The sequence below is a fragment of the Homalodisca vitripennis genome, chromosome 5 (genome assembly GCF_021130785.1).
Source record: "Homalodisca vitripennis isolate AUS2020 chromosome 5, UT_GWSS_2.1, whole genome shotgun sequence".
In the NCBI taxonomy this organism is placed as follows: Eukaryota; Metazoa; Arthropoda; class Insecta; order Hemiptera; family Cicadellidae; genus Homalodisca; species Homalodisca vitripennis.
Window position 1 is genome coordinate 113300319 of NC_060211.1, and position 144179 is coordinate 113444497.

General features: G+C 33.7%; 4 protein-coding genes across 6 annotated transcripts in view; 1 reads left to right on the forward strand and 3 right to left on the reverse strand.

The window, feature by feature from the left end:
• Positions 1-2006: 2006 nt before the first annotated feature.
• Positions 2007-26981, reverse strand: LOC124362735 (26S proteasome non-ATPase regulatory subunit 13). Of its 2 annotated transcripts, XM_046817472.1 has the most exons (9): positions 26737-26981; positions 20002-20115; positions 16039-16228; positions 12637-12773; positions 11296-11333; positions 11088-11164; positions 8224-8412; positions 7044-7241; positions 2007-2184 (listed from the first exon to the last, which is right to left on the reverse strand). In XM_046817472.1, exons 1-9 carry the CDS (start codon positions 26847-26849, stop codon positions 2086-2088), a joined length of 1155 nt encoding a protein of 384 aa, XP_046673428.1. In that variant the 5' UTR covers positions 26850-26981; the 3' UTR covers positions 2007-2085. The 2 variants fall into 2 exon arrangements, with proteins under 2 accessions (XP_046673428.1, XP_046673427.1); XM_046817471.1 differs by lacking the exon at positions 11088-11164 and having other exon boundaries at positions 11219-11333; positions 26737-26980.
• A 3738-nt stretch (positions 26982-30719) lies between these two features.
• LOC124362736 (KAT8 regulatory NSL complex subunit 2) lies at positions 30720-59213 on the forward strand. Of its 2 annotated transcripts, none has more exons than XM_046817474.1 (9): positions 30720-30987; positions 42019-42277; positions 43357-43556; positions 45247-45406; positions 49098-49261; positions 52276-52412; positions 54875-54997; positions 56694-56837; positions 58423-59213. In XM_046817474.1, the coding sequence occupies exons 1-9, from the start codon at positions 30933-30935 to the stop codon at positions 58921-58923; spliced, it is 1743 nt and encodes a 580-aa protein (XP_046673430.1). In that variant the 5' UTR covers positions 30720-30932; the 3' UTR covers positions 58924-59213. The 2 variants fall into 2 exon arrangements, with proteins under 2 accessions (XP_046673430.1, XP_046673429.1); XM_046817473.1 differs by having other exon boundaries at positions 30721-30987; positions 45238-45406.
• Positions 59214-67263: 8050 nt separating this feature from the next.
• Positions 67264-89798, reverse strand: LOC124362737 (protein yellow-like). Its single transcript, XM_046817476.1, has 7 exons — positions 89616-89798; positions 77706-78117; positions 75810-75997; positions 73729-73864; positions 71397-71660; positions 68897-69183; positions 67264-68342 (listed from the first exon to the last, which is right to left on the reverse strand). Exons 2-7 carry the CDS (start codon positions 78115-78117, stop codon positions 68238-68240), a joined length of 1392 nt encoding a protein of 463 aa, XP_046673432.1. The 5' UTR covers positions 89616-89798; the 3' UTR covers positions 67264-68237.
• Positions 89799-108296: 18498 nt separating this feature from the next.
• The window catches only part of LOC124362738 (nuclear pore complex protein Nup85-like), a 56490-nt gene continuing 20607 nt past the window's right edge, over positions 108297-144179 (reverse strand). Inside the window, exons 5-13 of the mRNA XM_046817477.1 lie at positions 138054-138208; positions 132330-132434; positions 129732-129854; positions 127496-127708; positions 126870-126979; positions 125662-125882; positions 118324-118542; positions 115073-115172; positions 108297-108575 (exon numbers count right to left, since the gene is read on the reverse strand). Of these exons, the coding sequence (XP_046673433.1) occupies positions 108341-108575; positions 115073-115172; positions 118324-118542; positions 125662-125882; positions 126870-126979; positions 127496-127708; positions 129732-129854; positions 132330-132434; positions 138054-138208 (1481 nt within the window). The 3' untranslated portion in view covers positions 108297-108340. The remainder of the gene's footprint in view (positions 108576-115072; positions 115173-118323; positions 118543-125661; positions 125883-126869; positions 126980-127495; positions 127709-129731; positions 129855-132329; positions 132435-138053; positions 138209-144179) is intronic.

Here is a 144179-nt window from a genome sequence, read left to right on the forward strand (position 1 = left end):
GGTCATCAGTGTGATTAGCGCGTGAGGTAGCTCACCGCACATTTCGATCTACTTCGACGACCTATGTTAGGTCGTTTTCTTCCTAATAACGTTAATGTTTAATGATATCAATGTTTTCTTGCACTAATAATGTTAACCTATAATGGCAACAGCTTTTTTACCCGAAATTGCATGCAGTAGTAAGTAAACATATGATACCGAGACACTTTGTCATTTGTATTTGTTACAGCTGTTAAATTAAATTAAGTTAAACATGAACATCAATCAAACGTTTGACAGGTAAGAACGGTTTGTATGGGAAAATCAAATTGTTGTTTTTAGTATTTTCCTTGCAATTTTGTTATATTTTCTCATCGTTTAAACCTTCCCTGGACTTCCACGAACATTTCAAGACCAAAATTAGCCAAAACGGTTCAGCCGTTCTCGAGTTTTGGCGAGACTAACGAACGGAAATTCATTTTTATTTATATAGATTACATAATTATACAGTGTTATGCAGATTTCAAATACAAAGTTATTATCTAATTTTTATTTTAGATTGTACCAGTGACAAATAAACCATCTAAAGCATTGAAAATATTATTTAAACAGAGTTTTAAAACCCACCTTGATGAACAAATTGTGAATGTTTTGCACATAAGTTTATCAAAACTGGTTGTCTCCCTAACAATTTTACTGTAGTTAAAGGAAAAGCAAATGGATGGCTCAAATCTTCCCCTTATATCAGAAGCAGAATACAAGAAATGGAAGTAGATGTATTTTGACTGAAGTAGTCTTTTTGAACTTTCGTACGCACATATTTTTCCTTGATCAGAGTAAAAATCAATATTACTTATAGCACCAGAAACATTGCAGACTACAAATAAAAGTTTTTAAATCTAAGTTGAATTCCAAAACTCACAAATGTGTTTATTTTCTAGGTCAGTGCAACAACATCAACTCAATTATGGAACAGTAAATAAATTAGAGCAGAAGTGATCTTAATCTGACTCTTTTGGACTGTAACTTGTCAGTTGTACTTAAGTTATATGTTTTCTTTATCAAGACAAAAAACAAACTATCACAATGGCATTTGAAAAATCTTAGACAGAAAGTAAACTAAAAGAGCTGAAAGTAGACGCTTTTTAATCGAAGTTGGTTTTTGTTAGTATATATTTTCTTGATTGGAGCACAAGTCAAAACCAACTATGGCACTTGAAATAACTTAGAAAATGAATCTAAACATAGGGAAGTTGACACTTTTTGACCAAATTAGATTTTTGAGACAGGCTATATTATGTACATATTTATTCATACAACAAAACCTAAAATAGAACCAATTGAAATTATATTTACATTTTAGATCTCTCAACCATGGATACTGAAATAATATGTACCTGATATCTCTACTTGTGTTTACAAAAATTGTAGGACTTCATCATATTTTAAAATAAATGCTTTCACTAAGAAAGCTATGGCCTTCGATTTTGAAAATTGTGTGTGAAGCTGTGGGTAACTACTAGTTTTGTTGGTCTGTTGGTTTGATTTTATGTTTGTCTAAATAATTTCTATAATCAGATATGGGCAATTGAACTGACTGCTCATTATAACTGTCACTAACACTAACTCATCAGGGGACTGATCTAGATCAAAGTTTACCTGTAATTAGCTTGATGGGAATTTCTAACTAATAGCCTTATATTGTGTGGGTATCTTTCCAATTATTAGAACTAATTGAAAGGTTAGGCTATACATAAAATATTCATCAGCACTATGATGGAAATACTGATAAGATAGAAGGTATATGTTCTGGTTGAGAGTCAACATTTCTAGTAAGTGTAGTAGTGCTGAAATTCCCACATGGAATAATTTGTTTATGGCCTTTCCATAATGCTTTCCAAAAATGAAATAAGAAATGGTGATATTATATCACCTGGCCTGTAAGATTCTCCTGGTTTAATAGGATATTCTCAGAAAATATGTCAAGAAAAGATTTTCCAGGAAATTAAAGAACTGTTCAAAAGAAATGTGTTAATAATAGTTTATTATAATTTATACACAATTTTTATTGGTACAAAACTGATTTTTTAATGAAAAAATGCAAAATTAAAGAGTAAGAAAATCATGACCTTTATCTTCCAGCAACATCTCCATGGATTTGACATCTTTGCACCAGAAATTGAGCCTGTTAACCATTGACGACAACTGAAACATATATCAAGTGAAATTATTCAACTATTCCATTTTAAATTAATGTAATCAGTTACTTTCTTGTCATTCAATACCAGCACAATACCAAAACATCAAATGTGCCAAGTCAAAAGGTACAAATTAATTGCATAATAAATTAATAACAGGTAACTTCTGGCAACAATTGCATGTTATTTTTAATTGCCTATGATTATAAGTATGACATTAGTCTTAACAACAATTCATTAAGCTAAAAACATTGATTGATGACTCGGATGTACAAAAAATTGATATATTTTTGAACGTTTTTAATTTACTAAAACTGATAAATCAATCCTAATCAAATTGAAAAAAAAACTCACCAAACAATTAAAACAATTACCAACACAGTACACAATTTTATAAGTAATAGTAATTTTTTTGTTTATTAGAATATTGATTTATCAGATGTAAAACTAATGTAAACATATTACTAATGATTTATAATTATTTGTTTTATAATACATATTAAACAGGTACAAATTAATAATTATTTAAAATTTGACTTAATATAAAGCGGTTAACAATATTTGGTTAACCATTTATAAAAACAAATTGTAAGAAATTAAGAATGTAATTTACATGTTTTTGTGTCGCTTACTAAGTTTATTCTCTAGTTTTTTTCAAAATTTTATAATATTGAAATTACAAAACTGTTAAGTTTTACCCATCCATTTCTACAATAACTTTGGAATAGACCTATACAATGGAGCATTTGGACAAAAAGGCTGTAAGAGCTATGTTAAACTTGAGGTGGAGAGACTCTGTAAAACCCTTTTGCTCAACTTGAAATTCCAAGAGAATATAGCTCTTTATATTCATTCTAAAATATTAACCACAAAAGAATCAATTCAAAGCTCAGATCATACTAGCTCAGTCTTGTAATACTAAGTATTCAAGGTATAGATTAAAACAGTACCATATCTTGAATTTTATTGTTTTTTAAACTAACGGTATACAGCATTGAATTGATTGCTCAACTAACCCGTGGTCATTCAATTGAGATGCTGAAAGAACAAATGCGAGGTGACGTGGATAAGCTGAGAAATGATCCATATTAATCATATGGTCCTAGGTAATAAAAACAAAATTCATAATTTTGTATATAAATGAGTCCTTTGATTTGTAAGCATAAACCAATATAATTGTGCACTAGCATGCATGTTGCAGCTTTGCCTGCCGCAGCTCAAATTGTAGGATTGGCAGGAATCTTTGCATTTTCGTTTCCAAACATCACTAAAATCTGTGACATTCATTAAAATATGTTATTTTTTTAGCCCCATAACTCCAACTACTACTCCAAACTTGTGGGTGCAATCATTGAGCACCATGATATTCATCATTGTAAGCAAATGTTTTACATTTTCTACTGTTATTTCAAGCCTTGATATAGCAATGTTTCGACGTATGTTATATATACATGATTGATATTGATTTAATTAATTGAGTCCTCACATTTGGTTATGAAAGCATTCAAATTAGCCATTGTGTATGTATAGAGAGTACCTATGAAACAAATGTGGGGCCTTAATGCAGTTTTTAAAATATTTTAATATTTGTCTAAATGATAACACCAACAATTCTTTGGTCTGTCATGAATTTGCTCGATTAAGCTGCAAAATTTTAAACCCAATTCTTTTAGTATATTTGTGTTTCGCTATTTTGTTAAAAATGAAAATGGCAAATAAAGTAATATATATATTAGCTATTTAATATGCATAAATATGAGTTTTGTAACCAAACAAAACATTAAATTATTTAAAACTTAATTGTTTGAAGATTTCAAAGCTTGTCAATTGCCATTATAATTCAGCTTGTTGTAAAAGTTTCTAAAAATGAATATTTATATAATTATAGGCCATAATTTTTAAGAGTAATTCATAAGTTGTTATTGACTAATACAGTTTTGAATCATCTAATATTAATGATATACATCGGCTTGAGCTCTTTGATTATGCTATATTGGATTTTTAAACGTTTCTACATTGTATTTCGTTTACAGACCTATGAGTGCTTGTTTTTTTGTTACAGTACCTCCTTGTAAACAATATTCCTGGGTTTTCACTCTATCTGGAGTGTGACCTCAGTTACAGAATCCCTAGATTCTTACACCCTGAGATCAGTTGGAAACTTCGCCAACAGAAAATGGTCAATGGAGTTGTCCGTCATTTATTGGAGTGAGAATAGCCCTTCCCCCCTGCCGTGAAGTGCAATATCTGTCAGCTTGTTAAACGTTTAGATGTACTATGTCAACAAATCCAACCAGATCACTCACAACATCGAAAAAGTTACCAGAAATATTTATACTTCCACCTTCTTCCAAAAGCTTAGTGTTTCCATTAACAATCAGTAAGCTTCAAATTCATTTGCCCGTAAGTCATGTTAGAGGTGGACATGCATGTTGGAAAACTGCACAATTCCAAATAATGGAGTAGCAAAATTTATGTCCATGGAGTTTGTACATCTCAAACACTCTTGTCTGGCCTCCACTTGATTCAACCTGTTTTGAGACCCACCTCGCAGACAGTTTCCAATATCCGGGGGTTTCTGTAATGGTTTTGTGTAGCAGAAATCTGGAGATTTGCAGAAATATCGCAAAAAGTTCATCCACAGTCAACATGCGATTGTTAAGGAGCGCATTTTCAATAATTCCAGTCAAAATTGAAATTATTTTGCTCCTCTGATCATCATGCACAGATGTACGACCATTTTAAAGATTGCAACACCACTTGAACACACTCGTATGATTTATATCTTTATCACCATACACATTTTTTACCTCATTACAAACCTTAGCCGGAGTTTTTCCCTTCCAAACAAGGTAATGGATGATGCCACGTATTTCGAACTTGGCGGGAGATTAGACTGACATTTTACATAAAATATATTGTCGAATTGACAGTTCGTAACATACTGAACTTGAACCAGTCTCGTTGCGTAGTGAAGGAATCAGGCTACAAGGTAGTGTAAACAACATGTCAGAAAAAATCTCTCTGGCCATGAGAGCTATAAACCTAGAACAGTAAATATAAAATACATAGACAGCAACATCTTTATAAAGAAACATCAAAATATCAAGGAATATTAAATTTAACATGATATAATATACAAGGCATATCCAGAAAGTAAGTGTACTGATGTAGTAGTGTACACTTACTTTCTGGATATGCCTTGTATATTATATCATGTTAAATTTAATATTCCTTGATATTTTGATGTTTCTTTATAAAGATGTTGCTGTCTATGTATTTTATATTTACTGTTCTAGGTTTATAGTTATCTAATATATCACTTAAAGTGTATATTGTATACTCGGGATATAATGTGTACGTAAGGGTGTGTGTATGTATATAGAATAATATTTGCATTCATGCATAGCCTAGCTATAAGGACATATATTTTATATGTGGAAACAAACCTATTTAAAAATGAACACATTTTTTTTTAAACACTCACCCCTTTTTGTCAATCTAAATAGATAGAGCTCGTCAACAGGTAATTTACTTTAACATTTTCTAATTCAGCAGAACCTATATAAAATTAGACAATTAAAATACAACTTATTAACCCTTTGAGAGCCAAGACCATATACTGTGTTGTGGAACCTTTTGCCACAGATGTAAAAATGTAAAACAAATTTGCCATTCAAGTGTAAAAATGCCAAACCCAGAAATCTTATTTGTGTAGCAACTTAGTAAAACATTTGTTACAAAATTATTTCCATTGAAACATGCTGTAGATCAAAATGCTTGGTTAAAAAAATATTTGTAGTATGGAAAACACTTTTTTTAAGGAAATAAGAATGTGCAAAATTTCAAAGTGTTATTTTCAAAACCAGGATTTTGTAGACCAAAACACTTTGGAAAAAATACACACAGTCTCGTTACATACATTAGTGTGTAGTCTAAATGAAATTTAATTTAATTTACTCACTACGAACAAGATATTTGATCTCTAGAACTAAGAATGAAATTGCAGTTCAAAATCTTCACTTATTTAGGGATAAATGTTTACATAAATTTATTTATATACACTATGTATAACGGTTTGCCTTCACTTGCATTTGTGTTTAGAGAAACAGATGCCATGGCAGCCTTCCCCACAGTTGGTGCAAACTATTCTTGATCTCTTCTTTTCTGCTTTGAAATCATACCCTCTCTTTGTACATTGCAATTTTTCTAAGCCAATTTTCCTTTTGTCACCCACTACGTCGACATAGATATGGACATAGTTTATTCATTTCTTAGATTCTCTTCTGGATTAGATTTTTCCCCAAACACCACAGAATATTAAAGAAAGATTATTGGAAATACACTTTATTGTGTTGAAACCTAAAAATACGGAGAAATATAAACAAAGGATACTAAATAATTGGTGACGAAGATTCATCACCATGGCATTTCTTGCTTATATAACTGGCGGAGAAAATTCGTCACTGTGGCGTTTCTCATATTTACTGTTGGTGGCAAAAGTTTGTCACCGTGGCACTCAAAGGGTTAATGTATAAACAAAATTATTTAAAATTTTGCGTTGTGATTATCTGTAAGTTAGCCATTATAAAAAACTGTAACTAAAGGGAGTTGAGCTAATAACTAGGATTGCAATGGGAAGAATGTAAACTTCATGTACTATGCTGAATAAATTTCATTTCAATGTTGATTTGGGAGTAATTAAGGAAGTAAAATCAATGCTAAAAATTTGAGGGAAATAGTGCTTGTAGCCCAACTTTGTCTTACTTAGTCTTTGCAGCTGTTATCAACGTCGGCTCTATGAGCCAAAGTAGGGGATGTAACATCATTGGTTAGTACACTTAACTAGGATTGGTGTGTTGTTACCTGAGAGGCATCGAGCACTCTAGGTTGAACCCAGGTCATGTGTACACTGCTGGCCACCTGGTCTATGGCGCCCTTCACCAGTCCCTGTGCCAGTGCTTTCATCACCAGCAATTCTACCTCCACCACTGGTAGTCGAGTCTCTCTTGCAATTTCCGCAAAGCTCAGCTCCCTGTCGTTGGCTGGCCTCTTGAATGTCATCTAATCAAATCAAAATGCAATCTTGATCAGTTGTTTTGTGGATATTACAAAAATTATGTTTACTTCAACAAACAAAAGACATTATGGAAGTCAAACATAAAGATCATTACTTATGTACAACTTTCATTTCAATTATATTGTGTTTACTCAGAACATTTTTTGATTCAAGAGACCATCATTGTCATAATTTTGTTTGTTAGTTGAGAATTTAATTACCCAGAAGGTATCGTTACAGCACTTAAAATACCACCACAAACAATACCATCATAAAACAATAAAAATAAAATCATGTGACACAGTCAATGATAATACAAAAATCTAGTGTTGTGTTTTTTTAGGATTTATATTTTAATTCCCTGACATAAGCCTTAATTAGTTAATTAACAACTTCCATCTGATGAATAAGCTGATGATGATACAGTCACATCAAAACAGATCCTGGGCAAACACAATTAAACTAAGCTGAACAACGGTATTTAAATTATCTAGTATTACATATTTCTCACAGTTAATGGGGTATAATATAATAGATAATAACATAAAGACCAATACGTTTGCTTTTTAATCTATTACCATTCTTTCACAACCTTATAACACCTGGAAAACTGTTTAATATAAATAACCAATACTCGAGATTTAAATAACTCTGGAACCACCAAACGCTTGCCAGTGAAATAAACCTACAATAGTGTCATTGTAGATTTAAAAAAAATATTCAGTATAACCTTTATGAAGAAAGCTTTTGGTACATCCTGTACAGTATAGTCATAGAGTAATGTACACAAAATTCAAGTTGAAACACCATAACGTACCTCGTTTAGTGTATAATTCTCACTAAGGTACATATTGCATTTCAATTCAACGTCATACGTTTCAGTTGAGTAAACTACTATGACAGCAATCAGGTTTATGGAAATTTTCTATACAGGTTTAGAACTCTTTTTAAACTTTGTTAGTCAAATTCAAAAGAAGGTTCAGTTACCTCCATCAAACATAGGAGAGAAATCTTTTGCCTCAACTTCAACTCCTGGGCAGCAAGGTCTGGCACTGTTTCCCACTGCGGTTTCATCTTCTCGAAAGTGGCAATATCACCGGTGTTGAATGCAAACAGAAGATCCACAAGCCAAGCATTTGGAGTGGCTTTCAGAGTGTTGAGTATTGGATGAGCCAACTGAAATAATAATACAATAGGTGTTACAGAATAATTTAATTTTAACTTTTCTCAATGCCTTTATATAAATTTAAAACGGGTTTATTGATTTTATCACAGTCAAAAATAATAACCTTTTTATACATAAACCTCCCACTGTTACTACTCAAATTCCAACTGTGCAATTGAATTTTAGGCAAGGACAAGCCAGGGTTTAAACAGTTGATAGTTTACAGATATTTGTTGATAGTCATCATATTTGACCAAGTTTACGCAGACACGTACTGATAAATCTCAACTTCTATTACAATTCAGTGATGAGTAATGCCATTTCTGAAATCAATTACTTAAAATAACTCTGCATCCATTCATATTGCAATAAGTATAACATCAGGTATGAAACTTTACCCATTATAAAAATGCTCTTATCCTAAATCCCATGCCATTTTAGAATTCCATAAATGTCAATCTGTTTTAAAATGCTCTGCAAGTCTTTTTTTAACTGCCAAAAAAGCCTTATTCAAATCATAAAAGATTAACTAACACACGTTAAGAGTTAGAAGTAGTAAAATGATCCTGGGTTTATCTCCCTAACACAATGTTAAATCTCATGCAGTTTTGCACCCTTATTTTTAGCCGTAGAATTATGGGAGACGTATCATTTTAGAGATTTATTAATACGAATCCCAAACGGTTTTTAGAAAATTTTACGGGTTATCCTTTACTTGTTAACTTTACAACTTAAATACTTTAAAAATGTACATTTTAGTTGAAAAACTAAAAAGCGTTTGAGCATGTATTGATTATATCTCTAAAATGAGACATATCCCATAATATTACGATCATAAATAAGTGTAAAAAGGTGTGGATTAGAATAAATATTTTTCCTATGCAAAAAAACTCAAGGTCATTTTATACTACAGCTAGCTCTTAACTCAATGAAGGTTTGATTTTAAAGAAACAACATTATTAACTTCAAACAAAAATTTCTAACCTCAATTCCCATTTAAATATATAAAATATTTTTAACATCAAAACAAAATGACTAATTTGACATGGAACAAGAATCTGTTGAGGAGAAGAAGTTTTGAGATAATGTTGTAATATTTTCTTAAGAGCCTCTTTTTACCAAATATTGTGCAATACAAATATGTTACTCAGAAAAATTATTTATTTTTTGTTACAAGTCAATCCTAATAAATTATTAATTTTTTTAAACAAACAATTTTAGTCAACAAATTGTGGCATGGCATAGTTTAAACTTGAATCCAAGATACAAGTCAACTGCACAACACTTTCACTCATAACAGTTTTATTCTTCTTAAATAACAATTCATGCAAAACATGTGTAATATGGTAACTTGATATGGAATAAACCACTCATAAACACCACACTGATTCTTGTGTAAGACCGCACAGAAGAAGCAAGGGGACGAGAGGTAGAGGACTGATGTTTGAACATGAAAGTCTTTTGCTGTGAATCATACACTTATAACAGGCACCACTGTATTACTTTGACTTATTCAGATGGATTTAAATTAATCTTAAAGTCATTAACATCAAAGCAATGACCAACTCTTAACCCTGGAACAGGCAAAGTCGTGATTTAAGACTCATTTTTCCCCACCACGAACTGGCAGAGTCATGATTTGCGACGCATTAAACATCATCTGCTAATTACATCATCGTTCCAACAATCTTCATTAAAATCATAATAAAAGTTATATCATTGTAATCGTTAATTTTCATACTTTCATTTACCATACTCACTTTTATACATAACACGTTTCTTATATTTTACTGACCGCTAAAAGCTAAAGATGTCCGAAGCACTATGTAATTTTAAAAGTTGTTGCTGTTCAAATCAGCTGGATTCTGGTCTGTTTAATTTTACGATGTTTTTGTTCTATAATATATTATAAATAGATAATTTCTCAATCACCATAACGAACTGGATATTTTGGATTTTTAAATTGAAGGTGTACAGTGATTTCTATGATATTCATTAACTTCAGATCACCATACATCCGTAAATGATATACATACACCATTCTGAATAAAATGATAAATAACATTTTAATGTTTGAGTTATAACTGATTTTGCAGTTAATTTTTTTTAACTCTGTGCAAGGGGTTCAAAAGCTGTACCAGTTAAGGTTAAATAGACACCAGTTCTACAGTTAATGTCTTAGGAGATTGAAAACAAATTGATTAATTAAAAATGGTTACAATAACTATTAGAATAATAGCTCCGTATAAACACTACTTATTTTCACTTCCAAACACCACTCTAAAATAGCCTATGAAACCTATAATTAATTATAAACAACTAGTGGCAATCATAATTTAAGTTATATTAGTAACTAACATAACTACTATTACTAATTGTTAACACTAATCATACAAATATAACACAAAGACCTATTATAAAGCAAAATAAATGGTCAAAATACACTCAAAAATATTGTACAGATGATATTTTAGGTTGTTTTGTGTGTTTGTAACAGAAATGATGTTTATATCTTGGAACTGTTTTGGATTAAAAGGGCACTAATGAATACTCACCAGTTCAACTGTAAAACTTACACCCTCATCATGTAAAACTTTCATGCCCAAAAAGAGCGCATGTTGGACTTGATCACCTTTGCTAGCTCAACACATGCTAAATACCATAAAACCCACTAGTGAATACTCACCAGCTCGCCCAAGTTGTACACACCCTCGCCAAGTAAAGCTGCCAAGCCCAAAAAGAGCGCATGTTGGACTTGATCACCTTTGCTAGCTCAACACATGGTAAATACCATAAAACCCACTAGTGAATACTCACCAGCTCGCCCAAGTTGTACACACCCTCGCCAAGTAAAGCTGCCAAGCCCAAAAAGAGCGCATGTTGGACTTGATCACTTTTGCTCATGTCTGCCAGCTCAACACAGCCCAGATATCTTAAAACACAAATACACAATTTTTAGATCAATTTGTGAATAGATGATATTGGAGTAAAAATTTAGTCAAACCAGAACAATATTTATTAAGACGTTTGAAATTGAATTTTGTATTACAAATATTCTGCAAAGATCAGACAAAACGCATAAGTTTTGTAGTTGTCCAATAAAAATTAAAAAAAAAGAAATTTATCTTCTCTGTAAATATTTTCATTTCCAGTGTGTAATTATCTTAAGAACTGTATAAACTGAGAGTGATTCTGGAAATTGTAAATTTTGTTAATATTGATCCATACTCTGTACCGAAAGATAACACTGTTATGATGCTAGAAACAATCAATATTAACTCTCTGTGTAATTACCTCCAATAATCTAAACCAAAGGATCTCACATCTATGTTCTATGTCCAGATCTCAGTTTATGATCTACTCAGTTTAATAACCGAGAAAGGCTGGAATCCTTTAATGTTTTATAGGATAAAAAAAATTATTATAAGGAATTAGCAAAGGACAAAAAAAAACCCCAATCAACCCATCTTGTGGTCAATGAACCATGGGAGTAAATGGACTGAGGAAAAAAGTTGAGATCCCTATGAATCCCAACGTGATGTTGCATTAAAAAAATATTTAAATCATGTTCTAGAATGTAATTGATTGATTCAATTACAAGTTTGCCATGACTAAAATAGTGTAATTTATAAATATATATTGTAACTAACATATATACTTACAATGACAGTTATAACAAAACAGTTAGTAATGACAGTTAGCTTCTTTCGGATTATATTGGTAAAAATATATTTACTCAAATATTAATAGCACTGTCAGGTCTGGAAACCAATACGATATAATCAGGAAATCACTAAATATTCTATTTATCATCAAGCTATGAAAATAACGTAAATTATTTGTGACTGCATGAACATTTCCAAACAGCTGTAATTGCCGTGAATATAACATGAAATATGCCCAATTTATGTCTCATATCAATGATATATGTTAATTTTTTCTAGACTACACATAAATTAATTTTTTATTGTATTTATTGTTTACAAAATAAAAAAGAAACCATTAAGATTCAGCTGCAGCTCAAAATTGTTAACAGAAAAGTTATATCAAAATTAGTGCCACATGTGATGTAACTGCTAAGCTGGATGTATGTTATTAAATTACAAAAAAATTAATTGAAAAGCATCTTGAATGGGAACAAGTTTCAGAAAAACTTTACAATACCTTACCTAGAAGTTTTACTTTCACAATAATATTTTGTTACAAACACTATTATTCTATGATTAGCACATTACCTGAGTGCTGTACGGTAATACTCTGCATGTTTCCCCTGTAGTCTATAGTACTGGCTGGCCAGCAAGTAGTATCTGCCATGTACTGAAGTGATGCCATCAGCATCATCCATGATTTTTTCAACATCTTCTATTATTTTCTAAAAAAAAAAAATAAATAGTCTTATTGTAAACATTTAAATATACCTTTAAATTTGGCCTCATAATACAGTGTCATTGAAAAATAATGCCTAGATTTAATAAAATTATAACATCAAAACCTTTCATGTTAAATGAGTAATTCTTTCACTGGACGATAACTGGTGTACGCAAGTTTTGTTTTTAGTTCGTCTGATTGTGTTTCCCTGTCTTTGTGATGCGCAGACAAGCTGCGCAATCGTCAAGGTCAGCCGGCCACAGACGCGCCGCCGCTCAGTACGATGTTGACCGTGCAACAAAAAGCACAGTGCGTGATTTGGTACGCGGAGTCAAAGTCAATTGTCAGTGTACAGCGGCTCTTTCGAAGAACATATCCGGGTCAAACAGCACCTGATAACAAAGCTATCATTCGATGGTTTAACCAGTTTAGGGAAACAGGGACCGTCGGCAAAAAATCTAGACCAGGCCGACCAAGAACATCAGAAGAGAATGTTGAGCGTATCCGGCAATCTTGTGTTAGGAGCCCAAAAAAATCCATTGCTCGACGAAGTCTTCAACTAAACATTCCAAAAACAATAATACAAAATGTACTGCACAAACGGCTAAGACTTCATGCGTATAAAATTCAGATAAAACAGCAAATAAAACCTACCGACCACCCTAAACGAACTGAATTTGCAAGTTTTATGTTAAATGAAATTGATGATAATCCAAATTTTCTACAGAGAGTGTTGTTTAGTGATGAAGCTACGTTTCACATAAATGGATGTGTAAATCGTCACAATTGCCGTGTATGGGGATCGCAACAGCCAAACGAAATCCACGAGTATGTGCGTGATTCTCCCAAACTCAATGTTATTTCATGACAAAGTTATTGGACCTTTCTTTTTTGAAGAAAAAACCATTACAGGCCTAGTTTACCTGGACATGCTTGAACTGTTTGTGTTCCCCCAATTAGACGATATCGAACAACAGACTGGACAGCGAATCATTTTTATGCAAGATGGGGCTTCACCTCACTACCATCGCGAGGTACGCGCTGCACTAAACGCACGCTTCCCAAACGGTTGGATTGGTAGAGCAGCCCCCATTTCATGGCCTCCTAGAAGTCCTGATCTTACCCCTTTGGATTTCTTTTTCTGGGGGTACATAAAAAATATAGTTTACGCAGAAAAGATTCGGGATTTGGACCATCTTCGGGAGCGAATTTCTTCCGCAATCTTAACTGTTACGCCAGATATGATTGGACGCAAGTGGCAGGAAGTTGACTACAGACTTGATATATGCAGGGCAACGAACGGTGCACACATTGAAACATACTAAGGTATGAAAAAAAAATGTATTTCTTTCCGCACATTTTAAGACTACAACCTTTAAATTACCTTTAATAGTTTTTTTATGACAGTTATTTAAAATCTAGGCATTATTTTTCGATGACTCTGTATACCTTTATTAAATAAATAATAAATTAAAATATTGAAAGAAACTGGTGATAATTGAAATAATGTTTAATTTCAGTCTACAAAAAAGAACAATGCAATAATAAAATAACCATGAAACAAGATAGGTGTCTATGGTTGGTATTCCTTTTCCAAGTATGCTATGCTTACACATTCTTCTGGGTCTGAAACGTAAAACATTCTATTATTAAATGTTCTCGAGGCATAGATTTATCGAGATACCCCAATTTAGTAATTTTTATATTTTACCATTTTTACTGAAAGCACTGTATCTTTTGAGTTATCATGATGGAACTGCAATATCATTTAGTAAACAAGTCACTAAATAGAATTCAACAGTAATGCAAACTCCCTGAATGAATAGAAAAATAAAATTATGATAAGTTTTAAACATTGATAAGTTTAATTGAAATCGTACGAAAATGAAATAAAAGGTTAAAACCACACACAAGCACTATAATATAAATGGTATTTGCATTTTCTGGATAAATAAAAAATACAATTTTTTTACAGAAAATAAGTCGGTTTCTGACGACAGAAGGAAATACTGATTTTGCAAAAATCTATTACTCATATAAACTTTTGCTACACAATCAGATTCTTTCTGAGTACACTTTTAAACTGTAAAGTGAGATGGGGAATAAATGTGTGAGATTTTGCCCAAGTCATAAAGGAAACCAGAATCATTTCAGAACATCTCACAGGTGAGCTGAGAATGCTTTATTCAATTAATTCAGTTTCCACATATTTTTAATATGCGAGATATCAAACCCAGTTTTTGGATACAAGAAATCATACAAAGACAAATTTGCTTGTATTTATCTTTTATTATGAGTTTCCTTCAATAGAAAATCTTCTCAAAAGAACCTGTGATTATTTTTTCTTATATAGTTTCTCAATGTACTAGTTTAAACATTCTACAGTACAGTACAATCTGTGGTAAATTTATACTACATGGGAGATCATGAGCAAATTAATTTTTAATCACAAAAAAAATAATACAAATTGAATACATATGTATTTATAATTTTGTAATCTTACATTGATAATAAAATAAAAGACATGTTTTTACTTCAAAAGAATAACAAGCATAATGGAGCTTAAATTTATTATGAAGTGAGTGAATTTATTCATATTAGTTTCAGGAAATATTACAAAACTGGGTGCAGAGGACAAAAACAATTTTAATTATCTTACATACTGGACTAAATACTAATTGATACGTAGAATGTAATACGAGGAAGATAAGAGAAGCTCCTGAGTTGGTAATATTGTTAGACATAAAAATATTATCAATTTCTCAAAAATGTAACAAATTTCTACGGTTGTGATCTCTAATGTGTTAATGAATAATGTGTGTTAAAACAATATTTGTAAAGAAAATTGTAAACATATACAACAAGGAGAAAGGAGAAATTGCAACACTATTTAAACTGTATCAATGACTACAGTTGTCATTATCTCAACTAACATTTTCTCTCTTTTTGAAATGTTCTTCGTATGGCTAGTAACTGATTAAAATACTGATTACTAATACAAGTTATAGGACTTGTGTATGCAGAATAAGTTAAAAATTATATCACCCTTTGTCTTATGAGCGACAGAATAACATAGATAATGTTTAATAAGCAACACTATTCTATATATTTTTTTTAAAACATCACACTGCAAATGAAGGTACTAGCCAACCTTTTCATCTTTTTGTGACCTAATAAATATTTTATTCCCAGACATATATAGTAGATATTTCAACCCACACAAACATAAAATAATTAACTTTCTTCTAAAAATCAAGATAGTACTGTACCTTGGTTGCTGCTTGGTCATTAAGTTTTTCTAAGTAAATCTGTCCTTGAAGAACTTTACACAATGCAACAGCTTCGCTGTTGATTTTCACTTTAGGCTCTGTTGCTTCAAGAAAATCAACTGCCTCCTTATAATCTGAGAACTTTGGGACTATAAAAGCTATGATTTCAACCAAAGCCAATGGATTAATCCTGAAAGAATCATAGTAAAAATTCATAAATTTTTACAAAATTACTATTAATAACAAAATTACACAAACACTTATAACAAATATAAGTGAAAACAACATATATAAGAGATTATAAGAGCTATAATATCATGGGCATACTGATTACAAAGATTGATAATGGAAGCATCATTATAATATGTTCAATAACAATAAAATAAAGAAAGTGTAAAGTTTCATTACTAATAGAAACTTACAGAATCTTGACAACGTACACCTCAACCTTAAGAGTATGGGAGGGTCAGAACACTACATGTAGTGGAGGGATGATAGTCAATGACTTTTTGAATAAAACAAATTTTTTCTGCAAATAAACAATTTTTTATTCAATATAAGCTCAATACATTTAGTTCAGCGTTTTACTAGTTTTTAATTCTCTCCAAATAATAGGTTTTCTCAAGGCTCTTAAAATAGGTGTTTGTTCCAGTAATGACTGGTTGGGAGTAATGACTTCTTCATTCGACCCAAATTGCCCAGCGATTTCTTAGGATTTTGAAACAAGAAATAGTCGCAGAGAGTTCTGTAGAATATACTGGATGGGGTAGCAGTTCATAGTCCGATTCATGGATTTTTGCCATGCAGCACTTTCTTCTTCGCCAAATGCGACAGTTTTTGCTTCAAATCAACGTTGACTCTGTCAAAAATCTCTGAATAATATTTGCCAGGGATCATTAACCTTCTTAAGGTAATCAATGTGAAAGACACCCTGTGCACCCCAAAAAACTGTGGCTATGACCTTGTTGGCTGACAGACTCACCTTGGCTTTCTTTGGTTAACCCTGAGCAACCCACTGTTTCGATTGTTCCTTGGTCTCTGGCGTGTTGTGATGGATCCATGTTTCGTCCAGTTAAAAAACGGCACCAAAACTTGTCCAGATTATCGCTAAACACTCTTTTGAAGTGGTCACACGGTTGCGCTCATGGTCGAGTGTGAGCAATCACAGCACGCATCTCACGGAGAGATTTTTCATGTCCAAATATTTGTGTAAAATGTGATTATATCTACAGCATAAGACAACTCATGCACTTTCATTCTCAGATCTTCCAATATCATTCCATGGAGTTTTCAATTATTTCCGGCATAATCACTTCTTTTGGGTGACCTGAACATTCAACACACTAGTGCTGGTATGACCACAACGGAACTCTATAAACCAATGCTTAATCATTGAAATTGAACTTGCTGAGTTCCTGTAGTATTTATCAATTTGTTTTTATAGTCTAAGTGATGGATTTTTATGTAAAAAGTAATCAGCACACAAAATTCACTTTTTCCATGCTTTTGAAAATTCAAGAGGTTGTCAACTTTGAACGGCTATCAAATACCACTGCACGACTCAGCTTGCTCAAAATTAGAAAGTTGTGCACTGACAGATTATAGTTGACTGCAGCACTGTTGCATTTAAAGTTACTGCATGGGAAATTTAAAAAAGTCACTGCAATACTTTTATTAATTTATCAAACCGTCCTCGTACAATGTGGTGTGAGGGACAGCAGCCAATTTGGTTTATTGAAACTGAAATTATTCCAATTAATGTCACAGCTTATATGATTATACATAGAGGTACTGTGTGGCCTTTAAACCATTAATTAGGCCCACAGAGTTGAATAATCTCTTACTTTTCTTGGATTGTAATAATTTAAATGGAGATATAGTGGTTCTTCATGGCTTTCAATAAATATAAAAAATAAATTATAATCTAATAAGTTGGAGGTTGAATTTAAATTAGCAACATACTTTGACAGTGTTATAGAAACAGTTACTGAGAGAAAGCTCTAACCTTGTGATTTTGTAAGTGTTTGATGACAAAGAGATCTGCTATTTAAAAATTTAATTACATGATCAACTCTTGGCTGAATAACTCTATCTATATTAACATTTTTATCAGTTTTATCGACCTTATACTGCACTGACTATCCCCCTTATCTTGTTTGATAAGATACTCACAAATGCTAGTGGCTCATTGGCTCATGGACACTTGCAGAATAAGAAGTGAAAATGTTTTTGCGTTTAACTTACCTTAATAACTAGTGTCTAAATTTGTGTCTAAAAACTAGTGTCTAAAACTAGTGTGTCTAAATAGAACAAGCCTCTTTTTAAGAAGGGGGATGTTATGGATGTGTGTAATTATCGTCCAATATCGCTCCTACCAGTGATCTCAAAATTCATTGAAAAAACCATCTGTAACCAGCTGATTGACTACCTTGAGACAAATAAGCTTCTGGTGGAGAGACAGTATGGTTTCCGAAAATCAAAATCAACCAAATTGGCTCTTATTGACTTTGTGAATTATGTCATTGAGGCAATGGAGGCTGGTGAGACTGTAATGGCTTGTTTTGCAGATCTCTCAAAGGCCTTTGATTGTGTCAATGCTGAAATTCTTATTGGCAAACTTTCGGCCCTGGGCGTTCAAAATTATGCCAGAGATTGGCTTGCCTCATACCTGTCAAACAGGTATCAGGTAGTTGAAATTATGCACAAAACAAAATCCAAAATCAAAACCTTTCAGTCTAAGCCAGAATTGATCCTAAATGGAGTTCCACAGGGGTCAATTCTAGGTCCCCTTCTTTTTTTGATCTACATAAATGACATCACAAATCAAATTCCAAAAGAAAACCTTTACATGTTTGCAGATGATACCACTCTTGTGACCAAAAGTAGGGATTGTGAAATTCTAGAATTATTTCACAAAACAAATGTACTAGCCCAATTTTTTTCAAAAAACAGTCTTAAAATGAACCCCGAAAAAACAAAATGCATTTGCATCCAAACCAAACAAATGAAAATTTCAAAAAACTTTTGGACTCCATCCTTGTTCATTGGTGACACTGAAGTGGATATCTCAGAGTCATCTGAGCTGCTAGGAGTGGTGTTGGACGATGTTATGGACTGGGGCAGGCAGTTGGGAAAAGTCGCTGGAAAATTATCCAAGGGCACCTTTGTTCTTAGGTGTCTCTCTGGACTCAATAACTTAGACCTAGTCAAAAGCGTATAGGCTACCACTGCCTGCTTGAGTCACACATATCCTATTCAATCATCCTCTGGGGTGGCAAAACAACAAATATCAAACAGATTTTTACCTTGCAAAAAAGAGCAGTCAGAGCTATGCTGGGTTTACCGCCTCTGACTCACTGTAGAAATCTTTTTATTGATTTAAATATCCTAACAGTACCATGTTTGTATGTCTATGAGTGTGCAGTGTATATTAAAACACAAAATCTTGAATACCAAAATGATGTTCACTCGTATAACACCAGGCATAGAAACAATTTTGCTGTATACCATAGGCTTACTATTTTTGAAAATAACCCTTATTATTCTGGAAACAAAATTTTTCAAGTTCTGCCTTCTAGTGTAAAAGATTTAAATTCTATAAAAAAATTCAAGTGTGAGCTAAAGAACTTTTTAGTCTTAAATTGTTTCTACAGTGTAGAAGAATTTTTTGAATTTTGTGAGGGCATTGTACCTTACCCACCCTGACCCTTTCCTGGGGCAGTTTGACCTGCAGAAGCCCAGTTTGGGCCAACTCCTGCGGAATTGGAAGTACGAAGTAAGTAGTAAGTAAGTACGAATTTAAATTTTACTGGAATGTAAAACCAACTAAAATTTTAAAGGGTAACAATTTTGCAGCAAGAACAAAAAAAAAATACTGACCATGTGACATATTATTACACATCAGTTTAGAAGCCTACACTAATGCTACAGTGACTGGTGATAGACCTGCTACAACTAACTTACTTGTTTTCAAATCCTTGGATGAAGTTCTGGTAAAGCTCAATAAGCTCGTTTCCTTTTTGCAAGGCTGGGTTAGTCACAAAGGTTCTCAGTTTTAATGTGAGCTGATGCCATAATCTGTGAACAATTGTGCTATTTTTAAGACTGAACATTGAAATATAATAAAATAGACATATTTGTTTATTTACTAATATACTACGAAAGATCCGCCTCTAATTTTATTGAACTATTGGAACTAACTAAAGATACTATTCAATTTAACTGCTTGGCTACTATTCAAAGATAATATTTAATTTAATTGCTAAGTTCAGATCATATACTTGCCCTCATATTGGCGGTAGACAAAAACTTAATTTTTAGTAGTAGTATTACTATTTTTAGGTTCTTTTGTCTTCCCGACCCCTGTTTTTCATCTCAAATGTAATTTTAAATGTTCACTCAATAATATATTTCAATAAGACTGTAACAAAAAAAGGTAGAGCACGATAAGATGACCCAGTTCTTTATATATTGATATTAACGCTGATGACACCTATTGATATAATCAAACGATACTGATTAATAAACTCACAAAATTAACACTGACTAGTTACTAACTGAATACACATTTTCAGATTGTAAACATGTAGTATATGATTTACAGTAAAAGAGACATCTTAAAAATTATAGGCTAACTTTAGAAAATGAATGAAATAACTTTGTAAGATGATAAACTGCCTTTATTGGTTTTCAGATACTACTTGTTTTGTAGTAACAGTTTCTCTAGTTTTTAATTAAGGGTTTTTGTATTACCTGTTTTAATTGTTTGTTTGAAGGTTATGATTCCATATTATTTAGGATATTATGTCATTGTAAATAATATGTAATTTTTTGTAACCCTTTGGCTGTTTGCCAATTAAGGTAGAGTAAGATAAGGAGACCCATTTCTAGATCTAATTGATTGCTTGATCGTTATAGCTCAATTTCATTATTTATGAGATTGTCACTATATATATTATATTAATTATGGTAATTATCATATTAACGGCCGGGGTGGAAAAATACGAGTTTTGCGTTAAAAACTTATTGGAATCGTCATATAGAACAAAAAAGTATAAGGTTTGATGGGGTGGAAATGAGAAATAACGAAGTTCTAGAAAATGAAAAATTAAATAACTTTTCAGTAATATCTCCATGTTCTACATCCACGTCTAGCGTCACGTGACCTTTTGTGGCCAATGATTGAACCTCGTGATGACGTCACCGGTTGCGCCGCCATCTTTGCAAACGTAAATGAAAACTAATACAGAAATGAGCAGAATTTTTTATAAAAATAAATGTTTTTCTTAATTTCGAGAAAAAAATTAATTACGAGTGCCTCCAGCCATCAGCGCGGGCTTCGGCAGCACCGAAGGTGCTGCCGAAGCCCGCGCTGATGTCAATAAAAGAAAAAACATCCCTCGAGATAGTACCTACCAGTAAAATAAAAAATACTAGAGGGGCTGATCAAAAATATAAATTGATATGTAATGCAAAGGCAATTATGTAAAGTTTTTTTTTTTTTTTTTTTTTGTTCTCTTAGGACAAGAAGCTTATAAATTGCACTTAGTCCTGTAAGGACCTTTGCGCTGCTTCCAGAGTGATAGGATATTCAGGATGGGAAAGGTTTGGGAGTAGGGGCCGCCTCCTATCGAGATCCATGAGGAAGAATTAGGGCACTACATCTCAAAGTCATCCCGGAAGAAGGGAGGTCAGCTGTGAACCAGCCTCTCCAGTCAAAGTAGGCAGGGGGTGGCACACCCTTGTTGAGGTTAACAAGAACCTCTGAGGTAAGGGAACAAACCCCACCAACTCCAACAGCCATCCTCCACAGTAGGCTAGACCTATCGAATTGCCCATGAATCCCAGAATCTCAACATTTGCGGTTAGTGATGTGCCGCTACTGGACATCCATAAGGTTGCCCAGATTGAAGTGGCACATCGGTTTTTTGCTGTGCCCAGTGGTGGGTTCAACTGGTAGGTATAAACCAGCCAGAAGTGATCCCTGCTGGGTGATTATGTAAAGTTAAAAAAACTAAATAAATCATGAAAAACTCAAATATATAGATGGATCAGAGAAAACATACCATTAGTGTGTTTGTGGATACAGCTGAGCAGCAGCAACAAAAAAGTCGTCTATCACAACGAAACGACAAAGTCTCCCGGTTTAAAAACACCACTCGACCGCACGACGAACACATACACTCATTTTTAAAAATTCCATGTTCAATTAAAAAAAGAGATAATTTCGTTTTGGTTAAAACGTAAACTCTTTACGTGCCCTACGAAACACTCCGACACACACAATTCACTAGGGTTGGTTGAACTAGTGGATGGTTGATTCATCATTGTAAACGCACTCACTCAATCCGACCTACTGAACACGATATCTTGTGTAGAACTGACCCATGCCCCGGAGAGAACTCAGATAAACAGGTACGTTATCAGGCTGCTATCAGTCCCGGCCGCAGATAATATTCAAGTAAACAGATTATCCAGACACAGCACACAAACTGAACATTAAAACATTAGGAACTTAACCACTTATCAATATACCCCCTAAAATCATGTTATTTGTCATTTGCACCCCATAGTACTATATATATTTTTTGTTCAGGAGGGTGAGCAGAATACGTTGGTAACGTCAAATTCGTGATTTGCCGCCCCCGGCGTTTAATCTTACTGGTACGTTAATTATATTATATAATTGAGAAAGTCATTCTCTACAAATTGGTACATAGCCTACGCTAATTCATATTTGCCAGAAATTGATTGCACAACAACAATATACCTAGGCTATCATTGCGAAAGAGTTTTGTACGGATAGGGTACGATAAGCGGACCCAGTTTTTTATATCGAAATTGGCAAACGATATTACTTAATAATAACCATTGATATAACTAATCGTAATGATTAACCCTTTGAGTGCCAAGACCATATATTGAGTTATGGAACTTTTTGCAACATATTTTATATTCAGGGGTATGTCTAAAAAATGCCAGACCCGGAAATCCCAGTTGTGTAGCAACTTAGTAAAACATTTTTTTTAACAGGATTATTTCCATAGAAACTTATCATGCTGTAGATCAAAATGCTTGGTTTTAATTGGGCTATACTTTTATTAGTAAATTTTCTTACAGTTTATTTCTTATATATATAATTTTTTAACACAAAACAAAAAAGTTTTCTTTTTTAACATTTTTTAAAAGTTTTATTGCAGTTTTTACAAATAAAAAAAAAAACATTTTTACTATGGAAAACACTTTCTTTTCTAAGGGAATATTACTAATAAAAAAATGTGCAAAATTTCATAGTGTTATGTTCAAAACCGGGACAAAAAAAAATTTTTTTTTAGACCAAAACAGTTTGGAAAAAAATACACACATAGCCTCATCATATACATTTGTGTGTGGTCTAAAAGAAACTTTTAAAATTTACTCACCACATACAGTATTTCTTATGCTCAAGAATGAAAGAATGAAAATTTTCAGTTCAAAATCTTCACTAAATGTTTATATACAATTATTTATATACACTATTCACAACAGTTTGTCTTCACTTCACTTGCATTTGTGCTTTGGGAAGCAGGTGCCATGACAGCCTTCCCCACAGTTTGTGCAAACTGTTTCTAGACCTCTTCCTTCCTGTTTTTGAAATCAGGCCCCCTCATTGTACATACAAAACAAGTCTTTTCTTTTTTTCCGGGCAATTTTTCTAATCCAATTTTTTCTTTTGTCACCCTCTACGTTTACAGTTTTTACCTTGCTGTGATACCCATTCATCAGAAAATACTTTCAATGATTTGCACAGTATACTGGTATCTAGAAAGAGGTTTCCTGTTGTTTTGGACACAATTTTCCCTATATATAATGTAGGAATTTATTACCATTCTTGCAAAAAGATTAAAAACAACCTTTTTTCCAATACTTAACTGTTCGTCTTTCGTCAAGGCAAGAATAGAGCATCATGTCGAATGTGTCTATCCCACCCATGTGCTTATTGTAATCTAGTATGATGGATGGTTTGTTTCAACTGTTACCCCTGCCATGCCTCCTTTTGGTATGTACAATATCTTTTATCTCAGCTTTTGAGGACAGCAAAACAACTGGTTTTTTTTTTTTGTGATGCTTGTTGTCTATAGGCCAGTGTCACTATGTTTCCTTGATGGTAGTACTTCTTCTGGCCAACTTGAAACTTTTCTTTGATTCCATCAGGCAAGCCTTTTTTATTCTTCCTTTACTGTGCCAGTAAAAAAGGTTTTTTCCTCATACAATTTTTTGACCAGCGGAATACTAGAAAAAAAATTGTCTGTAAAAAACATGAAACCCTTTCTGTAAATAATTACAAGCACGAAGAAGAGAAGTGACAACCAAATAGCCAAGGACCATATTTTTTTACCTCATCAGATGGAGATGTGTTCTTCTTACCCTGATAGCAAAATAAGCTCATGCAGTAATTAGATACAGAGTCACACAACACCCATAACTTTATTCCCCACCTATGGTGGTGCTTATTGGGGAGGTATTGTGTGATTCCGGTTTGACTTTTCGTCCCAATTAGAGATTCGTCGACTGACAACTGTTCATGGGCTGTATAAAAGAATTTAAATAGCCTATTACAGTGCTCAATTAAGGGTTTGAACTTTTGAGTGGGGTCGTAACCTGGTTGGTTGGCTTTAGGTAGTTTTTCATAGTCAACAATGTGAAAGAAAACTAAGCAAAATTTGAAATCTATTTCGTGTGAACATCTTACTAAACCATGGAGTTGCTTGTGAGTCACTAGTTGACCAATAAGAGGGGATAGTTGGTTTCCTAATCAGGCCCATATTTAAAACAGCAGCAATAAAAGCCTTCATTTCCAAAATGTTCACGGGGATCCAGCTGTGCCTACGACTACCAGGTGAGTCATTGTCTGCAAAAGACGAAATTGTCTGGTTAGGATACCTGTTGGTTTCAACCACAAACATAGTCAAAAAGTGTTTCTGTAAAAAATAGTGTAAAATAGTCAATGGGCTCTTAGAGTCAACAGGTGGGCAATGTCTAGGTCCTGGAGATTCAACATAAGAAAAATCATGAGTGAAGTTACTGCGGCTCTCTTCGTTTATACTAAGCCAAATATCATTGTCTGTAGGCCCGTCGGCATCATCACCCGATTCAGAGGAACTGGATAACACACTCCTATCAATTGATTCTACTTACGTTAGGTCTAGGCCTAACCTGTGTTCCTGACGTACTAGGCCTAGGTCTAGAAACATCAGTCACTCTCTGAGGATTGACCTCTATGTACATTTGTTTGTGGCTCATACAATGGATCAGCATCACTATCATCACTAAATAAATCACTAAGATCGTCTTCTGAGGTTAGTAAATTACCATCAGATACATCACCATCAAGTTCTCTGTCCACCTCACTTGATCTAAGGTTCTCAGGATCCATTATTCAGCCATTTGAAAACTACTTAAGTGTTTTACACACTAATAATAAACACTACACGCACAATTCAAACGATTGTAGCACAAAACGTAATAATTACGCTATTAGAATTCAAGCAACAATGTTTTCAAAAGAAACAACACACTAGCACGCGGTTTTCTGCATTCGTCGTCTGCCACGCTAGTCAGCTGTCGGCAGCGCTGTGATGGCCATTGTTTTTTTTTTTTTAGATTCTCTTCTGGATTGGATTTTTTTTTTTCAAACACCACAGAAAATTAAAGGCATATTATTGGAAATACAATTTATTACGTAGAAACATAAAAATACCGAAAAATATAAACAAAGGATCTTAAAATAATTGGTGGCGAAGATTCGTCACCATGGCATTTCTCGCATATACAACTGGTGGCGAAAAGTCGTCACCGTGGCATTTCTCGCATTTATCATTGGTGACGAAATTTCGTCACCGTGGCACTCAAAGGGTTAATTATTTTGAACAATTAACTTAATCTATATCAACAGCTATAAACAATTTCAAATAATACAAGTAAGTTAATAGTATTATTATATATACAATTACACATATACAATTATAAACAATTCAATAATTATGACATAAACAATATGAATTGTGGCTCATAATTATTTATGAGTTTTCCTGTTTGATCGATCTCATTCTGGTTCATTTATTATTTATGTTATTTCTTAATTATTTATGAGTTTCCCTAAATATTCATATTTTAATTTAAAACATATTAGCGCCTATAGTTATTCAGGACTATAGACACTTTTATATAAATTGATAGTCTAGGATTTGAGATGTGAATATTAGGTAACAATGATTATATTCTTCGATATAAAAAACCGGGTCCGCTTATTGTACCCTACCTGTCTTGTACGAAATCAGAAACAATCATAAATCGTTGGGAATAAAACAAAGGGTTAATAATTAGGCTAGACTAGTAGATTAATGTATAAAATGAATTGTATATAGAACAACTTTAGATTGACAAATCCACAAGATCATGTAATCTAATATGAGTAGACCTACAAACTATTATCAACAGGACTCCTAAAGATATCAGGTTTCATTGTGTATCTGCATAATTTATCTGAGCAAAAAAATATTCTCATGTAAGGCATTAATATTCTCAAGGTTTTTTATGAAAATTGTTTATGAATACAAACACTGATTAGCTTTCTAACATTTCATTTGTATTCCAGGGTTATATGCCATAAATATCCCTAAAAAGTCTAACCTATAAACAACTTAACAGAAACATTACTTTTTGTTGTGCAGTTCCTCTAGTGTAGTCCACTCACTAGAAAGTTCCTTATCTGTTTGTTTAGCTGCTAGATAAGCATTTACATCTTTAACTCCTGACGATACAGTAGCCATTTTCAATATAAATCTCAACAAACTAACAATATTTCTCAGTAACCTATTCTCTCAGTTCCAGAAAATACAAGTCACAACAATATCTCACTCTCACTGGTCTCCCTACCCTTTCGGTCTGTGAGAATAAGAAGAGCATAGAGATAAACCAACAAGAAAAGAATGACAATCCAATTCTCCAATCACTATAAAAGAACATGGAGATATTTTACAGGAAAGAGAAAGAACCAGGCATTGCTCTTGATTGTGTGGGATATACAATAAATGGCTATATAATCATTATTATATATATCTAATAATGATAATAATATAAAATGTCGGTTTTATAAAGTGTGTGTGTGTGTGTACAATAATTTGTAGCAAAACAACAGTAAACATTTTATTCTTCATTGAAAGTACTTTACTCATTTTAATACAGATATTTTCATTATAGAATAATTAAAAAAAAATTAAAATCTGCTATAGTGTTTAAATATTCTATCTTCCTAATATAATGTATTAACACGTTATACAAACAATCAGGTACAGTATTGTTACTAAAACTTACTTCAGATACTCGCTAACAAGTAGTATGGTGGCCTACAATAAGGTTTGTATAAGGTGGTCATTTATAAGATTTTGTAAGGTATTCTAATTTTGTTTTGGTTTAATTTATTATAGAAAACGATTCTACAGTCATAGGTTTTCGTAGCACGATCTTAGTTCAAATAGATTAAGTCAATGGACAGGGTACTGCGAGCAATATCTTCTTAATGAATAGCTATCGACCGGCCCATCCAAATCCTTACTAATCATGCCTATAATATGGTTTCCAAAATGAAAATACAAGACTCATTGAGGATTTCGAGATCATTAACTCAGTTTTTACAATTAAATGAATATTCAAACCCCAGATTACTGAACATTTCAATACTCAATTTGTAAATTATGACCAATTTTAAAGAGTCAGAAGTATCATTTGTGAACATCTTCTAGCTCATTTACTTTTTCCCACATAAGTTAAACGTGCTGTCATCGACAAAAAGAATTATAATCGTTTAAATACAGAAGGAAAGACGAGCAGAATACATATTTTTGTGGCACTACCCTCTACATCACTCAATCTACGATGGGTAATCTGACTGTCGATTTACTCAACACAGTGTTTTCTGTAAGGTAGAATCTGTACCAATCCTGAAAATCTCCTTAGCCTATGAACACCAGTCTAACGAACAGCGCCATATGACACAGTCAAAACTCTTGCTGTGGTCACATAGAGTTAAAATAACGTGACCTGTACAACCCAACGGAAATTTATCGAAGTCAATAAAACTGTAGGTAGCTGCTTGAGCTGCGAAACCTAAATTGGCTCGAAGGTTGGACGTTGTTTTAAATAATCTTACAACTGAGTAAACTTACATTTTTGAATAGTTTTGAAATGTCAGACAAGAGAGTAATTGGTCTCTAGAAGTGTCAGTGGTTTTTACATACTATTGGCATGATTGTGCCAATTATAATATGTTTTGGATTTATACTTTTTAAAAAGTCTAGCTTACCAAACCGCCAAGACGTCTAGCCAATAAATGAGCTCATCTCTTGAGAACACTTGTTTTGGAATTTAATAAAAACTTCTTAATTTGTATTGTACATTATTATTTTATATTTTTTAACATATTCTTTTCTATTAATTTAGTTATCTTTGTTATCAAATGCTCTTTCCAAATTTATGCATGGTCTCAAAGTGAAGTATATAGAAGCAACTACCAGAACTACAATGATTGCATAATAAAAGAAAATTATGACCCCGCACACACTACGATTTTGTAATTTTGTTGTTACGTTTGTATGTATAAAGGCTTTTGACTTCTGTCTCACCCAACAGATTTTTTGTAGAAAGTGACGAAGGAACACCGCGTATTCATTAAGCGGTGACAAGATTAAGAAATGTTGAGTTTTATGACTGGGGCTTCTACTGGATCAATTACAAACCTGAGTGTTTCTATAATATTTGTGAAGTATGAATTAAGCACATTCGTGGTATCATCATACTACACTATTAATCTCCATCCGTCCTCAAGATTATGTTTCCTCTGAACTGCATAGAGAACTACATACCAAACAAACAGTTTATTGATATAACAACATTAAGTTATTACAAATATTTTCTAATGTACAGGACGTATTTTCTACTAACATCACAATATGAAAAATAATTAAAATTAAATAAAACTAAGCATAATCTTTGAGATATCTAAATTATTTTTGATCAAATATGTTTAAAATTTATAACACGTTAATCTTTCATTTTTAATCTAGTCATTTAGCCTACCTACGTTATTTTACACAAATTCGCATAACATGTCGAATATTTGAAGATAATTTTGTATAAGTTTTATTTTGAATGCTTTGTTATTTCTTTCTAATCTAAATGCATTATGTGAGTTTGTTCTAAAATCTGACTCCTGCTTGTGATGGAAGTCTTCTAAATAAATATGGTCTGTGTTGCCGGGTTCTAAGCATATGATTATATCACGTGTTGTGATCGAGGTAATTCCTTCCCTCAAATAATTTACAACTAAATTTTGAATGCAATATTATTTCTAAAATATATAGACAAGACAAGGTCATAAGTTCAGGACCCAGAAGATGAAGATGAATTCTTAGAATTTGAAATGTACATCGTACGAAATAAAAAAAATCCAAGAGTATTAAAAAGGTTTATTATTGTATATAATTTCATCAAACATTTAGTTTATAAAAACACTCGTATGGACTTTTTTATAAGACACAGTCTCCGAAACTCATTTTCATTACATACGGTAACGTAAAATATAAAGAAATGACATTGTTGAGACAATCCTTACGTAATTTTAAATCAAATTATTGAGAAAAAATGGATTGATGGCTTTTGGACGGCTGGGGATGCTATGAGACTTCTACGTACAACTGCTGTTTTGTGATGACTTGTTTTTTTTTGTCGTAATATGATTGGTGATTGGGGACGGAGTTGGATTTGGAAATGCAATGGGATTGGCCATTGGGAAGCAAATTTAATACGGAGTGGCTATATGCCCGGTCACCGGTCTTAGTTTCAAAGGACGGGAACGACTATGACGTCACAGACTTGACGCCAAAGGTTTTGAAGTAGCTCTAGCACTGTGCATTGTTATTAAAATGGCGGGTTGTAGAAAGTTTAGTTCTTTTGACCAGTTGAAAACTTTTATCAATAATAAAGAAAATACGGACCATATTGAATTAAGAATAAGTAATTCTAGGTTTGCTATATACTTTAAACTGTACCAATATCCCTTCTATAAGAACCTACTGTCCTGATAAAGTCCGATAATACTTAAGTGATTAATAATAAAACTATTTTTAATTGGTAAATGGAAGAATTAATTTTCAAATATCTCAAGACGAGAGACTAATTTCCCTCTTACCACTTACATACAATATACAATGAAATCATAACCATTTGAGTGTTATTAGTAAATAAAACAAATGTTCCAGTTATTTTATGCTATTAAATGACATACATATTTAATATGACAAAAATTATTTATAATTAATTATGATTTCTCTTAATGACTATTAATTGAAACATTCCAGTAAAATTGCGAGAAACAAAACTATATCTTAATAAACTACGAAGTGTAGATTCTGGTACATGGTTAATTTTTAGTTGTATATTTTTATTCTTTTTTAATTTATTTAAGCGTACACTTTTATTACATTAACGTTCAATACATTAGCAATGCATAATATGTAATTAATAAAATAGTCTACAAATTGTGTGTTTTATATTTCTAAGGCACTGGTGTTAATGTGACAGTTATGGCTGCCCTTTCGTTACGTCACGGTTGACGTCACCACTCATCGCCCGTCTGTCTAATCTACAGACGGTAGCCGGCCATCATATAGCCACAGCGAATTTAATACGTTATGGCTGTCGAATGTGGTTAGTGTTAATTGTTGAATTAAATTAGCATTTCTTTGAATTATATATCATGTTGATCTCTACGTAAGGTTAAGTGAAATGTGATATTAATACTTATGTTATACCTCCTTATAATCTGGAATGTGATTAAAAACCTTTTATAGTCGTGAATGGTCACTCATAGGCCTATCATCTATGAGACATTTACATTGGGTACTCCTACAGGTTAGTTCTCAACTAGCATAGGCCTAATTAGTCTACTACTACAGTGTTTTGATATTAAGGGTTGCAGTATAGTAAGTGGCCACAGTAAATAATTAATGGGGGGAGTGGCAAAATATGAGTTTCATGTTATTAATTTATTAACCAGTCCTGAACAAAACTTGAGTTTCAAGTGGTGGAAATGACAAAGCTATACTAGGCCTACAACTGATCAGTGTTCATGATTAGCCTATCTAAACTACCTAAACTAAAATATAAAACGAGAGATTCAGGAACAGCTGCAGTATAATAAGCAGCTACCATCAAAATCGAATCATCAATATTCATGACTATCTCAAAATACTGAAAACAAAATGTCAATGTGAAACTGGGTTTAGATTCCATCCATAGAAAGAATGATTACCCGGACCTAGTTCATAAACAACCCATACAAAATAGGCTATGTATTAATTTAATAATGTGAAGATACAAATATAGGTTTTAAATGAACAAAGACTTTTAGTAAATTGTAGTATAGTTGACTATGTGTCAAATGTGTAGTATAAAAAGGGTACTTTGGGATTATACCGACCACACCAGTATGAGGAACACAAAAATATAAATTTATAGAAACAAACATTATAGAACGAAAAAACAACTCTTTTAAAATTACAAACTTACAACAATTATCAATTATTAATGGGTTTCCTGTGATGCCCAGAATGCAGCAATATCAAGGATTCAGATTCAGATTCTTTATTGGCTATTAAGTAACACAAATTACAATAAGCTTCGTCAAGTTAATACAGCTAAGTCATAATATTACAACCATAAATTATTGTATATTGAAAATTACAACATTCAAATTCTTAGATCATTAAAATCACAGTTGAAATATTCTTCAGTGGTATAAAAGCATTTTCTTCTTAACCAACTACATATCACACTTTTGTATTTATTACAAGGTAATTGCCTTACTGCTAATGGTAACTTGTTAAACAATATGTACTGTTGAAATTTAAAACTTTTATGAGTCTTGTCCAACCTAATATTTGGGGTCACTAAATTAAGGCATTGTCTGGTCTCATAATTATGATAAAAACTGTGGTTATTAAACATACCAAAATGTTTAACATATAGCAGATTACTGTATATATACATGCAACTCAATGTCATGATGTTGTACCGTTATTACAGCACATATTTTGTAATTTATATGGAGCTAATACTTTATAAATTAAACAACTTTTCGGAAATACTTGGTTTATTCCGAAATTCAAGTTTACCAAAAAAATTAACAAAGTTTACAAACTTTTGATTCGATTTTTCTTTCAAAACTTCACACAATCGAACAAATCTAATTAAGAGTCTGATTAAAAATGAATTAAAATTAAAATGAAACTAAAAATTTATACTTCTCAAAAAATGGTTTAAATTAACAAAATAAAATAAAAGTTCTCTTCTCAAAATACTCAAAATCAATATAACACACAAAACTTGATATTAACTTTATGACCAAAATTTAATTCACAATACTTCAAAAAATGTAATTAATTCTCAGACTCTGAAAGATGGGAAACTTTAGAAATTTTAATTACAACAGTATAAAAAATCAAAGATATTAACTAAACGCTGGTACGGGACTTACTACTTTGAAGATTACGGAGGCTGATAGGGATTTAATACGCACTGAAGAAAAATTAAAAAACTTGAATTAAATTTACACGCGATAAAAAATGGAATTACTCTAAATCCCACACTATAGGGTTAGAGGAAGAGCTGCGATTCTCAACAGGACCTTGTCGTCGTGGCTTCAAGACTCGAACTGAATCCTCCAGCGAGCCGGGAGGAACGCATCAAACCCGATACGTCACTGACCGATCAGCTGATTGCCGGTCCAACTGAACAAAGTCCCCGCACCGCGTTCTAGTTAACCCTTCAACGCGTTATTTTTTTTTCATGGTCATACCCCCTCCTGCGTTGATTTTTCTGGCGGTTTTTTAGAGATTTTGTGTTTTATAAATAATATAAGCAAATTACCAAGTTTATAATTATTTTGTTGTTATTATGTTGTTAGTGTTTAGAATTAGCCAAATTAAACAAAATTAACCTACTTTAGGTTAGTTTATTAACTTTACAATGATTCAAAAAACCAGGTAAGCCTAGGCCTACAATTAGGTATGGCATCACCTCCTCCTCTTTCAACAACATTGAACTCATTTTGTACTACAATGTTTTCACCTAGCCTATTTTCAATATCATCATCACTATTTTGTCCTACAGTCTAATACTTCAAACTCAGCTTGAGCAAAGTCATTGTCATATCCATCGTCGAAATCTTCATCTGATTCAAGGTTCAAAAGTCTGTCAATTTTACTGTCTCTTTCCACTAGGTGGTCCTTCAAGATTACTCATTTTCGATTGAATTTTAAAATATTTTACAAAACCGATAACAGTTTTAAAATAAATTCCCTAAAATATGCAAAAATATTTCCCTAAAAGCTAGCTAACCTACAAAACATTCCCGACTCATGTTTGTAAAACACAACAAATTGTTCCTGTCAAAACGGGATTTCCTTCTTCAAAAACCATATAGTTAGCTTGTAAAACTAATACTAAGCATAACTAATAATAATAACTAAACAAAGGAACATAAAACACACAAAAATATGTCAGTAGAACATAACCATCACACTAACAATGACTGTAAACAACAACAAACGTAAGCGACAAACGATCGGGGGTGCACGGCAATGACGTCGTCTTGAATGCAGCTGATTTTCTCAGATATTTTTTTTAAAGATCGATTTTTCGAGATATCGGACTCAATTAATCGAAAGTTTGAATCTTCTACTTTCGATTGGTATACATTTTTCATTGAAAACATTCGATAGTTGTCTGTTACAGCTACAAAAATAACCGACTACTCCATGACGTACTCAGTACGGCAAAAACGCGATCTCAAGTGAAAGGTGTCATGACGTACCTAGTACGGCAAAACGCGTTGAAGGGTTTAATAAGAGCCTACTTCCCTACCGCGATTCAGCATAAATGAATTTGAACTATGGTACATTATTTTCCCTAGCCCGAAGCTGCAATCACGGTAGGAACCTAAACCTTTAAAACACTCATCCCGGACTAAGTACAATAATATCCCTCCACATGCACACTTTTAAATAACAATTCTTTTGTACTTATCACTACGTGGAGGCTGTGATGTGTAGTCCGAGGGGTGATGTGGTAGAAGGTGTCCGACGTCCAGTGTGTGGGTCCCCAGGTAGCCATCGCAGAGGGATGTGTGGTAGGTGAGGAGTAGAGGCAGGTAGCTTCTCCAATGATTGTACGGCCGGTGCAGTGCGGCGGCCTCGTTGATCTCGTGGTTGGCTGGCTCATCTGGTTCGCTAATAGCACTGCTACCTGCTCCTCCAATCTAATAACAATTTCAGCCAGCGAGGCATTGAGCTCTTGGAGGACATTCCTTTTACAAAATATTCCCTCCGTATAATTGTATGGCTGTCAGTCTTTCACGGTGTTCTTATTGTACGCCTGCGCCAGTGTCACGAATGTAAACCATTACCAGATGTTGTTAATTACAATACAATCAATTTACAGGGATTACAATGGCACAATAATCAATTTTTTTACACACAATAAACCTCATATAGTGATAAAAAAAAACAATATTACCCTGTCCTTCTACATTTGAAGGAACAGGGAAGAAATATCACTATTAATACAAACTCATTGTATACCAAAAAATATTACCCTGTCCTTCTCTATTGGAAGGAACAGGGAGCAACAACACCACAACATTACCAAAATCACCCTGTCCTTCTACATTTGAAGGAACAGGGAAGAAATATATCTCATGATATATCACAATACATCAGAATACATCTGTGTATTTACTTTATACACCATTAATGCCATTCATTGTCCCTGAAAATTACATGGTTTACAACAAACACTCCTATCACACACTTACACTGGCATTTTATATTATGACTTCTCATCTTAGCCATACAATTTCTGAAATAAAAACGTCGTCACATCACCCTTTCATATTCCAATATTTATTTGTATTATTATAATAAACTACTGGACTCTCATACTTAACTTGTTTTGTGTTTTGGGCCAAATTAATACATAAATATAATAAATCAATTCTTGAAGTAATTTAGAAATAAATTATATTGCCAATTTTATTGTTTTAGACCCATCTTCTATTCCGTTTTCGACAATATAATTTTCCTGAAAATAAAACATACTGACCTGTGCGGCGGGCTAATGTTTATAGAATTCTAAAAGTTCACATTTCGTATTTAAATTTTAATTTAGAAATCTGCACCTAAAAAAAAACAACCTATCTTAATTTTAAAACAAAAAACACATTTAACCAGGATCGATATTTCCTTATTATTTTTGATAAGCATTTCAAACATCTGTACGTTCAATCATATTGCCCAGTCCTATCTTTACTATCGAGTCATAATTACTTTCACTTATCATGCTCACTTTGTTTTCACTTATCAGGGTTCACTTCGCTTTCACTTATCAGGTTCACTTGTAATTAAACTTTACGATACGGACTCTACAAACAAATCCTTTTTACAAGGGGCTGGGCTATTGTGGCTTGGGCACATCCGGACCTTTTTAAAAATGTACACAGGAAACTCTCAACAATATTCCTATCTCCTGCTCTCATTGTTATTGACCTATTCATAACCATAATTATTTTTAACCCCCTTTCCGGTTACTAGCATTGTCCATATTATTAAATTTCAAAGGGGACCTCCACATTTTTCTAAGTTTATGACGGTGTCGTTTCCAAAAGCATTTCCGTCCTAAAATTTTATTTCAAATATAATTCCTTTTTGAGCAACAGATCTACATGCGCTAGCTCCATTTTTATTTTAAAATAATTTTCTTAAAATAGAATCAAATATTCCAAACTCACAATATTATTCTAAGTCCTCAGTCTTACACACTACACAAAATTATGCAGGTTTATACACAATGTTCAAGTTCATACAAGTCTTATACAAGTCTTATACAAGTTACACACACTTTACAGGTATCAGACAAGTTTATGCAAGTTTACAAGTTCTTTCCTGTAAATAACCTGTTGTACAAGTTTATGCTCAAAAAGAAATAGACAGATTGGCGCAAATTATGTACCGTTATTACAGCACATATTTTGTAATTTATATGGAGCTAATACTTTATAAATTAAACAACTTTTCGGAAATACTTGGTTTATTCCGAAATTCAAGTTTACCAAAAAAATTAACAAAGTTTACAAAACTTTTGATTCGATTTTCTTCAAAACTTCACACAATCGAACAAATCTAATTAAGAGTCTGATTAAAAATGAATTAAAATTAAAATTAAACTAAAAATTTATACTTCTCAAAAAATGGTTTAAATTAACAAAATAAAATAAAAGTTCTCTTCTCAAAATACTCAAAATCAATATAACACAAAACTTGATATTAACTTTATGACCAAAATTAAATTCACAATACTTCAAAAAATGTAATTAATTCTCAGACTCTGAAAGATGGGAAACTTTAGAAATTTTAATTACAACAGTATAAAAAATCAAAGATATTATACTAAACGCTGGTACGGACTTACTACTTTGAAGATTACGGAGGCTGATAGGGATTTAATACGCACTGAAGGAAAAATTAAAAAAACTTGAATTAAATTTACACGCGATAAAAAATGGAATTACTCTAAATCCCACACTATAGGGTTAGAGGAAGAGCTGCGATTCTCAACAGGACCTTGTCGTCGTGGCTTCAAGACTCGAACTGAATCCTCCAGCGAGCCGGGAGGAACGCATCACCCGATACGTCACTGACCGATCAGCTGATTGCCGGTCCCAACTGAACAAAGTCCCCGCACCGCGTCTAGTTAATAAGAGCCTACTTTCCTACCGCGATTCAGCATAAATGAATTTGAACTATGGTACAATGTTGTGATCAGGAAAAATTGCTCTATAAGAGTCAGAAGCTGATAAACCAGTGATAGCTCTTAAATTGCCCTTTTTTGCCAAACAAAAGCTTTTTTGGCTGCACTTGAGTTACCCCAGAGTCTTACACCATAGTTGAGTTGCGAATGAAACAGACCAAAGTAGACCATTAACAAAGTTTCCAAGCTGACACATGATCTTAACTTTCTTCAGAGACAAGTTACTCTAGATAGTTTTTTGCAAAGATAGTTAACATGTGTATCCCAGCTCAGTTTAGTGTCAAGATAAATACCCATCAGCTTGACAGGATAAAAATAAGGATCATACAAAATGTCTATATTATGTTTTAGTGAGAATAGTATATGTTCAGTCGGTAATTCTAAGCAATATATGGGTCAACCTCGATTTTTCTCATATTACAATATAATGTTCCAATAGTCAATTAGAAAAATGACTAGAATTTCTTGTCGGAAAGCAGTTATAGGGAGCAGGCAACCGCCAGACGGTCATATATTGTTTAGAATTACCTATTAGTGATCAGGGGCACTGACGTGATCTGGGCTTCAAATTTGGAATTACTTGAGTTAATTTTTTTTCTAAAAGAGCAAGCACCGCGAAGTGCTGTGCAGCAGGCAGGCATCGTGCGTGATCCTTTTTTTTTATTAAAAATTACTGATAAATTGTTATTACATATTACAATATAATGTAGGTAATGTATGTAAAACAATTTAAAACACATAATTACATGCTAGAAAGCAAAGTAAAACCAACCAAAAACCAACAACTAACCTTAATAGTCGTCAACGTCGGAGTTGGAGTCTGGCTCAATGGGTTGTTGTTCACAGCGGTCACCGTACACTGTGACACCGTTGTAGACATGTGAAATTGCCCGAAAGATGTTGTGTACTCTAGTTTTATAATCTGAATATTTTCTTTTAAACATAAACTCAGCTAAATGTCCAACAAGATGATGTTTTCTGTTGCCGTACATTGGGATATTGCCTCTAACTTCCCGCCACAAACGTTCTATGGTTTGGGTGTGTGCGCCGGTATTGGGATCAATGAAATTGAAATTGTAACTGTGGTTAACAGTAAGATGTTGGTAATTGTTATATTGTAAACAATTATAGCTTTTCCAACAATCACTGATCACTGTTGTTCCCGGCAACACGTACTTTTGTATTATAGGTAACAACGTTTCTTGGCCGCGTGTTGGTACAGGAACGAAAAAACAACGTTTGTTTCACCCTCAATACCAGCGAAAACCCAATTCCCTTCAATAATACGGCCGCGATTATATTTACGTTTACCGATTTTTGCCTCGTCAGTCTCTACTGTTTTGCCCACCCCTCCAATAGGTTCTGATTTTTCAACTAGAATAATCACACAAACTTCTCTGAGATAGCTACTCCAATCTACTACAGCAACATGAGACAGGTCGAGTTCATGTCTTAGCAGGTCATGTCGTGGTGGTTTTAATAACACCCAATAAGCCACAAATCTGCACACTGTTTGCGTTGTGAGATTATGGTTTTTGAAAAAAGTTAATTTATACTGAGACACATACTTTTTGCACTGGACTTTCACTTTCTTCCGGTTTACGACCAGTTTTTTCTATCCTGTTCCAACATCGAAACACGTGATCCGTTTCATTTAAGGTCATTTGACCCCTGCAGCAACTCGGACATGTTTTATTACGTGGTAAAACTCCGTGGTCGTACAAAAAATTTCTTAAAGTTACACTATCCTCAGAACAAACTATAAATGACGCTAATGTAAACTCGCACGAATCACACAAAAAAGGATTAACATCCGAACGGCTGCACATCACGATAGCAACTGATTAGGACCGGCCGCCAGTGACTGATAACGCCGCGCGGACTGAAATTAATTCAGTATATACCCAGATCATGCACGATGCCTGCCCGCTGCTTGCTCTTTTAGAAAAAAAATTTACTCGAGTAGTTCCAAATTTGAAGCCCAGATCACGTCAGTGCCCCTGATCACTAATAGGTAATTCTAAGCAATATATGACCGTCTGGTGGTTGCCTGCTCCCTATAACTGCTTTCCGGCAAGAAATTCTAGTCATTTCCTTTTCTAATTGACTATTCGAACATTATATTGTAATATGAGAAAAATCGAGGTTGACCCATATATTGCTTAGAATTACCGTTCAGTCTTACTTTCATTAATCATTAGGTTATTTACAGAGAACCAGATTTTGGCTTGTTCTAGAGAATCTGTAAGCTGGGTTTTAACATTAATAGGATCAGTATTATAACATAACAAGGTTGTATCATCTGCATATAGCATTGAAAAACATGGTACATTTATACTAAAATCTAAAATACTAAAAATAAAAAGGGTCCCAAAACAGAGCCTTGCGGTACCCCTGAAACTACACTTAAGAATTCTGAGGAACAGTTATTATCATAAACCTTTTGTTCTCTGTCTTTTAGATAAGTTTCAATTAATTGTAATTCCAAATTCCTTATTCCATAAAATTCAAGTTTTTTACATAAAATAGAGTGATTAACAGTGTCAAAAGACTTGCTCAAATCGATAAGTGTAGTTCCAGCCACCAGCTTATTTTCAAAACAATTCAAGACAACCTCAATAATTGCTTCAACACCCATTACAGTGGAGTGATTTGGTCTAAAGCCAAATTGAAAAGGATAGATCAAATTGTTTGATGTAAAATACTGAAAAAGTTGCCTTATTAAACAGGATTCTATTATTTTACTACTTATCGGGACTATTGTAATAGGACGGTAGTTCTCTGGTAAATTCTTGTCTCCTTTCTTAAATATAGGGGTAACCTTAGAATGAGTGAGTGTAGTGGATTTCCGCCTTCAGCAGCAACTGCCGACCGCCACATGTATTCAGTTAGGTATGAGTCAAGATGGTGTTGTGCTGTTCCTCATTGTTTTTTATTACGTCATTTAGCTAAACCCCACATTCGCTCAACCTGTTGAGTATTACAGTAGCACTGGTTTCCGGGTTGACAAAATTGTATCTATGGTTAACGGTGAAATGTTCAAAACCTGCTGCTTCTAATTCGGCCAATTTGTAACCTCTCAAACAGTCCGAAACAATTGTACTTCCTGGTTCAACGTGGGGTTGAATTTGTTCCATCAAGGTTTTAGCTCCACGATTCGGAACTTGAACCAAAAATCTGCCTCTGGTTTCCCGGCATAAACCCCCCAATATCCACTGTTGCGGCAAGACACGTCCCGCATGATTTTTCCGTTTGGTAAACAAGCTTTCGTCTATTTCGACAATACGGCCAACTCCTCCAATCCTACCACCGTTTTTTTGTTCCACAGAGAACGCACACACCTCACGGAGACAGTTATTCCAATCAACAATTCTTTTACCGGTAATCTCCAACTCTTGTTCACACTGCGCCACAGATGTCAGTTCGTAAACCCAGCAGTAGAGGAAACGAACCGCAGTAACAAATGGTATTCTACGGTTAGAAAACCATGTCAACGCGCAAACCGACTTTTTTCAGGCACGGTCGAGTTGTACATTTCCAAAACGGAGCCTTATCAAACGAATACAGTGTCATGTCATGTTCATTCAGGCATATTTTAGATTTAGGCAACAAGTCATGATCTTGTAAAAAGCGAATGGCCCCCTCTTCGCTCCTGGGTAAATCCCAAATTCTCATAGTGTCACCCATCACTAATCTATTACACACATAGTAAAAGACGCAAGTACAACAAAGCGACGTACTCGACAGACACTGCGGCACGAAAGTACAACAATGCGGTGCACCAGCTGAACGGGCAGCGAGACTCTGCAGTCACGTTATCTATTAGACCGCTCGACTTTAACCTCTGTCTGAGGATGGGGAGGGGTTTGCGATAAGACAAATCCTGTTTTATATTGACGAAATATTGTTCTACGCTAATCTAGTAATCAGTAGAAGCAAAATGTCAAATAACGATTCATGTCTGGGTGTGGTCGGTATAATCCCAAATTAATTGTAAGTTTTTGAGGTTAGGCCATTCATAGATTTGTTGTTTCAGCACATAGCTTGTGAAATCGGTTTGGCTCTGAAAATAGGTGCGGCCTAAGAATGAGGGTTATATTGTAGTATAATAGACTGTGTATTGAATGTGTATAGAAATCGGTTTGGCTCCGAAAATAAGTGTGGCCTAAGAATGAGGGTTATATTGTAGTATAGTACACTGTATTGAATGTGTATAGAAATCGGTTTGGCTCCGAAAATAGGTGCAGCCTTAGAATGAGGGTTATATTGTAGTATAGTAGATTGTATATTAAATGTGTATAGTAATCGGTTTGGCTCCGAAAATAGGCGCAGCCTAAGAATGAGGGTTATATTATTGTAGTAGTAGATTGTGTATAAAAAGTTTTATCATGATCGGCCCGTTTGTTTTTGAGGTACGGCCATCCATATGTATTTCCAGTATTTGACCTTTGCCAATTATAAAAACATTGTTGTCTGAACATTACTGTAAGATTATACTAGTTTATTATTTTTTATAGGTAAGAGTTTACCCTATTAGTCACTTTAATTTTATTGTTATTTTGTTTGTTTGAAGAATTCTGAATAAGGATTTATTTTTGTAAATAAATCAGTTTGTTATATTAATTATATTGTACCTGGAAAAAAATGTATTCATGAGAGATTGTTATTTCTAATTGTGATATAATATGCTACAAAATGCAATAAGTAAATAAGAAAGATTATCAAGGAACTCCCAGAAATATAAAGTCTGTGTACATTATAACTGGATGCTGAGTGCATTATTAGTGGGTTAAGATGATCCAAAATCTTGCTGTTTACAATATTTATATCATTTCATCATCAGTATCATCAAATATAACTTATCTGACAACAAATCACTATCACTAACACTGTAAATCTTTATTTTTCAGATCTCAATTCTGTAGAAAAATAAAAACTGTTAAATATTAGACATGATCTGAGCAGGTTTTTATGTGTTCGTTTTAACCTGTATAGCCTAAGCTGTGTAATGAGTATTTGTTCTCTTTTCTTTATTTTTATTACATGTTACTTTGTCTAATAATTTTAATTTTTTTACAGAAATGTTTCGTTTTCCTAAAATTTCAAACTCTTCACCTTCAAAACGAGTTTCAGTAGCCGGACCTCATCAGAAAAACCTAGGTTTATGTAAATATCCTCATAGAAAATGTAGTTTATTGTGTTTGGAAAACTATGACTACTGTTTAAAACATATTCTAGAAGATAAATCTGCACCATATAAGCCTTGTCCATTTCTGTATACTGTCAGTGGTAAAAAGTGTGGTAAACCAGCATTTCGGCCAGAACGGAAAGATACATGGTAAGTCTTATTCTTTACTAATTATTAATATTGAATTATGTGAGGTCTAATGTAACACTTAAATGAAGAAAGAATATTTAAAATTACATACTATTTAAAGACACAAATTTTATTTAACTACTTATAGATACAATATACAAAGGTTTAAAAAAATGTTTAATTAGATTTGTAATAAGTTGCAAACTCCATCTCATAATTTTGAGTAATCTAGATGTCAATTTAAACCAGGAACTATTTGTACAGACATTTTAGTCACAGTTTAGATGGTGGTACATGTTTTAACATGTTTTGTTACTGCATTTTTAATATACGGTCAAATAGTATACTGAAAACAATACCTGTTCTAGCTGAATAAATATGAGACTCTGTTCAAGTATTCGACAAAGTGGTTTGAAATGTCACTTTTATGCTGGGAGCGAGATGTCTTATCTAAAATCCCCCGTAAAATAAGTCTATAAATGATTTTTCAAAGGAGTTGAAAATGAAAATTTGGAAGAGTATATAAATGAATTCCTGACATGCATTTCTCAAGCTTCATTGGTGATATCTTTTCGTTTGTGGGATATAAGATACAGTCCTTAGGGTGAGAGTGTTGTGGCGAGGGTTGTCGCCATATATTCATTCTTTCGATCTTAAATTCTGTTTTTAACTTTAATATGTTTTCATGAAATTTGAAGTTGTGTTAATCAATTTGTTAAAACGAGTGTTATATGTATGTTTATTAATTTATAGTAAAGGATCAAAACATTGTTTTATATAAATTATTGATTAAAATATATTTAATCCATATACTGTAAAAAAACCAAACGTTCAGAAAAATGTTGTTTAACAGAATTTGTATTTCTTAAATTTAGAATTATCTCTTTGCGATTGGTATATAGAAAAGACATTGTATATACCAATATAATAGAAACTAGAATGGTTAACTTAAACTGCCTCAATGCTGCTAAAATTGTACGAATATTTTCCAAGATGCTGAGTTAGTATTTTTATTGTGACATGTGTTTTGGTCAATTATGCTGAATAATTAATCATATTTTTTGCCAAAAAAAGTGTTCTGAAATAATATTTTTAAATAGGTTTTGTGCAGAACATACTAGAAAAAACAATCTCCTACGGCAGAAAGCTTCAAGTAAACGTGCGCCCCCACCCACCCAGGAAGCTCTGTTGGCATCGTTAGGTCATTATGCTCGAACAGATCAGACTTCTCTCAAACACGAGGAGAATGAGCATGAAGAATCCACATCCAAACAGTCGTCACAGGCTATTAATCCGTTTGGTAAGACATGAAAATTATGTTTAATATTTTGTTGTACAAGACATTCCTTTAGCCTTGTCCACATTTGTGCGATTTTCTATTCAACTTTGTTTATACCTTTCTGTAGACTTTTTGGTTTGCGTCTTAACGTACATAGGTGAAGCATGCTACATCAATGCCTACATATAGGTGTCATAGCGTGCTTCTCGCAGAACAATGAAGTTGTATTGTATTTTAATTTTATATAGTAAATGTAATTATAAATCGGGATACTTTAGCAGCGTGTGGTATTAGAGTTGCTTGTTTATAATATCAAAGAGCGTAGGTGCAAAAGAAATCCTCGTTCAATGTATATATGAAAGACTTGAAAACTGTTCAATATTAAGTAATTCAGAGCTAAATTAAAACACTTTTTTTAAAACCTTTTTAGAATGTCCAGAAATAATTTGTACCTTTTAGAAAAGGTCAGTTGTAAAATAGAAAAATTGCGTACCTGATCTCATCATTGCAAATTCAATGCACTTACAACAACTCAAAACAGCACAGTGAGACACAAGAATATCTAAGTTTTGGATCTGCTTACTTCGCAGCTTGTGATTGAGAAACTATTCGGTTTTCTGGTAAAGACAGCAGGCTTTTTCACATGCAGCAAGTGCAATTAAAATCTTGCAAGTGTGGACAAGACTTTATCAATCTCATTTTCACTGTCTCATTACTATTATTCATGCCATAATGAATGCATGTGGCTTATGTTTAGACTATATGCAATCCATAAATATAGATTGGTGGTTCTTTTCATAGCTAAGATGTTAGATTTTACTTTCTTAGGATTATTACTGGATAGTATCAAAATCAAATCAATATTAAATTATGGCAAATAAGAATTACTGTACTCGGAGAGTGTGTATCAAATTGGAGCCTCTAGCAAAACTTCTTCATTTAATCTGTCCTCATAGTGTAATATTTGTTCCTCCATATTCAACATTTTACTAGTACTTTCTCTACAGTGCTTGAATTAGGAGTAAGGAGGATTCATTAATTTAATTAATTAGGTTTATTTGATAACCACCAACTACTGCCGCTGGATAATATGTATCCTCTAACAATTTTTAAAACTATGTGCCTACTCAATGATAAAAAATAGGGATCGTAACATACCACTTTGAATAAAGCAAGGAAAAACAATTCCAAATGAAACAAGTCCGTCTCCTCTCATTGTCATCAGTTTATTATACATGACCTTGAACAAAATCCAGTCCTCTGAAGATATAAGTAGTGCTAAGCTATACAAATTTGAATGTATCATGTGTCAAGATACCTTGAGAAAGTTTTCATCTGTAGAGATTAAATTTTGCATGAAACTTCATTTCTATATAAACAAGAATGAGTTCTGTGATGGTGACTGTCCAAACATGGAATTTGACTGAGTGTTATTGAATCTATTACTCAGTGAAAAAATTTCATTTTGCCTGCTGGGGGGATGTAAAAATTTCTTTTCTGTATGATTGTGTCTGTCGGGTGTCCTCAAGATGTCTCGAGAATTATATTACTTTTGTCAAATTATTAATTCAAAAGTTTCAAATTTCCTAATAATTTCTAATAACTACCAGTAATTTTTATTAAAAACATTAGTTTATTGTTATAATAGTATTTTTGATTATGTAACCGTGAGGAGTGTAGTGAAAGAACTTATGTTGGTTAGTGGATGTAGACGCAGCTGCAGTGAATGCCCAGTCCAGTCAAGTGTTGGACTACGCCAGTGACTCAGACAGTGATGTGGAGGGGGCCATGTTGGACAATGTGTGGCGAGCCCTGGACAACGAGTCGTCTGATGCTGAGAGTATTGATAGCCAGGCAGAGGATCCTCTAAAGTATGTTATGATATTATAATATTAACATGTATAAGTCCTACTGAAGGACGACTAGTAGGATGTTACTACATTGGGTGTTTATGTTTGATCAAGATAAATGGTTTTAAGCTAAAATTATGATATTTTCTATACGTTTAATATTTTGATACTAATTGGTTTTCTTATAATTTCACTTTGGGTCTTAAGGATGCGGTTCTTTCCCAAGCAATTTTAAAATGGATTAGACAAAAAGATGTTACCGACTCTTTTGATATGGATTGGCTTTTTATCACTAGTTTTTGTTATAAGTAAATATTTGTGTTTTATGTACTTATCTTTTTATTAACCTTTTTGATATCAAAGTCTGCATACAGGGTGTAAAATAAGTCCTGATACACCTGGTTATATTCAAAACGGATTGAGACATCGATGTAAAATTTTCATCATACCTATTAAAATAATTTTTTTGGACTTTTTGGGGGGTACAAATATTTTTTTCTCCCTTTCTCTAAAGGAAACTGAGAGGTTTCACTTTAAATTTTCAAATTGCAACCACTGTCTTGTGATATATCATTTGAAAGGTAAATTCAAAACCCCTTTCATCTAAGGGTGTATATTAGCCCTCTCCCGCTCATATTGTTTCCAGGCGCTCACGGTGCTTCTAACCTCAATTAATTCACTCTGCCGGTCGTGCTCGGTCAAAATACACAGCGTCTCAACTTACACGTGTTTTGTCATTGCAATTAACTATAATTATATATATTAATTATCTATTATATAAAAATGAAACTGTTCGTGTGTAACAGCATCACTCACAAACGGCTGGACGGATTCGCCTAATTTTTTTTTTAATTTGTTCGTCTTGATCTGTAGAAGGTTATAGGATACTTTTTATCCCTTTCCCGATTCAGGATTCCGCCCCACTGGTTACAGAAATACCCGTAAGAAATGCATTGCAGCAAACATATGTTATTAAGTGAAAGAGTCTTTTCAAATTTTTAATCAGCTGTTCTTTGTAAACATATATAATGCGACAAAAAATATATTTATATATAATTTAATTACTACACTTATAGTTTTAAAGCATAGAGTAAGCTTAAGAGAAACGACAAATTTTGTTTAAACTGTTTCTGCAATCACTGTTAAACATAGACTTTACTATCCAGATAATACAATTCAAATTTGACGTAAAAATTCACCTTTAACTGCAATATTTATTTAATATAAACCATGCTCATGCTTGATCAGAAGAGCAATGCAGATATCATAATTACTATCTTACGTTGGCTACAAATATAAAGAATGTTATAAAATCAACCTTAGTTGTTTTTTTTTGACAGAAGTATCAGGAATGTGGTACATACCTTCATAATGCGCCCAAGAAGCTCACGAAGGAACGACTATCAATTATCTCAGCAATGTTTAGAATGTGATAGAAAATGAATAAGTGAATATAGTGTACTGTTTTCAACGGAAAATTGCGTGCGAAGCCGCGGGAAACTTATTGAAATGCGCAGCGAAGCGCGCCGGGTCCGCTAGTTTTACTATATATTGGTTCAATGAAGTTGATTGTACGAGACCAGGGAGGGGGCACACGGACAGCTGGCCACCGGTGGCGCGGGGTTGTTTGTTGCGCAGTTACTTGGTGAAGGTCATTGTCTGGCTCGCCGTCTCTGCCACTGTGATCACTCCGAACTACATCCTCAATGCCACCAACCACTTCACAAGGCTCTGGTACATCACTACACTCACTTGAATCGTCGCAATCACTACTAATAACTAGATCGATTTCACTGTCACGAAGTGTACGACTACAACCCGCCATTGTTTCCCCACAACTAATATAAATAGCATAATAATGGAATAAATCTACTGTAAAAGTAAAGTAAATGGTCTCCTGATAGCAAACAACCCGTAGTAGTACAAAATATTGCTACTCGAGAGCAGCACTTATCGGCTCTAGTGGGTAAAGCAGTGCGTGCCGATCTGTGCCGTTTAAGCTGCAGTGGCTTTGTGGTGGCCGTGCCGATTCATGCCTTGCGAGCGGGAGAGGGTTAAGTCTTGATATGCCTGGATATATTAGAGGGTAACCATGGGTAGAAGAGGGTAACATTAAATTTTCAAACTGCAACCCCTATATTGTGACATGTCATATTAAAGGTCTATTCAATAAAAACACAATGAGAATAAGAAAACACCTCTACGCTGTTTCTAGCAAAAGTTATGGGTAAATAACGTAACAAAATAATAATCTGAAGACACAATGCCAATGTCTTAAGCATATCAACACAATGAATGCGTGGTATCTTTTAGTAATACTGAGGTGCCCAGCTTATTTCAATATGTGATGCTTCTTCCCTTACGTAGTATGTAATGTTACTGGTGTGCATAGTTTTGGTAAGAGGTGTCTTAGATCGCATTACGATGTAAGCGATTATTTACCCTTAATTCTTGCTAGTATCATTGTAGAGATGGTTCATATCATTGTGTTTCCATTGAATAGTCCTTTAAAATGACATGTCACAAGATAGGGGTTACAATTTGAAAATTTAAAGTTACCCCCTTCTTACTCCCCTTTGAAAAGGGAGATGAAATATTTTTTTACCTTAAAAAAATTCCAAAAAGTAATTTAATGAGTATAGTGAAGATTGTACATTGATACCTCAATCCGTTTGGAATATTTCTAGGCATGTCAGGACTTAATTTACACCCTGTATAAATACATGGAAATATTTAAATAAAACATAACTGCATTAAATCCCAGTATCTTCTTACATGTAAGAGCAATTCCATGACAGTTAAAACATATACAAGAATATACATTATTAAAAAATGTTTGTATGATATAATGTGCAGAGTAAGTAACCTTTAATTTTTGTTTAAATTAATTTTATTAGCTCATCCATCTATTGCAATTGTTTATTGGTCATGGCTGAAAATAATTGTATAAATTAAGTAATAGCATAAATATTAAGAGTGTCACTAGGAACAATTTGCATTACTGGTTCCGCGGGTCTAAAAAGTTCTGAAATCCTTGAGTGTACCAATTCAGATCGAGTGTGTATGGCCTATTGGATACGAATATTTTGTTTCAGCCCAGTGCCTAAACTGTAAAGCATGTAGCACCACACCACTTGCAGTCTTCATTCAAACTTGCCTGCAAATTTATGTACATTAAAAAATAAATTTACTTTTGTTATTTACTGTAAAAATATTACTAGTATGTTCAAGCATATTAAAGGAAAATAAACAATTAATGTTAATCTAGGATAATATTATAACTAAATGCTGTTCAACTTGAACATACTAGTGAGATCTGTTGGGGAGTTTATGGATATTAAAGAAGGTAAAACTAAATGTAAAATGTTTGTTAAAATACTAAGTTGTCTAGAAAACACTAGCCATTCTATCAGGTATTATTATATTTATTAGGAGGCAATATTGAAAACAGGATGCAATGACAAGCTGAAAAGCATGGCTACAGTAAGACGGAATATCTCATCAGCGATCTGCTGTGGGTTAAGAAAGAGATTAATGATTTTTTCAGGATTAGTTTATTGTAGATAATGAAAATATTTTATTGGACTATGTGTATAATCCTCTTGTATTAATCCCATGAATTTTGCTGGTAGAGTTTCTTTTTTTAAATGGAAGAAATGTAACATTTGTATGGTTTATAGTAAGTTAACATTAATTATTGTTGTTGTTTCAGGCATGCTGGAGTTTATACTGCTGAAGAAGTGACAGTAGTTATCAAGGATAAAATGATTCGGCTACAATCATTGTACATTGATCAGTTTCGCAGATTACACCATCTCCTTAAAGAACGCAGAAGAAAATATTTGCATGCATTAAAAAAAGAGAAGGAGACATTATGTAAGTAAACACTGTTCTGGATGTGTTTATTGCTTCCTTTTGACTGGTGGGATTTTTCCCAGTAAGAGTGACCTAAAAAGTGATTTTCAATTTTTGTTATTGAGTGATTTCGGTTTACTGCAGTGTTGTAAAAAACACCCAATTAAAGATTTTTGTGTTTATATAGAAATTAATCTAACTAAGCACAAACGTTAGTATATTTACAAAATATGAGAATAGAATAAAATATTCAGCATTTTCTCATAAACATACTAAGGTAAAGGTTAGGTACAAGTTAGTAACAGTACACAAGTCTCCTTAGAAAACTTTGTTGGTATGAAAGGCTAGAAAAAAATCGAAAAAAAATACTTGAAACGGTTTTTTATTTATTCCGCTAAATCGCATTCGTATTCAAGCGAGAGACTATTCATCACGAAACATTATTATAAAACCTGTTTAGTGTCATAGCGCTTCCTGTACGGCTATCAGGATTACTGCTCTGGGGGTAGGGAGCTCCCGAATCTATTGCGAGATCACTAGTCAAAGAATTAATGGAATGTCATCCTATGCTATCTTTTTATTTGTCTTGAGATATACATCTCTCCTCCTACAAATCTGTTTCGTTTTAAGCAAAAATGTAACTCCTGGAATGAGCAAAAAATGTTACATACATCTGAATAAGTAATACGGTTCTCTCATCAGAAATTTTATGTTGAACATAAATCATTAGTATGGACAACTATTCATACATATAACATATCATTACCATTTGGGATACCACAATTAAAGTTTGTGACGTGAAACATATTTGAATTCGAAACAAGTTCCTATTTAATGAGTGTTTTAAAAACAGTTGTAATGTTCATCCCTATGTTAAAAGTGGAACATAAGATGTGCAGCAGGTAACTGTTATGCCATCTTAAATAACTGAAAATGTTAGCATGCTTCAATTGGGAGTGTTATTAAGTCTAATGGTATTAAATAAGTTTAAAAATGTTCTCTGAAAATATGTTTGTAAAAACTCATATTGAATAAAGTTAATGATTGTTTAAAGGGGGGATTTAAAACTGCAACAAATAAAATTAATTAACCCCTAAAAATAAAATAAAAATGTTTAAATAATGTAGATGGAAGTGTTTAAACATTTGGGGACTTGAAAGTGGAAGTATGATTTTTTGTTCAATGTTAAGGTTTTATTTGTGTAACTTTGTTTTAAGCAATTAAACAAATCATGTTTAATGGCAATATTATTTTTATGAAATGAGATTACTTTTTAAAGTATTGGTATAAAATTACTTATTGAGGCATTCTATACCATATTTTTTTTTAAATATAAAAAATGTGTGATGCTAATGTTACGAGGGCTGCTATTTATATTTCTGGCCTTGGCAACACTGATTGCTGCTAGGCACCAGCTGATGTTTCCAGTGCAACCTTCACATTGTTAAACATAACCTCAATGAAAATATTTTGTCATTTTATTGTTGTTAGTGTTAGTGATAGCACGTTGAAAAAGTGATCTTAGGAGAAAATGGAATTAACTTGTGAACATTTTTGTGCAATAATTTTTCATAACTTTCGACGTGGCCTGACACGACAACAGTGCTTAGATGAACTTAATTCCTTATATGGTAATGAAGCACCTTCTTACAGCACCATTAAAAACTGGTATAACGAATTAACTCGTGGCCGACAATCACTCAAGGACGAATCCCGTGAAGGTTGTCCAACAACGGTTGTTGTGCCAGAAAACGTCGATGCTGTGCATGACCTGATAAAACATGATCGTCATGTAACATATCGCGAGATTGAGGCTTCTTTAGGCATTAGTATGACAAGCATCAATAAGATCTTGCATGAACATTTGCATGTGAAAAAGGTTTGTTCACGTTGGATACCGCATAACCTGACAAACGCGCAAAAGGATGCTCGTGTTGATTGGTGCAAGAAAATGTTGCAGAAATTCGCTCAAGGTGCATCAAAAGCAGTTTATAATATCTGCACAGGTGACGAATAATGGATATACTCATATGATCCTGAAACAAAACAGCAATCTACTGTATGGGTCTTTCAAGAAGAGCCAAATCCAACCAAAGTTGTTCGTGGAAGAAGCACATCAAAGCAAATGGTTGCCTGTTTCTTCGGCATAAACCGGTCATGTGGCGACTGTGGCATTAGAGCAACGTAAGACGGTTAATTCGGAATGGTACACCACTATTTGTTTGCCAGAAGTCTTTGAGAAACTTCGGGAAAAGTCAAAGAAAAGATGCATCATTCTGCATCATGACAATGCGAGCTGCCACCGATCGGCTGAAACAATGGAGTTTTTTACAAGGCAAAACATTGAATTGATGGGTCATCCGCCGTACAGCCCTGATTTGGCACCTAATGACTTCTTTTTGTTTCCGAACATCAAGAAAAAACTACGTGGACAACGGTTTTCTACACCTGAAGAAGCAGTTTCTGTATTCAAAACCCATGTTTTAGAAGTACCTAAATCGGAGTGGAAAAAGTGCTTTGAAAATTGGTTCCAACGCATGGTAAAGTGTATTGATCTTCATGGAGAATATTTTGAAAAACAATAAAATAGATTTTGTCTTTAAATGCTGTGTTTTCATTCTTAGGCCACAAATATAAATAGCAGCCCTCGTACAAATTGTATTCAAATAAAATATTTTGTTTTATTTTACTGCAATAGACTCTTTTTTGAAGCTTATTTTAAAGATTGGATGTTTATAGCTCATCTCCATTTCACCTTCTGCTTAGTACAGCATCAAATCTAGTGCTGTCACAGACTTGACTCCTGGATTCTGGAATCCATATCCGTCTGAAGAGACCCAAAAGAGTCTGTGACAAAGAAGTTCTAAAACAAACTCTTCTTTGCATCACCAAAACTACAAAAACAAGTGCGATCTAGACGAAGAGATGTTCTCATTGTCTCATCGTGCACCTGGTTAAGCTTCTTCATCATTGATTTTTTTATCTCTCTGGAGCTTAGTACTCTAGGAATAATTGAACAAAGTATTTCTTTTCAGGTAGTATTCATGATCAGGAGAAAACAACCGCAAAAGAACAAAAACTCTACCAAAAACTGAAAGCTTTAAACCATTTCCACAAATATTATGGAGCAGAAGCTGTTTTACACAAAAAAGCACTTGAACGTCGAGCTCTGGTATGTATTACTTCTGTTAAAATGTGTAACATACAAAAACAATACTTAGTTAAACTGTTTGACCAGATTTGTTATATTTTTGTGTATTATTTTGTGTTTACTCCCCAGATACTGGTGCTGATCGCTGCTGCGATGTTCTAACATCACTGCAAAAAAGTCACTATAAAGTTACTATAATGCTTTTTGATGGAAGTAATGGTATCATTCGATAGTGGATGAATAAATGTATCGATTAGTATTAATTTCGGTACTTTTCGATCTTTGATAGAAGTCGGAGAGAATATATTTAATTTTTATTCTTATAATTTTGTTGTTTACGTATTGGTTAATTTGTTTGTTTTTGTTTCTTGATGCAACTATGTAATATTATTTGAAGTTATTGTCTAGTTGAGTGGTATAAACATGTTTTGAAAAGTATTTATCTTTCACGGGAGTGATTTGAAACAAATAATTAGTGTTTTGTTTCAAAATAACCCAAGTTTCGTAATCTAAGTAGCTTAGGAGTGTCAAGTTTGTATTTTAGCAAGTTTCATTCATTTTGTGTGTTGAATTTTATTAACATTATATGCATTTGAAATTCTAACTATTTAGATCAATCTAGTGATATAAGAGAGTTGTTAGAAAGTGAACCAGTAGACCATGACAGCGGTGGTGAATCTGATTAGGCCTAATGTTAGATCTCAGTGCCCCAACCGAAACTAGGTTTATTAAATTGTACAATTTTGTGAATATATTTTTATAACAATTAGGGTTATGTGTTCACAATACAGAATGTGTTTAGTGAATCATTTAAATTTTATTTTTTCAAATGAGAAGAAATTTTGAACGCTTCTAACTTTGAAGATATAAAGTTTGACTTGTTAGAAAATTTATGCTTTTCAGATTCAAACATATGATAAGTTATGGTACATAATTTTGTACTTGTACTTGTTATTGGTAAATGATATGTTATTGCTATCTCTTGATGTGATATAATACTGTTTCATTTTAGTAATAACTATTATTTCAATTTTTATAAAAATGCTTTGTTGCAAATTTTATTAGTATAAAAATACAAATTTATTAAATAAATGCATCAAATTATATATTTTACAAAACAAAAAAATGTATAAATAATTTTTATATTTTGGAATTTTTATTTAGTACAAATTTACCATTTTTGTGGGTATGGTGCCACCCTCTAAAACAACAAAAATATTTAAAAGTAAAAAAATACTTATAAAATAGTATGCATAGTGAAAAATAAAATTTTAATGAAAAAAATTATATGTGACAATGCACAATCAAATAAATTTTAGTATTTCTTACATTTTTTATAAAATACCCTTACAATACCTGGAAATGTGGCCTGTCAGTAGAGGTAATTTAGTTTCCAGTTCTTGACTTAAATTACTAATTTGAATTTAGCATTCTGCATTTTTCGTGAACGTAATATTTTAGTATGAAACCACTCTTGTATTTTTAATAACCTTTAAGAAATAGTAATCATTATAAAAATGAAAAATTAATAGAATTTTGGTAAAAATGAAGGGATACTTTATCAGACAACCTATAACAGCAGTATTTGGTTTCATCTGGTAATATCATAATTGGGTGCACACAGTTATAAAAAATGTTAGATGGTTTAACCCTTAATGCACAGCAAACGGATATGTCCAAAACATCAAAATTGTGGTAAATGCAGCATCCATAAATATACGTATTGTTTTATTTTAGTTTATTGTGTATTCACGAATATGCTAACAATGTGAAAATGTATTGATTTACAACCTTCAGGAAGCAAATTGGGTTGCGTGTCTAGTGAAAAAACAAACAAAGCCAGTGCTATATGATTTGTTTACGTGTAAAAGTATAGAGCTTTTTTAAAAAAAAAATATTTTTTATCTTTCCAAAAAATTGAAAATAAATTTAACTTCGGTAAAATCTGAATTTTTTAAAAATTCCTAAATGCACGCTAATTGAACCGAGGCCTAAATGTTTAAGCGCTCTAAGAGTTGAAGGACTTTATAGAGGTAGATGACAGTTTCTTGAAGAGAAATATAACAGCTGATAGGGTTGATGCTCCTGTACGATCCTTAAAAAAAAATTATTATCTGAACAGAAGAAAACTTAATCAAGGATAAATTCCGTCTGGAAGTGTCTTAAAATACAAAGTATCTTAATGAACAAGAAATGTAGTACAGTATTTATTTCCCTGAATTCCTTATGTGTGATATGGTAGAAAGAAAACAGAATAATTTTTTTATTTAACTATATGAATTTAAGATTAACACACTGACTGCGGTGGGCGCAAGCTGATACTATTCCGGCTGTCCTAAATTCGGTACCTGACGAATCATGAGGTAATTGGTCTTTTTTTAACTAAAATTGTACAAAAAGTTTTAAATTATATTCTTCAATTAGTATACAATTAATGAGCCTGAGAAAGTTTATGTAAATTGAAACTGTATTATTTGTTCCAGGTTACTGAAGGCACTATTCCAAGGACTTCCCATAAAGGAAAGTGTGCCTTCACTGAAGGTGGTGTCAAATGTGGTGCCAAAACACTTCCTGTCACCAAATATTGCAGGAAACACATTTTAGAGGTAATATATTGAAATTAATTTTATATAGAATTTTTTAATGAAGTGAAAATTGATGTATGGCAGTTGTTTCTTGTTATCTTAATATATTATATTAAATATACATAGTATCAATGCCATTTATTTGTTTATAAAAATCACCTTCACGTATAGTATACTTAAATGTATTTATTGTATTAAATCAGTTTCTTTGGAATATGTCTTGTATCATAGTTCTTGTACACATTAGTATTATTAATGTCATGCTTTGGTATGTCATTGCTGCTAATTTTTGAGTTTGAAGGTAGATCTTATTTTGTCTTTATCTGTTCATATAAATAATGATTTTCATTATAAAGCAATAAAAGTAGGCTTTTAAGACATTGGGACTTTTCTTAGCAATATTAATTACATATGTAAACTCAACGATATACATTATTTTTGGATTTAGCAAAGTTCGAATACTTAATTAGGAATACTGAATTCTTCAAGGTCTGTGTAGAAAGTAAAAAGATGTTTTGAAATATAAATTTAACAAAGTGAAAGGAAAAACTGTTATTATATACATTTGATAGCTACAACATTATTGATCTATTTTTCAAGTTTCTTCGCTATTTTTGAAGCCTTCTTATATTGTGACAGTTTTTGTGACAAGTTTTTCGATTCCAACTTTGAAGAAATCAGCCACCTGAGTTAGTGATGGCATGAAGTTCAGCGTCACTATCGAAGTGCTGTGTTGCGAACAAAGATAAAAAGTTATGAGCTCTTTTACCATGACGCTTATTTGTATTGATCCCCCACAGTTTCTTCAGTGTTACTCAATACTTTTCTACATTTATTTTCAAGCTACATTCAAGGAAATCAACCCAAATCATACTCTTATTGTTTAAAAAAAAAAAAAAACAGTTGCCTTAACTTATCTGGCTTAAAGTTTGGAGACATTTTCTTTATTTTTTTGGAAGAATGTGTGTATCCATTCCATTGACTCATTTCGGCTCACAGTTAACAACATACTTCATCCATGATTCATCACCAGTTATGATACGATTACACAAGTTCATTACTATGTTTATCATAGTTATCAAGGAAATTCAGTGATGCAGCAAACCTTTGTTTTTTAGTCTTCTGTAAGAATTTTTGGAACCCATCTGGTACGAAATTTGTGATATCCAGGCTTCTCCACAACATTTTTATTAACTAAACTTCATGAAATTTGGGAAAAATTTCCCAAGAATTAGTTGATTGTAAAATAGCAATTCAAAAAATGTTTAATTTATTTTCATTTATTTCAACAAGCCTTTCTAACCAGGCTAGAGTGTCCACTGTGATCCTCATCGTGAACATTGGCGTGGTCATTAAAAAAATTAATATACCACTCGTTCATTCTGCTTTAAATCTTGTCATAGGACTTTTAATTGCAGTGCACATTTTAATTAGTCATAGTGAAAAATATGAGAGATACAAACAACTCACTACCACAGCTCGATGCGTACTGAGCATATGAATCTTTTTACCCCAAGATGGCAGCTCTAGCTCCACCTACTGAAAAGCCAGCCCCAAAAATCTCTTAATTTATGGACAACCCTCGTATTATATAAAAAAATATTTCTTACATGTTTCTTTTTATTCTTTGTTGAACACTAATTTGCTCAAGAATGAATTCTATTATAATATAAAATAAGATTGCTAGTTGTGTTAGTGAAGTTTTACTGTGTTACAGGATACTCAACAAGTGTTATTCAGAGCCTGTGGGTTCAAAAGAGATGACCATATTTGTCAAGAACCTACGCTGAATGTCTTTGAGAACGCTACTTGTGTCTATCATATTACACTACCAACACAGCCACATAACAGTCTTGACATGGTAAGCAATCTTTTACAGATTATCCTTAATTGTGGTAAAACTATTTTACTTGTAAATGTTGGGTTTACATCAGTTAATCTTGCTCTTAGTGCAGTGTCTGAAATCTGATGATGTAACAGAGACTTGACTCCTGGAATCTGGAGTCATCATCTTTCGTAGTAAGAATATTTCATTTAGACTTTATTATTGACAGTGGGTAATTGAAAAACGTCATGGAAATTTTCGTTTGTTGGGACTGAAAAGGAGGAGAAACCTGATGGAGCATTCTTGTGCCAAGCTTCAAACAAATGATGTGGGATCCTTCGGTCCTGAAGAAACTTGTTGGTGTATGGCACTCCTAATGAAGGTGAAGGATGAAACAGAAAGCCATACCAGAAAAATGATTAGACTGGTGAAGTTTCTCATCAAAGCTCTAGGGGTCTCCAAAGTCTATAAAGGTGTTAAAAACAGCAGCTGGTTCACGATGATGACCCGCACAAACTTGTCATTATTTGGTGTTGAGAACGTTGGAATCGGGCAGTCCCTTTATTCTTGTTATCCTGTATACTACTTTCTGGAGACAATACATTAAGCCATAATGCTCAGTTTGCACTTGGAAACTTAACCTTGAGGGCTTGGTATTTCCAAAAATAAAAAAAATCAAGAAAAGATGTAACATAATCATAACATAATGTAGCCACCACTGTACAATACAAAGCTTTATGTTTACACTGTATAAAGGAAGAAGCGACAAAAAGAGTCCTCAGATTCAGTATCTTAGCAGCAAATCTTTTGAGGGTCACTATCCTTTTGGTTTGTTGTGTTCATGTTGTGTTAAGTATGTGCAGTAGTGGATTTGATGATCTTTTCCTTAAGTTGTGTTTCAGAAAGATTGCATGACAACTTTAAATTTAAAATTTACTTTCTGCTGTAATACCTGATTTTAGTGTGTGCAATACAATCTCACTTTTATGCTTATGTAACCATACATATTATGGTTCAGTGGCGTAACTAATGAGGAGATGAGAGGGATAGAACCCACCCCAAAAGCCTTTACAAAGTTTAAAATTATGCTTATAAAAACAATCCAACTTGTATGAAATACAAAATTGAAATGTATTACTTTGAATTTACTTAAATTTATTCTGATTTAATTGACCCCTCCCCCCTACCGGTGTGGCGTGCTATTCAATGAGATTTATTGCCAAATCCAAGTCCTAGTTATGCCACTGTTAGGGTTAAACACTGGAAGAAGAGACCAGGTGCCACTTCTTGACTGTTACTTGTCAATTAATAGCAAATTTGATAACTCTATAACTATTGAATTATTACCAATAAAATATTCTTAATTAAGGTGCCTTATATAAGCTGAGTATTTTTGCTTTTTATAAAGGAATATATTGTTATCGCTTTTTATTTTAAAATTAAATCATATTTTATGTACTTCTCTTTTTTTATTAAAATGCATAACACTTGATTACAGTAGTTTTTATGGAAGTATTGTACTCGTAGTTAGAGTTTGTTGTAATGTTATGATTTGTAAAGTAATTTATAATAACATTAGTAATTCATCATTTAAGAGTTTATAACTTTACATTTGTTTCAGAATAAAGTAAAAGAAGGTATTAAAGAAGAACATAGCAAAGAGACAAATGAAGGTGCAGTTGTTTCAGACATGGAAATTTCGGACACATCTAAGAAAATGATTGAAGAAAATGAAATTAAACCTTTGGGATCAACAGACTCTTTCTCAAAACCAGACAATGTTATGGATAGCACAGTAAAACTTGAAGAGCCAGTTGATAATACAAAAGACCCAACTGAGCCGGCTGTTCCTACAGAATCTATTGTTCAAAACAATGGTGGAAATACATCAGAATCAACTTGTGCGGTGCAACAAACTGAGGTGGAAAAGATGGATGTAGATAATAGTGCTGCAAGTGAAGAGGTGATCAAGCAGGATAACTCAGCACCTATAGATGAACTAGTAATGGTGGATATGATGACAGATGTTGGAGTAGTTGAGGAGGTGTTGGAGTCGGAAGAGAAGACAGAGGTGGATGAAAGCATGCAGATTCCAGGGGATAAAAATAGCACAGATGTATAAATTATTTATATTTCTTAATGTATAAAGTGTAATTAATCAGAGTTTAGGTTATAATTAAGAGTTTGCCCCCATAACAATATAGTTTTTATTTTATAAAAAAGATTGTGTAATGTATTTTTAATCATCATGAGAAGGAATGTATTTAGATTTTACCTGCATTTTGATTTTGTTAAAAAAGACTTTTACATCAAAGAATGTGTTTTTTGTAAATTCTTACCGAAAGATTTGACAAGTGATGGATGGCAAATAGTTTTGTGATATGAAAAATAAATGCTACATTTTAACTAGTATTAATTTTTATAAGTTTGCCCTTGTTATAAGTTTGTCATTATAGACTGATGATACAATGTCTTCCTCAGCTGGATTGATTAATTAAAAGAAAATTAAACGTTAGAAGTGAATTTCCTACAAATAAAGCGATCATCTCCATGATCCAATAATGCATAAATCTTTAGAGTTATCCTAGGTTTCCAATGGTCACAGTTAGGGGATGTTAATACTACTTTTGAATCAATATTTATGATATCAAAATAATAATATTGATTCCAAGTACTATTAGAGCTGTAATAATTATACCATCAGTATCACATGAAATGGTGTCGAAAAAAAAAAAAAACACAGATAAGCAAGATTCTAAAAAAATACAAAACCATGTATTCATCAAAATTCTGATATATAAGGATAGTTATCATTAAAAAAATGGATGAATTAAAAACAATGTCATTTATTAATGTGATTTACGAATGTCTTTCATAATAAAAAACCATATTTTCATCAAAATATTTATATATAAGGATAGTTATTACTATCTTAAAAAATAAAATGGATTTTAGAACTAATAAAAAAATGAATAATTAAAAAACAATGTAATTTATTAATGTGATGTACGAAAGTCCTAAGAAAATCCAATAAAAGTCGATCGTAGTATAGAAAATAAATGTTTGCTATTAAGTAGCATTCCTTCATTAAGACCTAGCATTAAGTTTCAGCTGTATGCATCACATAGTTTAATTTTTGTTGTCGATTGAAGTAATCAACTTTTATTTGTCTATAAAAATGAATAAACATAAGTTTTGAGCAGTGATTTTGTAAGGGTCGATGCCATAAGAAATAAGTTGGACAAAGTTCATGACACATCTAGAACTGTTTACAATGGGGTGAATGAATTTAAATGTGGTTGTAAATCCATAAATGATGAATGCAGATCTGGACGCTCTGTAGAAGTGTCTATCCTCGAAATGATTGACAAAATCCATGATATGATTTTAAGTGATCGACGAATCAAAATGCATGAAATAATGGCTTCAAAAAATTGGGTGAAAACAATCTTGGCAAGTTGGGTACCACATTTACTCACAGTGAATAAGCAATCACGTGGTTGACTCTTGAGGCTTTTTCAGTGGTTCTCTGTTGCTTGATAAGTTTCTGAGTTGACATATAGCCTGATGCTCGAATTTATCAGCTATCACACAAATAGCTAAGTAATACCATAAACAACAAAGGAAACTTGTAGACATTACCTAACCACTCACAACAATGAAACTCAGCACAATGACTCAGCGGCTATTGCGACAGGCTATTGGCACGCCGGCTTATGCAGTTGTGTAACAAAAATTACGAGTACAGTCCGGGAACTTTGATACCACTACATTGATTACTTGAAAAACGGACCAACGATAACAGGAGAGTATTATTATCCACCTGCGCAGTTGGAATAGCCAAAATTACGGAATTAAAATTCCAATTTTTACAACATCGACCTTTTTCACCAGATTTAGTCTCCATTGATCGTTTCTTACTTCCAGATTTGAAAAAATGGCTTGGTGGACAAAGGTTTATGTCTAACGAGGAATTAATTGCTTAAACAATTGCCTATTTTGAGGAGCTTCCAAAATTCTATTTTTAGACGGCTGAAAAAAATTGGAGAAATGCTTAGATGTATAGAATTGAAAGGAGATAATATTGAAACATTTTTTTAATGTGCCCTAAAAAATGTTTATTTTTATATTTTTCTGATAAGGTTTCTGTTACAGCATGTTGTACCCCACGTTGATGGTGCCTAATGTAAAGGTTCGTGTTTGCTCTGTCCAGAGTTGTGACGTCAAATGAAAGGGTTTCATATTAATGGATGTGTAGTGTCAGATGACAAATTTCCAGTTAATATTGAATGATGGAGCCCTAGGTTGTTGGATGTCAAATGTTAATGTTCTGTTTTAAATGTATAAAAATTTACACTCCACGTTAATAATATTAAAAGATAGAAACAATTATAAATAATAAGGTTCAACTCATAATTCAGATCCTGGTTTGTTAAATTTCAAACATATAAGTCACTATGTCAAGTATGTGGGTCACTAGGTAATTAAATTTCCTTTAGTACAAAACACTAACATGAAGTGTTTTTATCAAAGTCGCATTAGTTATATTAAGTTATTTACCTCATTTTTGTAGGTCATTCAATCCTCCTGATGAATATTACTCACATTGATGAGAATTCCTGTTTGCTTTCGATCACTACTTCTTTCTTCTTTAAAATATTAAAATTAAAACAGCAGGAGCACCAAATCACAATCCATTTATACATTGAAAAATACTTCTTTACTTACAATTTAATCTGCTTCACATCATGGTAAACTTCACAATATTGAATTTTAATTTGTAAACACTTATGTATGATTCTAGTTAGGTTTGTGCAATATGTGTTCACTCAATCTTCACCATCAATCATAATTAATTTAGGTGATAAAATCTCCAATATTTTGGGCCTAATTAATCTACTTTCACTACTTTTAACTTATTAAAACTGATAAACGTTTATTGTATTTATTTAAAGTGAAAACATTTTATGTAATTATGGATAAACTTAAAAGTAAACTACTAAAGGGAAAAGATGCATATTTTCAAATCTTTGACCTTTGAAACAAACAACAATCAGTCGTTGTAAAACATGCAACAAAACTTGAGAACCTTTATGATAGTGATCTGGAGTCACCATTTGTAATTAATAGTGTGCATGCATTTTTCAGAAATTGATCAAATGCAATAATTCCACTTGCACACCTTTGTCTATGAGCAAGTTCTTCAGAGAAGAGCACTTTCAGGATAATGTTTCCTAAAGTTGGTATAGCTCTAAGAATATATTTTGTGTACTGCAGTTAGCAACTAAGTGTCCGCAGAAAGGTTATATTCATCGCTGAAGAAATTAAGTCGTATCTATGTTCTACTCTCAAAAAAGAAACATTGAATTCTCTTGCAATTTTAAACACTGAAGCTGACATCTTTAAAGGCAAATAGTTGGATTTGATCAATTAATAGAAGAATTTTCTATTAGAAATTTAGACATAAATGTTTCATGTAAAATTACATTTTCATTAGTAACACTTAGCCTACCAGTTTTTTTTCTAGTAATATAAAGAAACAAATAATAATTTTTTTACACAAATCTTTTCATTATAATTGTTATAAAAATGAAACAAGTGAATTTCTTTTGTTTGTGTTATGACAAAATTGCTTATAAATTTGTAGTTGTCTTATTTTCAAATTTCTTCACCAACGAGTGTGAAAGTTAGGATATATTGAAAACATATTTCATTAAAAGTTGTCTATATTACAAATATCTAGAATATAGTTAATAACATTAACTATTACGAAATTATATAGCTCAAAATACAAAACACCTTAGAATATAATAGAAATATACTTTGAGTAGACTAAGTTAATTTCAAATTTAGCCAGGAACTAAATTATATGCGACAACTAATTTAGTCATATTCATAAAGAAAGGGCATGAAAAAACATCCGTATGATGAAAAAACAAAAGTTTCATACTGTGTTGGGATGTTTCCTTTAAATTCGTAAAGTGCAAAGGGGTGGCTGGCTAAATCATGCCTAGGAGCGGCGCAATAGGATAGTCCACTACTGTCTACTGGATGCAATCAATGTGGATTTTCTAAGGACCAGTAACGCATGTTATGACGATTCACCTTGCAATTACTTCTAAATGTCACTTCATCACACCAGAGGACATCATTAAAGATATCTGGGCCTTCATTCATTCTCCTTTGGGTCTGTAAACAAAAGTTGATAAGCTAAAGATAGTCATCTTTGCTTAGCTCTTGATGCAACAAAATCTTGTAGGCAGGGCTGTATTCAGCTTTGCTTGTGGGGTGCATCTTGTTTTCGTAAAGGGTTTCAAAATTTGTTTGACAACCCAGTCAGCCGCTACTCTTTGACTTGAGTCCTGTGGGTTTATAGAGCAGCTATTAAAATATCGTAGATTTTTCGCTTTTAACTGGCTCCCCCCCCACCCCCCCCCCCCCCCACCCCCCCCCCCCCCCACCCCCCCCCCCCCCCACCCCCCCCCCCCCCCACCCCCCCCCCCCCCCACCCCCCCCCCCATGCAGCACCCAAAAAAAGGAAATACCCACAATTTCTACAAAAAAAGACACTTCACTAACAATACTACATCAAAATACAGATCGAATCTCAAATAAAATAGATATGATGACTGACCTCCTCACCAATACCTATCCAGATGTCCTCATAATAACAGAACACGGCCTCTCAAAGTCAAATCTAGAAAATACCAACCTAGAAGGCTATACACTAATAGAGAGTTTTTGTCGAGAGCACCACCAAAAAGGGGAGTGGCGATACTAGTGAAAGATGAACTTAAGAACTACGCTTCTGGACTGGAAAGAAACATACATAGCCAGGAACTTGTATGTGAGCTGTCTGCAATAAAACTGACAATAAAAAAACAAATCACATACATTGTCGGTATCTACAGACCAAACACGAATTTGGACGAAGCCATTGACATCTTATCTAGCACGCTAGAAAATATACCTACATGGAATAGCCCAGTACTGATAATTGGTGACATCAACATTGACATCCTTGAGACAAATAGAAACAACAACCAACTCCAAGAGACCCTTAATTCATACAATATCACAAGACATCAACTACCACCTACACGTATCACCCCGAACACTGCAACTTCCATTGATATGGTCTGCTCCAATCAAATTCCCTGCAAACCAACAGTCAACGTCATTAACACTTTCATATCCGACCATACAGGACAACTAGTGACACTGAACAACAACAAGTTCAATCCATTTGACCAAATTATGTATAGTAGACATTTCACTGACAGAAACTTGGAACTGCTTAATAGGTTACTCAAACAGGAGACTTGGAATGACATTCTCAGATTGGAAACGGTAGAAGACACTTATAACACATTCCTAAGAACTCTGACGTATAACATGGATGTAGCATGCCCACATACTCGAACTCGCAAGAGGAAACCGCAACAGCCAACTGTACTTAACCAAGAGACAATGGAAAAGCAAAATCAGTTCCTAGCTGCACAGGAAAAATATCTGCTTACTGGCTCACATGAAAAACAAGGCTAAGGCAACAGAAAAGAAAAGGGAATACGACATTCATCTCAAAAACCAAAGGAAACTTAAGACATCTGAACACATTAATAAAGCAGAAAATAAAAGCAAGGCAATATGGAATATAATTAATAAGGAGAGACACAAAAGTAAAAACGGTAATGAAACGATAAAACTTAACAATAATGGAACTTTAATTTCAGATCCCATAAAGGTAGCAGATCACTTCAATAAATTCTTTGCTAATGTCGCTAATAACACCCTACTACAAGCTACATATGACGGTCACCTAGTTAAACGACCTTCCACTATACACAACATTCAAGACACGCTTACTCTCTCACCGACAACTGAACAGGAAGTTAGGAAAACTATACAGACAATGAAACAGAAAAACTCAGCTGGTTTTGACGACGTCTCGACTAAACTTATTAAATCATGTAAAGATCATCTAATATTACCTCTGACCAACATAATAAATAAGTCATTCGCACAGGGCATCTTCCCAACAAAATTGAAGTTAGCTAAAGTGTACCCTAAACTCAAAAAAGGGGATCCAACACAAGCCAGTAACTATCGGCCAATATCCCTACTGCCTGCAATATCCAAAATTATCGAGAAGATTGTATTATCAAGACTATTAAACCATCTCAATACTAACAACCTTCTTCCCCAAGAACAACATGGCTTTATGGGAGGTAAATCTACATCAACTGGACTGACAAGCATTGTCGAATATTTAATAAAAGCAATAGACAAAGGAGATACAACAACTGCTATTTTCTTGGATTTTACAAAAGCTTTTGACTGCTTAAACCATGACATGCTAGTGAAAAAGTTGAAGGCTCGGGGAGTGGTAGGGAAAACTGCTGACTGGTTTACGAGCTACCTAACGGACAGAATGCAAACGGTAGAGAAATAAGAAGCACAACACAAGGAGTGACAACAAAAACTACCTCGACACCACTGCCAGTCAGTAGAGGAGTCCCACAAGGCTCAGTTTTGGGCCCCATACTGTATATAATTTTTGTTAGTGACTTCCCTGACTACCTCAGAGAATACTGCTCTATGCTATTGTATGCTGACGATACAGTACTCCTGTTACAAAATAAAAAGCCCACCAGACTGGAAATAGACTCATATATAGCTATTAATATGGCAATAGAATATTGTCAAGCCAACGATCTAGTACTGAACAGCACTAAAACTCGGCAACTAATACTTGGACGAAGCAAAGGAGAAGTTTTGGAACTACCAGAGGCTGAAAGAATGCAAAATGTAAAGTACCTTGGACTAGTCATAGACGAAACTCTCTCCTGGAATGACCAAATAGACCAGCTATGTGGAAAACTCAGTACATCATTGTATGTGCTAAGGAGATTAAAACAAGTTGGTAATCCAGAAATAATTAAATGTGCATACTACGCTCTCTTTGAAAGCCACCTGAGATATGGTATAGCCATCTGGGGCAGCTCCTCGAAAACTAACACTAACAGGATCATGGTGCTGCAAAAGAAAGCAATCCGCATAATGTCAGGATTAGGACCAATAGATTCATGCAGGGAAGCTTTTAAAAACTTAAATATTCTAACAACAGTTGCCCTATTCATATTAGAAGTAACTGTCCATACCAGTCAACAAAACATACCAAGAAGAGGAGATGTACATTCACACAACACAAGAGCAGCAAACAATTACTCACTTCCCTCTCATAGATTGACTCTATTTGAGAAGCAACCTACTTATACGGGCACCAAATTCCTGAACATACTACCCGCCTGAAAGTTAAAAATCATACTGCAGACATACAGCAATTCGGAAGGGAACTAACCAGATGGCTCCAAGAACGTCTCTTCTACTCAATTGAAGAATTTCTTAACTGGAGAACTGATAACTTATTTACACTTACACAACCATCGTAAACTTTATTACATGTAAACTTTATGACACCATTCTAATCTTGAAGATTATGAATAAAGAATTTTGTCTATTTTCTATAGTTAAATTTACTGATATTTTTCATTAGAAATTATAAGGTATTTCAACACTAATAAAATTAGTGTTATATTCCCTTTCCAATATTTGAACTTAAAAAAAATCATTATTGGATTTTTTCTAGTTTAAAAACGCTACTGCATATTGTAAGGCATTTTTATGGTGCAATAAATACCTTATATCGTTAGGTCACTGTGACGCCTTAGCTGGATCTTCTACTGGCCCCTGTCTCATCATGTGTTTTATAGCGTGCAAACCGCGTGCTGTGCTTGCTAACTAATGGCTTTTTGTGTTCTGTGTTAATTATTTTTCTTGATTTCAAGTGTTCAATACAATATATTGTAAGTTGTGATTCTTTATGTTGCATGCAAGCTTTTTATCTCATAGAGTTTATTTTATACCTTAAAACTTACCTGAACCATAATTCAACATTAATTTTTAATTGCATATATATGTACGTACGTATATATATTAATAAACTAAGGACTCATAAGCTACAAAATATTTAAAGAATAAAGTAAAAAAACTCTAACAACAGCAATTTGTAAGCAATTAATTTGAAAATTGAAATATAATTTGTAGTACAATTGTAATAATATTGACAGTGTGAGATTTTTGAAACATACACATAACACATGTAATATAAAATCCTAATAAAATAATAAATAAATCAGATATCCTGCTTTGTAATGTAATGTATAAGTGGGAGATGTATAGAATTATTTATTTATAACAGGTGATTAGTGTAATATGTAGTAAATAATTTGTCAATTTATTTTGATGTGGTCTTCCTTAAATTGATAAAATAATCTTTTAGTGCCTTAATGAATGAAATTTTACTGACCAGGGATTGAGTTGAGTGAAGAAAGTAGTTTGATTCTCCCCACACCACTTAATACCTAATTTTCAGTGACAAACAGTAAAAAAGAACTCTCAATTTATACAAAATAATATTTAATATAAATAATAGCATAAAAGTTTCAAAATATAATTATAGTACTCAATAACACGTTAAGAAACATATAGAAACACATTTTTATGTAAAATAACTACACTATATATTAGATAATCTGAAAGTATTCAAGTATTTTGTAAACTGTTATTCGTTCGATTTCACAAAGCAATAATGAATCTAGAATCTCTTTCAGGATATTATAAACAATATTTCCAAGTTAAATTCAGAAAAATAATATTGATGCATTAACAAAAATATGACTAAATAAACATGACAATTTCTGCCTATCTCTTTATATTCATTAAAACATCCTATTTCTCCTGGATTGTACATTAAGTAGTCTTTGTTCATATTTAGCAAATACATTAAAGATTCAAAAGTTTAAATTGTTTAAAATTTATGAGGAAGGTCAGACCTCGTCTCCTCTGACTTAAGTGCCACTTTGTAAAGGCAAAAGTTTATTATTATTGGATAAATTAATAAGAAGTATGAAATAAAATGTCAAAATTTGTAATAAAATAGTTTAAAGTTTCTCAAGCAATGCAGTAACTATTATAAGTGCAAATTATAGCAAAATAATCCTTGCACTCTCAATATGATGTACAGTTACAATTCTAAAAAGCAAACACAATTGCAACCAATTACAGTTAAAACCAAACGCTAAGAACAAAACAGCAATGTAAACAAAGCATCAATAACCAGCTAAAGTACAACCTTTCAATTTAGCATTTCAAAGTTTTGGGTGGCATGAACAAACAGTGGAGGTGCTTGCAAATCAAGATGCAGTGCTGATGGTTCAAGGGATAAAATTTATGTTGGTAGGAAAATCCACGCTTTCCGAATCAGGTTCGTACTCATCAATATTAAAGCGGTTGCTGTTGTAATCTACTTGGCATTGGGTGCCACGTGTCATCTCCTGCAGGTCGCCCACCAACACACGGTAGTTGTCCTCGTTCTCAGATATACGGTTTGTAATGTAGTTTCTGTAGCCGGCTGGTCGCAGCGTACAGTTTGTTCCCGTACACCTTTATGCCGGAATTGAATTGTAGGGCTGTATCATCCTGTGGATAAAAAAACATTTTAATGAAAAATGATTTAAAATAATGAGCATGTATATGTAGTTTGACTGCCTCGTATTTTTACAGTTTTCAAGTCACTTTTTGACTTCCTCTTGACATCTTGAACTATATGAGATATTAAATAAGTTCAGTTAGATGGTTATGATTTCTAGACTGCCTATTCGGACTGATGTAAAATTAGAGATGTTTCACTTATCAAAAAAAGTTCAATTTTATAATTCGGGTGATGCTGAATTATTTGTTTTTATGGAAATTTGAAGCGTTGAGACAATTATTGAGCATATGATGTGAGCTTGCATGATATCTCACTCAGAATGGTAGGAGACTAAACAACATGGAATCATGGATGATCAAATACACTCATGTAAAATCCCTAAGATTTGCACATTGTGTGCTGCTCTAAACGGTACTACGTACAAAATAAAATAAAAATAAAAATGACACTTCAAGATCTTGTAATCAGATAATAAGGCAAGTTATTTCAAACTATTTCTAAGCTATAAAAATAAATTTTTCCTCTATTACTCGGACAGTACCTTTGCTAAACTGACGAGGTTACTACGGGTGAACCTGGTACGGGAGTCCCAACAGGCAATCTCGTTACTCCCAATGAGACCAAAGAACATGATGCCGTCTTTGGTCATAGTGGCAGCTGCAGACTGACTGGACCTGGTGCCATTGAAGAGATGGAAGGCACGAGGAGCGGCGTTCATATTGTTCTGCCATAGGCTCTGGTTGCGTAGGTCCGCAGTTTCTACCCAGGATTGTTTCACACTGTCGATGCAGTGGAAATAGAGACGTCGGTTGTTCCTGTACGGAGGTCCTGGAGACATACAAGATTCAGACAATATTCCGCTATGACAATAAACTAACAATATCTGTCCTTTGCTCTTTCATGCAGAAGGTAAAATGACAATAAATGACATATCTATAAATTCCCTGTATGTTTTATACACAATTATGACGTGATTATGGACCAAGTCCATACCATTTTGTACCACGCAGAGCATTAACTGACAATACACGAACTTCATGTTAAGAACTAGACCAGGAGTAGTTATCTTCAGGGACATTTTCATAATTTTATGAATTTATTATAGATTAGCTATGTTTATCCACCATCTTCTCTATTATCATGTAGAGGGTAAACTGGCAATAACTGACAACATGTATCTAATTTCCTGTACGTGTTATATACAAAATTAGGTCTATATTGTGATTATAGACTAAGTGCTTATCAATACCATTTTCTACCATGCAAAGCATTAACTGACAATACATGAATAACTTATGAAGACCTAGACCAGGAATAGTTATCTTCAGGGACATTCTCTCTTAAGTTTTAACAAGGGTACCCAAACATAGACTCTAAATGAGACTTTTTTTAAATATCTAGTAATTGTAAATCTTTGTATTCATGTAAATATTTTGATATCTCTTAATATTTCGAAATGGTAGCTGGTCAATGTTTGGAAAAGGAGTGGTTATATCTCAAATAATATGCATCGTAGATCAAATCAAAGTTTTTTTTACATAATTTACAATGCTGATGTCTCGTAACGCTTCCTGATTTGTGACCACACAAAGGGGTCAGTATTATACAGTAACATTGTGGAAACATTTTGCATCATACCATCTACGATGTACAAATTAATCGTTTAACGTGTAAAGTGTCCTTTAATTTTACAAGTAGGGTGTTGATACGCATATAGAACTAAACAAGATAATAATACTTGTATTTCAATTACAACTGTAGCTGTGAAATCCCCTTGGTGCCTAAGACAAAAGCATATCTATGAATAATTGGTGCCAATTTTGTAGAAAAACCAATACAATTAAATCCATCAGGAATTTCTTACAGGGCATGGATAATTTTCTTTGAGTATTTCATTCTAACACTGATGAGGTAATACTCAGCAGATGTCTTAATACAAGATATTTTAAGATTTCCAGATTTGTAATACCAAATTTGAATGGACTTAAAGTATTGTTATAAATTGTTAATTCCTTTTCCAAAATATTTTAACCGTCCTAATCCCTAATGTTATTTTTAATGGAGCAAAACTAATACTGTTACTTTTAAAATACCATGTTCTGTAAATACAATCTGTATTTAACCAGAAATGAAATAAGTCAAAACACATTATGGTGTGCAAAAACATCACCTACCATACTTTTGTGTTAAATGATCTACTGTGATGACACTTTAAGTAGAGTTTTAATTAAAAATTATTTAACTTTGAATAAAAATATAATAGAATTACTATAACTAATCTAAAGGCTATAGAAGTTGATGCGGGTATTACGGAATAGTTAAGCAATATGGCACAGCAAAGGCTCACCTCTGCTTCATGTGATGTTGCTAAGGGAAAAAAAACCATTTCCTACTTCGAAAAACTCCTGGTAATATCTGTTTTTAAGACTGCAACCTAGGTTGTATGGAACATAAGTAATAATTATAACATTTCATGTAACCTAAAAGAAAAGTGTCTTAATACACACTAAATTTCAACCGTTATACTTCATATTATCCCTTTGTCGCTAAAAAATATTTTTGATAACAACAAAAATTTTAAGTATATTTTAAACATATTATTATAAGAAAATAACAGTTATTTGTAAATATGTATAATTAGTGGTTTCATTTGTTAATTAATAAATTTATTCTTACAAATAAAATTATATTTCATTTTATCTGAATATAATCCACCGTAACAATAGAAATGTAGCATTCTTGTTGTAACATTGGGTATTAACTACTACAAAAACGAATTTCTTAATTTTTTCTAATAATATGCAAACAATTCTACTATGTAGAAAATGCTAAGTAAGGAAATCAATCCAACACCTCTATAGTAATAACCAATCGTGATTGTATAGAAATTTGTGAAAGAGATCCATTACATGTTTTAGTGAAAGACTGTTGTTACCATCCTTTTCCATAATTAGAAGTCTCAATGGAATTACACCATTCTTACCTAACACACGGTACTTATCTAATATGCTAACTGTGTCGAACATCTCAGCTCTACTCACCAATAGCTAGACCGAAAATGCCGCCCATGAGATCAAATGAGACTCCATTCACTGTGAACGTAGAGTAGTCTGGGTAGGGGAAGAAGAGTATACTGTTGATCCTCCAGAACTGTCGATTACGCAGGTTGAAGACAATCATCTTGTAGGCAATGGAATCTGCGATATAAGCGTACGCATCACTGCAATCTCTCTGGCGGGTGTCCACGGCTATAGTCACCAGAAGAGTGTTGTTCTCGATCATCGACGAGGGGATGCGAAACTTTCCTGTCGTAAAGATATTCATTAGAGACCAAAATACTTCGCAAGTAAAATAATTGTGGATACGGTAGGTACTTTATAATAACTGTATATCTATAACACATATAGTTAAAGTACGTATCACACTAATATTATAAATGTGAAAGTTTGAATGTTTGGATATTTGGATGTTTGGATGTTTGGAGGTTTGTCCTCGAATCACGCGGAAACTGCTATACGGATTGTGCTGAAATTTGGAACAGGTATAGCTTTTGGTCTGAATTAACATTTAGAGTGCTTTTTACCACCCATAACACATTCATTTCACCAAATAAAGTCGAATTCAAATTGAAAAATTAGTTTGTTTACATTCGAATGTTATGATAAGAACGAAACGTAATAACGTTTCATAATTCAAATTAAACTGGCACTAAACAGCTGTTGACAGCTATAATTCGACAAACTTTCTGAAACATCTGTTTGCATTTAAATTTTATCAATAATAAGTAAACAGTGCTTGATCGGTAGTGTAATGCAAATAGTAAATAACTCCAGATTGTGCCAGTGACAAATTAAAATCATCTAATGCATTAAATACTGTTAAAAACTAACCTTAATGAACAAAGTTATGAATGTTTTCACATAAGTTACTTTAAACTGGTGGGCTTCCTTGACATTATGATATTACATTTTAACAATGGCTTACGGAAAAACAGAGAAATTAATACTAACATACCTTAACAATTCATTCTTTCCCTGGCTACAGTCCAAAAAACAAGTGTAACGCAAAACTTTAATAACGATTATTTTGGAATGTTGCATAACCTTAATAAGGATTTCCCCCTTATACCGGAAGTACATAATAAGTAGGTAGGACTTCCCCCTAGGTCGTCATAGGCTTTTCAGTCCTAGCAAACTCAACTATGCCAACACGATTCTGACCAAAATAGATTTCTGAGAACTATATAATCGAACGTATATAGTATTTTAATCGAGGCAATATGGCAAGCTAACCTGTGACATAGTAGGTAAGTGAATTTAAACGGTCTTAAGTAGGCACTTTTTAACCGAAGTAGGCATCTCGGTCCTATGTAAGTATATATATTTTTTCTTCGTCAGAACAACAAGGCAAACTCTACTATGGTACTGGAACTATCTTATATCTGAAATATATGACAAGGACTGGAAATATACGCTTTTTGACCAAAGTAAGTTTCCAAGACCTGTGAGATCCGAGATTTGTGTTTTCTTCATCGGGATTACAAGTCAGATTCAGCTGTGACGTTATGTATATAATTAATTAGAGCCAGAAATGCTCCTACACGTGCCAAACATGATTTAATAATTAAGTTAACCTCTGATACTATTTACCATGAACTTAATAATATCTACCTGATGTATGCCTACTTACGTTTTTAAATGTTTGTAGGGCTCCCATCATATTACATCATAATTGCTTTTTATAAGGACTTCAGTTCTAAAAATTGTGTGCGAAGCCGCGGGTAACAGCTAGTATACAATAAATAAAAGATATAATATTTATATATTGGTATGCCACATACTGATTTTGAATTGCTTTAATAATAAGTAATGAATAAGGACGGCAAAATAAAATTGTTGTTTTAGAGTCTATTAAATTCAAATAAGGAAATGATGCAACTCCAAGACCATTATTCTGGTGCTGTGTCTCCCTCTGGTGTGAAAATAAATAGCGATGATTTTAAAAAAATATTGGATTAAACAGTAACGTTGCTTAAGGTCTGAAAGAAAATATTTTTGAACAATGAGTGCAATCCACTTTTGTAAATACATTTGGATGACTCAAAACTCATGGAACCACTAAAGAATTTGAATTATGCAGACTTTATTATCCTTCTGTGTTTAGTGCTGAAGTACACGTATAGGAGGGACCCTGAAAAAGTTCAAAGTGTTCAAAAATTTTAGATTATTCATGTTTGAACCATCCAAGTTTTCCTCTATGTTTCACCCTTGGGTGCTGATGCTCTTCTATTAATAATTTCAGTATGATATTATTGAAAGTATTGACATCAGAATAGTGCCAAAAGACCAAAAGAGCTGAACAATCCCAGCTTACCGACGAGACGGTTGTTGTTGCGGAGGTCGTAGATGACGATCTGCGGAGGACACACAATGCGACTGGGGTTAGCAGTTCCACCAAAGGCATTGTTGTTGCCGCTGTCCAACACCCACAGTCGGCCGCAGTCATCAATCTGAAATGCATCAGTTCAAATTCATCATCGGCTTTAAAAATTATATTGTATGCCATATCAATCATTTCGTTTTTTTATAAAAACTCTTGAAAACATAAAACATGGTAATGAGTCAATCATTATGTCTTTATTAAAACCTTGCACAAATTCTTAAATCTAAATTAATGATGCTATTAGTTTTTCAAAGTATCTCTAGTAAATCTCAGGAAGATACCAATAGCATTAAAACAAAACCATATAGTCAATTTTCATATTATAAGGTGTTTTAAGGGAAGTTCAAAACAGCATGTAAACTTATTCAAGACATGTCGTTAACCATTTGAGATGGAGCATTATTTTTTTGTATTTTAACATTTTCATAATTATTATCTAGTCCTTACACATGTATTTTTTAATTTACTCTAAAATAAAGTATTTATGATTTTTTTAATAGCTTTTTTTAGATGTAAAAAAGTAAATAAATTACTTAATTTTACTAGTAAAAACTGAAATGTAACTAAAAATGTGTTATATCCTCTTTCCGGATATTGTAGGAGCTATATCGTACAAGCCGACAATAATATCGACTACACGGAATGCTCTCAGACCGTCTAAACCAGTTTTTACTCAATAATGAAATAATTGTTTGATATCGTAGTCGTGTTAGTTACTAATTTCACAATATATAGTTTGCATGACTCCATGGTCAGTGATGCCAAAATAATAAAATAATGTAATAATTTTACAATCCCCTAGGCCTCTTCTTTCTTAAGAGGAGGTTAGGAGTACAGAACTCGTAAAAACTTTCTCGTCAGAAATATTCTACCGACTATGTTATTTCCTAATATTCTTTAATGTCATTGAAAAGTTTACTGGGATTGGCTGTGTTACAATTTTTAAGTAGGTATATATTTCAGTTTTATTTTGTGATTAAGTAGAAGGCGAATTGTAATCAATGTCAATAGGAACATAATTAAACATTCATTATTTTCATTTTCAATTCTAATTACCTGAATTCATAGTAGTGAAAACAAACTAATCAACTAGGATAGTTAAGTATAACCCGTTACATAAACAACAATAAAACAAATTTAAAAACTGTTTCTACTAATTGCAACTAATTATAAGAGTAGACTTTTTCTAAGGCGTATAATTTTACTGTAATTCACTCAGAATGTACACAAATCTTATAGGAAATTATTTATCCTAGGAGCTATTTATGTAATCCTCATTAGAAACTCTTTGTATAATTTAGACGCTCTTTGGTGACGTCTAAAAATTATGCACCTCAATTTTTCAGTATCGAATTAATCTCTAATAGAAACTAATTTCCAATTTTAATACTTTAGTTCACATTTTTTACGCTGCTAGAATTGTCAAGTTACAAGTTATTGCTTTAACTGATTCACTCAACCCTTCGTGCCACTCATTAATTCTCAGTGCATCATATATATATATACTTTTTTTCCAAATAATAGTTGTGCATCCAAATTAAAAAGAAGCTGACAAAAATTTGAAAATAGCAGACCAAATTTTGATCTATTTCCAGAGAAACCTTGATCACGTCACCTACAAGGATAAGACGCCTGATTCAAATTTTGAATCTTTAAACAAATTGTTGATCAGTTTCGGTTCACGCATAAATAAAATACAATTCATATTAGACGCAACTATTCTTTGAGGGTATGTCATGTTATTTTCTTTTCCGTTTACACTTCCGAGATCACTTGTGATGTCACAGCTGCCCGAAGTGTTACTCTGCCAGTCAGGTAAGGGTTCCAGTAAGTTAGTGCACTGAAAAATCAACTTATTCCATACCCTAGGGTCTGACTCACGTGTGTACGGAAGACAGAGGTGAGGCTGGTGTCACAGCTGCCCGGAGTGTTACTCTGCCAGTCAGGTAAGGGTTCCAGTAAGTTAGTGCACTGAAAAATCAACTTATTCCATACCCTGGGGTCTGACTCACATGTGTACGGAAGACAGAGGTGAGACTGGTGTCACAGCTGCCCGGAGTGTTACTCTGCCAGTCAGGGAAGGGTTCCAGTAAGTTAGACCCGTTCCTACGTTGGGATGTTACAGTTGCCAGTGTCACAGGGACTCCAGGTCTCACCCTAGGCAGTGTCACAAAGACCTTTGGTTGTCCAGGTCGTTCGTCTGTAACGTGACCGAGATTTTTTATTATATAGATAAAACCACTCTAGTGATAAGGTATCCGACGTTCAAACAAAGAGTTCCAGTTTAAACTTTATGATGTTGAACATTTTACAGTAGACTACCGCATTTAAGACATGATCTGAACGATTGTGGTCGTCTGCAATGTCTTGCTTTCTTCAATATGTACTATAAACTTTATTTCAAGAGAATATTAAAAAATAATTAATAAACATTTTTGAATTACAAGAAATGCCATTGAAACTTGTTGTAATAACGTGGTCCAAAGTTAATTTTGGCAAGTGATTAATACATTAGAATAAACCCAGCGGGGTTTCAGATAGTCGCTTTCGGTATTCGGACACAAATTCCGATACAAAAAATATGTACATGACATTTTTATTCCTTTTAAACCATACCTGTAAGGTATACCAGCTACAAAATGCACTGCTATTGTATGGAATTGAACTTGTTAACTACCATTAGATCTATGACGTACCATAACGATTGTATTACGGATGAGGTCTTATTAATACAAATGTAAAAATTACCCGTTTGAATTGTTTAATATAGGCGCAAATTTTTAAATCATGTAGATACAAAAACAAAAATCGAAACAAAACAGTTATAAAATGTTTTGTTTTTCCAAACATAATGAATGGTGTTATTAGCTAAACTGATAAGACATGTAAGAGCCATTGATGTTGATGTTAAACTCGCCAACTTAACACTATCAATATTGGCAGGTATAAGTATGTGATAATGCTTGAAATAGCATAAATATAGGTATACTTGAAGCATACAACATCCAAATCTCTCAACCGTCCAACACGGAAAGAGCTGCGTTCTTATAGACAACAAAAAAGTGTATGAAATCGTAAGAAAAACATGGGATAAATTAGGAAATTAACTTTGCGATGGAAGTGAAAATGTGGGGTCAGGAAGAATGACTTTTCGTTGAGCAGGCTGTCTGGGGATCAATCTCCAAGAACACACCAAAGGATATTTCAGATTAATTTAAGAAGCATTATATTTTTAAATTTATAATTACTTTAGAATCATTTTAAATTATTTTCTATAAATTATAATATTTTTAAAATTGTTGAACCTATTACTAAATTTGAGTATACAAAAATAATAAGTTAGAAAAATCAACAGTTTTAGTGCAATTTATAAATATTGTCGAATACTTAAAACGCCCCTTCTTAAATATTTGAAAACTTTTAGTATCTAATTGTATTTGTTGAAATTTTAATTTTAACAATCGCTGGTAACAAAAAGTAAACTATTGATAAAGTGAAGATAAATTGGAAAAACATTAATATGATACAGCTAGTAAAAATTGTGTGATCATTACTACATTGTAGTTGTATCAAATATTGATATAGGAATGTTCATGCTAAAAGGGAAATCCCCTTTAAAACAAAATGTTATAGTTCTCACAAATCTTTATTAGCTATGTCATGGGGACTCGTGTTTACCAGTGACATATAATAAATTGTAAAACCTTTCAGGAATAGCTATTTCCTGTTCAAACATTGTTTCTATAGTTTTCACATAATTTATTCCTTTCGCAAAGACTCAATCTACAGAAACTTAATTAAGGAGTTAAATCCAGTCTTATATGTAAATTGATGAATGCGTGGAGAACTAGTGTGTTACTGCAGAACCACAATCTCCAGTATGTGTTACAAAGACTAATCACACTTACCGTACACGTCCACGTCCAGTATCAGGTTGTTCCGTGGAATGAACAGCTTAGTTGTAATCAAGTTGTCTCTAGCGTTCTGGTTAGGAAAAGTGAAGTCCACCTCCCGCCAGCTGTACATGACCTGCATGGGATTTCTGGTCGGTCGGTTCGGGTACACGGGGTTCGGGTACACGGGGTTCGGGTTCACGGGGTTCGGGTTCACGGGCGGTCTATTGGGGTTGATGCTTTCTTCGAAGATGAAACCATCGGACTCCTCATACCCTCCGTAACCTTGAGGAGGGGGCGGCCTGCCTCCAAACCCTGGTCTGGATGGCCTTCCAAAACCTGGGTTGTTTGGATAGTTTTGTAGATGAGCGAAAGTAGCCGTCAAATACCACTCGCTTATCGTGAGTAATAAAATTAATTTCAACATCTGGAACAAAAAAGGAAATCTGTTTTAATCTTTTAAAAATATTAGTTTAACTTCGTCCACTTCAGCCACGCTACCTTGCATAACCGGCAAGTGTTTGGAAGAATTAAACTTTCTCAGACCATGTCTTCACTTAGTGGTACAGATGTAACTCTTTAACTACCTTTTATAAATCATAAGTGTAGTCCAGCGCACACACAAAAGTATATGTTTTGTTGCAGGTTATTTACTTATTTATAATTAAAAGGGAAAATTTATTACAACTAATATTTACTAATATCATCATCATTAGTATATGGCACTCTATAATTCTGTTTCAACTACACCTTTTTTTCTGTTTTTACTCGCCTTTTTTTAGTAGTACTTTGTTATATATTATAGTCTTTGCATTTAAATTGTTCGATATTGTTGTTGTATTTTATAGTTTATTGATTATTTCATGTACCTGTTCTTGTTGATCTTGTTTAATCAACCCTGTTTTGCTTGACTCTCTGTGCATCTTAAATCTCCAAACTTTTCTTGTTATATTGTCAAATGGTTACCTGTTGTTGTTATTGAATTATTGTTATCTATTGATTTAGTCGTTATCAAGTTATTGTTATCCAATTGTATCAGTTGTTGTATTCGCTTGTTGCACTCTTATTCTATATTGTTATGTTATTTTACTATGTAATGGTATTGTAAAAGTGGCGATTGCCGTGGAAATAAATAAATGAAATGAAATGAAATATCGTTGAAATAATTTATAACTCTACAAATAAACGTTTGCTATAATTGATTTTCATAAGTTTACATTCTCATACTTCGGGTTAATTGGAATGAATAAAATCTGACCAAAACGGTTTAGTTTCGTTTCCCGGAGAAGTAAAAAGAATTATAAATGATCATTAAAATATACAGTTAAAAATTACGATGTAATGTTTTTTTTTCTAAAAAAAGTGGGGGTACTATTGGATTTGAACTAATTTATTGAAAATATTCTATTTCTCTCATTGTTTCATATACAAATATATACAGTGTTACCAGACAAAATGTACAACTTTATACTTAAAATACAGCTTTATACCTAAAATTCAGTTAATTGTACAGTTCAATTTCTTAAGTGTGATTTTTCATTAAATTCTAAACGCTTTAAGCCCGTTTACTGAGTAAATATAACGTGAAGATACGCTCTTCGGTCGCTGTATCTAACGTTTTTGTACATCTGTGTTATCATAATGAATAAATGACATGTCTAACCAAGCCTTGGCCGTCTCTCCCTGTTAACATTCTTCAATATTTGAAATACTAATTATAAAAATATGGAAGCAATAGAACTGTATCTTGTGTATGGTCTTGTCAGTTCAAACAAAATTCGTGTTATTGCCTGAACTAGCTTTCAAACGTTTGTTTTGAAACATATATTGCGTTTTAACACACTTAAATGTATATCCATAATGCTACAGTACATATATGTTCATAATGGACCTATTTTACATGTTAAATGATCTATAAGACTGCCGTTGCAAGGACAAACTAAGAATGTTATGGAATTACCATTCATATAAAATTAAAATCCAACCCGTTTTATTAATGTTTTTATTGCCGCTATTTACTAATAATTTAATATATGACAAATTATAACAAATTAAAAATAAAGGGGAGCATTGATAAGCTATTATCTTTGATTGTAAACATGATAAAATTAAACATGTTTGAGTGGTAAAGTAATATAAATACGATTAGTTTTATAGTTTCAGCTCATTAAATGCAAACCTAATGAAGCAACTATCCCTGATATGTAAACTACAAATGTTAACTATTATTACTGTTAATTATGTTATCTACGTCACGTTATTTTTTCTCCCACTACCACGAACATATCAGTTACAGTCAATAAAAATGCGAAGGACAGTGAAAATGCAGTTGTTAGTACGTCTATGAGGAATATTCCGTAACGGGTTAAAACAAAAAACGGATGAGATACATTACAACCATCATGTTAAAATTACGTTCGAGAGAATCGAATACTAATAATACTCGTACTTTTATCTTCAATGCCTTTTTTACTTCTTTCATAGTCATTGTTTTATTGGATGTAACAAGAAACTTTTTATTTTCATCAACTAATCACCCACTTTTAATTTAGTTTCAGTCCCAATTAATGTAATTTACTTTGGTAATGAATGTCTAGTTGTTAAATTGTTGTCTTAGATATATTTTTACCAACGACCACATTGATTTATGGATTTTCTTCTCTATCTATTTATCTCTATCTATCTATGTATCATTAATATCACGGCCTAAATTCTTAACGCGTATTCACAAACATTGGCATGGACGTTGTAAAAGAAAATAGAAAGGTCATGTTCGTTGTTGGAACCAATGAGATCCTTAGAGCTAAACTCATTATTACCCCATTACTATTAGTGTTTAGATGTATATTAGCCAAATTTGGTATGAACGTTCAACGTAATAAATGTTAACATATGATGGGGCTTTAGTGCCTACAAAGACAGTGGGAAGGATACTCAAGGTCAACAAAGTTGTCTACATGAATTTGAAACAAATTGACATAAACGTTCCATGGGGAGAGTAGTTCAGCTCACCTTTTTAAATCAACTAGTCGACTCCCTGGGACAAAACTAGCTCCGTGACTTGTCTAGTCGATTGAAAATTTATTTTACTGTTTTATAAGTTATTTAATTTAAAAAATAACTAAATTAATGCAGTAATTTAACAAAAGGGGTAAATCATTTACGAGAGAAAATCAAAATGGAATCAACGATATCGACTGATGTATGGACGATGAAGCTTGATGCCATAGAGTAACGTAATAATACTTTTACTAATAATCTTCTCTAGTAACAGTAAGCCTTAAGTTCACCGGCTAGTCCTGCAATATTTTACTAATCATTTAATAGCCCATCCAGCAGTCAAACATGATGCCTAATCGCTTGAAGGTCAGGCAAGCTATTACACCTGGATCATTCTTGGGTTCGAAGGCCAGAATTATAATTGAGAAAGAAACTTTTCTACCACTTATCTTTCCGGACTTTAGGCACTTCATTCATTTTACGTGTGTGTCACGACGTCTGACCTTCTCTGGAAATGTGACAGTTCTTCATTGTCAAATGATATTCGTAGTCATATTCATATAACATGCGCATTGACGTATACCAACACTGCCTTTCGTAGGTACTAGTTTTCAATTGGAGCCTAAGGAAAAAAGTCATCTAGATCATCTTTACACTTAGTTCATCTCACCAGATTTTTAAACAGGTTTTGTCGGATATTTGTTCAGTGATACCAAAAATCGGTAAAACGACTTTACGAGATCTATTTTGAGTGGGCGGGGGAGGAAGAGGTAGTGGGCTGACGCGGTAATGACTCCTTGTTCTTAACACGGAAATAAGACAAAAATATTCTCAAGCGCGTGTCTTGGCTGCTGCTTTATCCTCGTAAGGTCACCTTGAAACGTCATATTCATGTATCTGTCAAGCTCACCCTTATTTGAATATCACTTTAAAATATAACCTTTAAAACCTGAAGGTAAAGGGGCTTTTCGAACATTAGAAATTAGTAACACAACTTTTCGAGATCTGGTTCTATTTCTGGTCTCTCTCTAAGTAACTACAATCTACATTAAAATTAATAAATCATACTGAAACATCCTGATCACATAAGTCAGGAATCATAATAAATGTGCACTGTATCATCGCTACGCACACTTAAAACAAACACTAATTATTATAAATTGAACAAAAGAATGAATTATAGGTCTCCACGCAATACACACAACCTTTAAAAGATGACCGAAATATACTCAGTATATACTCACAACTAAGAAATATACTCATTGACATACAATTTGGTTATGTGACGAAAGATTTTACGTTGTAATTGAAAAGAAAAACTTACAAATAAATAATGGCTAAAGAAATATAGTGTATTATATGAAAGCATATTCCCAGAGGACAGTTAATATGATTTTTCTCAAAATATTACAACATTTCAGCTAGTGTGGGGAGCTAAGGCACGTTAGGTTCCTGATATAAGCGTATCAGAACGATTTGGTATGATTTGTTTACGGGTTTACCTAGAATGTAATAATTTAATTATGTTGAGTTATCCATTCCAAGGTGACCGCCTTACAATATACCCTGTATATAGTATACGGAAAAGACCCAGACCGTGCTTGAGAATGTGTTTCAGTCTCATTTTCCTTGTTCAGAGAACATAAACCAGGTCACTCTATCTCCCTCCCTCCCTCGTCCGCTCGTCTGCTCTTCTGCTCCCTGCATCCATAATTCAGCTTGAACCTGAACCAAAACCAGTCTTTCTTCTTTTTAAACCGACTTCTCGTTTTTCCTTTCTGACAACACACTACTGACTGGTCTTTATCAGAATCCGTGAAGTAACGTTTTTCTGATACTGATTAATTATCGCCACAAGTTGCTGCTTACTCACTTTGTATGGTATATTCCTTGTTACAGTTATATATTCTAGTACAATGCAATAGTAGCACCGTTTCCTGAAGCCTCAGTTGTTACAACTTGAATAGAAACGTTTAATAGAATTTTAAATTACTATTTAATGTATAAGTGTGCATCTACAAGTACGCTGAGTATTAATATATCCAGACTGTACATCCAGAGGAGTTAACACTAAAATGTACAAATGAATCTACGAAAGAATGTCAGTGATCTAAATGCAAGAGTTTATCTCTAACATGGAACATAAAGTATCAATATTGTGAAAAACTTTATGAGCACATAAAACTCAGAAATATACTCATTGACAACACTTTGGTTATGTACAGATGCGACGACAGTTTTATGGTGTAACTGAAAAGGAAAAACTTAAAAATAAATGAGAATGGCTAAGGAAATATAGTGTATCATATGTGTGGAAAATAATGAAAGCATATTCATAGAGGACAGTTAATAGTAATTATTCTCAAAATGTTACAAAAGTAAAAAAAAAAACTTGCTAGGTATTAACTTCGACGGATCGATAAAAAATATAAAGAAAGCTATACAAAATGTATTCTATAAGTTATACTAAATATATCTTACAAGGTATACAAAATGTATTCTAATCCTTAGAAAGCAGCCAAACGAAATGCGTATAACAGCTCCTTAATTAAATATGAATACTACAACCACGTCTACAACGAACTGTAGTCTATTACATTATGAATAGAAACGATCCATAGAAGTAATAATATTAATCTCGTCTTAATATACAATCAATCCAACAAAATACTCTCAGTAGGCCATAATAAATAACTCTGTTTTAACAAGTTATGGTAACTTCCACTTAGTAACAATCAGAATTAAATAGCTACTATAGTAAAGAGACAAGACAGCGTTTTGAGCGACTTTTCACAATTTCTAGCTCATGCTAGAGGAAGCAATGCTGCTAAGGGAAATCCATTTTCCGAATAATCCCATGGTTTATCATTGGAAGAATGAAGTTCAACTACTGAACTTGAGGGTTTGTCGTTCCGGGGAACACTGCTACCTCCTGACCTTCCTCGACTGAGGAGATCCGCCATTGTATCGGATTTGTGGTGGCAAATGTGGTGTAGTTCCTTACTGGCACATCGCGCGAGGAGTAAGAAAAACTTGTCAAACAAATAATACGCTTAGAGTACGATGACAGACTTGTTGCCCTGACCAGGGTGGATGGAGGCCGTGAGTAGCAGAGGCTAAATCACACCTTGAGGGTGTTAGTTCGTAACGGGGCAGACATAGGGCGCATTCTTCTTTTTCGAACCCGCTGAAATTAAGAGGCTTGCGAGCAGAAGTGACAGCCCAGGAAATGACTCGGGAGAAAACTCAATGGATCAACCCGCAAGGTGAACCACTCACTATATAGACCTTGGTTATTTTGACTAATTTCTCAAACAGAATTCAATTTTAGTTTTACAACAGACCTGGTAGACATGTAACTAACATTGGATTTCCAACCTCAAGGTTAGAGCTATATCTAGACTCATCTTTATTATATATACACTTATGCTTTACATCAGTGCATTGTACTTTCTTTTTATCTTACTGCTCACAACAAAACCAACCATAGCCTTAGAGAAACAAATTATTTTAGACTGCTCTGGTCTATTATAGACTAGGAACCTGTATCACGGTTGTAAGAAAGGTTAATTTATTAAAGTTTGGCACCATTTATTTTTAAAATATATCTCCAATTATTTATTTTAAAACTGATTTAGTTAGAGTAGACGAATTTTTGTTCTATTAGGACAAGGAGCTGGAAAATTGCAGTTGTGGAAAAATACTATGTGGATAAAATAATATTGATTTACTTCGACAAATATAAACTATTCACTATTCTATAGAAAATTATATACAATGTAAAAATACAATATTTTTTTAAATCTGCCAATTTTAAAAAGCCTAATGTATTCAGTATACAGGTATATCAGTTATATAAGAGTATTTTATTCTGAATTTGTTTAATGTGTGGAAAGCAGAGCAAACTGCCAATAAACTGCAATTCAGAAAGAGTAGACTTTCAATTTTTTACGATTGCGTTTAACATTTTGGTTGACCATAACCACATATAAATGAAAAACTCATGTGGACACGATGTAACTAAGACCAAAGTTGTTGTTTTTCTTATTGACAGTTATTACCATATAAATAGATTTGTCAAACAAAGTTGACAACAAAATAAAACAAAACAAATAATTTAATTAACGCCTGATAATGTGTATTACGCAAACAGAGGGAGGAGGGGTGCGCCGTACCAGTTTAACACCGACCCCTTATACACATACAATAATACACGTAATTCATTTTCTACATGTGAAAGACGTGTTTGTAGAGAACGATGTAAAGTGTAACAGTTCTCCTAACTTCAAAAATGTTTACCTGAGTGTAATACTATAAATACTATTTATATGAACGAAGACAGTGACATTTATTAATAATCTCAAGGCTACGTTTGTCTCCGTACTTAACCTTGCTTTACAATACCAACAGCTAAATTTGGAAATATCCACCAGAAAAGAAATGCCACAAGCGCTGAAAACATCAGCTACAGATTTCATAATCCAAGAGCAGAAGAGCGCACCTGCAAACGTTATACGATTCTCACAATTCCATAAGATTATCAAGAGACAAAGTCCAAATATTCGGCCTTTTACTCGTTTTTCGATGCTGGTATAACTATTATTACGTGTATCACTATCAGTTTTTAATGTATCAAGCTAAAAATATTATTCCCACAAAAAATAACATGGTTTTCAACCAATTCCTTTTGTAAAGAAAATTCTTAACAATTTCACAAAATTAAGATGTGTTATTAAGAAGCGCAAATGAGCTCTGACTATTAATTCACTCTAGAGAAATGTAAATATCGTAATCCCTTATGGATTTTAAAATTTAAAGTTTGGTCTTCTCGTAGCTGTTAAATTAAACGCTGTGCCGAGATCGTGGTTAAAATGTTATGCTTGTGTTATTTTAGTATTAATGTTATGGTTGTTTATTATTATGTATCTTACAGACCCTTCCATTGTGGCCCGTATGGGCAATATTGCCACCATACCCAGTATGGAGCAATTATTTATATTGCAACCATATTGTGCAATATTTCTCTCTTGTATATTATATTTGTAACTTTCTTGTATTCTATAAAACATAATATTAGTAAACTTATTCAAAGTTTGCAAATTGTTGTTCTAGCCTACTTTTAAAGTACCATAAATCACTTGGCAGGCTGTTATTTATATTATATATAATAATAATATTCTTTATATTTATGTGATAAAACAAACTCGATTGCGTTATTTGTTTATAAACTTTCCCTGTGTAGATTATATAACTGCAATAGACAAACTTTGTAGGCTTAATGCAATCCAAAACTAAGATTGTTTCGTTACATTATAATAAACGTCGGTTGTTCAAATGATCGTTGCAAAGAAAATTTAATTTATTTAGATGTTTCAATAGGTAGAGGTAAATAGGATATAATGCATAAGAATTGTTGTATACATTTCTCTTACAAAACAATTTACCTGGGTTTTAAAGTTTAATTTAGTAACAGTTTCGTTAAAACTTCCTACTAATCGTTAATATAGCTTATAATAACACATATCTACCACCGGAAGTAACAGTTAAGACGTTTGATTTTATGTTGTGTTCTCAAAATGTAAGTTATGTAAAAGGTTTTAAAGTATTATAAAGTATAAAGGAAAATATGTGTAATTATTGCTTGATTTAGTGCACGAATCTTTCAGTCGACATCACGCCAGGGTTCAGCCTTGGTAACTAATGCAATCAATTTTACGGGTTTGCTAGTTTGTGTTGTAACTGTACAACTCTGGAAAGAGTGCAAAGTGTACTACAAATTAAATTTGACTACTCAAAGCGACATGGCTGGATAACGATGTAGTATGAAACAAGCGGAAAGACCACAAACTTATTGGTTTGTAACTTCCTTATCGACGCAGTGTTTGTGGCCTTTGACACATTTATCTCCATGTAGTTTTATTGGACCAGCCCTTGACTGAAGATTGGATCCACCAATTTAAATTAACCATTTCCTCATTTGAAAGAGTTTTCATGCACATTTCTCTTAACTATTCGTGTTGTATATTCCTCTGATACAGTAATAAACAGTGTATGACTCCACATTGTTTAAGAGCAGTTGTAAATGGGAAAGTTATATAAAACATCATCATTCTGCATGTTGGAATAACTTGAATTCATGTCCAGGCGTTGAAATCCAATGAACATGAAATAATAAATAAAAAGTCATACGTGAAATAAATATGAAATGTATGTACATAAAAAACTTATTTTTATAGGAAAGTTTAAATAAATGGACCTTAATCATGGTCAATTTTAATCAAAATGAACAAACACAGTGGGCGGCCTTCACCGTGTTTCAAATTTATTTGTAAGAATGTTATACGGCATATAAAAAATAATTAATGAGAAATCTAATTACATATGCTAAAAATAAACTGTTTATGAAATGATTTATAATATATATATATATATATATATATATATATATATACACGAGCCCGAGAAAAATTATTAGAAAGTAGTCTATAGATACGCAAAAGTACCGGTCTGCAAAATGTTTAATTAACGAATTGATTTAATGTTATAAAACTAGTTATGTGTATTATATAGAAATACACACCAGAAAATTTCTACCTATAACATGATTTATATCGGTGTATACGTCACTTTTATCTTATTGCTTACAACTAACTTGATTGGTTTGTTATGGTTAAGGGGATGCAATCGATTTTGTGTTTGGAAAATCATGTTTACGAGAAATTTATAGATTTTAAAGATAAGTTCCCTGAATACAGAATAAACAAAAAAAAACATAGTTTTTATCACTCCACGTGAAATTACATGCGTTTAAAGTATAATTTAGACAATTTCGTAATCAGGCCCAAATCAAAATGGATGAAGATAAAGGTTGGTGGGTGGTGAAGGTAATGGTGAAGATTAAGGTGGGTGGAATTTTACAGTACGCTATAGCTTCAGAGAGTGGCTTTTTTATTCATTCATTACTTAATTAAATCATATTTCTTAAATAAATATCATATTATAAGAATATTATATGTTGTTACATTTTCCCCTTGACTAAATTAAATTTGCCGTACTAAAAAATACGTCATTTTGTGAAATGATAATTCATCTACACACTGTAACAATTTAACATTTTTATTTTTAACAATTTTAAAATATTTTATGCAAAGTTTATAAAAGTACTCCAAATAAGTATGCGATTTTAAATCTGATGTCTTGCTAGACATTTTTTTACGTTTTTAAATTTTGCGAATGATGTTCTTTTGGAGAATTGCATAGCTATTTAGGGAAATAGTATAGCTGTTATACATGTGGTAGAGAGAAATATGAAGGAAGTTGGGATAAAGGGAGAACAGTGGGAATGCTCATGCTGTGGATTCACAGATAGAATGAAAGCGCATTTTATAGTCATTGTCTCAAGTTTTAAACTATAAAGACGCATTATAGAATCAAACAGCAATTGCGAAACCTAAAGTCCGCATATTTCTTATTTTCCACGCAAAGTAATCGTAGTCACAAGTGATACAGGCGTGCGGCGTGGCGCGGTCTCGGCATTGGTGGTAGTCGATAACAACGCAAGCACCCTGCCCCTTACACGTAGGCTACTGTACATCTTCACCTTTTTGGAAAACTTCACAAGTAAGACAGATACTTCAGAACAATCGTAACTAAAATACTAAAAAAAAATAAATAATCATTTGTAACTTTACTTATTATTTGATACTTAAGTACACATTATTGTCGTTCGAAAACTTAGTCTTTGAGGCTTGTTTTAGTTATATTATTAATTTACTGCTTACACATTCCCAGTTTTTCATCGATATTCGACATAAAGAAACATTTCAACATTTCATGTATGCAATCATAAATATATTTTTAATACTGTGATATGGAAACTAGATATTCCATATGAAAATTATACAAACATAACTGTGGGATTGAGCAAAAAATAATTGTAAACACGATTTTCGCCGTTTTGTAGAATAAGACTGCGGCAATCTAACTGAGAAGTTAGGAAGTTCGATCACAGGGAGGTCAATAAAATTTTCAAATGGGTTCGAGCCGCTTTTAAATGTACGGTCTAGTTAATTCAAATCCGTTGGTGTAAAAAGAACTTCCTTATAGAACAATTTATATACGAAAGAACAAACCGGTGAATTTTCTTTCTTGTACGTAAATGAAAGACATATACGGTAAGTATAATTTTGAATTAGTGATCATCGATAATCTCAAATAACTTTAAGAAGAACGATAAAATTTAAGGTGCGCTCTTCCTCTCTCCTTCCAGCTATTTTAGAAAGTGTAAAAGATAAGTAATCTCAACACAAAGAAATTATTACATAAACTTGAGTTTAATATTAAGTTTAGACATTCCTTACATTTCAATTTGAAAATAGAAATTGATAAATCGATTATTTTGTTGTTAAAATTGTCTACCTTAAGAATAAGGGTTATAAATTGTAAAATCGGGAAGTAATATTTTAGATGCATTTTGTAGATAACTTGTACTCGTACATCAATAACAATGAACATATTGCTTCAAATTGTACAATAAATGAGTTTCATTATAAGCCTGCTATCAAATATCCGACAGGGCTACAATCGTGCTATATTATCTTCAGAGACAGAATATTATACGTAATAATATCCAAACACAATTAAAGAATTTTTATCATATTTATTTTATAAGATGCTATGCTATATAATATACGAGGCTCGTAAATAAAAAACAATACAACCGTCAGATACAAAGTATAGTACGAAAAATTGCAAGAAATATGTTCTTTGAATTATTAAAATAAACAGGAGTTTTCTGAATGTTTAATTTTTTTTCTAATAGTGTTATTCTCTCCATAAGATGTATGTAACAGACTAAAAGCCAAAGGTAAAAAAACTACGATTAAAAAACAAAATAAGTATAACAATTCATTGTTGAAAACTAACCTCTAATAGTCAGCCAACAAACAACAATCCTCCTACGATGCCGATTCGTGAGGCACTGGATCGGATCTCTGGTGCTGACTGAAGCAGCTGACTTCCACTGCCACTGCCAAGAGTGCGGTAACTGATAGCTTGAGCTTCGCTAAGGTTGGATGGCAGTGGTTGTGGCGGTCAGGGACTGAGAGATATTCCACCGTGTCATCGGTAAAACCAGTTTAGTCGGATCGGCCGGTATAACCAAGGTTCGCCGACGACCAGTTGTGGAGGAAATAATGTTTCTTTATCGTCTACCTAAAATATGGATAGTCGAAGGTCAAAGGTGAAAATGAGCGATCATTGCTGCATGTACTGTGCGTCTGTTTCGAAAAATAAACACCACCTGAAATTGTCTAATCGATATTGTACTGCATATTAATATTTAACAGAATTGTGACCTAATTATATGTTACCTAATCGAATATAAATACATACATTTCATAAAAAAATGTATAAATACTTTAGTGTGATCAAGATCAAATGCAATTTGCAGTACGTCCGGCACAATTTTAACAAACAGTAATTAGTATTACGTCAGTATTATTGCAAAAATAATCACCCGTTCCGTTACAAAAGTTATCGCAAACATCACTTTCACTGATTTGCAAAATTGCAGATACTACATGCTTTTTCCGTTATTAATCATAATGTTGCAGAGTTTATAAATACTTGAATGTGATCAAGATCAACTGCAGTTTGTGGTACGTCAGGCATAATTCTGACAAACAGTAATTAGTATCACTTCAGTATTAATTGCAATAGTAATCACCCGTTCTGTTACAAAAGTTATTGCAAACACCACTTTCATTGATTTGCAAAATTTCAGATACTGCATGTTTTTCCGTTATTAATCATAATGTTGCAGAGTTTATAAATACTTGAATGTGATCAAGATCAACTGCAGTTTGTGGTACGTCAGGCATAATTCTGACAAACAGTAATTAGTGTCACTTCAGTATTAATTGCAATAGTAATCACCCGTTCTGTTACAAAAGTTATTGCAAACACCACTTTCATTGATTTGCAAAATTTCAGATACTGCATGTTTTCCCGTTATTAATTATAATGTTGCAGACCATTGACCGCTAGTTCTATCTCATTGATTCGTTCTTGACTGAGATCTATCAACCGAGACGTAAACAAAATTATCTTATGACTGAGACAAACAACGTGTAGTATTAAAATATCTGAACATGGAACCGTGTGTGTTCATAGGTAGTTAACTAGATTATTGGAATTCTGTTAAGTTTCATTTTTGTGGAAATTATCTAAAGGTGGTTAATGAGAATTATCTTCCAATTTCAAACTTTAATCGTCTTCAACACAAAACAATTACATCAAAACTACTTACCAAACATAATATTTCTTCTGCCCATGTTGAAAATTAAGTGCTGTTTTTCATTATTGGTGTTTTATGTTTAGTAAAACAATGATCCCTTCTACTGAAGACTGAACCTATTTTAATTAAATATGTTTCCACTATTATTAATCCACATTGGTTTACATACTCTGAATGTGATAGCCTACTGTCACTTCATTACCTGTGCTGATAAGGGTTAACTCACTGCCGTATATAATATCCATTGCATGACATTTTCAACTTAAGATGTCGTGACGGCCAAATATAATATTTTAAGATGAATAAGATTGGAGGATAAAATAAAGGTTGAACGAAGTGTTATTAGCTAAAATCCATAGTTTCCAAGTTATGTAATATAGGAAACTTGATTCCAATAAATCTTAGCCTCAAACCGCATTAAAAAAAATCTATATTGCTAGTATAGATGTTTGTCGTTGTCCACTGTATCCATGTATAAAGAGTTTCACTAATACACCGAACCAACTTGGATGTGAAGAGCAAACCCGTAGCGTAGGGTAAGGTTACGTCTGTGACCGGGAGGATACAGGTTCGATTCCTGGTGACATCAGTGAACATTTCAAATAGGCTTGAATAACTTTTTCTTCAGAACGTTTACTGTAAAAAAACTAAAGTGCAGTTTTGCGTAGAAATAATCGCATTACTAATATTTTTTTACAGTTAAAGTGTTTCAATTAGTTCGTTATCCACAACTCAAATGCGTATTTGTTATTAATCATTTGAAGCATGTTTTATGATTCGGATGTAATTATTCAATAACGGATTAACATAACTAAAGCATATTATAAAACATGGACTGTGGTTTTTTTGTATTCCATGTTTATGTAATAAAATAGCCTCTCAGAAATGCGAATAAAATACATCTAATTTTTAAACAGCGAAGATAGCTTTAATTATCATGATTGGTTATGGAAGCATGAAAATAAATTGTCCTAGAGAATACTTATACTCATTTGGGACTCTAAAACTATTTTTAAAGTTTTAAAACTTCTCAGTGGAATGAAAGTTTCTTTTAAATGTATTCCTGTTTCCATGAATTCTCGCTAAACTATAAAAAAATTATGTTTAACGTGCACCCGAGTTGTAAGACGAGCATGTGTACAAAGTTTGATTTAAATCCATTGTGTTGATCCAGAGATTTCATAATGAACCAGTTTGTTTCTATATTTTTTCATATAAGAAAAACGTTATTCTTAAAAAAATCCCATATAAACAATGTGATTTTTTGTGCATTTACATAATGCATTCATCGATAATTTATTGTAACTTTCACCTAAGCCAATCATCGTGAATTTAATTATATTTTATAACATGTTAATTAATTGTGTCAGTACAACCTTTGACTATATGTTTTGTATTCTGACATGTGTATCAGATGTACAATATCATCAGAAACGTACGAATAACTTACAAGGCAAGATAAACTCGTCTTCCGTAATATGTCTAAATTCGAACAACCAAATTTAAAGGCCAGCTTGTTTAAATGCAGCAGTAGAACTTTCTTAAATGTCTGAAGTGCAGCAGTAGAATCATAAATGTCCGGAAAATCCTGTTTCCTTCAGAACTTCCTTGGTAAGCACCTACAAAGTATTAAATCTAAGCAAAATTTTATACAATTGGATTGAGTGGTCTGAGATTTCAGCAGTTGCTACTATAACTTTTAACTTGTGAGCATTTCATGACATTTATTTTATAATTTTCTTAAATTTAGTTTTGAGTGAGGCTGGTGATCGGAGTGTACAACCGTTAATGAGTGTGAACTACCAGAGAACATGAATTACTGCAAAATTACTAGGTCCAATACCTTTCAAGAACGAGGAAGCACTAGGTTCTTCTTATTTTAAGACTTAGTGGTTTCTTCTGAAGTTTTTATGACCATTTGGAATGAGGCTTAGACCGCAGAGAGAAAGAAAGGACATTCTTATAGGGAACAACTATGAGGCAACAGGAATGTACAGGTTACATTTAATGGTATTAAGTTCAGTAGTTTCAGACATTCCGTGAGTGTTGCTGCAATCAGTGGTGCTGTCTATTACTGATGCACATCTGCCTCGTTGCATCTGGATCGCGGGGGTATGCATTGTAAATACGTTATCGGGAATTCTTATATGATGTCAAGCGGTATCAGGAAAACATGGCCAGAACGGTATATGCGTGATAAATAAGCTTGTTAAGTTTGCTACTTTCCTCAGCTTGTGGTCTCGAATATATACATATAATTGTTTGGTACGTCCAATGGTACATATCTAAAGCCTTTGTGTAACAATCTCGTATCACCTTGATAACACTCTTTCATTATTCTGCTTGGAACATTAGTAAAGCTCCATATAATAAGAATAAAGCTCGCTTCAATTTTATGTAACCTTAAATAAAATTGTAGGTTTACCAGTTATCAACCCAGGTATTGAAGTGAGAGTACCACTCTCTGAGTAAATACTGTACATAGTGGTGAGTCTATTTGACACCACTACACTGTTGCGAACAGTTGTAACGTAATTTACATTTTGTGTACTTTTAGTCGACACATAAAAATACTTAATAATTTTTCACATACTCAACAACTTACAATCAAAGTTAAACCTGTACAACACAGCATTAAATTATTTTTACTTTCACCACTGCCTTACTAGTTTATAGACTATTCCCTCCTCCCACCTTTTTTCTTTAGCTCATTTCTGTGGGTGGATTAAGACGTACAAATCCACATCTTGTAAACCAGAGGAATGAATCTGTCAGTAATTTCTACCCAAGCAAGCTGTTTCAGTTCCAACCAAGGTTCTTTGCTTCACTACCATCTTGTAATTATTGAAAATATAGTATACCGTAGTGTTATAATTGCGTTGATTAAGGTCATAGCATAGCTTAATCCTTCCTCTTGTTGGCTTCCTTTCAATTAGTAAAAGCGAAGGCGACTTCAGTCTATCATTATTGAAAATGATTATACGCATTGCTAAAGTATTTTCTATGGTATGAAGCTATATTATCTAACCATTGTACTTAAAATTTACAAGTAGAATCATTTTTACCAATACCGTTCAAATCATACTATCAATAGCAAGGTTTTGGCCAGTCTAGGAGGCTTCACTCTGGCTCATTTATTAACCAAAAAAAGGTAAACTAACGTGTCTAGGATGTCATCCTTAACTGCAGTTTTTAGATATATGGCTGAAGGAATAACTTGGCCAATTTATTTTCAGGTACTAAGGTTAAGTTAAATTATGAAAATAAATAATTAAAACCAAATTGTCATGTGTTTTTTCATGTGGATTGACAATCGTTGCAATTTAATTTGTATACTCCACTATTGTTGAATTTTGAATTTTTATTTTAGTTTGTTGAATTGCTTTCGTTTTTGAGGTTGTTCGAGGTTTTGAAAGCCAATTGAAATTTTTGTTTATAAAATGGTTTGTTAATTTTGTGACAATGTTTACCAAGGTAGTCTGATTGAATGTATTTGATATCTCTTTCTTCTTATTTTCTTTCTTTATGTAGTTCTTCGATAATACATCGAGGAAATCATGCTTGGTTTATATCCATTTTTTTGGGCTATGTTTTTAATAATATTTAATTCTTTATAAAAATCTTCAGTTTTCATTGGAATTTTGTGTAATCTGTCAATCAATGGTTTGAATGCAGCCATTTTTTTTTGGTGATGTGGGTGATTCGATGAGGAAGGAATAACTAAATCTGTGTAGGCTATGTCGGTTTTCTGTAAATTTTGAAATTGTGCTTTCTGTTGATCTTGGTTATAGTTAAATCAAGGTAGTTTATTGCATTATTTTCTTCAATTTCACTGGTAAAATTTAGATTATGATGGATTTGGTTTAAGTAGTTTTTGAACATGTATATTTGTCTTTCATTTCCTTTGAATAGACATATTATATCATCAACATATCTGTAATAATAAATGATTTTTGTTAGATGTTTGTTTTTATCGCTTAGTATAAATTTGTCTTCTATGTTGTCAAGAAGGAATATATCAGCCAAACCATAAATAAAAATTAGTTGCAAAATTTTTTTCTAAGCGCTAATCTAGAGAATGTCTAGAACAATTCGGCTAATTCTTTTTTCAAAAATATTTGTAGAAATCCGAGAAAGCAGGTTAATAAGAAGAGAAATATCCGAAAAGTTGCCTGGAATATTTCAGAATTCGGAAAATAGTATTATTTGTGTTTCATAATGTAAATTTAACTCCCACTTAACAGCTGTTGACATTTTCAGTTCCTCAAATAGGCTGCAACATTCGTTTACATTTAAATTTCAGACAGTGCTTGATCAGTAGCGATGCAAATAGCAAAGACAAAGTTAATGTCTCTCTTTTACTACAGATCACGCCAGTGACAAATTACACTTCTAACGCATTGTAAATACTATTTAAACCATACAGCTTTTCAACAGTGTTATAAAACCAACCTTAATAAACAAAGGTCCTCCTACGTAGACTAATGGTTACAGTCACGGCTCTCTAACTGAGAGATCACGGGTTCAAATTCCGGGGAGGTCCAAATCAGTAGCGTAGCCAGAAATTTCGTTCGGGGGGGGGGTCCGAAACCGGGGGATCCGGGGGACGTTTTGTGTGTTATTTACCAATGAGTTCACTGGTAAAAGGTAAATATCAAAAATATGGGCTTTAGTAACTACGCCTTATAGAAAGTGGAAAGATGTAATAGGCAAATTCAACTCTCACAGCAACTCTAGTACCACAAATTTTCTTGTATAGCTACAGAAACTTTACGAAGTTCGATTCTGGCCGAGTATAAGGCATCAAAGTGATGTTGGATTCACTGGATAAGAAAGAAAAAGAAAAAAACAGAGCTTCACTCAAGCGTATAATTGACACAACTATATTCTGTGGAAAAAATGAAATACCCCTTCGGGAACATTGTGCCACTGACGGCCGAAAACCCTTTGGAAAAGGAAGGCAATTTTCGAGCGTTGCTCGGGTACAGATCAAACTAACGGTCGGAAAATGCAGCGGAAAACTCTACTGATTAGAAGTTCGGCTACTTTGGATTTCACTGATTGAGGTATTTATGAATGAGTTATAATGACGATTTTTTGTATCATTACACTGTAGACGAGTATATAATTATCGAAAAAAAATTTAAAAAATCACTTTCGGTCGGAAATAAAATACACTTGAAAAACTCTAATGATTAGAACTTCAACTACTTCGGACTTTAGTTATTGAGGTAAACGTGGTATTTTTTATTGAGTTAGGACGACGATTTTTTGTTATCATTAAACTGTACTCGACTACCTATATAATTATCGACAAAATATCACTTTCGGTCGGTAAATACCGAAGAAAAGCTCTCTACAGATTCAAGTTTTGACGATTTTGGATTTCACTGGTTGAGTGGTTGAGGTAAAAGTGGTACTTATAATTTTGTTAGGACATTGATTTTAGGTATTAATTCAACGCCGACTAATAAATATACCTATAACTATCGAGAAAAAAAAACAAAAATAATCACTTCCGATCGGAATATACTAAGGAAAATGAAATAATACCTCAGTCAGTGAAATTCAAAGTAGTCGGAACTTGTTATCAGTAGAGCTTTTTAAGTATATTTTCCGACCGAAAGTGATTTTTTATATTTTTTTTTCGATAATTATATACACGTCTACAGTTTAATGACACTAAAATCAACGTCGTGACTTAATTCTAAGCAGCCATTTTACGTCCCCAAGACGAATTTGAACGAAGTGGTCGCTAATTTAAACTGTCCAATTTCAAGTCGGGTCGCTAGGATGGCCTCTGGGCGCTCCTCCTGGTCTGTGGGCAGTATCTGAGCAGTTGAGCTCAATGACTTGCCTGTCAACTGGAACAATTTGCTCCTGCAGCAGTCTAGCAGCTGGTCGGTGTGCCACTGAGGTCCACTGCTTCATTGAAGAGCCGGGTGAGGGCGGTCAGCTGCGCAGCTATTTCGGCCAAAACGGCTTGTAGGCTACGCTGGGCGGGGGCGGCTGCTTCTGCTGCTGCATCAGCTGCTGGCACCTCCGTTTGTTGCGGCGGAGTGACTGGTGTAGGTGGCCACTCTAGTTTCTTCTGCCTGGGAGTCGCCCTGGGCCTCTGTGTGACCGGAAGGTCAGCCACAGATGCCGGCGGGCGAGGAAGTCGGTTGGCTGGGTTCCGGGGTTTCCTCCGGCGCTTCTTCTTCTTCTGCGGCATGTCGTCCTCAGCTTCACTCTCCGATACGGAGTCCGCTAGTGACTCGTCCCGCGCTGGTTGCTTGGGCGGCTGGGCCGTTGATCGCCTCGCCGCTGGTTTGGTTGGCCGGGACTTGCGGCCTAACTGGACAGCTGCCGCTCTGGCCTCCTTGTAGGCTGGACACCCACGATAGTTGGCGTTGTGATCGCCGCCACAGTTGCAGCAGTGACCCTTCTCCGTCGAGACTTTGGGGCAGTTCATCTTCAGATGGTTTTCCCCACAGCGGACGCATTTTCTCGGCCTCCCGCAGTTGCCGAAGCCGTAGCCAAAACCTTGGCACCGGTAGCACTGCGGCGGGCCGACCGGCTTCTTGTAGACAGTGACTTAGACTCTGACATGGAGCAGGCTTGCCACGTTGTAGATTTGGCTAGCCTGCTTGGTGTCAGGGTTCTCTCACTGTCCCTGGTCAGCGTGATCACCCAGCTCCTGGTAGGTCCCCTGGCTGTCCGAAGTCGTGCATCCTCGTTGACGGCGAAGCGCTCGTCAGTTAAGACATCGAAGAACTCCACATCATCGGTGTCGGGCAATCCGCTGATCACAACCTTAAGCGATCTTTCACGCCCAAGGTTGTGAGTGTAGAAGGGCAGCTTCTTGGAACATAGGTACCGCTGAACTGCCCTTAAGTCCTCCACGGTGGTCACTTTCAAGCGATAGTGAGCACCGCGGAATGTTGTCGTCAGGCCGTCCCGCGCCAACTCCTCCAACTTCTTGGCGTGGGTAGGCCAGTCCGGAACACTGTCCAGGAACAGCAAGGGTATCCTGGGCGTAGAAACCGAAGCCGTAGGTTGGTCAGATGTCACCGTAGCAACGGTGACGTTGTGGCCTTTAAAAAGGCCCTTTGCTGGAGCAGCGACCTTCTTAGCCGCCGAGCTGGCAGGTGGAGAGCTAGGCCTCTTAGCTGGCTGCCCGGCGCTTCCAAAGGCACGCTGTCCCATCTTCTTGAAGATGTCACTCATGTTGTTCCAGGAGTTGTTGACACAACGAGCGCTGGAGGTCGAATGTTCGCCGTGTTACAATTTGGGTTACTTTGCGACGTCACGTGACCGCGCTCTATAGCAATACCGTGATTACACTACACTATCCGAAAGGCCGAGCCCAAAAGTATCGTTTGATACTTTATGATTGAAACGAAAGGACAATTATATTTTTAACAACGGTTACTTTAATCAATTAAATCAATCAATTTAATGTTTGTAGACAAGAGTAAATGATAACTCTCCTTTTATAACTCCATGCTTTATTTTTTAATATGTCTTAAAATTTCGGGGGGGGGGTCCGGACCCCCTGGACCCCCCCTTCGTTACGCCACTGGATCCAATCATGATAGGAATATAACCAACCTACCTGCATCAACCTATTTATTTAGTCCTCCTCCGTAGACTAATGATTATAGGCTCGGCTCTCTAATTGAGAGATCACGGGTTCAAATCCCGGAGAGGACCAATAATGTATAGACACGAAACAGTGTGTGTACTTTGAAAATAAACCAGTGTACATCGAAGCCTACATAGCTGAAGCTGAGGCTTAAAAGAGAAAAAAAATTATAATACAAATAAATAAACAAAGCTGTGAATGCTCTCACATAAGGTACTCAAAACTGATGGCCTTCCTTATCATTGTGATATGGTAGTGTGACAATGGCTTAGGGAAAAATATAAATGAACACTAACATGTCACAACGATCCGTTCTTTCCCGGACTATTGCATGAACTTACTAAGGATTTCTTCCTTATACCGGAAGTATGTAGGAATTCCCCCTAGCTGTATTACGCTTCTCAATTCTACGCATATATGTAGATTTTCTTCATTGGGACAAGAAGGCAAACTCAACTTGGCACTGGAAATATCTTTACCAAAAGTAAACGCTTTTTAACCGAAGAAGGTTTCCGAGACATATATATGTATATAGACCAACATATGTAAATAAATTTTTGATCGGAACAATAAGGCAAACTCAGCTTTATCACTGAAACTAAACATTAACGATCGGAAGTAGACAGCTTTTGACCGAAGTAGACTTTTCAATCCTGCGTATATACATACTCGTATATATTTTCTTCATCAGGACAAAAATGTAACTGGACATTTTTAAGACCGAAAGAATATTACAATGGTTGGAAGTAAACGCTTTCTGTCCGATGTAGGTTTCCGAGACATGCGTATTTATTTATTTATTTAGTCGGGGCAACACGGCAAACTCAGCTTTGTCGTCGGAATTACAATTAATTCGAACCAGAAATGCTCCTATATGTACAAAACATGATACAAGAGACAGGTTAAAGCTGGTCATATTAACCATGAACTAAAAAGTGATGAAGCTAATTTACACAATTTACCAGAATACAATTTGTTTTGTAACTGCTATGATAACTATGCTGCAGGTGAGCTCGTGTTGTATGTTGTGAGATAAAGCTTAAAGGTTTACTCTAAAATGATTTCAGCAGATTCTGTACTTGTAGATTATTAACTTAAGTAACTATAAATTCTTAATAGTAACCTTGTATAGACTTCAAGGGGATAGTCCCTTCATTTATACAGGGGATATTAATAGACACTAAAAAAGAATACTTAAAGAATTATTTTTAACTAATGAATGGTCATAGTTTTTCGAGTGTATTAAATAAAAATAAATAAGGCCAAAAAGAATAAATAATTTTCACAATAATGTATGGATCACTTTTATGTTAGATGTAAATATTTCCATTGTTTTACTGTAGAACTATGTGATCCTGGAATGTCTAATAATTTTTTGTTGGGTATAAAATGTAATTTTGGGTATATAAAACCAAAGCAGGTATATATTGCAAAAACAATTTATTATCAACAAGTTGATTATATATTAGAAAGAACTAAATGGCATAGTCTATTTTCATGCCATAACGTAGACATATGTATGGACAAGTTTGTATAACCTTCTTAATAATGCCATTGAGATTAGTACTGATGATAAATACTGCTCTAATAAACCTACAACAGTCAGATCAAAAATCTCTGTATCAATGATAACATTTCATGGAAAATTAGGTTAAGAAATAAAGTATACAAAATTCAACTTTCAAGACCGTACGGAAATAACATTAAAAATTACCTTAATGCATTTGCTAAAAATCGAAATAACCTAATAGATATAACTAAACAGAATTATTATAGTAATTTAATAAAATGCTGTAACGGAAATACCCAGACACAGCAGAAAATAATAAACAGTCACACATGGGGTAAGAATAAAACAAAAATTGACTTTAATTTTAGATAACAAAAAGAAATATACTTGAAGATGCTGAAAAAATTGCAGATGAAATAAAAAAACCAAAAAAATGAAGATGGAGCTTGATTTGACTTTCTTAATGCAATCACTACATTGAAATTACAAGAACTGATATTTACAACTTTTTATTTTGTGAGGCCTTTTGATATCAGGGCTATCTTCTTCAAAGTCATCACATATCTTTTGTGATGAGTCTGAAGAAGATAGCCTTGCTATCAAAAAGCCTCACAAAATATAAAGTTATAAGTTCTTGTAATTTCAATGTAATGATTGAAAAAAATGCATGATCAACGTTTAAACAGCTAAACAACAATAGTGGTCTGCCACTATAGTGGAATAGTGAATAGTGGAGGGGGAGTGCCATGTGTACAGAAATACAACACTGGTACACAACTAGCCAACCAGCTTGCCATTCTTTCTTTATTTATGGGATTTATTGCGAAGAAATCAGTAAAATTATAAACACTAAAGAATAAGAAATTTAGTTGTTTTGGTAAAGTGACCGTTCATTTCATCAAATATTGTTCTGAAATTTTTTCATTAATACTTGTGACATAACAAATGTTAGTTTTTCCATTGAATGCTTTTCAAAATTACTAAATAAACTGTAGTTGTTCCCATTCCAGACAAATCGTATAGAACAAAACTTGATAATCTGAGACCTATTGATTTACTTTCTTTTTTCTAAAAGATTATTGAAAAAGCTATAAAATCTAGACTCCAATATTATTTAAATATTATAAATTTCATTAGCATAAAGCGAATCGGATTTAGAAAAGAAAAAGCCTTGAATGTTTTTATTGAAAATGGATATAACAATGTAAATACAGACAACAAATCCTCAGCTATTTTTATTGATTTCCTTAAAACTTTTGAATTAGTAGACCATAACATTTTGCTAGTAAAATTGGAAAAAACCAGTATACAGGGGTTTGAACAGTTTTAACAGATAAAACACAAGTGGTTAGAATAGGGTCCAGCTATAGTGAAGCGAAAAAATTGAAATAGGGGTGCCACAGGACTCTGTCCTCTCAGCAACACTTTTTCCTTTTTTTTATAAACAACCCATAAGACAAACAGGTTGAAGGAATGTCAAGCTTTCACCACTGATATGGCTTTTGTATTTTCAAACAAAGATACACGGCAGTTGCATAATTATATCGGAAATGCATTAAAGATATTAAGGCAATGGTGCAGTTATAACAAAATGATTGTTGTTGTTTTTAAAACAAAATTAATGAACTTCGGTTATAATAGTTTTAATTAATTAAGAGAATTTGAATATAATTTTAATATTTAACATGTAAATATTCATTAAATTGTCTAGAAAATTCAAACTGAAACTGTGAAGTTATAAATAGAGTAACTAGTTTAAGATATCTTGGGATAACAGCTGATGACAAAGTTTTATGGAAAGAGCAGTTTAAAAATTTAAGGGTTGAAAAAAGTATATATATATATATATATATATATATGCTTCAAAGTCTTAATAATGATGTGCTAATCAACTAAAAATTGCAGTATGGTATTGATTGCTGGGTATAGGCTTAAAAAAACTAATCTTAATATTAAATTAAGAGTTCCACAAAACCATTAAATTAGTATTATACTTTTTTTTAAGTGTGCAGTTAAATGTGTTATCAGTACAGCACCTTTACACTTTTTGATAAAAAGTAATAATGAAATGGAGCAAATATGCTATAGATATATTAGACACAGTAAAACTGGAATCCTTATGAAAAAACCTAAAATCCTAAAGAGTGTATTACCTAGGTCTTTTGTTCGGCCACAAGTACATAAAGTGCCTGGGTTAACCAGAAAAAGTAAAAATATAAACAGTTTTAACAAGCTATCGGAAACATATTGCATCTAACACAGATTCTAAAGTAAGAAAAAACGAGTTTAAAGAGTGTTATAAACTATTAAAAAAACACAATTCACTCCTTTTTTATTTTATTTATTATTTTTTTATTGTTTCAAGATATATAACATTTTTATATTGCATGGTTATTACTCTGAACTGCACTACAGACAGATGTACACTGAGCAAGGATATTGACAGGACATTGATAGCCAGGTCTATTTAAGGAAACAAGCTCCAACTTATCTAATCACACACAATCAGAGCACAAGTGAGTGCCTAGATCAGATAAGCATGGTCAAAATGGGCAATTCAGATTATTTGAGCAATTTTTAATTATTGTTGATGTTGATGGTATAACATACTAACTCTCGAGCATGTCCACTAGTTGGTATTAATGTAGATGTGTTTCTCATTTCAGAATTGATAATCAGAAACGCTGTAGCTGAAGGCGATTTGTTGGTTACTTGAATGGAAAAAACTTTTTTTGGTCATTGTTATGGGTAATTAAGTGTAGACTCAGCATACTTCCAAAACCCTGTAAGATAGTATTCACCTCCTCAGATGGAACAACTCAACAAATACTGCCAAAAAAAGAGTATCATTGGATTTACTCTGGTAAGCACGGACATCATTGTAGCGGATGAGAATCTGTTTGAATGTGCCTTTGGATAACATTTTTACATAATCAATGTGGTTAATAAACTCATATTTTTCAGAGCAAGGAGATTTGTTTTAGATTTAAAATGAGTTGCTCTGTAAACTTTGAGAAGAGAGGGTGGAATGTCAGGGGACACCTTCCTCCTGAATCAATGGAAGACACCCACTACTTTTATTATATATTTATTGATTGGGAATTTTTTTTAACTTTCTTAAAAGATAAATTACAAGGTTCAGAAATATTTTCAGATACCATAGAGGAACTTGAATCTTACACTCAGAAAAAATAGGAAGCTATCAAAAGGGGCCTTTATGGAAGAGTGTCATAGTTAAGAAAAGTTTAAGCTTTCAGGCCTGTTTTAGTGAAAATTGATTCAAGGTACTGATACGGATTTCTTTCCATGATTAGCATTAATTTCAGGAGTACCTGGGGATCCCTGTCTGAAACAAGTTTTAAGAACTCATACTTGTCCACGTATAAGTTGAGTGTGTTTTTGTATTTATTGCTTTTTACAACCAACTAAACTTGAGGACAACTAAAAGCTATCAAAACAGTCAATAGTTTAAAATAAAACTATATCACTACAATGCACATGCATAAATATAAAGTTAAAAAACAATAAAGTAAACAAATATAAAACATGACAATGAGTATGCCAAAGTCTCAAATCCAGTACAAAGAAAAGAAGAAACAGATTAAATACCCCTGCACTAAACCGATCCATCATATGATGCACACAACATAGCAGGTAAAAGATGTGTACTACTGTATGGCCTAACAGCCCGATGCAGTGACAGGATTCAGCTAAACATGGAACACATAAGGACACGATGATGAGGATTGGAGGGTGAAAGAACCAATTCCTATGGTCTTTTTTGTTTCTACCTACCTTTGGCTTTGCCTGAGCAAAATTATGTCACTTTCCACAGTGCACACTTGGCAGATCAATACACTTTCCAATATTATGGACAGTACAGATGTGATGTTTATTTTAAATAAGAGTGGAAATGCTTTTTTTGATAGGAGCTGCTTTAGAGCATCAATCTGACTAAAATACCTGTTAGTCATTTCACATAGTCCACATCGTCAACTTCTATCTTTGCGCATGCAGGAGTGATCAGACCTACATTTTCTCTGCTGCAGTTAAGTATGGGTTGTGCTCTAGCAGAATACAGTTAGGTATCGTGTGCCCTCTCACAGTATATGAAGTGTGGCTAGAAAAAAACCGGACAGAAGCTTGAAAAACTTTTACTAACAAATACTGAGAATTTGATATTATTACCTTCAATGTACTCCCTTCCTCAGTCTCTACACCGTTCCAAGCGAATTTTCCAGTGTAACAATGCTGCAGATCATTTTCTGTAATCCTGTACATGACTTCCGTTGCTTTTTCTTATACTGCTTTAACAGTCTCAAATCTCATTCCTTTTAAAGCTGATTTGATTTTAAAGAATGATGACCAATCACAAGGGGCCAATACAGGTGAGTAGGTGGATGATCTAAGACGAGGATGTTGTGTTTGGCTAAAACCATCATGACTGACAAAGCAATGTGAGCTCGGGCATTGTCCTGGTGGAGAATCCAGTTTGAATGACTGTTTTTCACAAATCATTCAATTTTCTCTGTACACACTAATATAGTTAGTCTGAACATTAATGAATGAACTCCAAGACACTGTTTGCCCCTTTGTATCCCATCAATGTGCACAATCCCTTTGATATATATTTTTAAAAACCATCATTGCCTTAAATTTGTCATGGAGAATCGGGTAATAATCCAATGCATTGATTGACGTTTAGTTTCAGGATCATAAATAAAAAACAAAACCACGACTCATTGCAAGTAATAAAATTTTGAAAGTATGTACGATTATTTTTCAGTATCAGATGAAATTATTCTTCGGCTTTCCTTCTATTCAGGTGTGAGGCACTTTGAAAGACTTATTGACTTTGTTCATGTTGAAACATTCATGAAGAATTTACCTAACACTTTACTTGTCAATTTCTGTTAACTCAGACATTGTTCTGATTTTCAGTCTTGTTGCTGACAATGGTCTGCCAGTATGTGTACCATCACTTGCATCTTCACGGCCATATTCAAATTGTTTAAACCACTCAAACACTTATGTTCATGATAAACAATCATCACAGTACAAATTGTAACACTTGAAATATTTCACTAGCAGATTTTAAATATGATGGCTCATAGAATTTGATGTTCACTTGCTGTTCTTTCTGGACACTAAACATTTCCCCAATGCAGATGCAAAACATTAACTGATTGTAATTAGGGCTACGTGCACAATAAGTGCGGAAGCCAGACGAAACTTCAGCAGCAGGTGTAGGGGAAGTCACGTGACTAGTCAAACAATGTTCAGCTTTATTGCATTTCATTATTTGGCTACAATTCTAATTTGTTTCTTTCTAGCCACACCTCATACAGTTCAGTTTATTTCAAGCAATAAAGATTGCATCTTGCTATGTAGTGAAGCTGTAATGAAATCATTCTTTAAATGTGTTAAGCATATGGGTTTTTAACACCCATTCATCAATGGTTAAATCCAGGATGATTATTGTGATAATTGGGATTTAAGATAAAACTTCACTCATGAAGTTTTCACCATGTAAATTTTCAGTGACTTTCATTAAAGACAACTTGAAGTACAGTTAAATCCCACTTATCCGTAAATGGGACCAAGACTACCTCAGATAAGGAAAAACTCGGATAATCCAGAGACAATGTTAATAGGTTATAAAACAACAAACATTTAGGATTTTAAAGACAGTATTATATATGTCCAAAATCCATATTTACACTTAATTACAAACAGTTATTATATAATATACATTGATATAGAAATATCAAAAAATCTTTAAGTTGTGAAACAGTCTTTGATTGATAATTGTGATAATCTCTTTCCCCTTTTGGTCGCCGCGTGGAGTGCCACCACTGCAGTGTTAGGAGGTCAAGTGGCGTGGACTCCTCTTGCTGTTCGATGCAGGCAATGACAGCATCAATCGTCTTCAGTCCATCGGAATGAGACACTTTAGGGGTGATATGGTCTGTCAGGTTCTTGCAGATTGTTCACAATGTGCAAAATTGTGTCATGACTAAGTAGTTCTATTTGATCATCTTCATTGCACCACACACGGCTATCTTCATTTTCTATCTGCTGATCACGAGGAAGCTGATTAGCCAGTTGTGCTAATTCAGATAGGCTTTCATTGTCCTAAGTTGATACATTTTCTTTATGCTTTGGAAAGTTAAAAAGTATTCTCCACGAATTTTGAAGTGTTGAATTGTTAACTTTGTCCAAGCCGTTGTGATAAAAAAAAACTGCATCTTTGATTGTTATTTTTTTCAGAGATTAACGCTTATCCCATCGTCTAAACGTAAAATAAGTGTCTGAAGAAGTCTACGTCTGCAGTTTTTGTTCAGGGTCTCAAGAACTAATTGATCTAGGGACTGTAGTAGCGAAGTCACATTAGGGGGTAAAAAGATGGCCTTAATATTAGCACTACAAAGCTTGTCCTCATCGTGGTGTGGAGGTGGTTTGTCTATCGATAGGATTGCTTTGGGAAAACTTTGTTTTTTTTTAATGCTTTGACAACAGGGATAAACTACAAAAAAATTCCTTAAAAATCTGGCTGTTCAACATGCATTTTTTTGGTTTCAGCACATAGTGGGCAAACGGTTAACATTGATATGTTTAAAGGTCCACCCAGGGTTTGTGTGCCTTTCCAATCAGTAGAGGTCTCAGTTTAAATGTTCCTGATGAGTTGGAGCTTGCTAAGATTATTGAACACGCTCTTTGCTGTTCTTGAATCCTGGAGCAGATTTTTCACATTTAACTACCAAAGGTTTAGTCGCCAGCATACGCAAATTGAGCCCAGCCTCCTCACAGTTAAATATTTTGCCAAATATTAGACCAGACTTCAAAACAACTTCTGCCAATTATTATTTTGAAATTCTGTAATTTCTGAAGAATCAGCCGATAATTTTTCACCGATATCAGTGTCTAATACCATGCCGTTTTTCCACCTGTCTAATCATCCATCACTGGCTGTAGAACTGTTTTCACCATCCTTAAGCATTTTATGAAATTCTATTGTCTCTGCTTATGGTATTACGCGGTTATAGGGCTCCCCAACTCCACATTTGAGAAAACCATAAAAACAAGGCTTCTGATGTCAGCTCATATTCCCCTTTCCTCATTGTTTTCCACAATAAACCGCTACTCCCACTCACACTTTTATTAAGAAATTTCTCAATGTTTGGTCGGTTCCATCTCCAATTACCAACACTAACTTGTAAATCTTCAGCCACCATTTAATTGTTTCGCCATTGTAGAAATGTTTTAATATTTTTATTTTTTCTTCTAGAGCCTTTTTTGTTTTCCACTCATTGTGTAACACTAACACTGTACCCTGTCCACAGCTAAAAAGATGGGTAGAACATGTCCAAATAAATTGTGCAACTGATTAGCAGTAGAAATATGGCGACATTGCAGTGTAACTCAGTGAAAGTTCATTCCTATAGGCTACGCTCAGACGAGTCTTCAAACAAACGTCGGGCGACATATAAAAAATCAGCAACTGTTACGACACCAAGAGGATGCGTATTCTAAAAAATTCACTACTCGAACTAGCAACAGCCAGAGTACACGTATCACAGATCAATATAGCCACCAGTCATATACGTATTATCTTATTTTTCTACTGCTTGATGTATAAAAAAAATGTATCTTCGAATGCCTTTGTTAACCCGGGCCTCGGTTAATCAGGACTCAGATAAGTGGTAGTTTACTGTATGTAAGTTTATCTACTATTTAATTCCAAAACACCTAAGTAAAAACATAAAGAAAAATGTTAATAGAACTTATTATACAAAATTACTGTCTTATTTATAAATTTGAAATCCTGTTCTGAGGATATAATTTGTGTACAATTTGGAATATAAATTAACATGGCGAAGTTATGTAACAATATTGAATAAACAACTATCAGGTTCAAAAGTTAATCTAATTAAATATTGAAATTTGGTTGAAGTCAAATGACAAATCCTCAAATAAACAGGTCATTAGTGCAAACAAGGATTGTTGTATCAATTTTAAATAATTTATGTTAAGCATTGAAAAACGTTTTCTTTTTCAGCATGTCTCTAATAAGAGTTCTAAACTTAAACAAACTCAACACTATTATATGGCATTAAAAAACTTATCTAGACCCAACTAAAGATGAAGGAAAAATATTAAAATTACCATAAGGAAAAATATAAAACATTTAATAAAAACTGTACAGAGAACATTTACTAAACACAGTGGGAAGGATCGTGAACACAGGCACGCACTAAGTTCTTTGTAAGAGCCAAGCGAATGAGGCGGTTCTTGTCATCGGAAAGAGGAGCTGAGCGAGGATGATCAGAGCCCTCCATCACCAGCTCCTCCAGACAGGCGATAAGTTCACAGGTATCCTTGTAGGAAAATACAGGACTGTCCTGGGTCTCTAGCAGTGGAAGTGCATCAGTGAGAAGTGTGAGCCAGAAACTGCAAAAAGAACACTGTGTTCAAAATTAATGATACATATAAACATAACTCTCTTTTAATGAGTCAGTTGTTATGAAGTGCCATTTAGTTTTACCACATTAGAACAATAATAGTAAAGCTCAATTACGTTTATACTCTTATTTTGTTGTCATAATTATGGTAGATGACTTGTTTTTTGAGTTGAGTAATATATGTATCCACACCTCTATGAGGGTTCACTTCTGGCTGACTCATACCTTCCAGTTGAACCTACACTGTGTACAGTAAAAACCTAAATGCCACTTTCCTCTGGACAACCCAATGGATTTCGGCAAGTGACAAATCACTAACCGCAAAACTGTTGAGATATTGGGGTAAAAGAGTGGATTGATAGGTTTAGTCCACTGCGAAGGAAGACTGTTGAAGTGAGTGGAGCTCTTAGTGTTAGAGGCTGTTTTTATTAAACATAAGGGAGTACTTTTCTCTACCCACTTTGACTGGAGAAGACTAGAATAGAACTAGTCTACCCTTCTCCAAGGTGACATAACAGATATAGATCCTCTATTTCTCCTCCCTCACGGGATCTCGACAGGAAGCCACCTCTACCACTAACTTTACCCATACTAAAAATCCTGTCACTCCGGAAGCAAATGCAAAAGTTGTTTTAGGAGTAAATGTAATGAGTATTTCTCAACTTCTTGTAAAAATATATACATCCACATTAGTGACTAGGCTTCAATCAGATGCCTCCACCAAATGTTGGATGCGAAAAGTTTACTGGAATTGGTGGATATTGATGAATTAAATATACCAGGGTGAATCATTCAAATGGATGATAAAAAGTAAATTAATGGCCATTGTATGTAATGTAAATAGTTTATTTTAATTATCATTTTAACCCTATAACTGCCATGGTGTCACTCTATACTGGCAGCTCTATTTTAACAGCCTCGCAGACGTTTCTTATAATGTATCACATTTCATAACTGTTAGTCCAAATATAAACTATTATATGTTAATGTATTCACAACTATATGGAGAGCATTATAATAACAATAACTTATTGTTTCCATGGAAACATATTTTTCGGTTTTTTTACAAAATGTAAGAAAAATTTTTGTTGGACTTTATTTTTGTAAATATTCCGAGGTGTAACTGCTTAGCAATAAGCTTTACATCAAACCTGTAAATGCATAACTTATTCAAAATTTTGTCCTGATTCCAAAAATATATAATTATTGTAACTTTTACCTCAAAACGTATGTGTTACAGGGCTTTGTATGAAAAAGCACCCATATTTACTTATTTTCAAAAATGCGTAGATGTCTAAATAAATATTATTTTTCGTGAGTAAACATGATCTCATGACTGCATTTATACTTATATAAGTATAACAGATAAAATAAAAATAAAATAAAATAATAAATTTTAATCTTACCTTATTTACATATGTAAATAAATACAAAGTTTCATTTTTCACTCAGCGTCACTAGATCCCGCCCTGCGAGCTCTCTGAGATCATTTGATCGGTCTCTAAAGTTTTCACCCATACTAAACAACTAAAACTATAACCTAAAGGCCATGTCACACTGCCGTGGCGTCGCATCCGTCCATCCATAGTATGAACGTCCGCGTATGCCGTGACGGTCTCGAATCCCGTCAAACTACCAGACACGGGTCCGCGTCCGCGGCCAACGCCACGTCTTTCTAGGAGTTGCTTATGCATTTCAACTACTTTGAATTTGTTTAGTTATACACTGATAGTGGAATTAATAGTTTGTTATACCTCTAAAAAATTAATCTATTGTTCTGGAGCGTATTCATTAATAATAATTATTATAAAAATTTTATTTTCATTATTACATGCAGTACTATTTCTATTATGAACTTAGTAATTAGGGCATTTAATACTTTGATATAACTCTTTAAAACTATATATAAGATGCACTTGAAAGGATTATTTTGTAACTTTTGTGTTGGTGTTTTCAGTTTTGTAATAAGTCTTTATGTTTTTAAAATAAGGCGTACGGTATTTAATTTTGTTATAGATCAAACATAATATGAAAAATAACAAATAAAATGATTGCATATAAACATGACACCAGATATTCATTAACACTAGAACTGGCGGTCATTTAGGCTGTTTTAGAGCTTCGCGCAAGGGTTTTTTAAACAAATTATTAAAAATATAAAATAAAAGGAGTAGGCAGTGGCAAGAGCGCGCGGTGCCCCGGTGAGGGGGTTGGGGAGGTGCTTTATGCGCATGCGCGAGCCTTCGTAGCATCGCCGACGTCGGCCAAGGATCGCTCCAGCCGCATAGCGCAGCAGACGGTGGATGGCGCGACGAACGTTGCGCCACGTCGGTTATGTCAGTGTGACTTGTCCTATTTGACAACATGGTTAGCGATTATTTTAAAAATCCATCTGCAGATGGACGGACGCCACGCCACGGCAGTGTGACATGGCCTTTAGAAAGCTAAAAAAACAATTTCCACAAATACTATCGGATTGGTAACCTCAAACACAAAACCCGGCACTTGTTTACAGTTTTACAACCATATGGTTGACCCGTACTACGTTCACGTCAGCTGTCCATAAAGAACGATGTTTTACGGTAAACAAAGAAGACAATAATCGAAGTAAGAACAGTAAATCGGTACTATAGTTAATGCCCTTCCAGAATATATAAAATAAAAATCATTTATATGACCTTAAGGGGGTTCGGTAGGCCCTATCCTTACAATGCTATATTCCTATATTTTATGTACCTTCTTCTCAGGAACAACTGGTTCGATTACAGTAAAATTTTTATGTGTTATTTTTTATGTCCTTATCATGAAATAGAGCGCAAAACATTTTGGTTTTTAAGAAAATTTCATTAAAAAAGAATTTTTTTTTAATACATGTTTTTTTTTTTGAAAAATTTTATGTTATTTATTTTTTTGCGTAATTATTAAAGATTTTTTTTACAATGTTTACGCGCTTAAAATGTGTATATTGGTGGCATGTACAAGTAGTTTTTTTTTTCATAATGATCCATCTAATACTTCCTGAGATAAAGGTACATAAGTAAGAAAAAAATTAAATTCCGGGAAATCAACGTTAAAGTTAAAATATACATTTGGTCTTACTTGGTAATATGTAACTGAAGTTAATGGCATCCTGCTCCATAACTGGGATCATCAGGATCCTCCAAATCTTCCCATTCATCTTCCAACTTCCTTTTAGCACTTTCACGGGATTGTCTGCTTCTTTTTGCAACTTCCGAGATCATGCGCTGAGCCTTTTTTAGCCGGGATATATCTTTATTTTTCATAGCATCACAAAAATTCTGCCCAACAATCAATCCCAGTTTCTTAAATACCATACACCTTGCTATGTTTTCCTTTATTAAAAAGTATTGATGGCATCATATACACCTAAGTGAAGTGTGTGAATGCTTACAAACACGGTTTTTCGGTAGGCGAGTCCAAATTATTTTGGTTCACAGACTCATTGGGATTCTGTGATTTACCATTTAAGCACTTTTTTAGAAGGTCAGGAGCACTAAGATCTTTGAAAATAGGTTTTAGCCTCTCCATTATGGCAAGTGGTAGGTGAAAATGTTTTTCATGATCATATTTTTCATTTTGGACCAATGATTTTTTATATTTACACCAACTATCACTTCCTTTCGGGCAAAGTCCATGTTGAGGATTAGAGTTACTTGATAGTAAATGGTAGTATTCTGCCCATATAGCTTGCTTCATGTCATTCAAATTACCTATATTTCTGCGTATGGCTAATCCGTTAGTATTTCTGAATTGATAATATAGCAGCATCTGTTAGTCGGTTGCGACCGCCTAAGGTTTTTTCCATCAATTTGTTTTGCCTTACCTTCTTTTAGTTTTAATGTCCTTAGGCGTGTGCCCATACGCTTTTGGACATGTCCCAATGCACTCTAATTTTGTAACTGGACAGTCATTACCATAAGGCATGCTTTCTAATACACTAGCAAACCCTTTAGAGTCGCCGTCTCCAAGATATTCAATATAGCGAACATCATAAGTTGGAACGGACCGTTGAAATATTTTACAGGCTCCTACCACTTCCATACCCCCACTTACTCCTTGGTAATTAGCACTGCAATTATCATCATGATGGCCAGTAAACTTGCCTCTACAACGACAGTACTTAGACAGTATGACGGCATCTCCAACTTTACCAGTATCAACACTTGTAGCAGTTACAACGCCATTTTGAGATGTATGTCCACGCTTTTGCCAAGTGCCGTCGATGGCAACACACAAATCCCTATTTCCATCATTTATTTTCACTGCTTCTTCTACAGCCTCTTTCATAAATGAAAAACATATATCCTCAGCTGTAGACCCTAGAACTCTAATGTATTCACTAAACTTTGTAGGAGGTTTAGGCAAGTTTAGCACGCCGCAAAGAGTTTCACAAGCGACCTGGCCCCTTCCAATAGTACGCATACCGTACACTAACCTAACATTTAGGTCATACATTTTATTGTGTGATGGGTTATCAGGTAAAAGTACAGCAATTTTCATATGAAGCTAATGTCTTTGTACTACAACCTGAACATGTAAAATCACCTGAAAAGAAAAGTCCAACACGCCTACCGACTTTGAAATCAATTGCTTCATGGCAATGTTTACAAACTGCTATATTAGAAATTATTTTCAACAAAACTATTCAAATCAACTATTTCATAGGCTAGACTAGGCTCACCATCAACAATAGATTGGTAGTTATTGGAAATATTTCCTAGTTTTGCTTTTGAAGCACTAACTGGTTCATCTAGACTAGTCATATCTTCCAAAACATCAGCATTAGGACTATGCCTAATTTCAGTTTCTACTGTCTTCTTACAAAATACTCGTTTCCTTTTCTTGAAAACCACTAGTACTCCTAGGCATTTTGAATAATATATTCTTCTAAAACACTAGACACAACACTTTAGAAAAATAATTGTAATGTGTATTTTACTTTTGAGTTTTCACAATAAAGAATAAACTCATGAATGTAAACAAACAATGTTTTCTTACTTCTCTTGTCTGCTGTTCATTGGCACAATACTTCAGGTTAGCCAACCATTGAAAGAAAAACAACTGTTTCTGGATGCTAGTTATTATAACAAATAAATAATAGTATTGTCGTTACCATAGATACAATTCTGGTAAAAAATTGCAGCTGTGCAGACAATATGTTGTATTTTTTTTTAAAATACTTCCCATTGTCAAAATTAAATAATTTTTATGTCAAAATGTTCAGAAAACAATACAGAAAAATAAATTGAAATAAAAAAAAATGTATAATTTTTTAATTTTTAACCTACCGAACCCCCTTAATTGCCTAAAATTTCAATAACTGTACATGTCTACTTTGGCGACAAATATTCGTCGTTGCCAAATCGGACGGGCCTTTGGCGACGAAAATTCGTTTCATACCAGCTGGAGGGTTAATAATAACAATTGAATGTAACAATCAGTTTTATCTCATCTCCGAGACAACTAATTCAGAGGCTTAAATAAAATAGTAAAAAAATTTAAGTGACTTTAGATTGCTTCGTTATTATGCTTTATAATTAAGTCAGTAATCCAATTAAAAACTGGTTTTCCATGTAAAAATATTGTGCTGTTTTGAATTAAACAATTATTGAAACAGATAAACAAAAATGTAATAAAATATTGACAGTTGATTTTTTTGGTTTCTTACTAAAAAAATGTTAACAAACAATTATTTAGAGAAAGCAACAAACACTACTGTAGAGCAACCAAATAGACTTAAATGCCCAGAAAATTGACTAATTTGTATGCATCCAAACTCATTCTATTAATATTTTAGTACACACATGCATATTTGCCAAAACCAATCCAAACATTCACTCCTAGACAGGCTACGTTAACTGCTTCCTCAATGGGTTAAGTAATCTAACCTGAAAAATTCCATAACCAAGGAAAGTCTGCATAAGCTGGGATAGATCCAAACGATACAATATTTCGGATAACATTTACGTCAATAATATGAGTAAACTGATTGAACAGTTAGAAAACAAACCATTGTAAAACACTACTAGATTAAAGAAACGTTTCTTCATTTTCCTTATCACATATAATGTTGTATGTTCTTGTGGTTTACATTTCCCTTTTAATCTCTCTTAACAGATTTTTCATTAACGTTAGTTCAGATCAGATGTTTATATAATGGTTTGTTTACGTTTCAGTAAAACTGTCATTCAACTTTAAAAGCATGTGCAAAACATACATCCATAGTCCGCCAAAAGAATTAGTCACTTCAACAAAGCACAACAGTAACCTCTCACTAGCATACCAGGATAGCTACTGACTGAACGGATATTAGAAACACCTTGACATCAAAATGGCCACGATAGCCCCTAGTGGCTACAGAGCAAACAAGCAAAATGAAAGTTTTTTTCACATGCAAAACATACATCAGTAGCCTGCCGAAAGAAATAGTCACTGCAATAAACTAGAGAAATCATATTAACTTACTATTTGGGACAAATCTTGGATGCGAGCAGAGAGACTAGGAGGCCAGCAGCTTTCTTGAGCTCTCCACTACGGTACACTTGGTGAAACTCACAATATTTGCCTGAAAAATAACACATGAAATTTATGGCTTAGTGCCTAGCTCTTACTTTGTAAGCTAAGTGACTTGAATTAATGTATCTCTCACTTTAGTATGTAACAATTACCTAAGCCTAGAATGAAGTTTACGATGAACAGTTCTAGACTAGCACTTAACAAAACAACTCTGTGGAAAAATAAAAAAGGAATTTTAAGTTAAAAGTTGTAAATCTTATGTATGATAAGCTCACATGGGAACTTCATTGAAACATGGTATAATCAAGTTTTCTTATTAAATTTAAGAAATGTGCCTTACTTAAATTGAAAAATAATTGGGTAATTAATAAGCTTCAAAACGTATTAAATAATGAATATTAGTAATTACAGTAAATTTAATCATCAATAAATAAAAAAAAATGTCAAACAATATATTTTTCCTAGAGGCTAAGCAATTGCAATAGGACAATTATTATTGATATTTTTGTATAATACAAGGCTCTCAAAAAAACCGGAATTATATTTTAAAAGCTATACTTCATTTTTGTAAAAAAAATGTACTCTCTTCAATTCATTCGTACACTTGATATCTTTATACACTCGAATTGGTGATCCATTTTTCACAAATTTGTATATGTTCAGTATGGCCAACAGATCATCACCTGTTTTATTCTTAACATCATTAATGTTGTCATATATGAGCCCATTAACCCATTGCGGATCGTATTGTTTTAGCGCGCGCGGGCACCAGCGGGCGCGAATTAATTCACGGTCAGCGGCCGCACGAACAGCAATGGTGCGCCACATCGTATCGCTCGCTATTGTATACTAGAAAAATTCAGCTGCGAAGGTATTCGTTCAGATGGAACATGGGCCTGCTGGGATATCCGTGATATAGGAACTATAACACGCGAGCAAGGTTACGGCGTGGCAGGAATTATGTCTGAATCATAGTCTAAATAAAGCGGCTCGGGCGAATCGATTGCAACATCCGGGCCATTGTCTAGACTAAACCCACCAACATGTACGTCTGCGTCGTTTAGTTGTGTCACTAACCTCAAAAGTATTATAATAACAACTGAGGAAAACACCCAATCAGAAGCGCTAAAAAGCAGAGAGTAAACTCATATGAATGATTTTTCAACTTCGACATACAACTGCGATCTGTAGGATATTTATAAAACTTTTGAAAACTTTAAACGTAGACTGTTGTTAAACACTCTTAGTTGACAAGTGAAGAAGATCGCCCGATCTATCAGACATTAACAGAACTATTTGGAGGGAAATTTAAAAGCAGACCGCTTTTGCGACCTGAGCTCGTCACCGTGCCGTTAGGCCCGGCCGCTGCGTGACGAGCCCAGCTCGTCAGTGATCCGCAATGGGTTAATACATTTCTTATATTTGAAAATAAGAAAAAATTACATTGAGGTAGGTTACAAGTAATTGAGTCATTTGAGTAAGCATGAGAAGTAGAGGTACTATGCCATTTTTTGTCAGGAACTAGCTAATATGAAAATCTAGTCCCCAATCTGCATCAAAACGGATCTTTTTCAACAAACACTATTATGTATTCTGAGAACTTTTAGGGCAAGTATTCTTCAGAATCTGTTAGGGCAGGTGATGGTCATCCAGAACAAGGTTTGTCATTAATGAACTGGTCCATTTTTGACCATTGTATACTCGAGTTAAAATTAAAATTAAGAAGCAGTTCTGGTAACCCTCTCCAGTCCTCTCAATTTCCAAATCACATGATTTCGTTATTAAGTTAAAGGTTTATCTGGATAATGATAGATGATTGGATTGATCTAGTAGATATCTGCCACATAAATGATTTTATTCAATTTCTTCTCGGTTCCAATACTTAACACTTCAGTCCCGGTGTCACCATGTTACACTGCTAGTACTGACCAGTAGCGCTGTCTTAAAATAATAACAAAATAACTTTTATTTTTAGAGATTTGTCCTCAATGTCTTGAATTTATTTTTTTAATTTATTTATAACCAGACTCAGATTTCCAACAGTTCCTCACATGTGTCGCTTGGTAGTGAACAGGAGATCTGAGTTTGTAATTATAAAGTATTTCTTACTCTATTACGTTTGGTGATTTTGTAAAGTGAAATATCCTGTTTTCTAGAAACATGGACTGTTATGTCATCATAGTGCTTTTACGTAAAGGGTAAATTTTACCTATAAAAATTATGATATTTAACAATGTTATTAGCTTACTATTAAAACACAAGAACATATTATATCGATCGTTTCAACACCAATATTTGGTCAATAAGAGACTTGCAAACATTGTTAGTACTGTTAAGGCCACAATGGAATCATAGCAATTTTTATGTAAAAGATTATTCCTTCATAAAAGTAAATTCTGTGATAATTTTAAGTGAATACAATCAGCAAAAAACTAATCATGGGATTTCATGTGGTATATCCCTATTTTGGGCTGGAATTGAATGTGATAAATCAGGATTTTTATTCAGGCAGCTCTTTGGCAGGTGCCTCACTAGTTAATTCATGGCTTACACCAGAAACTAGACAGACTTCTACTAATAATGAGCTGTTTTCCTAATATCAATTAAAGTCACTCATTAAACTTATACAGTACAGAAATAATTGTTATTGTGCAGTAAAGCAAAAGTACATATTACAATGATCGATAAAAATTACTTGTAATTTTTTTCTCCATCACTTCTGTTCCTTTCCTTTGTAAAGTTTAATGTAGGCTGAAATTGCTCCAACTTCTTGTGTATATCACATGAGACAAAGCTGAATGCTGAAATTTCAAACTATTGCACATCTCTAATAATACATGTTCACACTGTTGTTAAAGGTATTACTTGTTATATTGGTCACAATAGTTAATCTGTGTCCAAAGAGTAAAACTCTCTACCAGTCAATTAACATTATTTCTTGTAATAAAAAAGTGACCATTGTGCATAAAAATCTTTATAATGCTGTATCAATGTCTTTCATAACACTTATTTTGGATTTACTTTACATTTTGTGAAGTTGATCTTATATCACAAACAACCTCTAATATCCAAACAGACTAATCTCGTTAAGAACAATAAATCCATTGAAAACAATTTTGAACTCTTGTAACTTAAACATAACTCTATGTATAAAATGCCAACATCTCTTCAGAGAAGTCTGCTGTTTGTGTAATGTGTACCTAGAAAGGTGAGGCGGTCACAGACTAGCATACAGGAACCCAGGTTGTCCAGCAAGTCCAGTGAGCCCAAGACCCCTTCCCTGGCGTAAAATTCCAGCACCTTATCTGCCAGGAAAGCTGCAAAGCCTGAGTCTTGTGACTGAAGTGCCCAGTTCAGGGCATGCCCCAGCCGGCGACGCTTCAGACTCTTCATGCCTTCCACCTTACACACTCCTGCCGCTGTACAAGACAGACAAGTCAGGACTTTTATTTGAAGTGGCGAGCTCAAACGAGAAGTCATACAGTCATTGTTTTCATAAGTTTATTATTGGCACCTTGTAAAACAACTACATGTAAAACAAGGAGTTGCAGAGAAATTTAAGGTCCTAAACCTCTGCCATTCAGTATGTACTGTAAATAGCCTCAGAAAAATTGATTATGTAATATACAACCTTTAGAAATACAGCTAGACTGCCTACCCAAAACTCATGCAATACACTACAGAAGAATAAGCCTCTTTATAAGAGACTAAACTATAAAGAAGCCCACATGAAAATATTATAACTCGCTGAATCAAGCAAGTTTCAAGTTGTTCCAAATAACGTACAACATTAAATCAATGATTTGTCGTCTTTTTATAAATACAAATGCTCGACATTTTTTTGAAATAATTTTATCAGTTTGGGAAGTTGTCAGAAATCTAGAACCAGACTTCCTGAATTGAAAGATTACAATTTTTAAATGAGAAAACCGCTCAAATTTTCTATAACATTATCTTCATAAGATGGTTTAAACACTTTCTGCAATATTTTCTAAACGGAAGGTAAATTCTAAATTAACAAGCTCTTTATTTTAATCTGAGGTGACCTAAATAAATGTACAGTAAATAAAATTGCTTTCACAAAAGATTTATGATGACTGAACACAGGCAACGCCACTGACTGGACAGATGTGAGATGCTCACCATCCTAGCAAGAAAAACGTGATCTTAGTAAATTCAGCCCAAATAAGGCATTTGGGAACTTCACTCATATTATTCTATTTGTTATTTTATTATTGTACATTTATATTTTTTCAGTATTTTATTGTTGTCTATCCTATGCTTTAAAACACACGGTATACTGAACAATTATAATATATAAATTTAAATTCTTTAAACAAAATACAAGTCATATTTATCTAAATAACAGAATTCATTCCAATACAGAATTTTAAGTCCAATAGAAAGAGTGCTTAAAAAAAATTATTGATACAGAGGTAATTTTCTATGCAGATTACAGTAAAGGATCAGAATTCTTATGAGATGTCTGTAATGGTGGCCATGTTGATATTAGCTCCATATGCGCAAGATGGCGCCGACTAGAAATGTCACTAAATGTGGTGTGTGCGATATAAAAACGTCTCTAAAAATAGTAGAGCGATTCAATGTGAAGGAAACTGCCATTTGTGGTACCACAGTACATGTGTGGATATTCTAACGGAAGAATATCAGTACATCAGTGACTTAGGAAATAAAATTATCTGGAAATGTGATAAGTGCCGGTCTGAACAATCGACTGATACTACTGTGAGTAAGACTTTAAAAAGTGATGAAGATAGTAGCTTTAGGCAGTGTTTTTGAACACATACAAATTTTAACTGACCAGGTTTTTCAGCTATCTGAAAAATTATAAAGACCTAAGTGAACAAATCAATATGCTGAAATCGGGAAAAACTCCCAGTTAAAGGCTGCCTTGGATAACCAAGCAGAAGCCATTAGTGATATGGTGACAAAGGACAGTCGTTCTTATTCAGGTGTGGTGAAACTTGGGGGAGTTACGTGCTCAGCAGGAAATAATAATGGACATTTTTTACCAGCTCAGGAACATTCTGAATACCAAAATCCTCCCTCAAAGGACAAATGGTACCCATCCTAGGTTACGTCATCTGAAAAGCTAACCAGCACTTAATAAAGAAGAAACTACTCCACTACGATTCAAAGTGAAAACTGGGACAAACAATGAATTGCGTCAGCTTTTCAAATAATAGATCTGGATCTCGATCAGCGGATCGGAGTTCTCGTTCCCGTTCCCGTTCTCGTTCTCGCTCAGCATCACCGTCAGCCTTGGAAATGGAACCTCCGTTTCAAGTAGTGAAAAACTCGAAGAGAAATTGCAACTAATAGGAAAAGAAGACTCCAAAAATAACCTTACAAATAATGGAAGCTCAAGCAAAAAAAGAACAAGGTTCATAACAGGCAATTCCACTGCCCAACATAACCTCAACACAATTGAGAAGACAATTTTCCTTTTTTACTTCTCGTTTTAGTCCAGAAACAAAAAGTGAGGACATTGAACAGTACTTAACAAATAAGAAAGATGGAAAATATGTTGTTGATAAGCTCAACTCAAAGCGACCAGACTTGTACTCTTCGTTTTAAAGTAGGTATCCCATCCCAATATTTCAACGAAATTTATTCTCCTGAGTTTTGGCCATACAACCTGTATGTATCAAAAATTCAATAAACAGAAAACCATCTGCCGACACAGTAACTTTGCCTACTTCCAACCATGGGCAAAATTTAAACTTAGTAAGTGCCACGCCCCTGGAAAAACCATGATGAACTCGGTAAGTACAGAGTGTCTCTCATTATTTAATTTCTATCATCAAAATGTGCAGTGTCTTTCTAACAAAACATTCGCTGATTGAAAAAAGTGGCCATTAACTTGAACCTAGATATACTATGTTTATCGGAACATTGGCTTTCCTCTGAGGAACTCAATGAATATTCTAACATTGGTAACCTTTCATTAGCCTATGGTTTACTGCCGCTCCTCAAGGATACACGGTGGAGTAGCCATATATTCTAGGTTCTCACCCACTCAATATAAGGTAATTGAAAAAATAGAATAGCCTATCCACTGAACTGGATTGCGAAAACTAGCCTGCATTGAACTTGTAGATCTAAACTTAGTTTTAATTAATGTGTACAGAAGTCCAAATGGACACTATGACAATTTTATGGATATAATGGAAAAAGTGTTAAGCCATATTAATCAAAAAAGTGGAAACGCAATTGTGTGCGGAGACTTTCAACCTTCACTTTTCGCCTCAAGGCCAGGACAAGAATGCCGGAAAACTTTGTTAACCTTTGCTCCATGTATGGACTTAAAATCACAATAACTGACCCCACTCGACATAACAATTGTTTAGACAATGTTTTCACTTCCTTTGGGGATCAGTTAAATGTTAGCTTAAGAAACTTCCATGTTAGTGATCACTTAGGTCAACTTTTTGTGTTAAAAAAATGTAGAGTTAGTTTCACAAATTTTAATAGCAACCCTTGTGTAGTCTATAAAAATGTGCCAAATATTAATGATAAAACCATCAATCTGTTTAAGTATCTGTTAAGTAAGGAAAGCTGGTCTGATGTTTTTATTGACGAAAGTATTAATGAGAATTTTAAACAACTTTGTAAATAGTTTTAAATATTATTATGACATAAGTTTTACTAAACATATTAGAATAAACCCTGGAAACACTAAGAAACCCAAATAGGCCTACAGGAGGTACACATTGGTACACTCCTGAGCTTGGAGAAATAAAAGAATATAGGCTAGACTTTTCTCTACTCACTAGCTAAAAAATGGGTGTGAACAGCAAAATTGCAATCTCTTTTAGAACTAGTTATAATAGGCTTAAAGCATGTTATAGGAACAAAATAAGAGAAGCCAAAAAGGAGGCAAATATGTTAAAAATAAAAGTGTTCAGAAAACCAAACTAAATCATTGTGGAATATTGTAAATAAGTCTAAGAAGGGTTCAAGTGGAACTCATAGGTTTGATAATAATGTTTTTACTCCAGATGAATTTAATAATTATTTTGTAAATGTTTCAAAAGAAATCAAACAGACCCTGACTAGTCAAAATACAACTCATTGTGCTTTAGATTTTTTAGTTCGTAGAGATGTTCCTGAGACTGTAACTTGTTTTAGTTTTAATGATGTCTCTGAAAAATTGATGTATTAAATGTAGTTAAACAGTTGTCCAATAAGTCAAGCAAAGATCATTTTGGTTTCTCAAACAGACTGGTAAAAAGATACCATCTGCTGTTACATCACTCCTCTTACTGCTCTAATTAATAAGTGTCTGTCTCAAGGTGAATTTCCTAACATTTTAAAGGTTACTAAGGTGATTCCTGTTTTTAAAAAGGGTAAAAAAGATCAAACTTAACAACTTTAGACCTATTTGCAATTGTTCCTGTCTTATCTAAGGTAATAGAAAATTATAATCAGCAAACAGCTTATGCATTACATGGAGTTTTAACAAGTTAATCTGTAGTTCACAATTTGGTTTTAGAAAAGGTCTTTCTACAGCCAATGCCTTAATAAAATTGGGTGGAACAAATTCTAGGCTGCTTTGAAGGAAAAGGAACTTGCTGCGGTCACCTTTTGTGACCTCAGCAAGGCCTTTTGACTGTGTGTCTCACGAGCTTTTAGTAAATAAACTTCAGCACTATAAAAATTTGAAGGCTCTGCCTTAAAAATTTCCAAAGTTACCTGAAAAATCGCAAACAATATGTAGTAAGCAACAACAAGGAATCAAGCAGCCTAGATGTAAATTGTGGTGTCCCGCAAGGGTCAGTGCTTGGCCCCATACTTTTCATTATTATGATCAATGATTTGAGTGAATGTGTACCTGCGGATGTCGTCCTCTATGCTGATGACACTACAATCATAAATAAACAACCTAGTAGCAGTCTAGCATTGGCACATGCTAAATCAAATCAAAATCTCATTCAAAATTGGTTGACTGCTAATGAATTGGTATTAAATACAAATAAAAACAGTGACAACCTTTTTTTGGCCTTAAAGAAAAACCAGAAACAACACACAGAAAATCCAACTTTTTTGGGCTTAACCCTTGATCCAACATTATGTTGGCCAATCAACACATAATTGGTCTCAAAATTAAACTTAGCAGAAGCATTTATGCCTTAAAACGCTTATGTGGTGAATTGGACCAGAACGGGATCCGCACTGCCTATTTTGGTATTTTCCAATCACATATTACCTATGGTCTTGTTGTATGGGGTGGAGCCTCCCATGCGAAGAGGTATTTATACTACAGAAAAAGGCTATCCGTATCATTGCTGGAGCTGGTAGGCTTGATCACTGTAGGGATATTTTTGTACAGCTCAGGATTCTCACTCTACCTTGTCTGTATATAATGCAATGCTTGTTGTATCTTAGAAAAAATGAAGACAGAATTATGCTCAGAAATGAAAATCCACTCGTACAATACAAGAAATAGCCATTTAATAAATTTTACCTCCACATAGACTTAGCAAAAGTGAAAAAAGCACATTGCATCTAAATTCATGAAATAAATTGCCTATGAAAATGAAAAAATTAAAAGACTGTTCTTTTAAATCAAAATTATATAATTTCTTGTTAAATAATGCATTTTATTCAATAAGTGAGTTTTTATTGAGTCAATGGACTGACAATGACTTCTTTAACTAGTGAAGTACAATATTATAAATTATACTGACCTGCTATGTATTTGTGTGAAAATATCTTGTGGCCAATAAATTATTCTATTCTATTCTATTCTATTCTATTCTATTCTAAGAAGAAATAGAATAAAACCAAAAACTCTTATGCCCTTATTTGTGGTTATAGAATTATGAGAAACATTTTATTTTACATATACAGTTAATATAACTCAAAGATACCTTTGTTTAATTTTTTCAATGTTTATTAGTTCAAAAAGAAACTCTTTACCTCTTTTCACTTCATTGTTTAAAAATGGAAAATTTATACAAGAAAGCAAGAAAAACTAAAAAGTTAGGTTGTGTATTGATAATCTCCTATGGACAATAAGAGCAGGAAAGTATCTGAGACCCAACATTGTTCTTATACTTCAGATCATTTTACTACAGCTATCTCTTAAAATTACTTGCATGATTAAAACTAATAAAATTGAAATGTGTTACTGCAAATAACTTTCTTTTTTTATAAATCTAGATAAATAATAATACGTGAATCATTTGTAAAGTAAGAACAGGTTGCGCATTGCGCCCGTTCATCCTGTCACGTGACATCCATTCAAGGTCAGTCGCTCTTGGCCAGCCATACTTTGCTGCCATTACGTATCACATCTCTGCTGGTGTTGTTTGTATGTTTATACTACTTAGTTTGTCACTCATTAATCCCACCAATTGTGAAGTGAGCTTAGTAATCCAGTTTTTAAATGGAAAAGACTCGTTCCACTGAAATTCAGTGGCAGCTTGTGAAGTTTATAATGATGGTGTAAGATGAAAAGATGTTAAAATGAAGTAAGCTTTTTAATGAAGGAAGGACAAATTTTATGTTCATGATCTAGAATGACCGACCTGGAAGGCCTATTGCCATGATTGAAGACTTGACACAACAAGTTAATGAAGAAATTCGCTAAAACAGAGACTTTACTATTAACGAACTTCATCCGAAATTTCCACAAGTTTCAAGATCTGTAGTTTATAACATTGTTACTGATACACTTATTTACAAACAAAATATGTGTGTAATGGGTGCCAAAAATGTTAACAGAAGAACATAAAGCAAAGCGTAAGGCACATTCTTTATCCATTTTCGAATGCTATCACAATGGTGGTGATAAATTCTTAAGTCACATTGTGACTGGTGCAGATACGTGGGTTGTGTACTAAACTCCAGAGACTTAACATAAATTAAGTGAGTAGCATCATCCAAACTCCCGGACAAAGCCACGGAAATTCACGCAAGAACCTTCAACAAGGAAAATAATGCCTATAGTTTTTTGGTACATGAAAGGTATACTTTTGATATAATTTAAGCTGCAAGGAATGACAATTAATGTTAAAGATACTGTGAAATGTTATTGAAGCTTAGGCATGCTATTCAAAACCGCCGGTGAGACCTGCTCTCTAGCGGAGTCGTTCTACTTCATGGCCTCACATTGAACACAGACGCAGGTGGACAAGGTTTGTTGGGCATCCACCATACAGACCTGACTTATCACCATCAGACTTTCATCTTTTTCCAAAACCCAACGAATTTGTTGGTGGGAAGTGCTTGGAAAATGATACCATGTTGAAAGAAACTAATACTAACTGGTTTAACGGGCCGGCGGCAGAGTTCTTTGATGATGGGATCCAAAAGCTGGTGTTTTGACTTGAAAAATGTTTAAATGTTCATGGTAACCATGTAGAGAAGAGAATAAATGTTCATTTAGTTTGTAATGCAATTTAAGTTCATATATAAGTTTCCCTTGATTCATTACATAACGGTTCTTACATAAAAAATGACCTCTCGTATGTTATATAAATAAATCCTGAGTTACAATATTTTGTACTGACCCACATCTGGCATATTCCGATCTAGAGCGATCTGTATTATCTTGTGGGCCTTGGCTTCTGTGCGGGGGTTAAGGCGGGGTAGTAGCAAGTGGAGGCGGGGGGCTCCCAAGGTCGGACAATGATCTAAATAGCTAACCCCTGCCTGCCACAGAGACTTGTGTGACATTAACAAAGTGCCATACTCCAACACTAACTCTTCGTCAATCCGCTGGGGCATTCCACTACAACACAGATTAGATCAACATAGCTGACAAATAAATGCAATTTCAAAAAGTTGCAATTGAATTCCTTCTAATTGCAGTTCGGTCTGTATTCTACAAAATACAACATTTATTTTGTATTAATTTTCTTATTTTGTAGTATGATGATGTTAGTTTTGTAATGATGATCACAAAACTAACAGTATTAATAATGGAATTAAATAAACAGTAAGTATTTTAAGTCTGGTAAAATGTTCTCTAGCTGAGTCACTTTTATTTAATTTGAGCATTATTCTTATTGCTTTCTTTTGTGTACTAAACTACTGTCTAAATTGCCTTTTTTAATGAAACCAAAAAGACAGATCCCAAAGTATATATGAGAAAGAGAGTAAGCAAAATATATCTGTCTTAAGGTTTTGATGTTGCAAATAAATGCCATTTTCTTCAATGCGTAAATGCCAGAGTTAATTTTTGCTAAAACTGTGCTTACGTGCTCATCCCAACTCAGACATTGTCTATTGTCAACCCAAGAAAGCCTGTGCTCCTTTTCTATGTTTTGTGAATTTAGAGTGATCATTGGGTCCTGAATACTTTTTAATTTATGTATTTTGAATGAGACGAAATTCATTTTCTCCAGATTTAGTATTGAGTTATGGCTTAAAAATTTGCTTATATTTTCTAATTCAATATAAGCAAGTATTTCATTATGTTATTTTTAGATTAGAGTCCTCAGCATATAGATAGAGCTTGCTGTTATTTTAACATGATAATACATTTTTTTTGTCTTTCAAATAAAATAAAGAAAGTAAAGGTCCTAATATTAACCCTTGCTAATAAGTAAAAATAAATAAATAAGTGACTAAGGATTGAATTAACTAAGTTCAATTTACATTTGGTTTTATTTTAAGATAAATTATTCATAATTAGGTTTAATCAATTCGCACAGACCTGTTTATCATCCCATAACTAAAGTGTAGTACCTTAAATTAACAACAAGAATGTAGTCACCTCATGATTTTACTGTCAATGACATTGAGCCTGCCACAGTGGAACAATAGATTGGTGAGATGAGCTGCGGCCCAACCGCTATCACATGTGGACTGTAGTTTCTTGATCACCTAGACACCACATAACACTATTACGCACATAATGTTGCATAACATATTTACATTAAATGAATATTATAGTGATCATACTTGCATGAAATGATTCTCACGTTTTAAATTAACTTAATATTTTTTTTCCAGTTTAAGTAACGTTTTTAAATTTTGTTGATGATGGATGTTTTGAAAGTATACAGATTTTTTAAGGACATTTGCCATCATTGAGAGTTACAAAAAAAACACAAGGTTCTTGTAACTCATGTTAATTTATTCTAACCTCAATGAGCTGTTCCGAACAGCTGTGGCCCTTGGAAGTGTTATCAAGTAAATAAATATTACTATAAAAAAAAAACTTGTTATCAAATTAAAAAAGCTGTTTCCAAATGTGTTTAAACACGAACTGAAAATTACATAAAATAAATTTAAATGGAACAGATTCAGAAGTAACAACCAGCTACTAAATGTTGCTAAAGTCATTATTATTATTATAAAGTTACACTATTAAATAATTCTATACTAAAGTGCACTTACATCATGCAGATTGCATTCAAGCAAGGACAACACAATATGGTCTGTTAGACTGAGCCTAGCAGCACCACCAAACTGCATGATACACTTGTTGGCATGGAAACTGAGATCAAAGGATTTGACCGTTGGTTCTGTGTACATCAGAGATGCTACCATAAGCTCGTACCAAGTGCTGCAATACTGCTTCATCTCCAATACAGACTCGCCACTGATCATCTATTCAACAATAAGAAAAATAAAAAAAGATAACAAAATAGGATGTGTCTATTATAAGTATAGTACACATTAATACAATTATCTTTTTATATGTCAGTACCAGAATATCAATATTTCATAACTAATCAGAATTCATCAGGTTCCGAATATAGTAAATTAACCCATTGGCCTACAACTACGAGTTATCTCGTAGTATGGAAAAAGGACCTATATGTACAACTACGAGTTATCTCTTAGTTGTGTAATACGTTAATAAAATCCAATATATATTATATTATATAAATATATATAAAGTATTAATACAAACAAAAACATAAAAATTAACGTTTGTCTGTTAATCTACATTACTTTATCTATTAAAAAAAGGTTTTGTAAACGAAATAAATTACGTCATTGATGAGAACAATAAAGTATAAACAATGCAACAGCCTAGGTCACTGAGAGCAGCGGACAGCTGTGTTGCCGTCTATGTCGCAATTCAGCTCTAGTTGCTGGTTCGCGCTAACAAGGTTATGTTATTGTTTACGTTCATTTTATTTTGAGTTTCAAAATGAGTCAAAAACGTATAAGAAGTGATTTTGAGATTAATAATGTTTTGTTTGGAAGTGAATTAGAAGATAGTGAATTTGAGGAATGTGAAGAATTTATTGTTATTGAAAGGCGTAAACGTGACATTGATTGTGAATCACATTCTAGTGATGAAGATATTTGTGATGGTGATATTCATCCAGAAAATAGTTTACAAATAATTGATTTGGATTTTGATAACAATGTGGAGGTAGGTTTTGGTTTTTTTAATTTTTTAAGAATTTTTAAAAAATCGCAACAATTTTTATTTCGTGTTTAAAAAATATTTTATATGGCAAAATTAACATTTGTGCCCTATTTTTGCATAAAAGTATATTTAATTTATAAAATAAATTAGTTTTTAAAGGGCATAAATAATTTTCAATGTAGAAAAAAAATATTTCCTTTAAAAATTTATGTTTCAAAATATATAATTCTTTATTAAAAATAAAAAAAAGTTTTTTCTTAAATAATTTGTAAAGGTGTTTATATAAAGGTCAGTGTAAATCTGAACAATTTAGTAAAAGTGTTATGTAAATATGTTATATTTACTATTTGTACGGTTATTTATCTAAAACACTACAATTTGTGTAATATTTGCTGGGCTAACAGGGCCCAGCACCGACAGATATGGGAGGTATAGCAATGGGTTAAAAACAGGTGGGCCAAGCTCATAAAATCTGTTGGTTTCAGGTATTAGAGTTGGTGAGAATGTCTGTGCAACATCAAATCAAATTTGTAAATTTGACTTGAGATTCTCTTTATTAGAAACTAAACAGGAAGTATAAACATCAAAATAAATACATAACAAAATGTTTATAATAGTAAAACGTGGTCTGAATATTTAATTTAAAACTTTCCTTAGAATCAACTTTTAGAAAATAAACTTAGTATAAAAAACAAGGAATAACTCAAATAATGTCACCATAATACTTAAAACACAATGGATTTACGTATAGTAGATTTATGTTTAGGTTTTTACATTTATAGTTCTTAACATAATGATTCACTTGGTAATTTATTTAGCAATAATATTTATGGGATTACCAATTTGAACCAAATTTACTCAATGAAAAGTAATTACAAAGAACTTATGTTTATATCCAAATAATGTATGTTTTTACGTTTATTAATACTTTCAGCCCACATACTCGATCATTGTAATAATATTTAAACTTCTTGTACAGTAACATAGACTGCTAGGGCTGAAAATGTTATGTAGCAATACTTGACTAGCTAAAGTATATAGTGTTAACACTCTCAGCCCCATGTAAAATATCATTGTAATAATATTTACACTTGTTGTAGAGTAACATATACGGTTGGGGCTGGACTTGTTAATAATCGACTATCAGTCTCTTTATCATAACCTTTAAATTATCATACATGCAAACGCTACCATTACAATTCTCTTTATCACTTATTTATAAAATTCACAAAAAAAGATTCATCTTACATTCATAATATTTTGAAGATTCTTCGAAGATGAGAAAACTCCTGCATTCACCTTATTAATCAGTTCAGCCTGCCATGAGCTGAATCTGGAATTGAACTCTGAAACTGACAATCCTCCGTACACCTAAAACATGAGAAATAAAATTCTATGCATTCAAGTCAGTAAATTCTGTTCTACTTTCAAATTCTTCAATACAACAATAAAATTTATAAAAGTGTTATCTATTTACTTTTAATTAAACTTTTGACCCTTTGTTTGGCTTCGTAATAAATCCTGGAGTTGCACGCTGTTTCTTATTTTTTGCAAATGTTTAGGTTTTTTTTTATCCGTGTACCTTTGCTGGTAACTTTATTTTACTTACTGAAGTTCGTCAGTTGCAGCAGGCAATCCTTGTAATGATTGTCCAAGGCAGCTGAGAAGTTATACCCAAACTGTCCAAGAACTCCAGGCTCTGGAATGATCCTTCAAGAGAGATTTTGTTTGATAACAAAATTGTGTTATTAGCTTAGGCACTATATTCCAGGGACAGAACCAGCCTTATAGATACATGGACATCCAGTGCTGCCTTCATTTTTTTGTTTTGTCTAAGCTGTAACAAGATAACTTTCACTGTCTGAAACCAAAACCTTTCCATTTAGCCCAATGAATTAATGTATTACTAATTGCATTTTGTGTATAGTAATATATCCACTGAAGTCATAAACTGCCGTCAGTGCACTTTACTGTTTTGAAATGGGCCAATAAATATAAGAAAAAAATGGAAATTATTTGCATTCATCTGAAAGTGGGACACCATACTGAAAAATAGATTACAATAATTGTTAGGAATAAAAATTTACTGAATTTGCAGATCTACTATTTATGATGATTTGGAAAACAAAACAAAATTAAATTAGTTGTGAATTACTAAAATGACATTCTCAGAAACTATGTTCGGCTGATATAACTGATGCTCTACCAGGCACCTGCACCATACTACAGTAGGTAGTGGCAAGATGTTGATGTCAATAGATGACTTTTGGATAATCCTAGAAAATGTTCTATAAGGATACAGTATTGATACAATACAGACTTTGTATTGTATTATTAAATACAATACAAATGAATATTTTTTGCATCATTAACCCTTTGTGTGCCACAGCGTCGCTAATTTTGACGGTACGAAAAGTGCATAAAGTGCCAGCATCGCCAATTTTGACGTTTCGTATTTCGATAATATTTTATATAGTAAAAGATTATTTTAGCCAAATAACCAGACAGCTGTATTAAATAGGTTCCAAACTATCAATAAATACGAGTTTTATGTTGTTTTTGTACAATTTATCTGTGAAACTTATGTTGTTTTGGTACTTATCAAGAAGCTACTATTTTTTGGACGAGTTTTCCTTAACGGGGACAAAATAAATTACAGTATTAAAAACAACTGACTTATTTAACCTATTTTGGAATTTACAAGTTATTACGACAATCAATGAAATCAAAACTATAAGAACAACGTTTCATTATTCGAAAATGTCAGGTCATTCGTGTGTCTATTTGGAGACGATTTGGAGATAGGAAGTATGACTCATCGAGTATTTTTCAATTCATTATGGAAGAAGGAACGTATAATGAAGTTTATTTTGATCTCTGATAAGGAAAACTCGTCCAAAGGTAGTGGGCTGTGATAATACCAAGTACCTGTGTGATGATTCTGTCTTCCGGTCACACGACGTAGCGGACGAGTACCGCGTTGCGTAACGGCCCTTCTTGTTGTTTATGTGCCGATAACCAAGCATTTGAGTAAATACAAAATAAAATAGTAACTTATACAGTATTTTACTGTATTTCTTTACAAAAGTAATATAGTGATTTAAGTTGTGTTCAAGCGAAAAACGTGAATGTTCAGTGTAAATATTATTAGGGTTATTATTTAGTAATTATAAACTTTTATGTAAATATGTTAGCAAGTATTTGTTTCTACATTTACTAATCATATGTATTTGTGTTATATTGATGTTTTATTAGATTTATTGGGAAAACTACATCATTACTAAGTAATTTCTAAACTCTGACAAATGAAGTACAGTTTATAAAATGTCGGTACCGGGCAGTATTTTGTTAATACATATAATGCCATTTTTTTTTTATTCTATAAAAAGATATTACACATGGGTTTTATTTAGAATTATATGGCCTTTATCATGGTATAAAGAAAAAAAATCTTAAAAATACCGTATACACTCAAATTAGGTCAAAACTTAACTTTTTATGCAAAAGTAAAAAACTTTTTTTATAAATACTGAAATTTTTATAAATCAAATTTTATTTGTAACTATATGTATCATATTCTGCATTTTATAAGAAAAAAAAAACAACAAAATGATGGAAATCTGTTTGGTAGTTATTTTACAACAGCTTTTTTCCCAAAAGCTTACAAATATATGAAAAACAGTGTGGCACTTTATGCATATGCCTTCCAAAAATACCCCTGGCACTCAAAGGGTTAACAATCTAGTTTTTTAATCAACAGCCTTTAGAGGCCATACTTATTAGATTAATAGAATTAGCCTATATTATATTTAATTGGTTAAATACGACTTTATGAATAACACTTACACTGTACTCTGGCATGGTCCCCAGCACCTTATCTGCCTCCAGGAATACTTCACTGTCACATTGAGAATGTAGCTTCAACATGGTACGAGCACTGTCTATGGACCCCTACACAAAGACCAATAAAGTGTAAGTCAGTAGACAAGTTCCTAAATGATTTCAAATAGATTTGTACATTATATAAATGACAAACTGGAACATTATTTTTAGGTACAGAGGGTAAAGTTGGCTTAAAGAATAAGACTAAGAATGGGAAGGGTATATTTAAAACATGTTAGGAGAATAAACTTCATTTTGATGAAAATAGGACAGAGATACAAGGGGAGAAAAAGAAAAGTGTAAATGAGTCTAATTCAAAATAGATGACAGAAAATATAAAACTTACAGAAAAATAATAATTACAGTAATTACAGAAAAATATGTAGTGTCAGCTGGTCAGCTGATTTAAAAATATAATTTATTTTTAGTATTGTAAAAGATATAGACCACCTGTTTTGTTTTGGTCATTATTATATAAGTTAGTTATCATCTTCTCTCTGTAATTACAATACTATTATTTTGACTAATTACATATCTTTAATTTCTTAATTAGGGAATTATTTTAGTAACATATCATTCCCTATATTGGTGACCCCGAAAAAGAGGACAAAATTATTCAAGACCCGCTTTTATTCACATTCAATGGAAGATTTGCAAAGGCAAAACGACATTTTGCGGACTCAAGTTGAAGATCTGCAACGTCATCTTCAAGGTCAGCAAGAAAAACAATGCTGAAGAGATTCACCATCCTGCTAACCAGGACAATGAACATGCTTCTGATATACAAACTGTAGACTCTCCCCAACGTGTCGTCAATCGGGTAAGTGTCAAACTTCCACCCTTTTGGCCCGAAGATGTGGAACTATGGTTTGCACAAGTCGAAGCTCAGTTTACCATCGCCCATGTTACACAGGAGAATACAAGATTTGCATACGCTGTAAGTCAGCTAGAAGGTCGCTACGCTCATGAGGTAAGGGATATAATTAAAGCTCCTCCTGTAGCCAACCCTTACACGCGTCTCAAAACCGAACTTATCCAAAGGCTCTCTCTCAGTACCAATCAACGACTTAAAACAAATTCTGATGGAGGAAGAAATGGGATCTCGTAAACCATCTCAATTCCTTCGTCATCTACTATCACTTTCCGGTAACACTCCAGTACATGAGGATCTTATTTGTCAACTATGGATCACTCGCCTACCATGCCAAGTCCAAGCAATACTGCAGGCACAACCTCAAGAACAGTCACTAGAGCAACTAGCTCATGTTGCTGACAAGATATTTGAGGTAAGCCCATCAATCCCTTTGAGTACAGTTCAAAGCACCGCAACTCCGAATGTCAGTGTAATTTACTTTGCCATCTACAGTGTGTTCTCTCAACCGTAAAACTGTAAATATTGACTCAGAACTCACCTTGGTCATTAAGGAATTGACGGATAGGATTTCTCAGATCGAGACAGCACTCTCAGCTCATCATCCTGGATCTCGCTCAGACTTACACACGGCCAGGATGGTTCTAAATCATTATCTAGCTCCTCCGATATATGTTGGTATCATTTTAAATATGGTAAAAAAGCTAATAAATGTATCAAGCCATGTAAATTTTCTTTAAACTCCAACAGCAGTCAATAATGGCGTCTACTGGCTGCTCAACTGGAGGACGATGCCTTCTCATCAGTGACCGGGTTACTGGTACTAAATTTCTCATAGACACTGGTTCTGATCTCTGCTGCTACCCACGTCACCTACTACAAAACAGACCACAACGCGTGGACTACGACTTGGTTGCAGCGAACTCATCACAAATTCACACCTACGGTTTTAGAAATTTTGGTCTAAATCTAGGTTTGCGACGCATCTTTGCATGGAAATTCATCATCGCTGATGTCACCATGCCCATCATTGGATCTGATTTTCTTGCTCACTACGGACTTCTTCCTGACTGTCGCAATCAACGCTTGATTGACTCAACAACTAATTTAACAGTAAAGATGTCAAACTTCTGATGCCTCTGTTCCTAGTGTGAAGACCCTCACCGAGTCCTCTCTATTTCCACGCTGTGCTTGCTGAGTTTCCTACCCTCACTCGTCCGGCTGGAAACACCTCGTGAGGTGAAGCATAATACGTTACACTTCATCAAGACGACGCCTGGCCCTCCAATCTCTTGCCGACCTCACCGTCTTGCACCTGATCGCCTTTAAAATCGCCAAAGCCGAATTCGATAGTATGGTCCAAGAAGGGACTGCCCGAACGCTCTGATGAACCTTGGTCGTCTCCTCTGCACTTAGTTCCTAAGAAGACTGATGGTTGGCGACCGTGTGGTGACTACCGTGCTCTAAATGCTAGAACCATTCCTGACAGCTATCCGGTACATCACATTCATGACTTCAATCATCAAATTCGTGGGTGCACAACATTTTTCGGTCATTGATCTAGTAAAAAGCTTACACCCAAATACCAGTTAAACCCTGACGACATCCCTAAGACGGCCATAACCACACCTTTCGGTTTGTTCGAATTTCCCTTCATGGGGTTTGGACTCAGAAATGCTGGGACAGACATTTCAGAGATTTATCGACGAAGTGGTTTCAGGACTTGATTTTTGTTTCCCATACATTGATGACATACTTATTTTCTCACAAACATCCGAACAACATCAAGATCACCTCCGTATCCTTTTTCAAAGACTCACAGACTATGGAATCCTTGTCAACGCTAACAAATGTGTCCTTGGATTTCCAATAGTTACCTTTCTAGGCTACGAAGTATCTGCCAGTGGTACTAGACCTCTTCCCGATCGTATCACCGCTCTTCAGAACTTCGCTCGCCCGGAAAACTGCCAAAGGACTACGTTGTTTTCTGGGCATGATTAATTTTTATAGAAGATTCATTCCTTCTGCATCTCAACACCAAGCACCACTTCACTCTGCTCTTGCAGGCCTCAAAGGAAATCAGAAGATAACCTGGACCACCGAGTTAGAACAGGCCTTCATCAATTGCAAGGAGAATCTCTCTCAAGCAACTCTGCTCAATCACCCTGACCCAAACGCTCCACTCGGTACTTTTCACTGACGCCAGCACCTCATCTGTTGGGGCATGCCTTCAACAAACTCGTCAAGAATGAATGGCAACCACTTGCTTTCTTTTCTCAAAAGCTTACTGCAAGACAAATAGAGTGGCCCGCCTACTACCGTGAACTCTATGCCGTCTACTCATCAGTACATCATTTTAGACACATTTTAGAAGCTCAACGTTGTACTATATTCACTGATCATAAAACCATTGACATTTGCTTTCCAACAGAGAAAGGATAAACTTCCTCCTGTTCAAGTCAATCAACTATCATTTATTGCCCAATTCACTACTGACATTCAGCCACATATCTGGATCTGCAAACATCGTTGCCGATACTTTCTCACGTGTCGATGCCATTTCAGGAATCACAACTGTCGACACTGTACTCTTTCACAGGCTCAACGAGAGGACACTGAACTTCAAGATCTTTTTGAACCGTGACACAGCATTGAAGCTCAAGAGAATCACAGTCCCTGGTTCAAAACGTTGACCTCTTCTGTGACACTTCTAATCCTTCACTCCGACCATTTGTACCTGCTCCTCTCAGATGACTGGTTTTTGACTCTCTACACATACTTAAGTCATCCCCGGCATCAAAGCTTCCAGCTCACCTCATATCTCAACGTTTTTGTTTGGCCTATATTCAGCGAGATTGCCGCACTTTGGGCCCAAACTTGTCAGCTCTGCCAACGTGCCAAAGTTTCACGCCTACGTTCACAGTCCACTTGGAACAGTCAATCCACCATCTGCTCGTTTTCGTCACATTCATGTAGACATAATTGGACCACTCCCACCAGCTGGCCCGTACCGATACTGTTTGACCGTTATTGACAGGTTTACCAGATGGCCAGAAGTTCACCCACTTCAGCAAATCACTGCTGAGGAAGTCGCCGAAGCTTTGGTGAAACTGTTGGATATCCCGTTTTGGGATGCCCAGAACGTATCACAACGGATCAAGGTCGTCAATTCGAATCTGGACTTTTCAAAACGTCTCACCTCTACATTTGGGATTGAACGTCTACGGACCACCAGTTATCACCTACAAGCCAATGGTATGGTCCGAACGTTTTCACCGTCATCTAAAAGCGGCCATCATCTGTCACCCGGAATCAAGCTGGCTCCAAGCCCTCCTCTAGTTCTGCTTGGTATCCGAAACGTATATAGAGAAGATTTAACAACGTCCTCTGCTGAACTAGTATATACGGAGAACCCTTACGTCTACTTGGATCACTCCTTGCCAGCCCTCCGGGGTTGGGACGCAGTGAAGACATCTCTGACCTTGTTGTCAGGCTGCAACGTCAAACATCTCGCCTTCAACCTGTCTCTGGCTCAGCTCACAGCAAACCTCAGACATCTGTCTTCCAGGAATTATCAACATGCACTCATGTTTTCTTACGTGACGATACTGTGCGTCGAGCCCTGCAACCTCCCTACAGCGGACCTCACAAAGTGCTCAGCCGTGACGACAAAACTATGACCATCCAGATCGCAGATAGAAGCTCTAAAGTAAGCATTGACAGAGTGAAGCCCTGCTTACATTCTACCTGACCCTTCCCCACAGCCTCAACCAAGAAGCGCCCACACACCGGCACCCAGCATCGGTACACCTGCTGCAGACCCGGACAACGCAAACACCAGAGTGCGCTACCAGATTGGTCGCAATGTGCGTTTACGGCTTGCTCCCTGACTTCCAGTCTCCCTAGGGGGCTCATGTAGTGTCAGCTGGTCAGCTGATTTAAAAAATATAATTTATTTTAGTATTGTAAAAGATATAGACCACCTGTTTTTGTTTTGGTCATTATTATAAAGTTAGTTATCATCTTCTCTCTGTAAATTACAATACTATTATTTTGACTAATTACATATCTTTAATTTCTTAATTAGGGAATTATTTAGTAACATATCATTCCCTATAAATATAAAAGATAAATCAGTTAAGTAAATAATTATTTTTACCGATTTTACTAAAACATTTAGTAACATAGTTGTTGTTTTCCAAGGAAATATTGATTTAACTATTTATAAAGAAATAAATCAAATAAATAATAAAAACATTTGTTTATTTTCGAAAAGCATATTTTTATCTATATAAAATTAGCTGGAATTACATTTTAAATTTTTTTGCAGTGATGATAAATATTTCTTATTGTATTCTTGCATTTTTATACATTCGCAAAAGATTTCACAAAATAATTTATAGTGCAAACCAACCAAAGAACTGGCACAAAACTAATTGCATAATCTTATACCTTATTGAATTGTGGTCATTTTAAACATCTTGAATTTCCTAGGATAGATTTTTATCAGCCCCAAAAGCTAAAGTTGGAGTTTGTATATAGATTTACAAAAATGTCATTCTTCTTATACAAATTGTTTTTAAATTTACAAATATTATAGTATGTATTATTACTATTGTATTTATATTTCATGACAAAAACAACATTATATAACACAATTTAAGTTCACACAAAGCTGTTAACACAATTAGCTCTGTTTAACACAATTTTAAGAAAATGCTTGCAAAGTCTTAAAAAAGCATGGCTATTCTTAATTCCTAACAAGGCACCAAATCTACAGTTAAAGACAAACTTGCAAGAGTAGATCACTATGTAACCTGCAACAGGAGAGTGATGACAGTAGGCCAATAGTCAGGGTGTCTGGCCTCAGCACCAGTTTCTGCCCTTCCTTTTACAATCTGCGAAGCTAACAAATCTCCACTGGGAAAATGGAACCTGATCCACTCCCGAAGATGTGGTAGAACGATATCACCTGCGTAACAGTTCACAGCATTGTAACAGTTGTCATGTACATCCACACATAAAAGTAACCCTTTCACAATATGCGAAGCTAACAAATATCCACTGGGAAAGTGGAACATAATCCACTTTCAGAACTGTGCCAGCACAATGTCTCCTGTATCAAAAATAACTCTTAACAGATTTGTAAAATCGTATATAAAACAGTAATAAATTTGGGATTATCTGTTGTCTAGTGTCATTATGTGAATAAAGCCTTCTCTAAAGACTTTTTTATGTTGTTACGATAGTAGTGATTTTTTTATAGTAAATTAACTTTTGATTTTATTATATTTTATGCTATTGCATTAATAGTTTTATAGTAAGAATAAAATGTTTCCTTAATCCGAAATGTGTGCTGTGGTATACCTATTCTATCTATATTCTGTATATGTAGTAACTTTTTTTATTTGTAGCAGGTCTATTCCATCTACGAGGTGTGTTCAAAAAGTATCGTGAATTTTGAATTTTCGCGGGTTACGTATATTCGAATTTCGATTTTTTTTTGTGGCGTTATGTTGGTATATATGTCTCTCACTTATGTTGACAATTTCGGACATTTTGAATGTTCAGTTAATTGTTGACAGCTGCTTTGCTTTTGCTTGCACGTGTTTTGGTTCGTCTTCGATTTTTACCTATTCAAAAAAATGGAACAAACAACCTGTATCAAATTTTGTGTGAAAAACGAAATTAAGTGCGCGGATGCATTCCGAATGTTGACTGTGGCATACGGAGAAGCTAATTTGGACAAAAGCAACGTTTATCAGTGGTACAAAATGTTTTCAGAAGGCCGAGAAGATGTGAACGACAAAGAGCGTGCCGGACGCCCCGAGCACTTCAACAACAGACAAAAAATTGATGAAGTGAAGAAAATGGTATTGGCCAATCGTCGAATCACCGTTAGAGAAATTGCCGAGGACCTAGGCATATCGATTGGCTCGTGCCATTCGATTTTAATCGATAATTTGGGCATGAGATGGGTCGCCGCAAAATTCATACCAAAATTGTTCAATTTCGATCAAAAACACCATCGCATGAACATAGCTAATGAGATGTTGGAATCGGTCCGCGACGATCCGAATTTGCTCCAGAGGGTCATAACTGGTGACGAATCGTGGGTTTATGGTTATGACATGGAAGCAAAACTCAATCATCTCAATGGAAGCTGCTGCACGAACCAAGACCGAAAAAAGCACGCCAAGTTCGGTTGAATGTGAAAGTTTTGCTTACAGTTTTCTTCGATTACAGGGGCGTGGTGCATCATGAGTTCTTGCCACAAGGTAGAACGGTGAATAAGGAATTTTATCTGCAAGTTATGTGCAATTTGCGCAAAGCAATCCGCCAGAAACGCTCGAATTTGTGGTAAAACAAAAATTGGCTTTTGCACCACGATAACGCCCCTGCTCACACATCGCTGCTTGTACGTGACTTCTTGGCCAAAAACAACACACTAATGATACCGCAGCCACCATATTCCCCAGATCTGGCCCCCTATGACTTTTTCTTGTTCCCGAAACTAAAGAGGCCCATGAAAGGACAACGCTACGCCACGATTGACGAGATAGAGACGGCATCGAAGGAGGAGCTGAACAAGATACAAAAAAATGATTTTTTTAAGTGCTTCGAAGATTGGAAAAAACGTTGGCACGAGTGTATAATATCCCAGGGGGATTACTTTGAAAGGGACAAAATAGATATTCACGAATAAATAAATAATTTTTGAAAATACACAAAATTCACGATACTTTTTGAACACACCTTGTATAAGGCTGAGGACATTCCACTTCTCACTAATATTTACAAGTTCTTTTGCTTTTGCAAAGAAATAGAATATCAGGTTGGGTAGAAAGAAGGATGATGCCGCCTCCTGTCAATATGTCAATGGAAACTTCGTTAGTGACTGTGTATTTGAACAGCTGGCAACCAATTCATTTTAATATTCAACATATTATAGGAATTTGTAAATGGTAAGTTTATGTGTTCCTACAATGTAAAAATGGGGGGGAGGGTAGAAATTGTATGTTTTCAGAAGGAAAATTAAAGAAACCCATTTTGAACAATAATGAACATGGTTAACATGTTGACTACAGCAGACTCCTTATGGCACAGAATCAGATTAAGAGTAGTCGGTCTCACTCAGCATAGATCCAAAGTGAAAGTGTTAACTACATGTATTATAACTAGACAGTTGTACAGTAGTTTAACACGTTGACTACAGCAAACACCTTAGAGCACAGAATCATATTAACAATAGTTGATTTCACTCAGCAGAGAGGCACAGTGAAGGTATTAATAACACAACTTATAAATTATGACCACTTGATACACTGCCAGAAATCAACAATGTTTACTGGTAGTGTTGTTTGTATGTAGATACCAAATGAGAAGAATGTTATGATGGTATTAGTTTTTTGTGGTTTAGTTTGTCTGAATGTATATGGTACCCAAAAGTCTAAAGAGGTTGATCATGAATGCTTTCGACAAACAGTGCAGGCTCCACAAGGGATAAACAAGTTTTAAAAAGTAAATAACATTTTAAAACCTCCTAACCATAACTGACAATTGTAATAAATAACCAATTTGTTTGTATAGTTTAAAATAAAATTCATTAATATTTTAAATGTGCACAATTAACTTGATCATAACTAACTTTATGCTATATTTTATATAATTATAACTAAATAAGTGAGGACTAATGCATTAATACCATGTAGATAATTACATTTTCATACTGTAAGCGCAAATTCCAAAAATAACACTCAAAGTAAACTTTCAACATTCAACTTTCCTTCAGGATATAATGATATATGAACTGTTATAGTAAAAATAATATTTTCGCTAATTCTAAAACCACTATTGCAGATTGTAAACCCCTCTTTACACAAATATGTTTCTAAACAAATAAAGATTGGAAAAATTATTTGAATTTTTAAAAGAAAAATAACAAAATGCCTTATAATAACCCCAGCATTAAAATATTATTTTCTAAATTTAATGATAAAATCATTTATATGAAATTAATTAATCTTCTTCAAAAGATATTTTCAATATGAAATGTCTTTAAAGCAGGCAAATCAATCACCATGGTCAGAGCAGAGTTTATTTAATATAAAATAGTCAATGGACAAAAGAGAGAAATACATTTATTGGCACTTTTTTTAAAATTTAAGTAGGGTTTTTGATGGCATATCACAATAAAGCTGCTAAACATAATTATGTATTTGGAAAAGGCTAAAACTGTTTTAACTAAATCCCACAAAGAGGCAACATTACATTGAAATAATACAACTAAACACAAAAATTTAGTTCACAGATGTAGATTGCTTCAGCAGGGTGTAAGCTCTTTGTGTATTCATACCTCTAATATAACTAATTCCAGAAATTAATAACATTAATTATTGAATTACGTCATTCATTAACCCTTTGAGTGCCAAGGGTATTTTACGAAGGCATATGTATAAAGTACCACACTGTTTTTCGCATATTTGTAAGTTATTGGGAAAGAAGCTGTTGTAAAATAACTACCAAACAGATTTCCACCCATATAATTCTAAATGAAACCCATGTGTAATATCTTATGCTATAATTTTAAAAGGATGGCATTATAGGAGTATGTATTAACAAAATGCTGCCCGGTACCGACATTTTATAAACTGTACTTCATTTGTCAGAGTTTAGAAATTACTTAGTAATGATGTAGTTTTCCCAATAAATCTAATAAAACGTCAATATAACACAAATACATATGATTAGTAAATGTAGAAACAAATACTTGCTAACATATTTACATAAAAGTTTACATTTACTAGATAATAACCCTAATAATATTTACACTGAACATTCACGGTTTTCGCTTGGACACAACTTAAATCACTATATTACTTTTGTAAAGAAATACAGTAAAATAGTGTATAAGTTACTATTTTATTTTGTATTTACTCAAATGCTTGGTTATCGGCACATAAACAACAAGAAGGGCCGTTACGCAACGCTGTACTCGTCCGCTACGTCGTCGTGTGACCGGAAGACAGAATCATCGCACAGGTACTTGGTATTATCACAGCCCACTACCTGTTGGACGAGTTTTCCTTATCAGAGATCAAAATAAACTTCATTATACGTTCCTTCTTCCATAATGAATTGAAAAATACTCGATGAGTCATACTTCCTATCGCAAAATCGTCTCCAAATAGACACACGAATGACCTGACATTTTCGAATAATGAAACGTTGTTCTTATAGTTTTGATTTCATTGATTGTCATAATAACTTGTAAATTCCAAAATAGGTTAAATAAGTCAGTTGTTTTTAATACTGTAATTTATTTTGTCTCCGTTAAGGAAAACTCGTCCAAAAATAGTAGATTCTTGATAAGTACCAAAACAACATAAGTTTCACAGATAAAATAGTACAAAAACAACATAAAACTCGTATTTATTGATAGTTTGGAACCTATTTTAATACAGCTGTCTGGTTATTTGGCTAAAATAATCTTTTACTATACAAAAATATTATCGAAATACGAAACGTCAAAAATTGGCGATGCTGGCACTTTATGCACTTTTCGTACCGTCAAAATTAGCGACGCTGTGGCACACAAAAGGGTTAATGATGCAAAAAAATATTCATTTGTATTGTATTTAATAATACAATACAAAGTCTGTATTGTATCAATACTGTATCCTTATAGAACATTTTCTAGGATTATCCAAAAGTCATCTATTGACATCAACATCTTGCCACTACCTACTGTAGTATGGTGCAGGTGCCTGGTAGAGCATCAGTTATATCAGCCGAAACATAGTTTTCTGAGAATGTCATTTTAGTAATTCACAACTAATTTAATTTTGTTTTGTTTTCCAAATCATCATAAATAGTAGATCTGCAAATTCAGTAAATTTTTATTCCTAACAATTATTGTAATCTATTTTTCAGTATGGTGTCCCACTTTCAGATGAATGCAAATAATTTCCATTTTTTCTTATCTATATTTATTGGCCCATTTCAAAACAGTAAAGTGCACTGACGGCAGTTTATGACTTCAGTGGATATATTACTAATACACAAAATGCAATTAGTAATACATTAATTCATTGGGCTAAATGGAAAGGTTTTGGTTTCAGACAGTGAAAGTTATCTTGTTACAGCTTAGACAAAAACAAAAAAATGAAGGCAGCACTGGATGTCCAATGTATCTATAAGGCTGGTTCTGTCCCTGGAATATAGTGCCTAAGGTAATAACACAATTTTGTTATCAAACAAAATCTCTCTTGAAGGATCATTCCAGAGCCTGGAGTTCTTGGACAGTTTGGGTATAAACTTCTCAGCTGCCTTGGACAATCATTACAAGGATTGCCTGCTGCAACTGACGAACTTCAGTAAGTAAAATAAAGTTACCAGCAAAGGTACACGGATAAAAAAAACCTAAACATTTGCAAAAAATAAGAAACAGCGTGCAACTCCAGGATTTATTACGAAGCCAAACAAAGGGTCAAAAGTTTAATTAAAAGTAAATAGATAACACTTTTATAAATTTTATTGTTGTATTGAAGAATTTGAAAGTAGAACAGAATTTACTGACTTGAATGCATAGAATTTTATTTCTCATGTTTTAGGTGTACGGAGGATTGTCAGTTTTTCAGAGTTCAATTCCAGATTCAGCTCATGGCAGGGCTGAACTGATTAATAAGGTGAATATTTACCTAATAACCCTAATAATATTTACACTGAAAATTCACGTTTTTCGCTTGGACACAACTCAAATCACTACATTACTTTTGTACATAAATACAGTAAAATACTGTATAAGTTACTATTTTATTTGTATTTACTCAAATGCTTGGTTATCGGCACATAAACAACAAGAAAGGTCGTTACGCAACACGGTACTCGTCGCTACGTCGCGTGACTATGTCCAAATACCCCTGTGGAATTTGTTCTATAGG

Excerpts from the sequence above, each read along its gene's own strand:
- LOC124362735 (XM_046817472.1), bottom strand. The coding sequence starts at position 26,849 with ATGGCTACTGTATCGTCAGGAGTTAAAGATGTAAATGCTTATCTAGCA. Across the intron at positions 11,334-12,636 it reads TATTACCGTACAGCACTCAG|ATATCTGGGCTGTGTTGAGC; the intron begins GTAATGTGCTAA and ends TTGTGTTTTAAG. Across the intron at positions 2,185-7,043 it reads GAGTGCTCGATGCCTCTCAG|TTGTCGTCAATGGTTAACAG; the intron begins GTAACAACACAC and ends TATATGTTTCAG.
- LOC124362736 (XM_046817473.1), top strand. The coding sequence starts at position 30,933 with ATGGTCACTCATAGGCCTATCATCTATGAGACATTTACATTGGGTACT. Across the intron at positions 42,278-43,356 it reads CCAGAACGGAAAGATACATG|GTTTTGTGCAGAACATACTA; the intron begins GTAAGTCTTATT and ends ATTTTTAAATAG. Across the intron at positions 56,838-58,422 it reads CACATAACAGTCTTGACATG|AATAAAGTAAAAGAAGGTAT; the intron begins GTAAGCAATCTT and ends CATTTGTTTCAG.
- LOC124362737 (XM_046817476.1), bottom strand. The coding sequence starts at position 78,117 with ATGTTGAAATTAATTTTATTACTCACGATAAGCGAGTGGTATTTGACG. Across the intron at positions 75,998-77,705 it reads ACTGGACGTGGACGTGTACG|ACGAACGACCTGGACAACCA; the intron begins GTAAGTGTGATT and ends GTCACGTTACAG. Across the intron at positions 68,343-68,896 it reads ACCTCGTCAGTTTAGCAAAG|GATGATACAGCCCTACAATT; the intron begins GTACTGTCCGAG and ends TTTTATCCACAG.